The sequence below is a fragment of the Dipodomys merriami genome, unplaced genomic scaffold (genome assembly GCF_024711535.1).
Source record: "Dipodomys merriami isolate MVZ:Mamm:240054 unplaced genomic scaffold, mDipMer1.0.p SCAF_106, whole genome shotgun sequence".
Classification (NCBI taxonomy): domain Eukaryota; kingdom Metazoa; phylum Chordata; class Mammalia; order Rodentia; family Heteromyidae; genus Dipodomys; species Dipodomys merriami.
This window is the reverse complement of record NW_027202338.1, coordinates 2,497,211-2,605,096: the sequence shown is the minus strand read 5'-3', so window position 1 is coordinate 2,605,096 and position 107,886 is coordinate 2,497,211. Positions and strand designations below refer to the sequence as shown.

At 54.1% G+C, this 107,886-nt stretch overlaps 9 protein-coding genes across 16 annotated transcripts; 6 read left to right on the top strand and 3 right to left on the bottom strand.

Moving 5' to 3' along the window:
* Nucleotides 1–950: 950 nt before the first annotated feature.
* Nucleotides 951–4,259, bottom strand: LOC138813771 (interferon-inducible GTPase 5). 2 transcript variants are annotated; one of them, XM_070002194.1, is made up of 2 exons: nt 4,175–4,259; nt 951–2,466 (listed from the first exon to the last, which is right to left on the bottom strand). In XM_070002194.1, exon 2 carries the CDS (start codon nt 2,413–2,415, stop codon nt 1,018–1,020), a length of 1,398 nt encoding a protein of 465 aa, XP_069858295.1. In that variant the 5' UTR covers nt 2,416–2,466; nt 4,175–4,259; the 3' UTR covers nt 951–1,017. The 2 variants fall into 2 exon arrangements, with proteins under 2 accessions (XP_069858295.1, XP_069858287.1); XM_070002186.1 differs by having other exon boundaries at nt 4,004–4,220.
* Nucleotides 4,260–10,055: 5,796 nt separating this feature from the next.
* Nucleotides 10,056–24,511, top strand: LOC138813759 (urokinase plasminogen activator surface receptor-like). Of its 2 annotated transcripts, none has more exons than XM_070002176.1 (7): nt 10,056–10,343; nt 12,280–12,390; nt 13,871–14,008; nt 19,194–19,346; nt 19,821–19,955; nt 21,537–21,683; nt 23,509–24,511. In XM_070002176.1, the coding sequence occupies exons 1-7, from the start codon at nt 10,295–10,297 to the stop codon at nt 23,760–23,762; spliced, it is 987 nt and encodes a 328-aa protein (XP_069858277.1). In that variant the 5' UTR covers nt 10,056–10,294; the 3' UTR covers nt 23,763–24,511. The 2 variants fall into 2 exon arrangements, with proteins under 2 accessions (XP_069858277.1, XP_069858267.1); XM_070002166.1 differs by having other exon boundaries at nt 10,058–10,343; nt 19,191–19,346.
* A 4,983-nt stretch (nt 24,512–29,494) lies between these two features.
* LOC138813750 (cell adhesion molecule 4) lies at nt 29,495–42,258 on the top strand. 2 transcript variants are annotated; one of them, XM_070002145.1, is made up of 9 exons: nt 29,495–29,596; nt 38,160–38,306; nt 38,555–38,707; nt 39,353–39,487; nt 39,670–39,834; nt 39,953–40,043; nt 40,253–40,425; nt 40,745–40,873; nt 41,238–42,258. In XM_070002145.1, the coding sequence occupies exons 1-9, from the start codon at nt 29,533–29,535 to the stop codon at nt 41,345–41,347; spliced, it is 1,167 nt and encodes a 388-aa protein (XP_069858246.1). In that variant the 5' UTR covers nt 29,495–29,532; the 3' UTR covers nt 41,348–42,258. The 2 variants fall into 2 exon arrangements, with proteins under 2 accessions (XP_069858246.1, XP_069858254.1); XM_070002153.1 differs by lacking the exon at nt 29,495–29,596 and adding an exon at nt 32,502–32,548.
* Nucleotides 42,259–44,848: 2,590 nt separating this feature from the next.
* On the top strand, nt 44,849–55,124 carry LOC138813745 (zinc finger protein 428). The gene is made up of 3 exons (XM_070002131.1): nt 44,849–45,389; nt 48,471–48,663; nt 54,490–55,124. Exons 2-3 carry the CDS (start codon nt 48,588–48,590, stop codon nt 54,990–54,992), a joined length of 579 nt encoding a protein of 192 aa, XP_069858232.1. The 5' UTR covers nt 44,849–45,389; nt 48,471–48,587; the 3' UTR covers nt 54,993–55,124.
* A 2,376-nt stretch (nt 55,125–57,500) lies between these two features.
* LOC138813695 (zinc finger protein 576-like) lies at nt 57,501–61,957 on the bottom strand. 2 transcript variants are annotated; one of them, XM_070002082.1, is made up of 3 exons: nt 61,603–61,957; nt 61,134–61,231; nt 57,501–59,431 (listed from the first exon to the last, which is right to left on the bottom strand). In XM_070002082.1, the coding sequence occupies exons 1-3, from the start codon at nt 61,629–61,631 to the stop codon at nt 59,004–59,006; spliced, it is 555 nt and encodes a 184-aa protein (XP_069858183.1). In that variant the 5' UTR covers nt 61,632–61,957; the 3' UTR covers nt 57,501–59,003. The 2 variants fall into 2 exon arrangements, with proteins under 2 accessions (XP_069858183.1, XP_069858190.1); XM_070002089.1 differs by having other exon boundaries at nt 57,501–61,053; nt 61,738–61,957.
* Nucleotides 61,958–62,071: 114 nt separating this feature from the next.
* Nucleotides 62,072–66,860, top strand: LOC138813537 (immunity-related GTPase family Q protein-like). Of its 2 annotated transcripts, none has more exons than XM_070001968.1 (3): nt 62,072–62,203; nt 62,703–63,234; nt 65,544–66,860. In XM_070001968.1, exons 2-3 carry the CDS (start codon nt 62,705–62,707, stop codon nt 66,847–66,849), a joined length of 1,836 nt encoding a protein of 611 aa, XP_069858069.1. In that variant the 5' UTR covers nt 62,072–62,203; nt 62,703–62,704; the 3' UTR covers nt 66,850–66,860. The 2 variants fall into 2 exon arrangements, with proteins under 2 accessions (XP_069858069.1, XP_069858072.1); XM_070001971.1 differs by lacking the exon at nt 62,072–62,203 and adding an exon at nt 62,210–62,349.
* A 4,733-nt stretch (nt 66,861–71,593) lies between these two features.
* LOC138813677 (phospholipase A2 inhibitor and Ly6/PLAUR domain-containing protein-like) lies at nt 71,594–75,493 on the bottom strand. 2 transcript variants are annotated; one of them, XM_070002068.1, is made up of 6 exons: nt 75,394–75,493; nt 75,062–75,208; nt 74,042–74,158; nt 72,415–72,567; nt 71,966–72,109; nt 71,594–71,829 (listed from the first exon to the last, which is right to left on the bottom strand). In XM_070002068.1, the coding sequence occupies exons 2-6, from the start codon at nt 75,129–75,131 to the stop codon at nt 71,675–71,677; spliced, it is 639 nt and encodes a 212-aa protein (XP_069858169.1). In that variant the 5' UTR covers nt 75,132–75,208; nt 75,394–75,493; the 3' UTR covers nt 71,594–71,674. The 2 variants fall into 2 exon arrangements, with proteins under 2 accessions (XP_069858169.1, XP_069858175.1); XM_070002074.1 differs by lacking the exon at nt 75,394–75,493 and having other exon boundaries at nt 75,062–75,238.
* Nucleotides 75,494–76,370: 877 nt separating this feature from the next.
* LOC138813477 (DNA repair protein XRCC1-like) lies at nt 76,371–91,601 on the top strand. Of its 2 annotated transcripts, none has more exons than XM_070001921.1 (17): nt 76,371–76,547; nt 76,969–77,061; nt 82,483–82,593; nt 85,654–85,812; nt 86,171–86,245; nt 86,342–86,453; nt 86,567–86,688; nt 86,769–86,880; nt 87,014–87,272; nt 87,506–87,622; nt 89,069–89,162; nt 89,256–89,388; nt 89,815–89,866; nt 89,936–90,075; nt 90,775–90,865; nt 91,222–91,297; nt 91,418–91,601. In XM_070001921.1, exons 1-17 carry the CDS (start codon nt 76,497–76,499, stop codon nt 91,529–91,531), a joined length of 1,911 nt encoding a protein of 636 aa, XP_069858022.1. In that variant the 5' UTR covers nt 76,371–76,496; the 3' UTR covers nt 91,532–91,601. The 2 variants fall into 2 exon arrangements, with proteins under 2 accessions (XP_069858022.1, XP_069858031.1); XM_070001930.1 differs by lacking the exon at nt 76,371–76,547 and adding an exon at nt 76,722–76,759.
* An 8,964-nt stretch (nt 91,602–100,565) lies between these two features.
* On the top strand, nt 100,566–107,662 carry LOC138813644 (persulfide dioxygenase ETHE1, mitochondrial-like). Its single transcript, XM_070002046.1, has 7 exons — nt 100,566–100,673; nt 101,113–101,257; nt 101,829–101,977; nt 105,495–105,624; nt 106,280–106,369; nt 106,909–107,025; nt 107,464–107,662. The coding sequence occupies exons 1-7, from the start codon at nt 100,593–100,595 to the stop codon at nt 107,499–107,501; spliced, it is 750 nt and encodes a 249-aa protein (XP_069858147.1). The 5' UTR covers nt 100,566–100,592; the 3' UTR covers nt 107,502–107,662.
* Nucleotides 107,663–107,886: the final 224 nt, after the last annotated feature.

Here is a 107,886-nt window from a genome sequence, read left to right as displayed (position 1 = left end):
ATCATCAGGGGCTGCCACTGAAGTGTCCTGGACCCATTGCCATACCATGACCTTCCCACACACACACACAAAACACACCCCGCCCCCCCCCCGCCTCCCCCTCCTCCCCCCGGCTCAGTTCCTACCCCATTCAACCTGTGACCCTGCAGACATTGGTGCTTCATGCCTAATCCTACTCAGGAAACTGAGATCTAGGGATTGAGGTTCAAAGCCAGCCTGGACAGGAAAGGCTGTGAGACTCTTTTTTTTTTTTTTTTTTGTCGGTCGTGGGGCTTGAACTCTGGGCTTGGGCGCTGTCCCTCAGCTCTTCAGCTCAAGGCAAGCGCTCTACCACTTGAGCTACAGCGCCACTTCCGGTTTTCTGGTGGTTTATTGGAGATAGGAGTCTCACGGTCTCTCCTGCCCGGGCTGGCTTTGAACCGCGATCCTCAGATCTCAGCCTCCTGAGTAGCTAGGATTACAGGCGTGAGCCACCAGCGCCCGGCAAAACTAATTAATATTTTTGGGGGGGGGTGTCCGGTTGTGGGCCTGAACTCTGGGCCTGGGCACTGTCCCTCAGCTCTTCAGCTTAAGGCTAGCGCTCTACCACTTGAGCCACAGCACCACTTCTGGCTTTTTTCTTTTTGCTTATGTAGTGCTGAGGAATTGAACCCAGGGCCTCAGGCATGCAAGGCAAGCGCTCTACCACTGAGCCACCTTCCCAGCTGTGAGACTCTTATCTCCAATGAACCACCAGAAAACCCGAAGTGGAGCCATGGTTCAAGTGGTAGAGCACTCACCCTGAGCTGAAGAACTCGGGGACAGCGTCCAGGCCCAGAGTTCAAGCCCCATGACTGACCAAAATATATATATATATATATGTGACCCCCTTACCCAGCCAGATGATCTCCCCACATATCTCTTCCTGCCCCCACCACCAAAAAAAAAAAAAAAAAAAAAATCACATTAGCTCAGTTTGATTGCAGGTTGTTTTTAAGGCTTGGAGTGGGGCTGAGGGGTGGGGGTGGGGCTGCACTTTTATTTCTCTTCTGACAAGTCACGTCTCTTCCAACTTTCAAGCATGTACTTGAGAAGAAGGCCCAGCTTCCTGCGGGTGGAGAGCGGGGCGTCCTCACTACCCCCTTCCGCGGGTCCCCGCTTGTCCACACTACTGTCACCAGCTGCCTCCAAACTGACCTCTGCTGTCTGGGATTCGTCCTCTTCCAGGGCCTTGATGCGCACACGTTGTGCGTCCTCGGCCATCTCGTTGAGACAGCCCTGCAGCATGGTGTACACGGTGCCGAAGCTGATGCCCCCGGCCACCAGGGTCCCGAACACGGGGATGCCCCTCTCAAAGGCACGGGCCACCCGCATGGCGCCATCGGATGACTGGGAATAGAGTCTCAGGACGGTTTCTGGCGAGACCTCATTGGCCAGCGGGGAGCGGATGACGGAGCGGAGGTCGCCCGCCTGCTTGCCCACCTGCTCGGCCAGCTTGGCCAGCGAGTCGTCGTCCAGACCAAAGCTGCGGTGGTACCCACGCAGGGAGCGGATGAGGAGAGCATCATCGTAAGCAGCGGCCAGGCCGGGCACGGGCAGGGTCTGGATGACCCCGGACACCAAGGCCGTCTTCAGTACCTGTTCTTGCAGCATGTCTTTTTTCTTCTGCAGGGCCTCGAGCGAGATGTCGGGCAGAGACAGGAGGCCCGCATGGCGCCGATGGGCCGGGAGATCATGTTCCCAGGTGGCCACGAGCAATGGGAAGTCATAGCGGCCTGGGGAGAGGTTAGACACGAGGAAGATGCGGGGATCGGTCACACCCACTGCCCGCAGGCGATCAGAGCAGTGTTCCCGGATCTCTTGCAGCACGGCAGCCTCGCTGAAGCCCGAGGGCCTCTGAGTGCGCGTGGCAGCTAGGTCCTCGTCCACCTTGGTACGCACGAAATAAAACTTCTTGCCCTGGCGGAGGATCTCAGAGGCCAGGCGGGTCTCCACAGCCCCGCAACGCCGGGGGGACACCAGAAGGAAGAAATCATACCGCCCAAAGTCCACCTGCTTCAGGTATTTATCAGCTGGACAACCTGGACACCCGGCCCCTGGCAGGTCCCACAGGGTGACATCAGGAAACTGGGGGTGTGGGTAAGGTGAGGGCTGCATCGTGGTCTCCACCACCCCAGTGAGCGCCGCACCGGGGTCTTCAGCCCCCAGGCCACGCAAGGCATTGATGAGGGACGACTTGCCCGCTCCTGACTCGCCCGTGACGCCCACCTCCAGCCGGGTGCTCTCCGTGGACGCCAGCAGCTCCCGGAGGCGAGATGCGGCCTGCGGGATGTCGCCGGACTCGAAGGCTGTACGCAGGGCCTCCAGCTCTTCCTTGGTCATGAGAATGGTGGTGTCCTCATCGCCAGACACTGAGGGCAACTTGGACGTAGCCATGGTGACCAGTGGGGTCAGAGCACTGGGTGGACACCCAGGGAGAGTCTGCGTCTGGGGAAGAAAGGAGGGGTAGGGGAGAGGGCCTTAATGTGGGACAGGAAACTTGGGGGACACGTGGCCCAGGTGGTTAACTTGCTGTGTAACACAGGAAGCTCCTCCATGCCAGTGTGCTTTTTGTGTGTGTATGTGTGTGTGTTGGTTCTGGGCCTTGAACTCTGGGCCTGGGCACTGACCCTCAGCTCTTCAGCTCAAGGCTAGCACTCTACCACTTGAGCCACAGCACCACTTCCAGTTTTCTGGTGGTTTATTGGAGATTAAGAGTCTCATGGACTTTCCTGCCCAAACTGGCTTTGAACCACGATCCTCAGATCTCGGCCTCCTGAGTAGCTAGAATGACAAGCATGAGCCACCAGTGCCTGACTTCAGTAGGCCCCAATTATTGACTTAATAATACCCTGGCCAGGTGCCAGTGGCTCACGCCTGTCATCCTAGCTACGCAGGCTGAGATCTGAGGATCGTGGTTCAAAGCCAGCCCCGGCAGGAAAGTCAGTGAGATTCTAATCTCCTATGAACTACCAGAAACTGGAAGGGAGGCTGTGGCTTAAGAGATAGAGCAGTAGCCTTGAGCCAAAGAAGCTCAGAGACATTTACTAGGCCCTGAGTTCAAGCTGAAGGACAGCACACACAGAAAATTAAAATTAAAATTAAAATAAAGCTAGGAGCTGGTTGCTCATGCCAATAATCCTAGCTATTCAGGAGGCTGAGATCTGAGGATCTCAATTCAGAACTAGCTGGAGAAGGAAAGGCCGTGAGAATCTTATCTACAATTAACTAAAAAGAAAAAAAAAATTTAAAAGGGCGGGGGGGGGGGGTGGGAAAGTGGCTCAGTGCTTGCCTTGCATGCATGAAGCCCTGGGTTTGATTCCTCAGCACCACATAAGAAGAAAAAGCTGGAAGTGGAGCTGTGACTCAAGTGGTAGAGTGCTAGCCTTGAGCTGAAGAGCTGAGGGACAGTGCCCAGGCCCAGAGTTCAAGCCCCACAGTCGACAAAAAAACAAACAAAAAACCAGAAGTGGCACTGTGGCTCAAAGTGGTAGAGCGCTAGCCTTGAGCAAAAGAGTTTAGGGACAGTGCCAAGGCCCTGAGTTCAAGCCTCAGGACTGACCAAAAAATAAAGGAAAGAAAAAAAGAAACCAGAGGTGTAATTGTGTCTCAAAATGGGAGTGTGCTAGACCCTATCTGAAAAATAACTAAAACAAACATGAATACGTAAGTGGCGTACGTCTTAAGGGTGAAATCATGAGTTCAAATCCCAGTACCACCCAAAACAAGCAACAACAAAAACCACCAAAAAAAAACAAAACAAAACCCACACACATAAAAAAAAACAAAACCCAGTGCCTGGCACATAGTAGGTGCTCAGTTTTTAGCATCACCCCCCCCCATCAGTATTCTTTCATGGTCTGTGACTTTGTGGAAGCTTTTCCTGAGCCCCAGCCACCCTGGGTGGCCCTCCCCGCCACCAGGTTGGGGGACATTTCCCTCAGCCAGCTCTCTCCACCCCCTCCCACACCGCTCCCTAACCCACCTCAGTAGGCCTGGGAAAGTTCCTGGCAGCAAGGGGGCAGACAGTGGCAGTCAGTGGCCTTGGGGTTGGAATTAGAGCTGAGGGGTCAGGTTTGGGTCCTTCCCAAGCCCTCCGGGCTGTGCGCACCCACCAGCAGGGCGCAGGTGGCCAGCCCTGGCCGCGGGGACTCACCTGCCCTGCAGGCTCTCCCTCTGCCCTCACACTCGCCCCACAGGTGGGGTCTCCACCCCTGTGAGCCCCACGTCACACTCGGTTGCTAGGACCCATTGTATGATCCAGTGGCAGCTGATTGGTCAGCCAGGCTTTGGCTCATAATGCAACAGTGACGTCAGCGGGCGGGGCGAGCCGGGGGCGGGGCGGGGCTAGATGTGTCCTGGGGGCGGGGCCTTGGGAGCCAGGCCTGTTTTTTAGGGTCTTGTCTTTGTCAGTTGTGGGCCTGGGCACTGTCCCCAAGCTCTTCAGCACAAGGCGAGCGCTCTACCATTTCACTGGAGATAAGAGTTTGACAGACTTTTCTGCCTGGGCTGGCTTTGAACCGCGATCCTCAGATCTCAGCCTCCTGAGTAGCTAGGGTGACAGGCGTGAGCCACCAGCGCCCAGCTTCTTTGCTCTTTTCATCCAGCACTCACTTCCTGTCCCCTTTCCACCTCCTCCTGGTTCTCCTCTCTCCAAATTATAGTTCTTGCTGCTGGTGTTGATTTTTTTCTTTTGAGGCAGGATTGTACTTTGTAGCCCAGGCCAGCCTCCAACTCACAATCCTTCTACCTCAGTCTCCAAAGTGCTCAGACTAAAGCAGGCATTATCTCACTCAACTTTAGGGGTTTTGCCATGTCAAAAGATTTCCTGAGTTTGTAATTCTGAGAACACTTGAAATTGCCTTCCAGAGTGTTGTAACAATGTATACTTCCCCTAGACAAGGGTTTGTTTTGTCAGAATTTCAGCAACCCGATGGAGCCTCAAATCTTGCAGCATTTTTTTTTTAAATTTTGGTGCCAGGCTTAGCGCTTGAACTCAGGGCTTGAGAGCTGTCCCTGAGCTTTTGTGCTCAAGGTTGGCACTCTCTCCTTGAGCCATACCTCCACTTTTTGGTAGTCTCACAGACTTTCTTTTTTTTGGGGGGGGGGTCCAGTCGTGGGGCCTGAACTCTGGGCCTGGGCGCTGTCCCTCAGCTCTTCAGCTCAAGGCTAGTGCTCTACCACTTGAGCCACAGTGCCACTTCTGGCTTTTTTTCTTTTTGCTTATGTGGTGCTGAGGAATCGAACCCAGGGCCTCAGGCATGCAAGGCAAGCGCTCTACCACTGAGCCACCTTCCCAGCCCCTCACAGACTTTCTTGCTGGCTTTGAACTGCTATCCTCAGCTATCAGCCTCCTGAGGAGCTAGGATTACAGGTGTGAGCCACTGGTTCCCAGCTTCCTGCTTGATTTTTGCCCCAACCCTCCGAGAACTGTGGACAGGGTGGAGCTGGCCACCAGTGGTATTTCTAATGTGGCAGGGATTCTGAGCCAATATCTCAAGAAGTTCCACCAAGCTGCACCAGGACCCTTTCACCACTGGGAGAGTGAGCCCCAGGCCAGCGTCTGCAGATTAGGAAAACATGGCTTCCGTGGAGAAGCTGCCAATAGCCCTGCTATCTTTTGGGGGGTCAGTTGTGGGCTTGAACTCAGGGCCTGGGTGTGCCATCCCTGAGCCTCTTTGTGCTCAAGGCTAGTGCTCTACCACTTGAGCCACAGCGCTACTTCTGGTATTTGAGTGGTTAATTGAAGAGTCTCATGGGGACTTTTCTGCCCAAACTGGTTTCAAATCGCAGCCTCCTGAGTAGATAGGATGACAGGTGTGAGCCGCTGGCACCCAGCCGCCCCTACCATCTTGGCTGAGGGCCTAGACATGTGAGCAGAGCCACCTGCCTCTGTCAGTCTGGGCTGCTATGGCAGAGTTCTATAAACCAGGTGACATCTAAAGAATGTAGTCTAGTGTGGTGGGCCATGCCTATAATTCCAACATTTAGGAAGTTGAAAGAGGAGGATCTCGCCAGGGGCTGGAGGCTCACGCCTGTCATCCTAGCTACTCAAGAGGCTGAATCTGAGGATCACAGTTCAAAGCCAGCCCAGGCAAGGAAGTTTATGAGACTCTTAGCTCCAATTAACCACTGGGAAACCTGAAATGGTGCTGTGGCTCAAGTGGTAGAGCACTAGCCTTGAGCAAAAGAAGCTCAGGGACAGCGCCCAGGCCCTGAGATCCAGCCTCAGGACTGCCCCCTCCACACACACACAAAACCCTCACTATCCTCCTGTCTTCTGCCTCCCAGGTAGCTGGAATTACAGGCATGAGACACCAAGTTCAGCCCTCTCTGTTGTTGTATGTGTTGATCCTGGGTCTTGAACTCAGGGCCGGGGCACTGTCCCTGGGGTTCTTTGGTTCAAGGCTAGCATTCTACCACTTGAGCCACAGCACCACTTCTGGCTTTTTCTGTCTGTGTGTGTATGATACTGAGGAATCAAACCCAGGGCTTCATGCATGCTAGGCAAGCACTCTGCCACTGAGCCACATTCCCAGCTCACTTCTAGCTTTTATTATTTTTTTTTGAGAAGTTCATTGGAAATAAACAAATCCAATTCTCCAGCCCTCTTTCCTCCCCTGCCCCTGCACCCCCACTGCCTCTGACCCATATCTGTTCTATCCTCTTCCTTCTGGACCATTGTTGTTGGCTTCTTGTCTTTCCAGCTGGCATTCTGTCCTCCCCCCACACACACACCCCTCCTCTGTCTCTCCTGCTTCTGCACAAATCCTACCTCCCTCAAGCCCAAGAGGTCCCCTGAAACTCTTGGGCTTGATCACAGCACAGCCTGAGGCCAGGAGGTGGGTGAGGCCCAGGTGAGTCAAAGTAAAGCAGAAAGGAACATTCCTGTTGCTTCTCTGCCAGTGCCCCGGCCCTGACACCAACCCATCCCCGCCTTCCACATGTCACCAGGACTTACAGGTACGTGTCCCGAGAGGGAGAAGAAGCCTGCAAGGGTAGAGTCATGGGAGACAGAGGTGGGGTCAGAAACTGCCAGAGAGACTCAGAGACAGATAGAGACAGAGACAGAGAGACAGACATATAGGAGAGGCCAAAGCAGAAAATAAATGCAGGCCGCAAAAAGACTCAGCTGAGGGCTGGGACGGTGGCTCAGTGGTAGAGCGCTTGCCTTGCATGCCTGAGGCCCTGGGTTCGATTCCTCAGCACCACATAAGCAAAAAGAAAAAAGCCAGAAGTGGCGCTGTGGCTCAAGTGGTAGAGCGCTAGCCTTGAGCTGAAGAGCTGAGGGACAGCGCCCAGGCCCAGAGTTCAGGCCCCACGACTGACAAAAAAAAAAAAAAAAAAAAAAAAGACTTATCTCCAGTGAACCAGCTAAAGAAGTCAGATGGTGGAGCTGTGGCTCAAATGGTAGAGCACTAGCCTAAATGGAAAGAGCCAAGTAAGAGCAGGAAGCTGTGAGTTCAAGCCCCAGTGCTGGCCCATACATAAAAAGGAGGGAGGGAGGGGAAGGGAGAGAGAGAGAGAGAGAGAGAGAGAGAGAGAGAGAGAGAGAGAGAGAGAGTGGGAAACATGAGCCAAGGAGAAGAATGAAGAGGAGAGAAAGGGATGTGAGAAGCCAGAGACATCCGAGGCAGGATGAAACGATTCCAGGAAACATTCGTCATTCTTTAAATAAAAGAGGAAATTGTGCCAAAAAAGTCATGAGATCGCAACCGGAAGTGGGAACTGCGCTTGCGCAGAAACACACACTCACCCCCCCCCCAACCCAAGCCCCTGCACCACCAAATCCCAGTCCTCCTTCCTCCCACCCACCCCAGATCCATTTGACTGGTGGGAGAACCAGGGGAGCAGGAGCTGAGTCGGGGGGCTCCACACCTGCCTGCACCATCCACACCCCAACTCTCCTCCTCTCCCTGTCACATCACTGGCCTCTTCTTCCCTCTTCCTGCCCAGCACAGGAAGAGACTCACTTTTCCATAGAAACAGAGGCGGAAGGCAGAGGCTTCTCAGGACTGAGGTCCACCTTCGCTCATGGTGACTCAGCCCCAGTGGCCCACACCAGTATGACTTCAGACCCCATGACGTGTGTGCCGTTTCCCCGTCACTCCAGGAAGGGGAAACACAGGCTCAGAGTCCAGAGCTGGAGCCACACAACCACCCTGGTGGTTACCTTTTTACTGAGTCTGTACTACTATGCCCCATGCCTGTAGCAGGAATTGTAAGTATGATGCCAGGCGCCGGTGGCTCATGCCTGTCATCCTGGCTACTCAGGAGGCTGAGATGTGAGGATCACAGTTCAAAGCCAGCCAGGCAAGAAAGTCCATGAGATTCTTATCTCCAATAAAGCACTCAGAAAGCTGGAAGTGGCGCTGTGGCTCAAGTGGTAGAGCACTCGCCTTGAGCTGAAGAGCTCAGGGACAGCGCCCAGGCCCAGAGTTCAAGCCCTAGGACTGGCACAGGTGTACACACCCAGACACGCACACACACACACAATTATCAGCTTAAGGCTAATTATTCCTGTTTGAGTAGCTACTCATCAGCCATCCTGAGCCCAGATTTCATCACTTATATTCTACCTCAGGGCCTTTGCACTGGCTGCTCCTTTTTCCTGGAAAGGTTGTCCTTCAGGTCCACCAGACTTCTTCCTTCTCTGTTCAATGTCACCTGCTGGGCTGGGAATTTGGCTTAGTGGTAAAGTAAAGCTCTGGGTTCAATTCCTCAATACCACATACACGGAAAAAAAGCAGTAAGTGGGGCTATGGCTCAAGTGGTAGAGCGCTAGTCTTGAGCAAAAGAAGCTCAGGGACAGTGCCCAGGCCCTGAGTTCAAGCCCCAGGACTGGAAAAAAAAAAAGCCATATGCTTGGGGTTGGGGGAAATGGGGAGCCCTCTGTATTGCCTCACCTAAAACAGCTCCCCTTTTACCTCCTTATACCCCATTACCTCCTTTCAGCCTGCTTTGTTTCCCCAGCTTTGTTTGTCGCTGACAGGGAAAGATTAGATAACAAAATTCAACTTTCCACCCTCAGCTCCACTGGGGTGGTGGCTTTGCTGTTTCCTGTTGTGTCCCCAACCCTCAGCTGAGTGTCTAGCACAAAGTCGATCCTTGGTATAGGCTGCAAGAATGCGTTCCTATTTTGGTCAGCTATTATTCCAAGCATTTTCCAAGTGTGACACTGCTCTGATTGGCCGGATGTATCAAGAAACACAGAGTATTTTATCTTTGGCATTTTACTATTTTATTTTTTTCCTCCTCCTAGTTCTGACAGATTTTTTGGCTGATTCTGGGGCTTGAACTCTGAGCTCTTCAAGCCCAAAGTGAGCGCTCTACCACTTGAGCCACAGTGCCACTTCTGGTTTTTGAGTGGCTCATTGGAGATGAGAGTCTCACAGACTTTCCTGCCCAGGCTGGTTTTGAACTATGATCCTCAGATCTCAGCCTCCTGAGTAGCTAGGATGACAGGCGTGAGCCACTGGCGCCCGGCTTTCCTTCTTTCCTTCTTTTTCCTCTTCTGTTCCTCTTTCTCTCCCCCCCCCCCTCCCTTCTCATTCATTTGAGGACAGGGTCTCAGCCCAGCCAAGCATCCAGCTCCCTCCTTGCCTCAATCTTTCCAGTGCTGGGATCACAGGCAGGCGCCACCATGCTCGGCTTTGTTTGTTTTGCGTTTTTCTTCTTCTAAAGGATTTAAAAGTAGACACTAATATCATTCATGCCTAAATACTTCATGGAATGTCTTATTTCTTGAAGCCAAAACAATCTCCTTTACTAAACCACAATGCTTTCCCCACTATGTTAGGTGGTCTCTTCTCCAGGGACTGAATTGTTTCAAGGCAGTTGACAGCTATTTTGTCACGTCATCAAGTTTCAGATCCTATCTCTCGAAGTGATAATGACAGCTGGTTTTGTTTTTTTTTTTAACTCAACCTCAAGGCTATCTTCTCCTCTCACAGAATTAACACGAATCCTTATGTTATTGAGTAATCTTTCTCTAGACAAGGTTTGTCACACAGTTGAGGAGGAGAGAGGGTTTTGGAGGTGAACCTAGACAGTCTGATGACACAGAGCTGTGACCTCAATTCATGAGTCAGGACATAGCCATGCTGGATGGGGCTGGCCAGCTGTAAGTAACCCCAGGAAAGGGAAGTTTTGTGTGAGAGGAGTGAGGCCAGTGCTTCAAAGGCTGGGAGGAACCCTGGGGCCACAAAACTGTCTCTCTGAGCCCTACCAGATCAGAGCAGTACAGGAAAGGTACAGGAAAGCGGGAGCAGGGACCATGAACCGCCTGCTGCTACAGCTACTGTGGGTTTCCACCTGCATCCCAGGTAAGGGCCGGCCGCACTACCTGGGCTGAGGGTGTGGGGGGGAGCTAATGAGCTGGGGAGTAAGCATGTGGGTAGGAGTTCGGTTCTCAGCAACTCCCTCCCCTCCACACACTAAAAGATCCTGGCTCTGTGGCACATAGTAGGTCCTCTAAGCAAGCCAGCAGCAGAGCAGCTGCGGCCATCTAGGGAATGTGGGGTCTAGGGAGGACCATGGCCTGGTAGGCCTCCTTGGCGCTCTAAAAGCCTATTGCAATGTGACACTCCATGAACTCCTTAGGTAAGGAGAGGTTGAGGAAACCGATTCTGACCTCCCAGCTGGGGCCCGTGTTCGCTATTCTGCTGGACGCCCCCTCGCCACTTTTGAGAGTTAAGGGAGGGCAGAGTGTGTACAGCACCGGGGGACTGGGACCTTGGGATGAGGGGGGAGGGTTGGGGCTGGGATGCTGGGGGAGGGATCCCGGGTGGAGGGAGGGACTGGGATCCAGGGGAAGGCTGGGATGGGACGGGAGGGGCTGGGGGATCTGGGGATGGGATTCCCAGTGGGGATCTGAGGCTGGGATGGGGGGAGGGCTGGGGATCTGGGGATGGGATTCTCGGTGGAGGGAGGAGCTGGGACCCTGGGGGGGCTGGGGATGGGACCCCCCCGGTGGAGGGAGGAGCTGGGACCCTGGGGGGGCTGGGGATGGGACCCCCCCGGTGGAGGGAGGAGCTGGGACCCTGGGGGGGCTGGGGATGGGACCCCCCCGGTGGAGGGAGGAGCTGGGACCCTGGGGGGGCTGGGGATGGGACCCCCCCGGTGGAGGGAGGAGCTGGGACCCTGGGGGACTGGGGATGGGACCCCCCCGTGGAGGGAGGGGCTGGGACCCTGGGGGATCTGGGGATGGGACCCCCCCGTGGATGGAAGGGGCTGGGACCTTGGGGGGGCTGGGACATCCCCGTGGATGGAAGGGGCTGGGACCCTGGGGGGGGCTGGGGATGGGACCCCCCCCCACCGTGGATGGAAGGGGCTGGGACCTGGGGTGGGATCCGGGGGAGGCTGGGATGGGGAAGAGGGCTGGGGATCTGGGGCCTGCCCACCCTCATCCTCTTCCGCCGGCTCACCCGCATCCGCCGGGAAACATGGGAGCTCAGGTTAGAGGAACGAGAGGAAAGCGGGAAGGAACTGCGCGGGGTGCGGGCGGGCGGGCGGGCGGCAATGAATAAACCACTCCCCGGTGCCCAGGCCGCGGGAGGCCGAGGGTGAGTAATAACTCCTAATTCTTTTAGCGGAAAGGGACGTTGGGGAAGCCAGGGGGCCGGGAGCAGGGCCGGGAGCGGAGTGGACAGCGCAGGGCCTGGACGCCAGCGGGGCTGGGGCGGGGGGAGCCAGCTCCGGGCCCCGGGGCGGGGCCAAGAGGGAGGTGGGCGGAGCTAACGCGTGGGGGAGGAGCCAGGCCGAGAAATCACAACGGGGCGGGGCTAGTAGCCTGCACAGCGCAGGGGGGGGAGGGAGGAAGACCATTGGGTGGGGCTAAGCCCTGAGGCGCGATTAGAAGGCGGAGCTATGGCTTGGGGGCGGAGTTGGAGGCGGGGTTAGTGCCTAGGGGCGGGGAGAGAACCTTAAGGGAGATTTAATTGGCCGTGATTGGCTCTCTGCGGGAAGGTGGGCGGGACCAGGATTTCCGCGTGGCCTGTTGGGCGGGGAGCCGGAGTAGAACCACCTGGGGAGTGAGCGGATCCGGACTCGGAAGCGGCGGGGGGCGGGAGGGGCTTGAACTTCCTCTAGCCGAGTTTACGAGTTGGAACGGACGGAGGGGGAAGAATCGGGCCTGGGCAGGGCTTGGGCGGCCGGTAGATGGTGGGTCGGGCAGTTGAGGGGCGCTGCGGAGCTCCTGGGTGGCGGGGCCTCCGCGGGGGGCTCCGGCCGGGGTCGGTGACCACCTTACCCCCCCCCCAGCTTCCAGGGCCCTGCGCTGTGTGCGGTGTAACAGCACCGAGCGCTGCCGAGTGGAGGAGTGCGCCCCGGGCCTGGACCTCTGCAGAATCACCATCCTGCGAACCTGGGAAGGTGAGACTCCCCAGCCCCCCATGCGAGGACCCCGGGAAGTCTTTTCCCCGCCAAGGCCTGTAATCCCAGCATTGACCAGCTGAGACAGGAATGATGTCAAGGTCAAGGCCAGCCTGGGCGAAGGTGGAGACCCTACAGCGCAATGAATAATTAGGCCCGACGCTGGTGGCTCACACCTGTCATCCTAGCTGCTCTGGAGATCTGAGGATCACGGTGAACCTGCCAGCCCCAGGCAGACAAACCTGAGAGACTCATCTCCAGTTAACCAGCAGAAAGCCAGTGGGCCACCAATGGTAAAGTACCAGTCTGGAGTGAAAAAAAAAAAAAAAAAAAAAAAAAAAAAAGCTAAGCAAAGAGCACAAGGCCCTGAGTTCAAGCCCCAGCCAAAATAAAATTGTGAAATATTTCTATTTGTTAGGTGTGTGGTTGTGCACACTTACAATCCCAACACACATTAGGCAGAGTAGAAGGATCTCCAGTTTTAGGCAGGTCACGATTCCATGATGAAAACAAAAACAAAACAACAACAAAAACCCAGCCAGGCGTTGGTGGCTCACTCTTGTAATCCTACCTACTCTGGAGGCTGAGATCTGAGGATCATAGTTGGAAATAAGCTTAGACAGGAAAGCATATGAGACTCTTTATCTCCAATGGACTACTGGGGGGAAAAAAACATGTGGAGCTGTGGCTCAGGTGGTAGAATGCTAGCTTTGAGCAAAAACAAAACAAAAAAGCTCAGGGGCAGTGTCCAGGCCCTGAGTTTAAGCCCCAGGATTGGCATAAACACAAAAATAAAAGAAAAAGAAAAAACAGCTGGGCGCAGGTGGCTTATACCTGTAATCCTAGCTACTCAGGAGGCTGAGATCTGAGGATCACCGTTCAAAGCCAGCTTCGGCAGGAAAGTCCATGAGATTCCTATCTCCACTTAACCACCAGAAAACTGGAAGTGGTGTTATGGCTCAAGGGGGCGAATGCTTGCCTTGAGCAAAAGAGCTGAGGGACAGCGCCCAGGCCCCGAGTTCAAGCCCCACGACCAACAACAACAAAAATTCCTATAATTGGTATATTCATTCCTAATGAAATCGTTAAGTTGGAGCAGGAGAAGAAACTTCTAGAAAAGACAGGAGTTGGGGCTCAAACAAAACAAGAGACCTGGGGCTGGGAAGGTGGCTCAGTGGTAGAGCGCTTGCCTTGCATGCCTGAGACCCTGGGTTCGATTCCTCAGCACCCCATAAGCAAAAAGAAAAAAGCTGGAAGTGGCACTGTGGCTCAAGTGATAGAGCGCTAGCCTTGGGCTAAAGAGCTGAGGGACAGCGCCCAGGCACAGAGTTCAGGCCCCACAACTGGACCCCCCCAAAAAAAAAACAGGAGACCTGGCCAGGGTCAGTGCTGGAAGTGGGTGACCAAGGCTGAGTATCAGAGGTTGCCTTGGGCCCAGGGAGCATCCAGGGCACTCAAGACCCATTCATTTGCCCCACAGAGGACATGGAGGAGGTGGAGAGAGGCTGTGCCAATAGGAATAAGACCAACAGAACCATGAGCTACCGCGTGGGGGCGCAGATCTTCAGCCTCTGGGAGATGGTGTGCGGCTCGGACCTCTGCAATGCACCCAGGCCTGGTAAGGACATGCCACAGCCCGTTGGCTGCAGCCCTGAGCTAGCATTCCATCCCATCAGCCCATGCCACCCCAATAGCACCTCCAACGCCAACTCAGTTGTAACCCGTCTCACATTTGCACCATGTCCCTTCGCCTCGCTCATTATCTGCAGCCCACAGGCTTGTATGGCTGCTTGTTGCCTGAGAGACACCACACCCTCTTTTTTTTTTTTTTGTCAGTCCTGGGGCTTGAACTCTGGGCCTGGGCACTGTCCTTGTGCTCTTCAGCTCTAGGCGAGTGCTCTACTGCTTGAGCCACAGCACCACTTCCGGTTTTCTGGTGGTTTATTGGAGATAAGTCTCATGGACTTTCCTGCCCAGGCTGGCTTTGAACCTGGATCCTTAGATCTCAGCCTCCTGAGTAGCTAGGATTACAGGCGTGAGCCACTGGTGCCTGGCTAACACCCACTCTTTTAATTAATATTTTTATTTATTTTTGTGTCAGAAGTGGGGCTTGAACTCAGGGCCTTGCACTCTTGGCTGGCCTTTTTATTCCCCCTTAAGGTTGGTGCTCCACCACTTGAGCTACAGCTCCACTTTTGGTTTTTTGGTGATTTAAGTGGAGGCAAGAATCTCACAGCTACGTCTGCCAGGGCTGGCTTTGAACTGTGATCCTCAGATCTCAGCTGTCCTGAGTAGCTGGGATTACGGGCGTGTCACTGACACCCAGCGTGTCTTCATACTGTTTGTTTTTGTTTTTGTTTTGATGGGTTGTGGGGCCTGAACTCTGGGCATGGGCACTGTCCCTCAGCTCTTCAGCTCAAGGCTAGTGCTCTACCACTTGAGCCACAGCACCACTTCTGGCTTTTTTCTTTTTGCTTATATGGTGCTGAGGAATTGAACCCAGGGCCTCATGCATGCAAGGCAAGCATCCTACCACTGAGCCACCTTCCCAGCCCCATATCTTTATACTTTTAACAAAGTCCCAGCATGGAGGACATACTGGTGGGGGGAGCGGGGAAGCGTTTTTGGGGTGTGCCTGTGATCTACACCAGGCAGATGTGGGATCACACGAGGGCTGAGGCCAGCCCTGGGCAAAAGCGTGAGACTCTTATCTGGAAGAAAGGAGGAAAAAAGTAGAAAGGAGAAAAGTAAAAAGGAGAAAAGATTGCAGGTGTGACTTCGTGATAGAGTGTCTGCATAGCAAGGTCCAAGGCTGTGAGTTCAAACTTCAGTACCAATGGAGGAGGCGGAGGGGAGAGGGGGAAGAGAGGGAGAAAAAGAGAAGCCCTCGTGAAGGCTAGCATTGAAGAAAGTGGCCAGAGGAGATGACAGAAGCAGCAAAATGGAGGTGTCTAGTCACATAGACAGGCAGGCAGGCAGGCCTTCTTCCTGTTTGGTGAAATGTGGGGCAAAGACTTCCAGATCTCATCATATGCAGTGCCTTATGTGAAGCGGCTGTGCGGGCTACAGCCGTGGAAATCAGGGGAGCGCAGATGTGGGGGTTCCCCAACCAGCCTGGCTTGTTCCTCGACTTCGCTTTCCAATCTGTCTGCCCAGGCACGCTCGCTAGACGAGAGCCCCAGGTTGCAGTTGGAAGCAGGAAAACGCGAGGTACAGTCCTACCATCAGTGGGACCCCAGAAAGACAAGTCCCCAGATCTGTGAACGAGTTTCTCTCGAGGCATTGGCAGGCGGCGTGCACCTCGCCTAAGATGCCAAGGCATGCAGCAGAAAATAGTAGTGTAGCTAGAAATCTCAGAGACAAGCCTGGCCTCCAGTGGGCATGGGGTGCCAGAGAGACGTGCCAAGCTGGCTCCCGAGCCTTGCAGAGCCTCTCCAAGGAGGGCACCGGTGGCTCACGCCTGTAATCCCAGCTAATCAGGAGGCTGAGATCTGAGAATCGCGGTTCAAAGCCAGCCCAGGACCTGGGCACTGGTGGCTCACTCCTGTAATCCCAGCTACTCAGGAGGCTGAGATCTGAGGATCACACTTCGAAGCCAGCCTGGGTAGGAAAGTTCATGAGACACTTATCTCTGATAAACCACCAACAAGCTGGAAGTGGAGCAGTGGCTCAATTGGTAGAGCACCATCCTTGAGCAGAAAATCTCATGGACCCTGCGCCAGGCCCTAGTACCCACACTAAGCTCCACTTCTTTTTTTTTTTTTTTTTTTTTGGGTCCGGTTGTGGGGCCTGAACTCTGGGCCTGGGCACTGTCCCTCAGCTCTTCAGCTCAAGGCTAGCGCTCTACCACTTGAGCTACAGCGCCACTTCCGGCTTTTTTCTTTTTGCTTATGTGGTGCTGAGGAATCGAACTCAGGGCCTCATGCATGCAAGGCAAGCACTCTACCACTGAGTCATCTTCCCAGCCCCTAAGCTCCACTTCTTAAAGGTCCTACCAGCCTCTTCTCACCTCCACCTTGCTGAGGACGCAGCTGCCCTGCTGTGAGCCCTTGGATGACAAACCACAGCCTACCCCGGCAGGGCAGGCCACGAGCAGCTGTGTGTGCTACAGCCCAGAGGCAGCTGGCTGAACAGAGACAGGAGAGAGTTTGTGGGTGGATAGAAATGAAGCCACGTTGATGGATCACCCCCTGCCCGTGGGAGATCATCTTTAACATGAAAAGTGAAAGGCCCAGCATCTGCGTGCAGTGGTGCACACCTGTAATCCCTGCACTCGGGAAGCAGAGGCATGGGGATCGTAAATTTGGAGCCAGCTTGGGCTACACAATAAGACCAAGGAAGCAAGGGATGGAGAAAGGGAGGGAGAAGGGGGGAAGAAGGGAGGGAGGAAGGAGAGGAGGATGGAAGGGACAAAGGAAGGAAAGAAAGGACGAAGGAAGGAAGCAAGGAAGAAAGAAAGGCTGGGCACTGGTGGCTCACAGGCTTGTCATCCTAACTACTCAGGAGGCTGAGATAGGAGGATTGCAGTTCAAAGCCAGCCAGGGCAGGAAAGTCTGTGAGACTTTTTTTTTTTTTTTGCCAGTTCTGGGGCTTGAACTCAGGGCCTCAGCACTGCCCCTGAGCCTCTTTGTGCTCAAGACTACCACTTGAGCCACAGCGCCATTCCAGCCTTTTGCATTTATATGGTACTAAGGAATTGAACCCAGGGCTTCATGCATGCTAGGCAAGCACTCTACCACTGAGCCACCTTCCCAGCCCATCTGTGAGACTCCTTATCTCCAGTTAACCAGCAGAAAACCAGAAATGGAGCTGTGGCTCAATGTGGTAGAGGGCGAACCCCGAGCGAAAGGACCTCAGGGACAGTGCCAGGCCCTGAGTTCAAGCCCCATTACCAACCAGAGGGGGTGGGGGAGAGAGAAGGAAGGTTGGATGGGAGGAAAGGGGAGAGAAGAAGAAGAAATGAGAAGCATGGATGGTGCAGGGAAAGCCAGGGCCCTGGGAGGAGCAGCGGAGGTAGAAGGGTTCACAGAGGAGCCCAGCCGGGCACGGCCACGCAGATGCCCTGCCGTGGACCATCCATCTGTGTGGGGTTCGCTTGAGAAGACATGGTCATGGGCCTTTGGATATTCCTCTTTGATGGTGACGACTGGGCCTTGGCCGGGAGTGACTCACCTAATGACCGTAAGCCTGCCAGTGGAAAGCCTTGGCTCACGCTCGGTCTTCCTCCTAAATCTTGGCCCCGACGCAGCTTGGATGCCGTAGGCTGGGAAGGGAGGGCATGCTGGGCCGGGAGAGGTGTGCGCCAAGGCCCCGGCCCAGCGGTGACCCCGTGTTTCCAGGGAAAAGTAACTGGTCCAGTTGGCCAGTGCTTCCCCGGGTGCCCGTGGCTCACGCCTGTCATCCTAGCTACTCAGGAGGCTGAGATCTGACTATCAAGGTTCAAAGCCAGCTCAGGCAGGAACGTCTGTCAAACTCTTACCTCCAATGAACCACCAGAAAGTCAGAAGTGGTGCTGTAGCTCAAGTGGTAGAGCACTAGCCTTGAGCTGAAGAGCTGAGGGGCAGCGCCCAGACCCAGAGTTCAAGTCCCACGACTGACAAAAGTAAAAAGTAGAAAAAACACGGCTGGCCGGGCGCTGGTGGCTCACGCCTGTAATCCTAGCTACTCAGGAGGCTGAGATCTGAGGATCGCGGTTCAAAGCCAGCCCAGGCAGGAGAGACCGTGAGACTCCTATCTCCAATAAACCGCCAGAAAAACCGGAAGTGGCGCTGTAGCTCAAGTGGTAGAGCGCTTGCCTTGAGCTGAAGAGCTGAGGGACAGCGCCCAGGCCCAGAGTTCAAGCCCCATGACCGACCGAAAAAAAAAAAGAAAAAACACGGTTGAAACACTTTTAGTCATACATTCTTGGGGCTTCCAGTCTGACACTAGACCGTGATTAGAGTGGGCAGGGCTGAGATAGGGGAAATGGAGGGGCGGGGGCACTAACCTAGTCTGGTGCTGCAGGAAGGGTTTCCTGGAAAAGCTGACGTTGGAAATGATACTTGAAGATTGAATGGAACTGGGGAAAGTCAGAAGCCAGGGAAGACTGGTTAGGTTAAGGCAACTGCATATGCAAAGGCCCAGGGGCCAGTTAGCCCTAAGGGGCTGAGAGAAATCAGTGGAGTAGAGCCTGAGGGGCTAATGTAGGGAGATGTGGAAAGACAGGTATTTAAGTCATGGTCTTCCATGGGCCTTGAATGCTACACTAAAGATCTTGTATTCTGTTTATTTAGGATGTGTGTGTGTACATGTATGTACGCGTGTACACACGGGTGCCCCCTCCGGGTACTAGGACTTAAACTCAGAGCTAGAGCTTTTTCTAGAGCAGTGCTAGAGCTTTTTCTGCTCAAGGCTGCTGCTCTATCACTTGAGCCACACCTCTACTTCTGGCTGTTTGCGGGTTGATTGGAGATAAAAGAGTCTCACTGATTTTCCTGCCCAGGCTGGCTTCAAAACTGCAATCTTCAGATCTCAGCCTCCAACATAGCTAAGATTATAGACGTGAGCCGCTTGTGTCCTGCTTGGATTTTATTGTAAAAGCAAGAGGGATCTATGGAAGGATCTTCCCTCTGTAGGGATGGCTGGGTGTGGAGGAGGCTGGTGTTAGAGGAGCTTCTAGCTGGAGTGGGTCATGGGGCTGGAAACGAGGAGGTGGGCTCTGGAATGGCTTGGGGGTGTTTGGGGGAACCCAGGAGGAGGCTGGAGCTCCAGGACTATACCTCCAGCAGCACCTCTCCATCAGGCCCCTCTCCTCTCCCCAGCAGGCCGGACGCGCTCCTTTCCCGTGGGCCGTTACCTGGAGTGTATGTCCTGCAGCTCCTCAGACGAGAGTTGCGAGAGGGGCCGGGAACAAAGCCTGCAGTGCCGCCATCCCCGAGAGCAGTGCGTGGATGTAGTGACCTACCACGGTCCCGGAAGTGAGTCCCTACCCCCCTCCACACAACAGAAGAGATTGCATTCCCTCACACTGCACACAGAATGCAGCCACTGGAAGGCCAGCGTTAGGAAAGACAGTTCCTGAGTTGATCAGGAGCCCCCTTGTCCCCCACTAGATGTCACTGTATTCCTTACATACTGCCTCATGGCCCAAAATGGCTGCCAGAGCTCTCTGGACTTTGTGTCCCAACTTCCAGGAGAGAGCAAGAAGGAAAGAAAGGGTAAGGGCTCACCTTCCAAAGCCCTTTCATGTAGATCACATTGACTCCAACATCATCAACATGGACAGACCAGGAAATGTCCTTTCTCTAGTTACCCTAAATAAAATGAGGGTTCACTCCCCACGCCCCCCCCAAAAAAGAATGGGTACATACCTGCTACAGTGGGCAAGGCCAGTCTTAACCCCTCACTACTACCTGACCTCTGACCTCTCCTGAACGTCCCCGCCCCCACAGGGATCTGGGAGGATGAACAGCACATCAAAGGCTGTGGCCAACTTCCTGGCTGCCCAGGACCCACCGGTTTCCACAGCAACCACACCTTCCACTTCCTGCAGTGCTGCAACTCCACCAAGTGCAACCAGGGCCCGGGTAAGGGGCGGGGCCTGTCGAAGGGCGGTACCTGGCAGAAAGTCTAGTATCCCGCCCGATGTGGGGATGGATGTTCATCCATTCGCTCCAGCTCTCTGAGCCTCTGGATTTTCTCTGAAAAGTAGGCACAGCAAGGCTGTCTTCAACGAATTTAGCACGGCATGGCGTTGCCTGCCTACCTGTAATCCCAGATTGAGGGAGGAAGGAGAGTTCAAGGTCAGCCTAGTCTACATAGTGAGACCTTGTCTTTAAAAAAAAAACAAAAACAAAGGGGCTGGGAAGGTGGCTTCGTGGTAGAGTGCTTGCCTAGCATGCATGAAGCCCCAGGTTCGATTCCTCAGTGCCACATACAAAGAAAAAGCTAGAAGTGGAGCTGTGGCTCAAGTGGTAGGTGCTAGCCTTGAGCAAAAGAAGCTCAGGGACAGCGCCCAGGCCCTGAGTTCAAGCCCCAGGACTGGAAAAAAAAAAGTGGAAAGAAAGATTTTGTGGAGTTCAATGAGCCCATCAATCAACTTGCCAAGACCCAAGCTTTCTGCCTCCTATGTCTTTAATCTTTCCACTGCTGCTCACCTCCACTGTCACCTCTCCTTTTCCCTGGATTAACATTGCAGCAAGTAATGTGTCCTTCAGTCTTTCCTCAAGCACTTCCACGACTTAAATCAGAGCATCCAATCAGGAGGGCTTGCTCTAGCACCCACCTGCCTCATGATCTTCCTGTGGTTTGTGCCAAACTCCATCCTGCCTGAGGGCCTTTGCACATACCCTTCCTATAGCCAGGAACACAGCTCCTGCATCTCCCCACTCCCCCCCCCCCAAAAGCTCACCTGGCTGGCCAATGCTTATCGATTACATCTCATTCTTCACCTCCACAGGGTCAGAAATGAAAGCCAGGATTTTGCACATGGCAGGCAAAGGCTCTACCTCTGACATAACCCTCCCTGCCTTGGATTCTTTCTTTCTTTTTCTTTTTGGTCTGTCCAGTGGTTTTACGGGATATACTACACCTCTTCTCTGCCCCCCCCCCCCACAGTTTTAGGCAAGATCTTTTTCTCTAATTCAGGCTGAGAAGCCAATGCTGGCCTCAAATTCACGATCCTTCTGTTTGTTGCCCCAGGTGGTACATCTTGCCTTTGATGTGCTTTCCTCAGACTTCCAGCGGCCCCCTTCCCCAGGAAAAGCTCTGTTCCCACAGAACTTTCCATAGCGGGGGGGGGGGGGGGGGGGGGGGAGGAAACGCTCTGCCGATACCTCCCAGTGCAGAGCACCTGACATAGGAACTAGATGAGGCAGTGATTTCTAGTAACTCAGTGTAATCGAGGTAGGCAGTGGCCACCATGTCGGTCAATTCTGAGAATGAAGGGACTGTCTGATGTCACAGAGAGGCAAGGCGAGGTCTGGGGCCTGGCCAGACGTGGGGCTCATGGAGAGTGGAAAGGTGGGATTTCCTCAGGGACAAAGGGAAGTGTCGTTCTCATGCCTAACCAACGGGGCTGGGGGGGGGAGCGCCTAGTGCCCGGGCCCCAGGAGGGGACCACATGGGGGGAGGACCGCCACTAACCTCTGTCTGTGTCATCTCCCAAGCCATGCAGCTGCAGCAGCTGCCGCCCAATGCTGTGCAGTGCTACAGCTGTGAGGGGAACCGCACCCATGGGTGCTCGGAGGAGGAGGCCACCCTCATCCCCTGCCTGGGCCCCATGGACCGATGCCTGGAAGCCACTGGTACTAAAGGTGAAGTGCAAATTGGAAGCCGAGAATTAGGACTTGGGCAGAATTAGGAATTAGCCCGGTGGCCAGTGACTCATGGGTGTGATCCCAGACTTCTCAGGAGGCTGAAATCTCAGGATCGGGGCTCAAAGCCAGCCTGGGCAGGAAAGTCTGTGAGATTGTTTATCTCCAATAAACCACCAGAAAACCGGAAGTGGCGCTGTGGCTCGAGTGGTAGAGCCCTAGCCTTGAGCTCAGAGGCTCAAAGACAGCATCCAGGCCCTGAGTTCAAGCCCCACAGGTGACAAAGAATTAGGACTTGGGCTGGAGGTGGTAACTAGGGCTGGAGTGCCTATCTGGCAAGCGGAAAGCCCAGAGTGCCAACCCCAAAGTCCATTAAAGACTGTCCATTAGGAAATGAGTATTTCCACCATGGGTCCACACAGGGCAACTTCTGAGGGCGAAGGACTTCCTGTGGATGGGTGGGACTTCCTGTGACCTTCAGGCGCCTACTTCCCAAGGCAGCTGGAGTCCAGGGATTCTCCGGAGATTTTGGCTCCTTCACTCTCTCCACACCTGTGTGTGTGTTAGATCTACGGATATGTGGTGCCACAGAAATTAAAAATGAGGAGTCAGTTAGTGAGCCGGTGGCTCACACCTGTCATTCTAGACCACTCAGGAAGCTGAGATCTTGGTTTGAAGTCAGTCTGGGGTAGGGAAGTCCTCCATTAGACTTTTTATTTCCAATGAACCAGCAAGTGGGGCTGGGAATGTGGCTCAGTGGTAGAGTGCTTGTCTAACATACATGAAGCCCTGGGTTCAATTCCTCGATACCACATACACAGAAATAGCCGGAAGTGGTAGATTGCTAGCCTTGAGCTGAAGAGCTGAGGGACAGCGCTCAGGCCGAGTTCAGACCCATGACCAACAACAAAAAAGGCATCCAGGGATACTGACTAATAAGACAATAAAATCTTTTTCTTTTGTGTAAAAAAAAAAAGTCTCATAAACATGAACATCCATAGCATTTTTTGATGTAAAACAGCCATGTTTTAAGAAAAAAAACATGAAATGAGAAGACTAGCATCGTTTTCCTGTGCTGTAAATCTCTTTGATGTCTGGTTTTAATAGAAATCAGCTGGACTTTTGACTCATTGTTTGCATTTAAGCTGTAGCCACGTCACCTATTCCAGAGCTTCTGGAAAACTCCCTTGTATACTCTTGAGAGCAAAACCTAAATTATGGGGCTGGGAAGGTGGCTCAGTGGTAGAGCGCATGCCTTGCATGCATGACGCCCTGGGTTCGATTCCTCAGCACCACATAAGCAGAAAAAGCCGGAAGTAGCTCTGTGGCTCAAGTGGTAGAGTGCTAGCCTTGAGCTGAAGAGCTGAGGGACAGTGCCCAGGCCCAGAGTTCAGGCCCCATGACCAGCAAAACAGCAACAAGCAGCCACTAAATTATGTCTTAGATTACATTCAGAATAAATTTTATGTTGGCACTTAAAGGGTTTCTTAGGCAGGCACCCTACCATGTGAGCCACACTCCCAGCCCTTTTGGCTGTAGTTATTTTTTCAGATAGGTTCCCTCTCTTGTGCTCAGAGCCAGCCTTGGACCCTTGATCCTCCTATTATGCCTTCTGTGTAGCTGGGTGATATGCATGACTATTCCTTGCATAATGAGAATAATGTAGAATTCCCAGATTCCCATCCCAGGTGCCTGGGCCACACTGGCTGCTTTCTCCAGGTGACAGTGCAGGTGGCACCCACAGGCAAGGTGCCAGGCTGCTCACTGGAGAATCCCGGGTCTGAGAGAGAACCAGGAAATCTCACGCTGTCTCCTTTGTCCTCAGAGATGGAGAACACGAACTACACAGTGCGAGGCTGCGCAACGGCCTCATGGTGTGAAGGCTCCCACATGGCCGACACCTTCAGCCTGACTGGAGTCAGTGTGTCCTGCTGTACTGGCAGTGGCTGCAACCACCCCGCTGGAGATGCCCAGTACCGCAGGGGTGGGGGCCCCCAGCCCCGCCCCACCTACCTCAGCCTCACCATGACCCTTCTCACAACTGCCAGACTAGGAGGGGATCTTCTCCTCTGGACCTGAACTCTTAAAGCCTTTGCCCTGGCTGGATCCAGGGACCCCTGTGCCCTTTCCTCAGTTCCAGCTCTGCAGACTTGTATGCCAGTACATTGTCCTCTCTGTTTCCTCCACTGTCAGAAAAAAACCTCGTATCTGATCAGTTACTGTGGCCCGTGCCTGTCATCTTAGCTACTCAGGAGGCTGAGATCTGCACATCACAGTTGGAAGCCAGCTCCGGGGTAGTTTGGGAGAGTCTTATCTCCCAACTAACCACCAAAAAGCCAGAAGTGGAGGTGTGGCTCAAGTGGTGGAGGGAAAGCCTTGAGTGAAAAAAATTAAAGGACAGGGCTGGGAAGGTGGCTCAGTGGTAGAGTGCTTGCCTTGCATGCATGAGGCCCTGGGTTCGATTCCTCAGCACCATATAAACAGAAAAAGCAGGAAGTGACGCTGTGGCTCAAGCCCGTAGAGCGCTTGCCTTGAGCTGAAGAGCTGAGAGACGGCGCCTAGCCCCAGAGTTCAGGTCCACGACCGGCAAAAGAAAGAAAAAGTTAAAGGACAGTGTCCAGTCCCTGAGTTCAAGCCCCAGGACCAGAACAACAACAAAGAAACCCCAACATCCCACCACAACATTGTCTCACCGAGGTATCTGCAGAGGAGCTGGGGGCCATCAGCATGTTGTTTGGCTTTATTAATATTTTTTGCCAAAATTGTTACTGTTGTTAGCTAATATTCATATTATTTATTTATATTATCAATAAATTTTTTATATGAGTGAACAAGCTAAGTTTCCTGGTCTCTGTAGCATCCAGCTTTGGGAGTATGAACGTGGGGGTAAGGGGCATTGGCTCTTCAGGTTTCTGGAACTGTAGGTCAGACTAGGATGCAGGCATCTGAGGCCCCTGTCTTCGGTGTGGTCACTAAAGAGTTAAGTTAACCCTATCTTTTTTTTTTTTCATAGTCCTGGGCTTGAACACTGGGCCTGAGTTCTGTCCCTGTGCTCCTTTTGCTTGAGGCTAGTGCTCTACCACTTGAGTCCCAGCACCACTTCCGGTTTTCTGGTGGTTAACTAGAGATAAGAATCTCACAGACTTTCCTGCCTGGGCTGGCTTCACAGTCTTCTAAGTAGATAAGATGACAGGTGTGAGTCACCAGCACATGGCAACTCTATGCTTTTAAGCTTTCCCAACATTTACTTTTGTCCACCAGCAACAATTTGTGTGTGTGTCTGTGTGTCTGTGTGTGCGTGCATGCTGGGGCTTGCACTCAGAGCCTGGGCACTCTGCCTTAGCTTTTTTGTTCAAGGCTAGTGCTCTACCACTTGAACCACAGCTCTACTTCTGGTTTTGGCTTGTTAATCAGACTTTCCTGATCCCAAATGTGTGATCCTTCTACCTCTGCTTCCTGAGTGCTGGGATTATAGCTGTACACCACCACACTTGGCAATCAAATGCAGTCTTCTCATTCAGCCACACAAGCACTAACCTTCTAGTCATCTCTTCTTCCACATCCAAGGTCAAAACAACTTCATTGTTCTAAGGAGCCAGGTCTGCATTTCCCAGGGTGCTCTGGGGCAGGCCATGGCCAGAGAGAACTTATTAGTTCCAACTCTTTAGATGTACTCAGTGAGAAATCAGTACCAGGCTGCATTTCTCTGGGGGCTAAGGTTAGGGCAGAGAAGCTGGGTTCCATTTGCCAAGATGCCTTAGGACTGGTGGAGAAAAGCTGGACTACCATTTCTTTTATTCTGTCTCTCTTTAGGGTGAAGCTTAGAGTTAGGAAGTTAGAAGTTAAGATGGGATGTTGAGGTTTATCTTTGGGAGGGGTGGGGGAGGGTAAAACAGCGATTCCAATGGCACAATTATGACAGAAGTTGTTTTTCCCTGTGGCTCATTAAAGCAACCCATGCAGATAAATTATATTTCTAAATTTACTTCCCAGGAAGAAGAAGAAAAAAGATAGGATATCACCAGTGATGTCTAGGGACAGATGAAGGAAAAAGGTTTGGTTTTAGGACTTCCTCCAAACAAGTGTCCTGGTGGTAGTTTCAGGAAGAGAAATCTTGGCTGGGTGTGGTGGTACATGCCTGTAATCCTAGCACTTTGGAGGCCCATGTAGGAGGACAGAGAGTGGAGGCCAGCCTGGTCTACATAGTGAGACCCTTCAATTAAACAAATGGAATCATAACCTATAAATTCATAAAATAGAAAGCCTGTGGTTTTACACCACCATCCTAGGGTGCTTTTTTTTTTTTAATGCATTAGTAGTTAACTGAAGCATCTTAGATCTTTGTGTTTATTTTTGTCAAAATCATGCCATAATTGTCACGGTGGATGAAGCGTTTTATTTACTTGCTTGTTGCTGTGTTCTTAGTGTTTGGAATACACTGGAGCTTACAGAGGGAAGGAAGGAAGGAAGGAAAGAAGGAAGGAAGGAAGGAAGGGAGGGAGGGAGGGAGGGAGGGAGGGAGGGAAGAAAAGAAAGGGAAAGGTAATTTTTGATGCTGTCCTTCAAGTAAACCAGGCAGACTTGGATTTCCCATAATGCCCTGCTGCAGATCAAAGCTAAAATGACATTTTCTAAGCTGGTCCATGTTTTAAATTGAGGATAATTTCACCTTTTCCACGATGCCCTCCAGCAGATACTGAGGCTAGGGACAAGTTTCTCTTAATGTCATCGGCGATCATCTGTGATCAAGACCTTATCTTTAGTGGCTCCTGAATTTTTGTTCAAAGATCTTTGGTTCCAAGAAAGAAAAGCTGTTTGTGCTGACTTAAGCAAAAACACTGTTATTGGAAGTTTAGAATCCAAGCACAGCCCAGGGCTCTTGGACTCATCAGGGACAAGAGATTGAATTGAAAGACTATGTGGAGAAACTCGTATAGCACAGAGGTAGAACACTAGCCTAGCACACACAAGGCCCTGGGTGTGATCCCCAGGACTGTACAAGAAAAAAAAAATATAAAAAGAAAGGCTATGTAAAATCAAATGTCTCCCTCTTTCAAAGTCAGCCCCCCCCCCACACACACACGTCCTTCACAAATAGTGCTAATGTACCCACTGAGATGTCAAACACCAAGTACCACTTGAATCTTAGGTCTGGAATCTTATCTACAAGGCTGACTGGGTTCAGTCAGGGCCAAGGGCAAGACTCTGCTACAACTCCCTCTGCTAGGACCAGGGAAGTTCATCTCCAAGTCACCAACTGGAGTTGCTCAAACACAGCTTCTCTGTTTCCTGCTGCTTCTCAAGCAGAGTTGGACAAACAGACCCTGTACAAGCAATCACCAGCTTCTGGCTGATTTTGTTGGAAGATAGCCTCAAAGATGTACTTTTTCAGCCAGTTGCTGGTGACTCACATCTGTCAGCTCCTTAGGAGGCTGAGATCTGGGGGATTCCTAGTTCAAAGCCAGCCTAAGCAGGAAAGGAAAAGTCCATGAGACTCTTCCCTCCAATTTGCCACCCAAAAGCAGGAAGTAGCGCTCTCAATTGGTAGAGTTCTAGCCTTGAGTAAAAAAAGCTAAAAGGGAGCAAAAGACCTTGAGTGTAAACTCCCAAACTGGTACACACACACACACACACACACACACACACACACACACACACACACACACACGTGTTCCTCAGGGCTGAGGTAATAGATACTCATTAGCCCCTTGATCAGAAAGAACCTATTGTATCTTTAGGAAAAGTAACTACTGGTACTCTCTTGTAGTTTAAATATGTCCTAGGAAGGCTTTCTGTGTTGAAATATAATCTTCCCTATTAGGAGGAATTAAGAGGGTAGTAACTTAATCCATGTCATTGAGAGGTGGGGCCTGTGGTATGAGTAGGATTAGATAAATCATCGGGGTGGAGTGCCCATGATTAAATTCTGGCAGCTTTGTAAGCATGGGGGGGGGGAGAGACCAATACAGACACGTGTGCTCCCTGTGTCTTGCCATGTGATGCCCCATGCCACCTGGGGACTCTGCCAGCCAAGAAGGACGTCAGCAGCTGCGGCTCCTCATCCTTTGCCAAAATAAACCTTTTCTTTGCCACTCACCAAGTCTAAGGCATTGTTCCTGGGGATAGTAAGAGAAAGCAGGCTATAAAACCCACTCCACAATCCCCAGCCAGAGATCCGAATGCAAGTCAAACGCTTCTCTTTCCACTTAGGTCAGGCCACAGAACGTGAACCATGGGAAAAGGGAAATTAGCAGCCAGATAACAAATCTCAATGAAAGCTGTTGATCAATAAGAGGTTGTGAAGTGGCATGGGGAAAGAGAAAGCAATGGAGAATTATTCTGATTCAAATAGAATAGATGCAATGTCAGTTATCCCACGGTGAAACCCCTTGGTCCAGTTAATACACATTAAAAATAATGAATGACAGGAAAGTAAAACGGACTCTTGTTGGGGGTTGGGGAGAGAGTGGCAACAGCAGTCTGGAGGAGGGCTAAGGAAGAGAATGAATGAGGGTGAATGCGGGTCGAAGGAGTTGATTTGCATTAAGAGACCTGTTGACATTGTTTTCAGAAGGGAGAGTGTGGGTACATTGTGCGCATGTACAGCAATGTCACAGTGAAATTTCCCTTGTATAACGAATGTATGCTGATTCGTTAAAAAAAAAAAAAAAAAAAGAAGAAGAAGAAACAGGAATTATAGACCTGGCAGCCTTGTTTTCTCCAGTGTACAGGAGCTCACAAACAGCCATGTTCTTGGGGATACAGGAAATGGAGGACAGAAGAGGATGCTAGGAGCTATGGTACTGGGGTCCTGGGATTGATGGGACACACATCCATATGTGTGTGTGTGTGTGTTTTTAATTTTAGGTGTGATGGAGATAAAGAGAAAACAGTGGCAGAATGGACATAGCGGGGCCTCAGTTTACCTGGCTGTCAATGGGCGCAAGAGAGGTTGAAGTCTCCTATTTCCCGTGGCTTGCTCACTCTTCCTGCACCTTGCAGATGATAATTCTGCACCAGGTAGGTCTCCAGTTTCCTAGAAATGGGCTGTGGGGAGGGGGGGGTCCCCCAACTCCTAGGAGGAAGAAGGGACTGGGATCTCGAATGGGCCTCAGTGACCGGGAGAGGGCAGACTGCACAGGCAGGAGGGGACCAGGAGACGGCGCTGGGAGGTTAGGCCTGGCAGGTATCCATAGACGCCTCCCTCCTTCCCTCCCTCCCTCCTTCCCTCCCTCCCCTCTTCTCTCCCCCGGGGCTCAGGATCCAGGCTTGCTTCCAAGGAGTTGGCTTTCCAAGGAGAATGAGGCTGATGAAACACCAGGTTTCGCGTCAGGGAGGGAGGTGGCCCCCGGTGGGCCCTAGCCTGAGAGATGGGGGGAAAACCTGTCCAGCGGTGGGGGCTCTGCACCCTTACCTGTCCGTTCCCGCTCACCTTTCCCGGGTCACGCCTCCCTCGGGGCGCACCCCCACGCCCTCCACCCCTCCCTCACCCCATGCCCCCAGCCTGGGCGCGCGCTCCCGGCACGGGCGTCCCGCGCCTCTCCCCTTCCCACGCGCGGCCTCTCCGTGCGGCCGGCCCACGCTCGCCTGGGCGCCTTCGCCCGCAACAACATCCGTGGACCCGTCCCGGGGCCCGCGCCGCCCCTTCCACCTGCTCCCAGGACGCAGCCTCTCCCCGCCTCCCCTCCCGACTCCGCCCACCGCCGCAAACCACGCCCTCCGGAGAGAAAGCCACGCCTCCGGGCGGGCAGGGGGCGGGGCCTGGGCGCGGGGCGGGGCTGGCGGCGCGGGCGGTGCAGGTGCCGGGCCGGGAGCGAGCGGCGGCGGCGGCGGCGGCGGCGGCGGCACCATGGGCCGGGCCCGGCGCTTCCAGTGGCCGCTGCTGCTGCTGTGGGCGGCCGCGGCGGGGCCAGGTAGGGTCGGGGGCTGGGGGTCGGCCGGCTGGACTGGGTTGCGGGTGGTGGCGGCGGCGTTGCGGGGTGAAGGGGGGGGTCGCGCCGCGGTGACAGTCCCCCGCTGGTGCGGGGCCGTAGAGGCCGAACAATGCGCGCTCGGGGCCCCGGGCTCGGATCCCCTCCCCCGGACAAAGCGCAGCGCGCGGGCCGCGAGCCGGGGGGGAGGGGAGGGGGCGCGGGCCCGGCCTCCGTGCCGCAGCCCCCCCCCACACCCCGCACAGGCCCGGATCCCCGCGGGGACAAAGGGCCTGAGACCCCCACACACACCCCTCTCCCGTACCCACACATCCCAGCCCGCCTTCTCCCCTTCGGACCCCGCTGTCCTTCTGTCCCGGTCTCTGCATCCCTCTGTCTCCGGATCCCTCGCTCTCCTTGTCCCTCCACCTTGTCCTCTCGCAGTCTCCAAGCCCTTCTGTCTGTCCCCCGTTCTCCTTGCCTCTCTGTTCCCCATCACTCCATCCTGCCTTTGTCCCCCCCCTCCCTTTTCCCTGGGTCACTCTGTAGCCACCCCCCCACCCCCCCTAGTCAACATTCACCCTGCTCTGTCCCTCTGTATTTTCGGCTCTCTCACCATGCCCCCATTCTCCACCTCAGCCCCTGTGTCGCTCTCACCCCGCTTCTCTTCCCTTTCTCGCTGTGCCCCTCTAGTCTCTCTTCCTAACCTCTGTCATCTCTTTCCTTCTCTCGGTCCCAGTGTTTCTCTGTCCCCTGTCCATCTGCCTGCTCTCACAATGTCTACCTCGGGATCCCCCATCCTTCCAACATGCCTGCACCCCACTGTACCCCTGGAGAGAAATTCGAGTCCAGCCCAGCAGCTGATGGGAACCCCCCCCAAGGGGAGAACGGCCATGTGGATGTGTGTGGAAGTGGTACACACGTGGACGGGACATATGCTCCCCCCTCAGCCCTCCCCACCCAGCCACACATCCTGGCTCTGACTGACAGAGCAGCCCCCCTTGGGGCATCCAGGGAGCCATCTGCATACCCTTGTCACTCACTGTGGGAAGTTGGGGACACCCAAGACAGGGTGACCCTGAGGATGGAGACAAGGTCAGGAAATGTCACCCAAACACTCACATTGTGTGTGTGTCAGAGCTACCATGGGTCTCCCCTTCCCTGGTGGGTCAATCCCCTTTTGGAAGAGGCTGAGCTGAAGCAGGGTTTGGGGTGTATGCTACAGCGATTTGGGAAAGGAATTGTGACGAGGTGGCTCAGGACTGGGGGGGGAATGTGGGTTTAAAGCAGCTAGTGACAAAACACCCCCATCTTCCTTGGTTTCAGTTTTCCCCTTCTGTAAAGTGACTTACAAGAGAATGTCAGCCAAGCGTGGTGGCTCACGCCTGTCATCCTAGCTACTCAGGAGACTTGAGATCTAAGGCTCACGGTTCAAAGCTAGCCTCGGGCAGGAAAGTCTGAGAAACTATCTCCAGTTAGCCACCAGAAAGCCAGAAGTGGATCTGTGGTTCAAGTGGTAGGCACCAGCCTTGAGAGACAAAGCTAAGGGACAGCACTGAATCCCTGAGTTCAAGCTCCAGGCCCAGCACATATATACTCACATAAAGAATGTCAGCTCAGAGGGGAAAATGATTCCATTCATGGAGTCGGGTCATACCTACCCCACTCCAAGGTTTGAGGTAGACCCCCCCCCGCCTTGTCTCAGGAACCCAGATGCTCTCCCTTTTCTCCTGTAACCTTCTGTTCCATCCTTTCTTCACAACACATAATTCCGATCTCCCCAGTGGGAGATTTGTTACCTTAGCTACATTTCCACCCATTTTCTTTCCTTTTTCTTTTTTTTTTAGACTTTAAAGCCAGGTTCATAGCATGTTGGAGCCAATGAACCAAGTAAACAAAAGCTCTGAGGGGCTTTAGAACATTGCCATCTTTCAGATTCTAGAATCTGGAAGCCCTTAGAACCTTGACACCTTTGAAGTTCTAGAACCTCGATGAGGGTTTGTGTGCTGGCATCTTGACATCTTTAAAATTCTGCAATCTTGAGCAGTTGGAGTTCTTGGATCTTGGCCTTTCTGGCCTGTGGAAGCAATTCTGGTCAGTGAGTGGAGAATGGAAGGTCTGGCTTCTCAGGATGAGAATGTCTCTTAGCTGATCCACCAACTTGGCCCAGGATTCCTTCCTCCCGTGCCTTTTTTTTTTTTTTTTTTCTCAAGAACTTGCACCTAGCCTTTGCCCCTGGTTTGTTTGTAGCCACTCTTGCTTGGTAGCCAACTCTTCTCTTGTAAATGTCTTGCTCAATTACAGGCCTGGGCTTTATAGATGCAGAGCAAGCTTGGCGTTATGGAGATAATTCTGGGCTGGAAGCTAAGGACCTAGATCCCAGGTCACCTCCCCTCTGGTATTTTGTGTCGCCTTTCTCCTCTGAACCTTTGAGTTTCCCTCTTCTGCAGAGTCGGAATAGGAAGCGGTGACACTTGGCCTCTAAGTGTCCTGGCCTGCTTTCCTGGTCATTCATTGGCTATTTCAGAGTGGTCTTGGCCACCAGATTGTGGGTGGAGGGGAATGGATGAAGGATTCCCCCCTCTATCTCCCTCTTCTCCTCACGGGATCCAGCCAGCAGGAGTGGGCATGGAAGATGGAAGCAATTTTTGTGTCTTTTCAAAACCGTATTCTTCCCATCCTGGCCCACTCAGCCGCCGAGGCTCGCCGAAGGCATGATGGGATTGCTGTCAATCGGAAGAAGTGTTCAGGGTGGGCAAGTTGGAAGGTGTGAGAGAGGCGGGTGAGAGCTGAGGTGGGAACAGAGACCCTCAAACCCCAAAATAGGGTAAGAGGGGAAAACAGCCTAGAAAGCAGATATGCACATAGCGAGAAAGAAGAAAGAAGCTGTTCAGTTACTGGGGAGCCTGGCAGAGGGGGGAGCTTGTTGATTCCAAATAATGTTTTCCTCCCAGGGTGAGTCAACTTTTCCCCTTGCTACAATCCTGACCAGCCACTCTGAGAAGAGGGGGACCCTCCCCTCATTGTATGCTATCCAGAGGGGTAGATCTTTGGAGATTTCTATCATGACACCCCCCACCCCACCCACCCATGAACTGGACCCCTGAGTCCCCAGCACCCCCACCCCGGGGGTGGGAGTCAGGTTTCCATCATGGATTCCAAGGCCTGAACCCCAGCAGGGCTGGGGCCCAGGGGGGGTGGGTTAATGTCGTGCGAGCCTGGCCTGTCCCCGTCTCGGGGAACACAAAGACAGCTTTCTCTCTCCCCAAACACCCATGGTTTCTGCCTGGGCAGACCCAGTCCACAGAGCTCAGGCCCCCAGCTCTTCCGTGCAACACGCATTATGGTAGGGGGTGGGATACAGCTGGGGTGACACAGAGAAAGGGGGTGAATAAGGGGCACTGGGGGGTGACGGATCAGAGTGTGTGTGGGGTCTTGTAGGAGGTACTCTTCCCGGAACAGGAATTTATTCCATGAACCTGCACCCAGGGTGACCCTCCCAAGTCCTACTCCCTCCCAGCCTGGGCCTGGAATGCAGGGAGTCCCTAATATTCCAGGAACGTGGGGGCCACAGGGAGGACTTTGTGTGTGAGGCTGCTGACTCACCCGGACGCCCCCACCTGATGATGCCTGGGTCCCCAAAGAGACAATGGACAGAGAAAGGCAGGACTGGGGCTCTGGGGATTGAGGGCTGTAGACTTGGAGCCCAAAGTTTCTAAGATGGGATGGGTTGGGCCAGCATGCATGAGTTGAAGGAGGAGGACTGGGGCTTGGACTCTTGGATCTGAGGGAGAAGGACTGGGGTCCGGACCCCTGAATCTGAGGGCAGAGGTCTGAGGTCTTGACTCCTGGGTCTGAGGGAGGAGGCTGGGTCCTGGACTCTGGGTCTAAGGATGGAGGAGTCTGTAAGTCGCACTTGGAAGTTCTGTGGCTGGGGGGGGGAGGGGGATCATAGGACTGGGTCCTGAGAGAGGATGAAGCTGGGGTTTCCAGTGGGGGGGGGACTGGGACCCTGATGCCTAGGTCCTGCAAATACAGGCGCCTTCACAAGGCTGAGCTGGTGAAGAATTGATGCTTTGTGTGAGGATGTTCGGACTCCGCCATTGATGGGGGGTGTAGGGGGGGTTCCATCGGGATTCAGGGATGTACCACCTCCCTAGGAGAGGAAGGGGGAAGGAGGGCTGATGCCAGGAACCCCCTGGGGAGCGGATACAGATGGGGGGGTGGCTGTGACCTTCCTGAAATAGTGACCTTGAGACTCCCTTGGGCATTCGCTGACTCAGGACCCAGGAAGTGCTCCCCCCATCCTGTTTAGTCTCCGTGGAAACATCCGCCAGCTGTGTGCTCTGGACCCCTGTCTTCTGGGTCCTGAAGGAGGGCGGGGGTGGGGGTGGGGGTGGGGGGGGTGGGCTGGGCCCTGGACTTCTAGGTCTGAGGGGGGGCAGGAGGCTGGAGTCTCAGACTCCTGTCTTGAAGGAGGAAGGATGCAGAGAGCCTAGATCCCTGGATCTGAGGGAGGAGGGCTGAGCCCTGACGTCTTGGGTCTGAGGGAGGAGGTCTTAGGCTTGGATGCTTAGATCTGAGGGAGGAGGACTTGGAAAGAGAGCTGGGGCCTGGACTCCTTGATGGCTAAGGCCTTGACCCTTGAATCTGATGGGGGAGGCCTGGGACCTGGACCCCTAGGTCTGAGGGAAGAGGCCTGAGGCCTGGACCCCTGGGTCTGAGGGAAGAGGCTGAATTCCTGGCTCTCTGCATTATCACCTGCTCAGCTACACTTCTCCAAACCCTCCCCTGCCCCTTTATCCAGGCACCCCATCCCTATGACTACTAAAAATCTGTCAACACAGTTTAAAGGGCCAGCGCCCCAGTCCCAAAGGCTCAGCCCCTCTCCAACCACAAAGTCCCGCCCCCCCACCACCCCCGAACCCTGAAACAAAAGCTCTTAAAATATTAGTATTCCAGGCACAAGTCCTGTTGGTTACTGACTCCTCAGGAGGGGGAGGAAAGAAAACAAAAGCCCCCCCCTCACCCCATGTGCACCCTTAAGAGAACAGTGGGTAAATTGGGGTGGGGGGAGGCAGATCCTGAGGTCGAAATGGCTCCCACAGAGGGGTGTCTTTAGTCTACTGACTTGCCTTGGATGCCCCATCCCAAGCCTCATTCTCCACATCTGTAAAATGGGGGGCTTAGCTTACACTAGTGTCAGATCCAGGACCCTCAGCGAGGTGTTTTGCTTTTTTTTTTTTTTTTTTTAAAGGGCCAAGACACCCGAGTCCGTTTCCCCGGGCATGGGCTGTAAATAACCATGGCCTTCAGATGGGGTTCCCTGAACCGCAGGGTCCACGCTGGCTCCCATGAGGCTGGCACTGGCAGCATTCTGGTTTTCTGGTTTTCTGGGCAAGGTAAGCACACTTGCCCAAGGTCGCACTGGTGGCAGGTGGTACAGCTGCGACCCACCCGCGTTTCCCATGACAATAACGGTTCTTACTGGTGTTGCAGTGATGAAATCCTGCCAGGTGCCCCAGTTTGTTGGGCAGCTTCTCTTCCCCCCCACCCCCCCATTCCTCCGTGTTTATCAAATACCATACACACTTCCAGGCACCAGGGGGCAGCAGTTAGCCCAACCCACTTACCACTACCACTTAGACACACCTCCATGGCAAATAATAACAAAGACATCATCCCAAGCCCATGACACTCATATCCCACAATCCCTTGCCAATGCTGACCACGCCACCCTGAGAACTGAGAGTGGACGTAGGTCCTGGATAGGCAGTCTGAAAGATCCAGGTGCAGGTTGCTTGCTCTGCCAGTTGGTTCTGACATTGGGCAAGTCCAGCCATCCGCCTGGGTCAGTTTCCTTACTTGTAAAATGGGAACTGGGATGTCAGACCCTGAGTTCAATCCCCAGCACCAAGCAATCAATAAAGATTCAAGTGGTTCAAGTGGCAGAGATATGAGGAGGTCCTGAGTTCCCACCTCAGGACCATTGAGGAAGGGAGAGGGGGAGAAGAAGGGGAAGAGAAAGGAAGGAGGGAGAAAAAAAGGAGGGAAAGAGAAAGGAGGAAGGGAGGGAGAGAGACAGCAGAGGTTACCTCGAGCAGGTACTGCCAAGATTAAGTGCAAGATAAATCAGTAAGGCCCTCAGCACGGGGCTGAGCCTGGCAGCCACCTAATAAACCGTAGCTACTGTGGTGATTGCTATTTGGAGATGTTAGAGATGGTGGCAGAAAGGCTAGTGCTGATTAGTCTTGGCTTTCAGTTTTCTGTATACGGTAGCTTTTCTTCTTTCTCTTTTTCCATTTCTCCTTTTCTTTTTCCTCTGTTTTATTTATGGGGAGGGGAGGAGGGGTGCCAGGGATGAGTCCAGGGCCTCTAGCTAGCAAGTGTCCCAGCCAACCTTTTCTAGTCTTCCACTTGCTCCTCTGATGGATTTGTCAGGGTGAGTTAGCTGCTATAACAAACAGCCCTGAAATCATTTTTTTTTTTTTTTTGGCCAGTCCTGGGGCTTGAAATCAGGGCCTGGGTGCTGTCCCTGAGCCTCTTTGTGCTCAGAGCTGGCGCTCTACCACTTGAGCTGCAGTGCCACTTCTGGCTTTTGTTGTTGTTGTTGAGTAGTTTATTGGAGATAAGAGTCTTATGGGAACTTTTCTACCTGGGCTGGCTTGAACCACGATCCTCAGATCTCAGCCTCCTGAATAGCTAGGATTACAGTTGTGTGCCACCGGCACCCAGCTAGCCTTGAAATCTTTATGGCTTAACAAAAATGTGTGTTGCTTGCTCTCATCCAAATCCTAAATGGACGGACCAAGGAGAGTAGTCAGTTGTGGATCAGAGATCCTGCCAGCTTGTGTTCCTACACTTGTTGGGGCTCTCCTTGGAGTGCTCCATACCCACTCAGCCTGAAGGGTTGCAAGAGTTATGGGCTACTTCGAACGATGTATTTATCTTTCCTGTTTATACCCAGATGGTCAGAGATCAGTCGCATGGTCCTGCCCAGTTGCAAAGGATGCTGGGAAAGTAGCCTCATAGTGTGTGATGTATCCATTAACTTTACAATGGAACAAACCATTCAAAGTTAGTGGCTAGGGTTGGGCTTGGTAGTACATGCATATAATCTCAGCTATGTGGAAGGCAGAAGGATTAATAACAGGGTAAGCGGCTGGGAATATGGTTTGGTGGTAGAGTGCTTACCTAGCATGCACAAAGCCCTAGGTTTGATTCCTCTGTACCACATAAACAAGAAAGTTAATAATAAAATTATATTTAAAAGTAAAGGCCAGGGCAAAAGCTTAAGACCCTTTCAAAATCAAAAAGGGTTGGGATGGGGCTGGGAAGGTGGCTCAGCGGTAGAGCGCTTGCCTTGCATGCATGAGGCCCTGGGTTCAATTCCTCAGCACCACATATGCAGAAAAAAAAAGCCGGAAGTGGCGCTGTGGCTCAAGTGGTAGAGCGCTAGCCTTGAGCTGAAGAGCTGAGGGACAGCGCCCAGGCCCAGAGTTCAGGCCCCATGACCGGACCCAAAAAACCAAAACAAAACAAAAAAAAGGGTTGAGAACATGGCTCAAGTGGCTCTGACTACCAAGTACAAGCTCAGTTCAAAACACATTAGACAACTGGACACTGGTGGCTCACGTCTGTAATCCTAGCTACTCAGGAGGCTGAGATCTGAGGATCACAGTTCAGAGCTAACCCAGGCAGGAAAGACCGTGAGACTGTCATCTCCAATGAAAACCAGAAGTGGCATTGTGGCTCATGTGGTAGAGCACCAGCCTTGAGCACCCAGGCCCTGAGTAATGGTAAAAACAAGAAACCCAGTAGATTTAAAAAAACAAAAAAGCAAAACCTTTCTGACTTAAATACCATTCATTCTATTTGTTCTCAAAGCTGGGCTAGGTCAAGTGGGCAGTCTTCTTTTGGTCTTACCTGGAATTATTTCTGTGACCTCCATTTACCCTGTGATGCATTGGTGGCTGGTGGATCCACTCACATGGCAGACATTGGGGCTGGCCATTTCCTGGGCTTCTCTTTTCATAGGGCTTAGCACTAGTGGAACATGGCCACTAACCATCTGTGGGTGGCAGAAGGTTCCACGATTCCTATGTCACCTCTAGCGAATGCTACTGGTGGGTACCACAGAAAGGCCTGCCTTGCTTAGGGGAAGCAGAGCCCCTCCTTTCTGAGAGGAACAGTCAAGCTTGCTTGCTGAGGCCATGTCTGTGGCTTGGAGACAAGCCACAGGGAGTACCCAGGTACGGTAGGTGCTATTTGCTGAATACACCTCAGCCTCCTACACTGGGTGCACTCCAGCTCAGTGTCCCAATGGGACTTTCTTTTAGAGCCTTCTGTGACCTTGGTGTGTCCTTGGGCTGTCCCATGCAGCATAGGCCACAGGGGCTTGGTCTCAACTCCTCCAGAGCTGGAGATCTGGCTCCTAGCCTGTGGGAGATGTTGGATGTAATGTACTGGCTGAGAGGGCAGGAGACAGACTGGCGAGTTACTCGGATGGACAAGGAAATGAAACAGAAGGAAAAGACTGAGTCTCCTATCATCTTGACTGTTCTAGGGGCCGGACAAGAAGTACAGACAGAGAACGTGACAGTGGCTGAGGGTGGGGTGGCTGAGATCACCTGTCGTCTGCACCAATATGATGGATCTATAGTTGTTATCCAGAACCCGGCTCGGCAGACCCTCTTCTTCAATGGCACCCGAGGTGAGTGCTGGGGCTTGGATTAAGTGTCCCAGAAGAGGACATAACTGATTCTGGAGGGAGGAAGGGGCCTGGGGCTTTGTTTCTGGCTCCAGCAGGCAGAAGGACCTGAATCATGATGGGTCCCACGGGGAGGAAGCAGTTGGACAGCTCAGACTATTCATAGGTCCAGCCGGAGAAAAGCAGAGTGCTGGATGTGAGCTCCTGTGGTCAGCTTGTCCCATGTTCATGCCTCCCCCTTTCCTCTCTAGCCCTGAAGGATGAGCGTTTTCAGCTTGAAGAGTTCTCCCCACGTCGGGTGCGGATCCGGCTCTCAGATGCCCGCCTGGAGGATGAGGGTGGCTACTTCTGCCAGCTCTACACAGAAGACACGCACCACCAGATCGCCACACTCACTGTGCTAGGTACTGCCCCCCACCCTCCTCGACTGCACCTCTCTTCTGAGACCTTCTTGGCCTGGCTGTGGTTCAGTTCCTGGACATGTGGCCCCAGCAACCATGGCTGCCTTCCTGAACATCTTGATCTCTGTGACTGACCCCTGACACTCAGAACATCTTTGCTCCTGGTTGCTTTTTTTTCCCCCTTTCAATCGTGGGGCTTGAACTCTGGGCCTGGGTGCTGTCCCTCAGCTCTTCAGCTCAAGGCTAGCGCTCTACCACTTGAGCCACTGCGCCACTTCTGGTTTTCTGGTGGTTCATTGGAGATAAGAGTCTCACAGACTTACTGGTGTCTGGCCTGGTTGCTTTTTTTTGGGGGGGGTTAGGGGGGAGATACTCAGATTTGAGTTCAGAGTCCAGGAGCTGTCCCTTAGCTTTTTCATGCAAGGCTGGTGCTCTACCACTTGAGCCATAAGTCCACTGTTGGCCTTTTGGTGGTTACATGGAGGTAAGAGTCTCATGGACTTTTGGATGTAGCCGCCCTCGGATCTCAGTCTCCTGAGTCGTCAGACTGACAGGCGTGAGCCCCCAGTGCACGGCTTCGTCTGGTTGCTTTGAGCCCACCTCGAGGGTGCCTCCCTTCACACCCTGCGCCCCTTCTCGCCTTCGCAGTGGCCCCGGAGAATCCTGTGGTGGAGGTCCGAGAGCAGGCGGTGGAGGGCGGCGAGGTGGAGCTCAGCTGCCTGGTTCCTCGATCGCGTCCCGCCGCGGTCCTGCGCTGGTACCGCGACCGCAAGGAGCTGAAAGGTGCCCCGGGGCTGGAGGCAGGCGGGGGCGGGGCTCCGGAGGGGGCGGGGCTTGTGGTAGAACTTGGCTCCGGCGGGGGTGTGGTCTGCGGGCGAGGGCGGGGCTTGGCGAGCCGCCTGCGTTGCGATTGGTGGGGTGTTGGAGCCTCGGCCTGACGTTGTCGGGGGCGGGGCTGGGGGCAGGCGTGAGCAGCGGCCAGGAAAATGGCAAGGTGTGGAGCGTGGCGAGCACCGTGCGGTTCCGCGTGGACCGGAAGGACGATGGCGGCATCGTCATCTGCGAGGCGCAGAACCAGGCGCTGCCCTCGGGACACAGCAAGCAGACGCAGTACGTGCTGGACGTCCAGTGTAAGTGCTTGGAGGACAGGGTCCACCCCGGGGATCCCCACGCCAGCCGCCCGCGCCTGGGGGAGGAGGGCGGGCCTGGCCCCACCGCCATCCCCCCTCCCCTCCCCTCTGCCCACAGACTCCCCGACGGCCCGGATCCATGCCTCCCAAGCCGTGGTGAGGGAAGGGGACACGCTGGTGCTGACGTGCGCCGTCACGGGCAACCCCAGGTGGGCCCTGGTCCTGAGGTGGTCCTGGGGCAGCTCAGGACTCAGTGTGGGGGTTCTAGGAGTGGAAGGGCCTGGGAGGGCGAGGAAGCCTGAGATCCCCAGACAGGGGAGGCTGGACCCAGGCCTGATGGTCTTCTAGCAATGAAGGGCTAGGAAGGAGCATGAGTTCCTAACTCTCACTGTACTTTGTCGTCCCCCCGCCCCCCCAGGCCGAACCAGATCCGCTGGAACCGGGGGAATGAGTCTCTGCCTGAGAGGGCGGAGGCCGTGGGGGAGACACTCACGCTTCCAGGCCTGGTTTCTGCGGATAACGGCACCTACACCTGCGAGGCGTCCAACAAGCACGGCCACGCGAGGGCGCTCTACGTGCTGGTGGTCTACGGTGAGGGCAGCTGCGGCCCTGGGCTGGGCACAGTGCTGGAGTCACGGAGGGGATGGGTTGGGGGGAGGATGTCTGTCATGTTTCTATCCCAGCAGGAGGCAGGGCAGGTATTGGGAGAAAAACCAAGTATTTTTCCAGGAAATGGAGCATCTGGAAAGAGGAGCCCTAGAAGGGCCTGAGGGGGAGCAGTAAGTTTTGGAAGGGCGTCGCAGAGAAAGGGGCAAGGTTTCAGATGTAGTCTGCAGAAAGGTGTGGCCAGGACTGGGACCACATCCCTAAGGACGTGGTCTTTCTTGTGCCCTGTCTGTCCCTCTGGCAGACCCTGGTGCGGTGGTAGAAGCCCAGACGTCGGTTCCTTACGCCATTGTGGGCGGCATCCTGGCGCTACTGGTGTTTCTGATCATATGCGTGCTAGTGGGCATGGTGTGGTGCTCCGTGCGACAGAAGGGTGAGTGGGGGTGAGGGCAGGGCCCGAGGGCCAGCGATGGGTGTGGTGGGCTGTGGGGTTGGAAAGAGGCGGGGCCTAGAGCCAGAAGAAGGGAGTGGATTGGAAGATTGGGAATCCTGCGGGACCTCAGGCTGAGAGTCCCCGGAGAGCAGAGCACTTGGAATCCTAATTCTCGTTTTTTACCTCTTTCTCTGCCACTGTCCTGTCTTGTTCTGTTCTTCCCTGGACCTGACTCCCTCTTCCTGTGTTGCATTTCTCCCTCTGTCTGTCTGGCCTGGTCTGTCTTCCTCTCTCCATGTCTCTGCCCAACATGCCGGTCCACATGAACATCCCACTGCTTGGGGGGAAATCTACCATCCCTTAGGCTCCTATCTGACCCATGAGGCCAGTGGCTTGGATGAGCAGGGCGAAGCAAGAGAAGCCTTCCTCAATGGCAGCGATGGGCACAAAAGGAAAGAAGAGTTCTTCATCTGACCCCACCCCCACCCCAGGCCTGGGCCTGGGCCGGGTCCCCCCCCTACTGCCAGCTGCAAGGAACCAGCAAAGACATTACCAGAGTCTGGGATGGTGGGCTTCCCCCTCACCACTAACACCTCAGATGCTTGGGCAGGGATGGGGGATTGGATACCTGGATCTGTGCTAGGGCCAGAAGTGAGGGCCCCCCGAGGTCCGGGTCCGCCAGGGGGCAGGGCCCAAAGGTCCACCCCCAAGTCCAGGGAGGGCAGTAGGGATTGGGTTGTGGGAACATAACTGGGGGAAAGCCAGGGCCCCTAGGCTAGAGAACCAGGTCTTGTGGGGAGGGATCAGATTCTGGGAAGGGAGGGGTGGGCAGGGAAGGGGAATACAGATTTCTTTGGGGGTCCCAGACCCCATGCCAGCCATTGTAAGAGTTCCACAGAGCTCTGGGCACCTCTTTGCAAAGCCATGTTTGCACGGTGGGGGGACGGGTGGGGGGGGGGCGGGCCTGGAAACAGGATTCTGTGTCTTTGTGTCAAAACTTTGATGGGGGCAGTGAGGGAGGCAGCCCCAGCTCTATCCCCAACCCCCTTCCCTAGGCTCCTGGGCTCCCTGTCCCTCCACCTCCTCCTGATGTCTGTCCCACCCATATTTGTCCACCCACTCCTGGGGGGGCCTTCCCCATCTCTCCTCCAGGCCCCCCGGGGAGGAGAAAGGAGTTTGGGGGGAGGGTGCGTGGTCTCTATGGTTTTATATATAATATATTAAAAATTCAAAAATCTGTATGAAATATCAGATTGCACCCCCTACCCCCCTATTCCTGGCTTTTGCCCCCTTTTTCTTGTTTAAAAAAAACACACATTTTTGTACGGGGAGGGGAAAGGGAGGGGGTTTGGCAATCCCACTAACCACCATTAAACTGAGGAGAGAACAAGTGTGTGGGGTGGCTGTGTATCTGTCCCTAGGCCCAGGGCTGCATCACTGGGTGGGAGACTAAGGGTCGGGGAGGGAAGGGATGGAGAGCCCAAGTTGCTGGTGCCTAGACTGGAAAAGGCTCTTGACCACACCCTAGATAGTTCCACTCACCATCCAAATTTTCAGCGTAATAAAATAAGCCACTGAGTCTGCCTGGTAGCTACTAAGCCACCCAGTCCCATCCTCACAGCCTAGATGCGAAGCCTTTACCCTGACATTAATCTCCAGGGAAATGTTATTGCTTTTTTGTTGTTGTTATATATTTTTGAGACAGGGTCTTGCCACATAACTCAAGCTGGCCTTGAACCCTCTCCATCCTCCTGCCTCAACCATTAAGCGCTGAGATTGAGCCACAGGCCCACTACTTCCATTGTTTGCATCTTACTGTCCCTGCCCTGTTCAAAACCAGTCTCTACCTTCTTATGTTCTCTAGATAGATCAAGTCCCTTCAGCGTGGCATTGTTGTACGGTGAGAAAACGGAGAAGCCACATTTTGAGAGAGAGACTAGGGAGTCTACTAAAAGGCTGGCAACTGCTTGGTGGACGCCTGTCTCAAAGACCAGCAGCCAGCAAATACACTTAACAATTAGGAAAATGAGCTACAAAGTTCAGAGAGGAAAGAAAGAACAAAACCAACCCAACAAACCCATTCAGCTCCAGCTGGGATCTCCCTATTACAGCATGGCAGGTTCCTCACTCATTTACCTAGATCTCATGTGTATTGTTCTAACTTTAGGTTAGGAAAGAAACCTTTATGACCCAGGCTGCTGTGTGCATGTGGCTCTCCAAAGCTCTGTAAGGAGAACTGCTTAAACTGGAGTTTGGGCCAGCCAGGGTAACAGAAACACTGTCTTTTTTTTTTTTTTTTTCTTTTTGTGTCAGTTGTGGAGCTTGAACTCTGGGCCTGGGCACTGTCCTTCAGCTCTTCAGCTCAAGGCAAGTGCTCTACCACTTGAGCCACAGCATTGGAGATAAAGAGTCTCACAGACTTTCCTGCCCAGGCTGGCTTTTTACCTCGATCCTCAGATCTCAGTCTCCTGAATAGCTAGAATTATAGGCGTGAGCCACCAGCACCCAGCCCCATCATCTTTTTTTGTCTTTGTTTTGAGATGGTCTTGATATGTAGGGTAGGCTAGTCTGAAACCCTAGATTCTTCTGTCTCTACCTCCCAAATGCAGGCTTTGCACCAGGTTAGAGACGGTTAAAAATAAAATCCAGTCAAAGCAAAAAGGCAGGAGGAGCAAAAGTTCAAGGTCAGGCTGAGCTATAATAGCAAGACCCATGCTCAAAAACAAGTATAACAAAATCCTTACAGTGTGGCAGCTACTGCTTCGAGTTCTTGAAACGGCCAAGAAAAAAATGTCAGGTGATACAATTGAACACTAAGGTGAAATCAGATACTGTCTAGGTGGGGCACTTCCAGAGACCGTCAGGGAGACTCTGTGAGGAAACAGACTGGGGGGGGGGGGGGAGGGGGGGGCGGAGAGAAACAAAGAAACGATTTCAGATTGGATTGAGGACTATTAAAGTCAATAAAGGGAGGGGATTTGAGGGACTATTATGCTAAGTTTCAAGCATATCAGGGTAGCCAAAAGGGGCCTCTAAGTCCCTTGTTCCCGTCAGCCTGCTTTCAACCACCATCTATGGTGCTAGTCCTTCTCTTTTAAAGTAACCCCACTCAGATTGGAATCCTGGTTATTGCTTCTCGGATTGGCATAGTGCCAAAACAGGAATAGGGAGCCCAGAGCAGCTCTACAGAAATCAGAGTGAAAATATGCTCCGGTAGAGAACAGCAAGACCTAAGGCTCAAGAAGGTAAAGCTGTTAAGGGGTGTGTGAAGGGTGGATTCTATGAACGAAAGGTGGGTGAGGTCAGAAAGATAAAAGAGTTCATGGGAACCCATTGGAGAATTTTTTAATTGCCACAGGACAATCAGTTCTTCCGAAGCCTGACTGGTCTGAGGCTCTTCCCACTCCTGATTCAAAAAATCACCCAGAGGAGCCTTTCTTTCTTGGAGTGGGAGGCTGCTTTTCCTTTCCTCAATCAAACCACGCACTTCTTTGCTCCTGGGCGTTTGCCCTTGCCGGTCCCTCTGCCAGAATGATTTCCATTCTAGTTGGCTCCTGGTCATACTTGGCTTAAAAAAATAACTTCTTGGAAGCCTTTCTAGAACCCCAGGCTGGGGCAGACGCTCCTGTTATGCTCCCCCCTTAGTCTAAGTCTTAACACTTCTAGGTAACAATCTAATCCGTGTGGCTCTCCTTTTCCTTGGGGGGCGTTACTAGAATGGGGACCATTTGTTCACTGCAAAAATCTACCCGGCACAAGTTATCCTGGGTCAGAAGCTGTGAGTGTTGGTCGAGGTCTTGGCCCTTTGTGCTCGAAGGGTCCCTGAATACGACCAGGGTGTCCCGTCCTTCCCTCCCAACACCCCCCTCCGCGCCACACACACACACACACACTTCGCCCTAGTCTGCAGTTGTTCTGCGCAGGCGCTCTGCTCAGCGACCCTCCCCCACCGCTGGCCCATATGCAAATCACTGCGCTCCGGAGGACAGCCTCTCCCAGGAATATGCAAATCGCCCCGTGGCAGGAGGCCTTTCGGGGGCCCCCGCGCTAGGGTTATGCAAATGAGCAAGCCTCCGGTCTGAGACCCGGCCGAACAGTTCGACCTCCGCTCCCCAGCCTAGCCCATTTATTTATTTATTTGACGAGGCTCGTTCCCGCCTGGCACACGCACGCGCAATGCCCCTGAAGCGTCTCGGTCGTTCAGACCGCGGACCGTACCAAGTCCGAGCCGGGTACTGAGGGGCCAAAGCACCGCAATCGCTGCGTGGGTGGCGTCGACGACCCGACTCCCGAGAGCCCCCTCTTCCCACCGTGCCCCGGGAATGGTCCAACTGGCCGCGCAAGCGCCCTAGGCTCCTCACGCCCCTCGCTCTCCCCCTCCCACCCTGCTTTTTTTTCTTTTCTTTTTCTTTCTTCCTTTTCTTTTCTTTCTTTTCTTTCTTTCTTTTTTTTTCCCTCTCGCAACGCAGGCGCAGAGCCCGGGCGTGCAGCCGCCGAGCCCGAGCCGCCGACGCCGGTGAGTTGTCCCGGGGTCGGGGCGCGCGGGGCATGCCGGGAAGCGGGCGCTACGGCCCCGCGGCATGCTGGGAGCGGCGGCCGGCGTCACCCCGGAGCCCGCCGAGGCGTCTGGGCCGGCGAGCGGCCGGCGTGGCCGAGGACCGAGCCCGCTGGCCCGGATGGGCGACACCCGAGGCTCCCCCTCCTCCCACCCCGACCCCCGGGCGGCCTGGGGAGGGGGGAGCACATGGAGAGGAAGGGGCGCGCGGCGGGCGGCGGTGCGGGAGCCGTCCTGTCAGGCTCGGGGCGTTCCGGGAGGCACAGCTCCCCCTTCCCCCCCACGTCCCTTTTGTCACACGCCGCGTCCCTCCGCCGGCCGTCGTCGTGGCAACGCCGAGGGCTTTCAGCATGGCGTTGGGGGAGCGTGGTCGTTACGGGCGCCAGGCACCCTGGGAACTTGCCGCGGGGCATTGTGGGGCCGGGTCCTTATTGTTCTGTGGAAGCCTGTGGCCTGTCAGCCCTTCCTTAGGGCCATCTTGGAGCTGGATTAGTGTTGGCTCTGGGGGTCTATGTCACCGTTACTTGTAGTAGTTGAATGACCCTTTATGATTGTGGGAGCCAGCCTGGTCGCCCCAGAGAAGCCTCCACCTGATTACTGGAATACTCTGGTATTGGGTGTGTTGGCAAAGGGAAGGGTAAGCTAGACTGGTGGAAACCTCAGATGTCCTGATTGTCCCCCTAGCCAGACTACGCGCGCTAGAATAGCAAATACCTGAAGTGGGTGTGGTGTCTTGGCCAGCCTCTGTAATCCCAGATCCCTCCCTGGGATGTAGAGGCCAAAGGATCTACTGTGAAGCCAGCCGAGGCAAACTCTGTCCAAAAACAAGATATAGCCAGGCGCTGATGGCTCACACACCTGTAATCCTAGCTACACAAGGGACTGAGATCTAAAGGTGGAAATTCTGATCCAGCCCGGGCAGAAAAGTCCACAAGACTCCCATCTCCAAATAATCAGCAAAGGGGCTGGGAAGGTAGCTCAGCGGTAGAGTGCATGCCTTGCAAGCATGAGGCCCTGGGTTCGATTCCTCAGCACCACATAAATAGACAAAGCCAGCAAATAATCAGCAAAAACTGCCAAAGGGAGATGTGGCCTAAATGGTAGAGCAAGAAAGCTGAATGTGAGTGGGTTGCCTTGAGTTCAGGAACCTGTATGTTCATATGTGTATATACATTACATATACACACATATATAAAAAACAAAGGTGAGGCCCCATACTGGTGGCTCACGCCTGTAATCCTAGTTACTCAAGAGGCTGAGATCTGAGGATTATAGTTCCAAGGCCAGCCCAGGCAGGAAAGTCCATCCAAAAAGCCAGAAGTGGAGCTGTGTCTGGAATGGTAGAGCACAAGACTTGAGTGAAAAAATGCAGGGACAGTGCCTTGGCCCTGAGTTCAAGCCCCTGGACAGTCACACAAAAAAAATGCTAGAGGGCATGGCTTATATGTAGAACACTTCCCTAATATTGCTAGCCCTGGATTCTATCCCCAGCATAAAAATGGGTACATGTGGGCTGGGAAGGTGGCTCAATGGTAGAGCGCTTGCCTTGCATGCATGAGGCCCTGGGTTCCATTCCTCAGCACCACATAAGCAAAAAGAAAAAAGCTGGAAGTGGCGCTGTGGCTCAAGTGGTAGAGTGCTAGCCTTGAGCTGAAGAGCTGAGGGACAGTGCCCAGGCCCAGAGTTCAGGCCCCATGACTGGACCCCCCCCCAAAAAAATGGGTACATGTGTATGCATGTATGTATGTGTACATACACACAGTTAACACATATAGTTAATTTTGCATTTCAGGTAATCCTTTAGAAAAATACAACTCAAATAGTGCAAGAAATACATATATTAATCATTTACATAAAATTAAGTCTTAACTCTCCCGGTTTTTGTTATTATTTTTTGTTGTTGTTGTAGGGATGGAATTCAAAGCCAGGGTGTTATCTCTGAGCTCTTTTGCTCAAAGCTAGGATTCTATTGCTTTGTGCCACAATGCCACTTCCAGTTTTCTGGTGGTTGGTTGGAGTATAAGAGCCTCACCACCTTTCCTGTCTAGGCTGGCTTTGAACTGCTATCCTCAGATCTCAGCCCCCTGAGTAGCTAGGATTACAAGCATGAGCCACCAGCGCCTGGCTAATCCTTCTGTTTTTATTGGCTAAACTTGCTGGGCTTTGAATGGTGAGTTCTCTAGGCTGACTGGGGAGAAAGAGAACATTCCAGATAGCAAGATTAGGGTTAAGAAGACTGGTGGTAGAGTTCTTGCTGCACCAGCAAGTTATGCCAATAAACATAGTTTGTCTTGACAACACCTTGAAGCATGACTGTAAACCCTAGTACAGCCACGTAGAAGACAGTGAGACTGTAAACCCTACTACAGCCACGTAGAAGACAGTGAGATGGGTGACTGTGTCTGTCCCTTCTGTGGCTCAGCTTCCTCATCTGCTTTCCTGAGATCTTGTCTCCACTTGGATATGAGGAGTGCATGCCATTCTTACAGAAGGGGACAGACCGGAGGAGCGAAGTCCTTTGTTGAAAGCTACACAGCTGTAGAGTGACAGTTGTGGCATTCAAACACAGGCACTTGTCAGTAGATGCAGAAGAAAGTCAACATTCACTTACCTAGTGCAGCCCCTTGGATTGTTTAAATGCTGACATGCTTCTAGATTTGCTGGGCATATCACTGCTGTACCAAGTACCATGGTACCATGGTACCACACACTGGATCCTCTCCCAGCCTGCCTCCCCCCTCCCCCACCCAATGCAGCATCCAGAGGTAATGTCTGCCCTGGGCCCCACTCCACTTTTAGTTCTCATAGGAGCCCATGCCAGGGATACCCCACGTATAACCATAAAAGTCTAGGTTAGATGAGGAAAATGAGAGGCCACGGGGGCAATATGGGTGCTCAAAGCTGGGTGGACAGTCTGACAGCTGGCGCCATTAGTGCCCCACCCTTGCCTACTAGGAAACGCACAGCTAGGCTTGCAGTAGGGGATAAGTGCTATGTAAAAATTTATTGAGTTACCACAGGCCTTTCTTTCCTCATGTCCAGCATCCCTCTCTACCTGCCAACATCCTGTGTTAGAAGAACTTGTGACTGGAGAGCTGGCCGGGGAGGGACGCTGCCCAGCTGCTGCTCTGCTCCTGTCTCCTGTCTGCTCCCTTGGCCATGACTGAGACCCGGGAGCCAGCCGAGACTGGAGGCTATGCCAGCTTGGAAGAAGATAATGAAGACCTTTCCCCAGGTAAGATGGTCTTAAAGGCGGTGGTGTTGGCTTGATTTTCATCCTGGCTTTGGGCTTGGGATTCACTGAGGAGATTGGGTGGGGAGGGGCTCCGTGTCTTGCTCTGGTCTGTGTTCTGACTTGGACTGTCCGTCTTAGATGGAGAGCTCTTAGGGATGTTGCTAAAGCCTCCACTTTCAGTTTGGCGGTGATCTGTTTCTTTGTCAAAGATTACATGTTGGCTGGATTCAACCTCTTCGCTGGGGAGTCTAGACTGGCTATCAGTTCTCTTCTTGCTAGAGGTTGAGGATTGGCTGCGGTCTCTGTCTGTGTTAGACATTCTGGGTCTGCTGCGACCTTTCTCCTTGCTGGGGGTTATAGAGTGACTGGGATCTGTGTCTTTGCTGGATGTTCTGGATTGGTTGTGCTGTTTTGTTTTGGGGGGTCTAGATCGGCTGTAGGCTCTCTTCTTACTAGAGGCTCTCGATCGGCTGCGTTTTCTCTCTTGGTTGAACATTCTAGGTAGGCTGTGACCTTTTTCCTTGCTGGAGATACTGGAATGACTGCGATCTGTCTCTCTGTTGGGTGCTCTGGATTGTCTCCATTCTCTCATTTGGGAGGATTTAGACTGATTGAAGGCTCTCTTCTTACTAGAGGTCTTCGATCGGCTGTGGTCTTTCTTAGTGTTAGATGGTCTAGGTCTAGGTCGCCTGCAGCCTTTCTCCTTGCCGGTGATACCAGCTTGACTGTGACTTGTCTCCTTGCTGGACGATCTGGACTGGCTGTGGCCCCTGTCCGTGCTGGGCGTTGTGGAGTGGCTGTGGTCTCTCTTTGTGCTGGTCACCCTAGCCTGGCTGTGGTCTCTTTCCTTGCTGGAGCCTTGTGACTGGCTGTATCCTTGGTCCTTGCTGGATAATCTATACTGGATGCTCACTCTCTCCTTGCTGGCACTGCTTTCCCTTTTGGGGGTCTTAGATTGGTTTTGGGGTTTCACCTTTCGAGGAGGTCTGGACTGGCTTTGTCTTGTCACCCGGGAGGGAGTTGCCTTCCGGGTACGACTTCGTGCTCGACTACTATTTCTCTTCCAACTGTAACTTCTCACCCCGTCGTGGGTCCTCTTCCGACTGTAACTCCTCGACTTGTGAGAGGTTCTGGACCTGCTGGAACTGTGGCTCCTGCCATGAGCCATCTTCCGACTGTGGCTTCTTGATTTTCTAGGGGTTCTAGACCTGCTGTAGCTGTAGCTCCTATAGGGACTCAACTTCCGACTGTGACTTCTTGATTTTCTCACGGCACCTGGTATGCTGGGACTGCGGGTCCGACTGGGGACTCGAGCATGGTTGCAAGCCTTGACCCTGCCGGACGGGTCATTGGGGCTGTAACTCCGCGCCCTTCTGAGGGGCATCATCTGGCTGAAGCTTTTCACCCTCCTCAGTGACAGTATGGTCTGTTTGTAACCCATGTGCTCGAAGCCGGTTCTAGTTGGGCTGAAGCTCTTGGCCCTGCTCAGGAGGGCGGCCAGCGTGAAGCAGCCTCTCTTAGACACTCCTGGTGGGCTGTAACTCTTTTCCCTGTTCATCTTTCGGGGTTGGCCGTCGGTCCTTTCCTGGGCACTGGTTCTGGGTCGGGCATAACCCTTGCCCCGACTCTGTTTTCTCTGGGAAGTAGGAGTTCTCGCCTTCTTGGCTCCGCCTGGTCTGGTACCTTGACATCTCATCTTGCTGGTGGTGCTGGCCCGGCTCGGTGACCTCTTGGATGCATGGCTTCCCTTTCTGCCTGGAGTTCGACCCCGGCTGTGTGCCCTCCTCCGTGGGTGGTGTCCCGTGCCGCTGGCCTTGCTGGCCTTGCTGGCCTTGCTGGCCTTCGTGTCGGTGCTCGCCCGGCTGGGTGCCCTCCCCTTGCTGCGGACTTGGGATCTGCTGCTGCGCTGGTTCGTACTTGAGGCTTTAGCGGACTTGGAGCTGCCTGGGTTCATAACCGCGGTGAGGGTTGTTGCTGGCTTTGGGGGCAGTGAGGAGCTGTTGGGTGTTGCTGATTTGGTCTTTCCGGGGGCAGATTTGGAGGCTGTGGTGGGCATGGGAGGCCCAGTAGAGGGAGCCGGGGCCATGCTGGACTTTGAAGATCTCTTCTGTGGAGAAGACATGGTGGGCACAGAAGGGCTTGGGGTCCATATTAGGTCCTGGTGGACAGGCAAGACCTGCTGTTGCCATGGACAGCAGCCTGATGGCCTGTCACAGGCCCGCTGCGTGAAGTCATAGTGGGCGTCATAGTGGGCACTCAGTCCCTGCAGGCGAGGGGAGAGGACGGTGGGGGCACTCCCTCTATGCCACAGCCATTCAGACAATGTATCCTGCCCCTGACCCATGCTCAGCACAGCTAGGGACATGAGATGGGACCTGTCCTCAGGTCTCCAGACCTAAGCAGTCATGGCCCAGCGTGATCAGGGTATGATGGGGTACAGGAGTGGGAGGAGCCTTGAGCAGGGCCTGCTGACCACCTGGTGGGCCACAAGGTGATGTGGAGGGAGCAAGCCCTGCTGGCAGAGGAGGGAGGTCAGGCCGGGGCCCATATATCACACCTGTCCTGGGGGGAGCTTCAATGCTGATGGAGACATATGGGTCCTGAAGGCCACAGCTGGTTGGACAGTGTTGGGGGATGCTGGAGTGGGAGAGTAGGGCAGAGAAATGGGGGAGAGACCCTGGGGTCTGGGGCATAAGGGTAGTGGTCTCATAGGAGACAACTGTGCTGGGTCCCAAAGGGTAAATAGGAGGCAGCCAGAGTGGGGGACTGTGTTCCAGACAGAGGGGTCAATACTTTTGGAAGGCCCCAGGAAAAGGATGAGGATGTGTCCTAGTAGTAGAGCGCTTGCCTCGCATGAACCAGGCCCTGAGCTCCATCCTCACCACCTCCCCCAAAACACTGAAACTCAGAAAATGTTTGTTGAGGGCTGGGAAGGTGGCCTAGTGGTAGAGTGCTTGTCCTAGCATGCATGGAGCCCTGCGTTCAATTCCTCAGCACCACATAAACAGAAAAAGCCAGAAGTGGTGCTATGGCTCAAGTGGTGGAGTGCTAGTCTTGAGCAAAAGAAGTTCAGGGATAGTATCCAGGCCCTGAGTTCAGGCTCCAGGACTGATAAAAAGAAAAAGAGAGAGAGGGTGGGGGGAAGAAAGAAGAAAGAAGGAAGGAAAGAAAGAAAGAAAGAAAGAAAGAAAGAAAGAAAGAAAGAAAGAAAGAAAGAAAGAAAGAAAAGAAAGAAAAAAAGAAAGAAAGAAAAGAAAGTTGGTTGAATGGCTGGGAGATAGCAGGATAGGGCAGGAATAGGAGAAAACAAGAGCCAAGGGAAGCCCTTCAGCAGACTTTTTTTTTTTTTTTTTTTTTTTTTTGTCGGTCATGGGGCTTGAACTCTGGGCCTGGGCGCTGTCCCTCAGCTCTTCGGCTCAAGGCGAGCGCTCTACCACTTGAGCTACAGCGCCACTTCCGGTTTTCTGGTGGTTTTATTGGAGATAGGAGTCTCACGGTCTCTCCTGCCCGGGCTGGCTTTGAACCGCGATCCTCAGATCTCAGCCTCCTGAGTAGCTAGGATTACAGGCGTGAGCCACCAGCGCCCGGCTCTTTTTTTTTATTTTAATTAAAAAAATTGTTTATCTTTATTAGTCATGGGCTTGATCTCAGGGCCTGGGCACTGTCCCTGAACTTTTTGTTCAAAGCTAGCACTCTACCACTTTGAGCCATACTGCCACTTCCTGTTATTTGGTGGTCAGCTGCAGATAAGAATCTCACAGACTTTCCTGCCTGACTTCCCTGCCCAGGCTGGCTTCAAGCAGTGAGGATCTCAGTCCCTTGAGTAGCTAGAATGACTAGCTACTGGGCGCCTGGCTCAGCAGACATTTAGAACCTGCTAGGCTGGGGAAGCTCAACCCCGTGGTGCCACAGCAGACCTGTCCCTTTTACCTGGTCCGAGGGGAGGGTGGGTACCTGACGCACACACCATAGCTCAAGGACAATGGAGCTGGGTCGGCAGACCAGTCATGGCAGAATGCACAAGAGCTGGGACCCCAGGATGGGCAAGTCCAGCCCTCAGGTGTTCACTACATGAATAGGCAGGCAAGCATGAAGAGCACTGTAGATGTTGGGGGCCACCACAGTGAGCCAAGGCCCTGCTGGGACAGGAGAGAGCACACCACCAGAAATGTGAATGGAGGAAAGCAAGCAGAGAAAGCATGGGAGGGGGGTGCCAGGGAGCACAATGTCCCTGATAAGGTGACACTTGAGTCACAGCTGTGGGGGAGGGGAGGGAATGAGCTCGATCTGTCTATGGACAGAGAGGTGCAAAGGCCCTGAGGTTAAACAAGAAGGAAAAAGCAAATATATGTTCCCTTTGGCCCAGTTCCTCCATATAGGACTTGTGTCACATGTGTGAAATCATACACAAGAATAGACATAACAACATTGCTTTTAAAAGCAAAAGGAAAGAAAAAAAAAAACAGAAGGAAGAAGGAAATAGCTTTCGGATGCATATAGATAACCATTTTAAGGGGCAGGGTGTGCTATTCCAGGGGGGTAGGTTATAGCAAGTTTCTATTTGTGTAATGCCCACATATAAACACACATTTACATGATGATGTTTACATCTGTCTTATCACACTGAATGACTATGTCGTTGAGGCTAATGGTCCAGGAAAGCAAGGTTGCTGAGAATTAATGGATATCCATGTAGATTTTGCACCTTTGGGATAGGACTTTGCCGGGCACTGGTGACTCATGCCTGTAATCCTAGCTACTAGACTGAGGAAGGGAGGATCTTGGTTCACAAGCTCCCTTTGCAACCCATAGGTGGGTTGACAGGTGCATGTCTCTAATCCCTACCTGCCTGGGAGTCTGAGATGGGGAGGATTGGGGTGCCAGGCTAGCCCAGGCAGAAGTCCTTGAGACGGTGTCTGTGTGGAAGGAAAGGACGTAGTCACGTGCACCTGGGGTTCCCAGTGAAGTGAAGATGGAAGCCTAAAAGGAGACATCACAGCTCAGGCACGCGCTTGGGCGGAAGCCAGATCCCATCCTAAAAATAACCAGGCTGCCTCAGCGGAATCCTTCCAGGCTGGCAAGTGTGAGGCCCTCAGCACCACCCAACACTCAGTATCACCCAGTACCACCAGGGCCTCATACACAAGATCTAATTTAGTTTTTAGTTTTTAGTTTGTGTGTGTGTGTGTGTGTGTGTGTGTGTGTGTGTGTGTGTGTGTGTGGTACTGGGGCTTGAGGGTTTGTTGTTTTTTTTTTTTGGTCTGTCGTGGGGCCTGAACTCGGTCTGGGTGCTGTCCCTCAGCTCTTCAGCTGAAGGCTAGCACTCTATCACTTGAGCCACAGCGCCACTTCTGGCTTTTTCTGCTTATGTGGTGCTGAGAAATCAAACACAAGGCTTCATGCATGCAAGGCAAGCGCTCTACCATGGAGCCACCTTCCCAACCCCAATTAAAGCAACTTTTAATATAACAATAGATGGTTGGGTGAGGTGGTACACATCTGTAATCCCAGCACTTGAGAGGCCCAGGCAGAAAGGAGCCTATGTTCTGGGTCAACCTAGGGAAAGCAGCAAGATCTTGAGTCAAGTAAGAGAGGAAGAAGGAGGGAGGGAGGGTGGGAGGGAATGAATGTAGTGGACAGAGCTACAGTAATAGGTGCAGTCCTTGCAAGCTATCACATGCTGCTGCACAGATACAGGGTGTATGCCCAGGGCCAGGCCTGCCCTCCACCCTGGCTAGCCTGAGTAGGGCTCTGGGAGGGCCAGCTGGCAGGGCCGTCTATCCTTCTGTCCTCTGAGACCCCTGTCTGTCCTATGTGTCCCCACAGGCCCTGAGCACTCCTCCGACTCTGAATACACCCTCTCAGAGCCAGACTCTGAAGAGGAGGAAGATGAGGAGGAGGAGGAAGAGGAGACCACTGATGACCCTGAATATGACCCTGGATACAAGGTGAAGCAGCGCCTTGGAGGGGGCAGGGGAGGCCCATCCCGCCGGGCCCCTCGGGCAGCCCAGCCCTCGGGCCCCCCAGCCCAGCCCTGCCAGCTGTGTGGCCGCTCACCACTTGGGGAGGTCCCTCCAGGCACCCCACCTTGCCGGCTCTGCTGCCCGGCCACAGCACCCCAGGAAGCTCCAGCTCCTGAAGGCCAGGCCCTGGGAGAGGAAGAGGAGGAGCTGTCTCGGGCAGGGGAGGGCCGAGCCACGGGGCGGGGGGAGGAGGACGAGGACGAGGAGGAGGGGGGGACCTACCACTGCACCGAGTGTGAGGATTCCTTCGACAACCTGGGGGAGCTGCACGGCCACTTCATGCTGCATGCGCGCGGGGAGGTGTAGGCCGAGCTCTGCCAAGGGGCGGGTGGGAGGAGGGGCGGAGGAGATCCCAGGTCGCTGGGCTGGGCTCCCCATCTGTATTGTCTTAGCAGTAGATCCATGAAGGTTGGAATAAAAACCATTTCTGTGTTAGGAGTCCAGTGTGTGGTGTGGAGGTAGGTGCAGGGCACTCCTGCTGGTCACTGTCCTGGGTCCTCCTGCAGGCATTCACAGAGAACCTGGAAAGAGGCACCCACCAAGCCCCAGGAAGCAGAAAATGGTTTGTGGGACATTGGCACTGGGACTCCTGTTACAGGGTTTTAGTGTCTTTCAAAAGCCGTATTTCCCAACCAGGTGTGGCAGTACACACTTGTAATCCCAGCACTTAAAGGCTATGAGCTATATAGCCAGATGCTGTGCACCCTCAACTCCCTCACATCTCTCCCCATAGAACCTGATCCTCTTTGAAATGGGGTCTCCATAACCCATACTCCTGAGCACCAGAGCCTCAGAACTGTCAAAGACTCCCATTGTTCTGGACTATGGTGAGGCAGAAGATGGCAGAAGGGTGTGGTGGAGAGCGGAGCTGCCTGCCCTGAGGCAGCCAGGAAGCAGAGGCTGTGCTGATGGGCAGGGTGTGCTTTACCAGTCTAGATGCCTACAGTTCCTGCAAGCTGACAAGATTAACATCATACTGCCCAAAGGCCCTGTTTTGTACCACCGTGTTGAGCACGGGTGGTCTGTGAGCAGCAAGCAGGGCATTCTGGAGAGGAAGGTGAGAGTCAGAGGTGCCAGAGAGCCCTAAACCCCAACTTGAAGAAGTGAGGCTACTCAGGGATCAGCGTGTGAGATGCCCTCTTTCCAACACTGTCAGGTACAGAAAGAGAAGTGAAAATGCCGGGTGGTTGGAACTTGGGAGAATAAATCACAGGGGACTGATGCAGGGATCGACACATGGTGCTGCATGGCTGGGGTTAAATATCTAGGGGACCCAGCTGGAGCCCCAAGAACTGCTGGAGAGGTGAGGTACTCCAGCCTCCATAACCACTGTAATCACCATTTCCTCAGCCCTGCCTCCCCTCTACCCCAAGTGGGCAAGTCCCTTGCCTGACTTCTCTCCATTCTGTCCACATTCTTCAGGTATGGAACTTTAGGGCATCAGCTCAAGGGAGTCTGGGAAATGTTTACAGAAAACCCCAGCATGACAGCCATGTGGCAGGCTGCAGCTGAGACACTAGGTGAACAGGCATCGTGGCTGTCTGTGTACCCTTACCCCAGACCCTGCACGCACACACACACCCTCTGCTGGAGGTGATATTCCCCAGGTTGGGAATCCTTGCTTCTAGGTATGGTGGGTTCTGTGGACCCTTACCCCAGATCCTGCGCACGTGCATGCACGCACACACACACACACACACACACACACACACACACACACACACACACACACACACACACACACCCTCTGCTGAAGGTCTGTGTACACTTACCCCAGATCCTGCATGCGCACACGCACACACACACACACCCTCTGCTGAAGGTCTGTGTACACTTACCCCAGATCCTGCACTCACACACACCCGGGTCTGTGTACCCTTACCCCAGATCCTGCACGCGCGTGCACACACACACACCCCTCTGCTGAAGGTCTGTGTACCCTTACCCCAGATCCTGCACACACACGTACCCCCTGCTGAAGGTCTGTGTACACTTACCCCAGATCCTGCACTCACACACACACACACCCTCTGCTGAAGGTCTGTGTACCCTTACCCCAGATCCTGCACACGTGCACACATACACACCCGGGTCTGTGTACCCTTACCCCAGATCCTGCACACACACACACGCTCTGCTGAAGGTCTGAGTACCCTTACCCCAGATCCTGCACACACACACACACACACACACACACACACACACATCCGGGTCTGTGTACCCTTACCCCAGATCCTGCACGCGCGCGCGCACACACACACACACACACACACACACACACCCTCTGCTGAAGGTCTGTGTACCCTTACCCCAGATCCTGCACACACATACACACACACACATATGCTCTGCTGGTCTGAGTACCCTTACCCCAGATCCTGCACACACACACACACACACCCTCTGCTGAAGGTCTGTGTACCTTTACCCCGGATCCTGCACACACACACACACACACACACACCCTATGTATCCTTACCCCAGATCCTGCACACATACACACACACACACACACACACACACTATGTACCCTTACCCCAGATCCTGCACACACACACACACACACACACCCTATGTACCCTTACCCCAGATCCTGCACACACACACATACACACACACACACACTCACACACCCTCTGCTGAAGGTGATATTCCGCAGGTTGGGAATCCTTGCTTCTAGACTCATCTGGGGGCAGTGAGGCCAGCAATTGCCCTAGTTTATGAGGGGTCAACAAACTTTGATTGTAAAGAGCTACTGTAGGCCACAGGGGTCTCGGACACAACTACATCGACAATAAAATAATGAGTCTTAAGTGTGTTCCAATAAAAGTTTATTTGCAAAACTAAGCAGCCGGCTGGATTGGCTGTAGTACTGACCCCTGCCTTAAGCTACAAGTTCTGCTGCACATCACATAGACCTAAAATAATGGTGGCTTGAGATAAGAGTTTTCTCTCTCATATAGTAGCTTCCAAGTACTCTGTGAAGCAGGCCAGAGACCCAGGCTCCCACTACCTTTTTGCTCTGCCATCCCTCAGGTTGCTTTTGTGGTTCAAGATGAGTGGGTACCATGTTCACATTCCAATTAGGAAGGATGAGGAAAAAGCCTGTCCCTTTCCCAGGATACTTGAGCATTCTACCCAGGAATTTTTCATCATGTGACTATACCTAGCTGCAAGGGAATCTGGGATATGTAGTCTCCATAACTAAAATTTCAGAGACAGCTATCAGTCTCTACCACACACCTCACTTTCAGTCTAATCCCTCAATCCGGAGTCCTTGAAGACTGTATGTGGGGCTCCAGTCATAGTCTCCAAGGACAGAATAGGTAATATCAGAAAACAAAATGGGCCTGGGTGAGATTCATCTCGTCTGAAGGCAGCTGCTACTGCTCAACTCCAGCTTGTAGCTGCTGCCCTGCTCCTGCTGACCATGTAAAGCCCTCACATTGGGCCACTCAAGAAAACTTAAAATAGGGCTCAATGGGAATTCTCCCAGAGCTGGCCAAGTAAATCACGAAACAGAAGGTATTTCTGTTTGATTCCAAACTAGTTTTCCTAAAGGACTAGGCCAGTGTGGCCTGAGCGCGTCCCCCCTCCCCTCCATCCTTATGTGCTCTAGCAATTCCCACTCAAAAGCTAGAGCTCCCAATTTAGACACTTTAATAGAGATGCTTTGTTTTTAGCTACTGTTAGCTTATTCATGCCACCTCTTCTCTGCATATAAGACGTATTCTAGTACAACTAGAATGCTACACAGAATTGCTTAAATAGAAAATAAATTATCTGGGGGACTAGTGCTATCCAGTGGCATTGGTCCCTCTTTTGGAGGGGGGGGAATGCTAGCAGGAATAGGGGAGAGATGAACCTAAACCCCTTCCTGACTCTGGGTCCAGCTCAGGTCCCTGATGCTCCATCCCCGACAACTTGGAGTTGCTCCAGGTCTAAGATGGAGCTTGGCACTACAGAGCAACAGGGCCTCAGCTCCCTGCCTCCACTTCTCCTACCCACGCAGGCACAGATCCAGGGCAATTTGCTCCTACAGTCAATGGCATCCATCTGGGAAAAATTAAAGGTGATTATATAATCTGCAGCTAGTTATTTAGCTGGAAATGAGGGAGAAAGAAGTCATTTTTCCTTCTCATTTTCTTCAAAAGATCTGATTTCTCTGCTTCCCTAATGGCCCTGTATCCACCAAAGAACAAAGCGCTGGATGAGAACCTTGTCAAGAGACATTGCCAACCTGGGGATGGAAAGAATCCCTCCCCAGACCCCCAGAAAGTCTGTGTGTGTGTGTGTAGAGAGGGCTTGGGGGTGCACTCAGAGCTCCCCCCGAGCATGCTGGATGTAATGTTCATGCAGCCCAGCTTCCTGGGCAAAGTCTTGACCACACTCAGTGCAGGCAAAGGGACCAGGAGGGGTGTGGGCCTCATGTACCTGGCGGTGTTGCCTCAGGGAAGCAGCCTGCCCAAAGACCTTGCCACAGTCAGGACAGGGGAAGGTGGGCTGGGCAGCAGTGGGCACACCGGGCAGGCAGGGCCTGGTAGCTGGAGCATGGCTACGCTGGTGGGCGATCAAGGACTTGGAGGAGGGGAAGGAGCGGGCGCAGATGAAGCAGATGAAGAGGGCCCCCTGCAGCTTCTTGGCCACGAAGTCCGCCGGGTGCTCCCGCTTCATGTGACGCTCCTGGAACTTGGAATCGGCGAAGGTGATGAGGCAGTGGGTGCACTGTGGGGCCCCTAGGCGGCCTGAGGGATGGGGAGAGGTCGGGGGAGGCCAGCAGGAGCCTCCAGGGCCTCTCCTGAGCCCCAGAATCACACCAAAAGTTACCATTGATGTTCTCTGGGCCCGGCTCTAGGCTAATGCTGGACAGTGGTACAGGATATCTGCTTGTGGACCCACTTTATGGATGAGCAGACTGAGTCAGGAGAGTCAGAAATGAAAAGGCAGAGCCGGGGTTAGAACCCAGAGTCTCTGCCCACCAAAAAATGCAGTGATTATAGCATTCCCTAGCTCCACTTTCCTAGGTAAAGACAACAATTTCTTCATCTGGAAAATGGGATAATCATAGTAACTACAGGGTGTTAAAGGAGTATAAAATTTATATCAGTGCTCAAAACAATGCTATTCAATCTTTGCAATTAATGCTACTGAGACAGGAAAAAATATCTCAAAATGTCCAGTAGCTGAACTGCTACTCACAGCTAGGCCTTGGTGTTTCAATGTATGCAAACAATTTCACAGAACACATCCAAGGCAGACAAAGCCATTGAGTGAATCAAGATGAATTGCTGGGCCAGGGGCTCACGCCTGTCATCCTAGCTACTCAGGAGGCTGAGATCTGAGGATCGCAGTTCAAAGCCAGCCAGGGAAGGAAACTCCTCGAGACTTATCTTCAATAAATCACTCAGAAAACTGGAAGTGGTGCAGTGGCTCAAGTGGTAGAGCACTAGCCTTGAGCTGAAGAACTGAGGGACAGCACCCAAGCCCAGAGTTCAAGCCCCATGACTGACCAAAAAAAAAAAAAAAAGATGAATGAGTCGTTGATGAGTCAAGACCAGATCACACCACAATCAGGTCAGAACAAAAACCAAGGACATGTCTAAGATAAGTGACAGGCTGCTTTGTACCAATTACAGGCTTGAACCATGCCAGTTTCTTCCCTCCTTTGAGATAAGACTAAGCCAGTCCTGGATACTGCTAGGCAGGGGAGGTATCCTGAGCAAAAGGGTTTTTAAAGACTTCCTAAAAATCACACACAAACCCCAATCCTATCAACCCATTCTAACCTCCTCTCAGACACTCGCCTATCCCCTGTGCTAAGTGTTGCAATGCACAATAACTTGTTCAAGGTAAGTGCATTTCTGGTACCCTTTGGTCTTTGGTACAGTTCCAATGACATAGAGTCCATTATTAGAACTGGAGTGCTAAACTCACTAATATGAGAATGAACACATCTAGCACACAACCCTTTGTTGAAGGGGCTGCTACCATATAAACTAGCTACCTTCGTTAATATCAAGTTCCACCGGCCTTTGTGTGTGTTGGGGGTAATACTGGAATTTGAACTTGGGGCTTCATGATTAATAGGAAGGTGCTCTACCAGTTGAACCATGCTTTCCCCCCATCCCCAGCCCTTTTGCTTTAGGCTTTCTTCTACTGGTACTCTTGTGACAGCCCTGCCAGGCAAGCAGTGACCACTTTCTTGACAGATAGGGAAACTGAGGCGCGATTCAGCTGCAAGTCATTTGGGAGTCATTTTCGGTGGGTGTGGCCTGAGCAGGCCAAGCATATCTGAGTACAAGGGTGAAGAGAAGGTAGTTCCTGGCAGGTAGCTGGACCATCTCAGCCCCTCCCAACAAGGGAAGTCCTGTAGCCGGGACACGGAGAAGAGAGATCCCTTTTAAACTCTGCTTCTGCACCCACCCTCCTCTAGATGGCAGTACTCACAGAGGTTGCTTCCAGGGCTGCAGGGACTCTTCTTGGACGCATCCTGCGGCCCCGTGGTGTCTTCGGGATGTTGGTCCTCCGTGGCTACTGGGACCCCTCTGATTAAGAAAAGGAGCATGTATAGCTGATCATCTGTCACCAGCCATACACGGTCCACTTACAGCCTCACGACACACCATCCCATATATACCCTAATGACGTTCTAACTAAAAAGAATCTCATCCCTCTCCAATTAGGTTGTCCGGCCTATGTCCTCCTTCACCAAACTAGTTGAGAGTAGGTCCCCTTTGGGGGGGGGGGGTGGAGGAGGTGGAGCTGCTACAGGGAATCGAACCTAGGGTCTCGAACGTGCCAGACCAGAGCTTTACACCGCCTGAGCCACGCCCCTCCCCTAGCCTTGACCCTGGATCTTTGGCACCAGCCTCATCCGTCCAGCCTCTCAAGAGACCGGAAGTGTAGGGGTACCCACCCTTTAGCCCATCTCTTCCCGGGTGACATCCTGTGACCCTTGCTGTGACACCCAGAGCCCACGCCCACTGCCAGCCCGCGGGGGTCCTGCGGCTCCCGGACACCGTCTCGGGCTCGCGATTCCAAGGCCGGTCACCGGGAATATCTCCGTGCAGCCGAGGACGGCCTTTCGCCGCGCCCGTCGGAGGCGTTCGAGGAGGTGAAGGTAGGGGTGGGGGTGGGGGTGTCCCATCACATGGTCCGGAGGCCCCAAAAGGTGTCGTCAGCCTTTCCTCCTAAAAAGTCTGTCCGAAACCCAAGTCACAGACGGTCGCCGTCCGGCCATGGCGGGGTCGCGCCAGCCACGGAGGTGCGTGGGAAACCTTCTCAGCGCCGGGGCGCGCGATGATGACGTCAGGCCGCGCGTGCTGCGACAACCCGCGCTTACTGCGCAGGCGCCTTGGCTCCCTTTATTGTCCCCGGCGGGCGCCGCGGACGCTGCGGGGAGCCGGGGGACGTCTCGGGCCTTTCTTGGGGGAAGTGGGGGGCGCTGTCGCCATCGCTGAACCTTCTTGGTCACGCTCCCGGACACACCCCCTGGTGGAGGGAGGGAGTGACGTCAGGTTAGAGCCGCCAGAAGGCGTCCCCCTAACCTCTCTCTGGGCTCTGTTCTCCGGGTGCCCGGGGCGGGCGCGCGGGGGGCTCCTCTGCGGCTGACCGGTTTGCCTCTGACTGCGCTTCGCTTCCTGGGGTGTCTGGTCTTTAATCGGTCGGTGATTTGGAACGGGGGGAGGGGGAGGGCGCCCCCGGGTATGGCGTGGAGGTGTGGGGGGGTGGAGATAAGAGATTTGACTTGCCGGATTTCTAACTATTGGAAGCAGAATGGGAAATGTTTGCGTCCTTAGGGGGAGATTAAAAAAAAAAGGGGGGGTTGACAGGTGCTTGGGTGTCTAGGGAATACAGCCCTGGGCGTTAGATTTCCAGGTCCCAAAGGGTGACACCCGAGAGTCGGGGACTGAAGTGTGGGGTTCAGAGTGGTGCGGCTCGGGAGGGAGGTGGGGAGAAATCATTTTAAAAAGGTTCGCCTTGATCGGTGTCTTTCCCCCACCCTTTGCTTTCCAGCAATGCCTCCTCCGCAGGGCGACGTGACTGCTTTATTCCTGGGGCCTCCAGGCTCGGGAAAGTCTGCACTGATCTCCGCGTTGTGCGGCAAGAACGTGGAGACTGTAGAGATCCCCGAAGCACGGCCGGAATCTGGGGTCCCCAACCTGAGAACTGCGGGCCCCGGCCTCTTCCTAGGCGAGCTGAGCTGCCCACCCGCGGCGCCAGGGCCCTGGGCTGCCGAGGCCAACGTGTTGGTATTGGTACTACCCGGACCTGAAGGGAACGGGGAGCCCTTAGCCCCAGCTCTGGGAGAGGCAGCGCGGGCTGCCCTGGCTCGAGGGACCCCGTTATTGGCTGTGCGGAGTCTGCGTCCTAGCGAGTCACAGAATGAGGTCCAGGCCCGGGATCAGACAGAGGCCTTGCTGGACAGCGCCGGGTTAGGAGCGGCTTCCCTTTTCGTGTTGCCGGTGGACTACGGCAGCGGCGACCACTGCGAGGAGCTAGAACGCCTGCGGGCGGCGCTGCGGAGCCAGGCCGAGGCGCTGCAGAGGTGAGAGGCGGGATCAGGTTTGGGTGGGAGAGACAGGCCTGTTCCCTTAAGTCTAGACCCCACCCGAGTAGAGTGAGTTTGGAGCTAGGCTTTGGTACCTGCAGAGGTTCTCCTACTTCATCCAGACCCCGCCCAGCTCTGCAGATTTTGAGATCCGAGAGGCTCCACCCTAAGTCAGCGGTGTCTGTTTGACCCTTTGTTGTCATTTAGGCCCCTCCCCAGCCACAGATCAATTGGAGATCTGGAATGTCTGGGTTCTTGCCAGCCTTCTGAGGTGAAAACAACCCCTAATCTCCACCCCCACCCCTGACAAGAATTGTAGAAGCCTGGACTTACCACTAAAATACAGCCTGCAGGCAAAATGTTGAAGAATTCCATATTTTACCTCTCCACAGAAGTTAGGATCCCACAAAGATTTTCCCAGATGATCTCCCCACCAACATCCTGGTTCTCCAGCCATCCTCATTTCCTAAAACCAAAACCTTGATGAGCATTAATATTTCATTGCCCATTTGCTGGCTACCTCTTAAATTGTCCCCTATCCCCACCCCAATTGTCAGCTGTGTGTGTGTGAGTGACAGTACTGGGGCTTGAATTCAGGGTGTTGGCACTATCCCTTAGCTTTTTCTGCTCAAGTCTGGGACCCAACCCACTTAAATCACATCTCCCCTTCTTTTATTTTCTTTCTTTCTTTCTTTCTTTCTTTCTTTCTTTCTTTCTTTCTTTCTTTCTTTCTTTCTTTCTTTCTTTCTTTCTTTCTTTTTTTGTCAGTTGTGGGGCTTGAACTCAGGGCCTGGGCGCTGTTCTTGAGTCCCTCTGTGCTCAAGGCTAGTATTCTAACAATTAAGCCACAGCACCACTTCCAGTTTGTTTGTTTGCTTTTTTGTGGTCGTGGGGCTTGAATTCTGGGCCTGGATGGTGTCCCTCAGCTCTTCAGCTCAAGGCTAGCACTCTACCATTTGAGCCACAGCACCATTTCCTCACTTCCCATTTTTAAGTGGTTAATTGGAGATAAGAGTCTCACAGAAAGTTGCTGTTAAGGCTGTCTTTGAACTGAGATCCTCAGATCTCAGTCTTCTGAGTAGCTAGGATTACAGGCAGGAGCCACTGGTATCTGGCTCCATTTTTTTCCCCCTGACAGTCCAGAGTCTTGAACTCAGGGCCTAGGCACTGTCCCTGAACTGCTTTTGTTCAAGGCTGTCACTCTACCACATTAGCCATAGTGCTACTTCCAGCTTTTTCTGTTTATGTGGTACTGAGGAATCAAACCCAGGGGCTTCATGCATGCTAGGCAAACACTCTACCACAAAGCCACATTCCCAGCACCCCCCCCCCTTATTTTTGTCAGTCATGGGGCTTGAACTTTGGGCCTGAACACTATTCCTCAGCTCTTCAGCTCAAGGCTAGCACTCTACCACTTGAGCCACTGGGCTACTTCCAGTTTTCTGAGTGATTTATTGAAGATAAGAGACTCACAGACTTTTCTGCCTGGGCTGGCTTTGAATTGGGATCCTCAGATCTCAGCCTCCTGAGTAGCTAGGATTTTTTTGGTCTGGATGTGGGGCCTCAACTCTGGACCTGGGCGCTGTCCCTCAGCTCTTCAGCTCAAGGCTAGCACTCTACCACTTGAGCCACACCGCCACTTCTGGCTTTTTTCTTTTTGCTTATGTGGTACTGGGGAATTGAACCCAGGGCCTCAGGCATGCAAGGCAAGCGCTCTACCACTGAGCCCCCTTCCCAGCCCCTAAAGTAGCTAGGATTACAGGCGGAAGCCACTGCCACCTTGCTGACTGTTCCATTTTGTAGGCCTCCAAATGAGGCTCAAAGAGAGAGAGTTACAGGTCTAATGTTCTGTTTTTCCTGTTCTCTTTAGCCACACGTCTTTGGTAAAAGCAGACTTCTGCCGACAGAGGGCTTCTAACGCCCTGGGAAAGATTGCCTCTGGGGACCTCAACAAGGTTCTTGTCAAATAGTGCTTGGCATTCATTTAGACTGCAGTGTGGTCCACCCCTCCTCCGTCTATCCTGCCTAGCAGACTCGTGGAACAACCCTGCTCCCCAAGGACTGCAACTCAGAGCAGTCTCACCAGGCTTCCCATCTTTGGCTCTGTTGGATATCTGAACTTCAGCCCACCCCTCCTGGGCATCCTGGCTCCTTCTTTCCCTTAAGCTCCTCCCATAGCCTGGCCCCTGCCTTTCCTGCTCCTCCCTCGAGATTCCTTAGCTTCTATCCATCTACTACAGCCTTGATCCTCTCCCACACTTGGCGCCTTTCTGTCATTGACCCCCATTCCTTGCCACCCTCCGCAGGTTCCTGCCACCGGCCCAGGATGGTTTCGAGGTGCTGGGCGCTGCAGAGCTGGAGGCGGTGCGTGAGGCCTTTGAGACCGGTGGCCTGGAGGCGGCATTGTCATGGGTGCGAGCCGGCTTGGAGCGCCTGGGCAGCGCCCGGCTGGACCTGGCAGTGGCCGGCACCTCCAACGTAGGCCTTGTGCTGAACGAACTACTCGGGTTGGATCCTGGGGACCCAGGAGCTGTGCCTGCTACAATGCCCACGGTGCCCACCGCCTTCCCGGCCCCGGAGCGCCCCAATGTGGTGCTGTGGGCCTTCCCTCTGGACCCCATGGGGGCGACCCCCGTCCCCACCTCTCACCCGAGCCACTACGACGCCCTCATCCTCGTCACCCCGGGGGTCCCCACGGACAACGACTGGGCCCAGGCCCGTGGATTGGTGTCGCCCGATGCGCCGCTGGTGTGTGTGCGAACCGATGGCCAGGGCGGGGATCCCCCCGAGGCACGGGGGGACGAGGACATGTGGGAGAAGCGCAGTAGCGGGGACGGCGGCGGGCACCTGAGCAGCCCGGGCGAGAAGGTGGGGGAGAAGCCTGGCCCGGGATCGCCAGGTTTGGAGGCGGGTGGCGGCGATCGCGCGCGGGCCACGGATGCCCGGACCTCGGGCAGCGCCGAGTCCGATCGCAGGGGGCCCTGCAGCCCCGAGGACGAGATGTGGGAGGTGCTGGAGGCCGCGCCGCCGCCCGTCTTCCCGCTGCGGCCCGGGCTCCCGGCTCTGGGCGCCTGGCTGCGGCGCGCGCTGCCCGCGGCGCAGGCCGGGGCGCTGCTGCTGGCGCTGCCCCCGGCGTCTCCGGGCGCGGCGCGGAGCAAGGCGGCGGCGCTGCGGGCCGGGGCCTGGAGACCCGCACTACTGGCCAGCCTGGCGGCCGCGGCGGCCCCAGTGCCGGGGCTGGGCTGGGCGTGCGACGTGGCGCTGCTGCGGGGTCAGCTGGCGGAGTGGCGGCGGGCGCTGGGGCTGGAACCCGCGGCGCTGGCACGGCGCGAGCGGGCGCTGGGCCTGGCCCCCGGGGCGCTGGCGGCGCGCGCGCGCTTCCCGGGCCCGGTGACGCGCGCCGAGGTGGAGGCCCGGCTGGGCGCCTGGGCCGGGGAGGGCACGGCCGGGGGCGCGGCGCTCGGCGCCCTCTCCTTCCTGTGGCCCGCGGGGGGCGCCGCCGCCACCGGGGGCCTCGGCTACCGCGCGGCGCACGGGGTCCTGCTGCAGGCCCTGGAGGAGATGCGGGCGGACGCCGAGGCCGTGCTGGCGCCTCCCGAGCCCACCCCGTGAGGGATCCGGATTCTCCCTTAGAATTGTGTGTGGGGGGGGGGTGGGCTTGGAAATCGGGGTCTCTGAGGTGGGAGGGATGGGGTCTCGGGGAGCGGGGTGCCGGCGCCGACCTGTAGTGTGTGATTTCTGGCTGCCTAGCTTCTGGGGTCTGGGGAGACAGCGTGCAGGTCAGGACTCCCCGTTTCCAGGGAGTGCGGCCTCCAGGCTGAAGGCTTTAGGGGTTCCCCACATCCGACTTCTAAAAAGGGTTACGTCTTGGTTTCCAGGTGGAACTTCTGGCCTTCCAGGGGAGGCAGACGATTCCTGATTAGGGTGAGCCACGACTGGACCCCCCCCCCTCCACTCCGTTGTTGGAGCGAGGGGTTCCGGTATTGGATTGGATTGCTGAGCCTCAAGGACAAACAATCTCAGTAGGTTTTCTGGGGGGAGCAGACCTGCACAGAGGACCCCAAGAGGCAGTGAACCTTAACTGGGGAGGCCCCTGGGCTCTCAGACTCCTGTGTCCCAGAGGGGCTGTGAACTTCGGTTGCTGTTTCGTGCATGGTAGAAGAGAGCTGCAGCCTTGTCCATCTGGGGAGACTCCAGGGCCTGATGTAGGGAGAATGCTCCCACAAAACAAGCAGGGAGGGGGCAGATCTGGGCATGGTGAGGGTGGCCAGAGGCCAGGAAGTCCTGGGTTTTGGGGGGGGGGACAGGAGCCCACACTAAAGTCCCATGGGTTCCTGGTGGACTTGGATCCCAGCAGCTGCCTTCTCTGACAGGTGTGTGACTGACTACATCCATTTTACAGGTGCTAGGTGATCTGGGTGTCTTGGAGGTGTGTGCTCCTGACTTTCCTATCTAAAGGTCTTTTTTTGTGGTTGTCATTTTTGTAACTGTAGCCCTTTCTGGCCAGGTGTTTTCTGCACCTGCCTTTTCAAAGAAGTGAGTAAACCGTTGCACTACTTCAGGTGCGTGTATATGGGTGCACATGCATGCTGAGAATGTAACCCAAGGCCTTGTGCACTCTGGGCAAATTGGCTCCGGCTGAGTCACACCCGCAGGCCCCAGTTCAGACATCTGGGACATGGCCGGCTTCCTCAGGTGCCCCAAGAGGCCTCTGCTTGCCTGTGCACACAAGGTGCTGTGTGAGCACCAGTGTCCCCCACAGGCCGAGAGTGTGGCGAGGGGCCAGGAGCAAGGCACAGGCAGAGGCCACTGTGCCAGCAATGAGCTGGGCGGTCAGCTATGTGCAAGGAAGTCACGTGTTACCAGATTCTTCATCACCCACGGAAAAGAAGGCCATGGTAGATGGGGAGCAGGGGGGAGACGGCAGGCTGAAGGCTCAACAGCGTGCTGCCAGACTGTGCGGTCCGCTGCCCTGGCCCCTCCCCAGGGAGCTGCAGATCTCAGGACTCTGGCACTTGCTGTTCTGTCCCAGAATGCTCTGCTTCCACCTCTCCATACCACTGGCTTCTTGTCCATCAAGAATTCACATTATTGCCCCTTCTGGGAGGCCCCTCCCTGACCACCCCCAGGGGGACCACACACCCATGTTGGCCAAGCTGGTCTTCCCCGTAGCAAAAATAACCTTCTTGATTTACTTGTTTTGTTGCCTGTTTATGGCCTTTGACCCCTTGCCTGTCTTATCCTCCAGTGTTCCCCAGCACCTTGGATATTGCCGGGTACATATGGGTGCTGATTCATTGACTAGTGGCAGGATGAGGACTGCCTTTTTTTTAATAGGTTTGTTGTTTTTTTTTTCCCCCCCTCAAGGCTAGACTTCTACCACTTTGAGCCACAGCTCCACTTCCAGTTTTCTAGTGGTTCATTGGAGATAACAGTCTCACGGACTTAACTGCCCAGGCTGGCTTTGAACCATCAGCCTCAGATCTCAGCCTCCTGAGCAGTAAGGATGACAAGTGTGAGGGCCGGCGCCTAGTGAGAACCACCATTTTTGCCTCTTGCCACAGGGCAGCCTGGGGGCCAGGTTAATGGATGAGCACACCCTGTGCCAAGTCAGGGGAGTGGGAAGCCACAGCGCAGGCTGGCCCCTGGCCCTGTCCCCCGAGCCAGCCCTCACCTTCCCATCTGAGAAATGGAAGAGCTGGGCCAGAACCATAAGATGGCATGATGAAGGCCAGTGATTGAGGCTCAGGTAGGAAGGAGGTGGCACCCCAGCCACAGCACACTCATCCCCACCACTGTGCACCTAGGGGCCATGACAGGGAGAGCATGGGGGGCAAAGCCACTCAAGCCTTAGCCAGGAGAGATTCGCGTGTCTGTGTGACATTCTGGCACGCCACTGTCCTCCATCTCAACTGGTTTGAGAGCCCTCAAACCAGCACGATGGCTGGGAGCACAGTGGCACATGACTGTAATCCCAGCTACGGGGAAGGTGTCGGGAGGATTTTGGTCAGAGGTGAGGCCCAGGCAAAAACACAAAAGCTTATTGGAAAAATAACTAGCAAACAAAGCGGGGGGGGGGGGGGAGGGCGGGAGGTGGGTGGCTCAAGTGGTAGAAGGCTTGCCTAGCAGGTGCAAAGCCCTGAGTTCTAAACCCCAGGACCAGGGGAAAAGGAAAGGAGTGAAACTTAGTATGTTTTGTTTAATGCCACATCCCCCCAAAATATTTCAGTATGCTGTATTTTTCCTTACGTAGCCTAGACCAACCTGGAGCTCACTGTTTTCCTGCCTTAGCCTCCCAAATGCTGGGATTACAAACATGCATCACTATGCCCAGCTCATAATCAGTGGTCACTGGGTGTCTTCCTGTTTTCCTGCCATTTATACTGCCTTTGTTTTTGAGACAGGGACTCTGTTGCCCAGGCTGGCCTGGAACTCATGATCCTGCCTTCTTTCACCTCCTGAGCCATTGCGATTATAGGAATGCAGTGCTGCATCTGATTCTGACGCTGGGTTTGCATCTGTCTGACACTGCTGCCCTGTTCTTCCCTGCCCCGGTGACAGCAGGAGTCATGTCTATAGGGAAGGCAGGGCAGCTGCACATGCAGTGTCTGACACCATGGGGTTCATGATGTTTGGGGGGGAGGGTAGGTGGTGTTTGGGGGGGCAGGTAGTTGCCTTTTTTTCTCTTTTAAAATGGAGTCTTGCTATGTTGCCTACGTTGGTCTGAATTCAAGTGATCCTCCTACCTCTGCCTCCCAAATGCTGGGATTACAGGCAGGCACTACCCCACTGGGCTTCCTTTGACTAGGCGAATTTTAGGCTATGAGTGAGGCTTCTGTCTCTGGGAGCAACCAAGAAGAAAAGAATAAATTCCAAGATAGGTTGCTGGCTGTCATCGGTGTGTCTGTGACATCTCAGGCCACTTGGCAAGCACACGTTTTAGGAAATGTACCAATAATCTTGGTACAGCCATTGCCAGCACTTCACGATCCCCAAGCGCATAGGGTTGTGGATCAGAGGTCCTCATTCCTTCCCACAGTGGGATTCCACACCATGTCCCTTGCAGTGGGGAACTTTGGAGGACAAAATGTGGGTACGGTCTGCCTATGGTGTGTTTTGGAGGAATAAATAAAAAGTGAGCAAAATCTTACTGTGATGTTTGGGTCTTGAAAGGGGGATTCCATGCAGGGGATCTGTGTGTGTGCCAGTCCCGGGGCTTGAACTCAGGTGCTGGGTGTGTTCCAGAGCTTTTGTGCTCAAGACTTAGGTTCTACCACTTAATCCATAGCTCTCCTTCCGGCTTTTTGCTGGTTCATTGGTGGTAAGAGTCTCAGCAGTGAGCCAGGAAAAAAAATCAGAAGTGGAGCTGTGGCTCAAGTGACAGAATGCCTGACTAGCAAGCTTAAGGCCTGAGTCCAGTCCCCAGTACTTCCAGGAAATAGCTGGGAGCAATGGTGAGACTTAAATGCACTGAATTTTTGTGATCCTGTGATCAGACATGAGAGTCTCTAACAAGAATCCCTGATCCAGAACATTATAGAAGTTCACAGAACAGACACTTCGTGCCCCTGAACTAAATCCAAACCAGTCAACCTGCAACTAGAAAGAACAGACACTTCGTGCCCCTGCCCCTGAACTAAATCCAAACCAGTCAACCTGCAACTAGAAGTAGAGCCACCTAGGCCAACCCACAAACCCCTAGAAACAAGAATATCTGGGCCGGAAATCGTTGTTACACAGCATTATTGTGGCATTAGCTGACTCACACAGCTTCATTGTTTTCAGCAACTGAGATTAGGGGCTTGTTATTGGAGCGTGATCTGGACTCTCCCAGTTGGTGCCAGGGTTTGGCATCTGCCAACTAATGGCCACTGGTAAGTGGCAGCTGTCAGGGTGATTACTGTTTACGCAAATGGTCTGCAGGATCATCACTCATAAAGGCTTTAAAATGCCCTCAGTGGAAACTGAGGCAAAAAATGAGAGGTGAGCCAGGACTCTGAAGCATAACAGTCTTGGAATCAAATGAAGTTCTGACCCTTCCTAGCACAAGCTGAGTATGGCAGTGCATGCCTGTAATTCCAGCCCCTGGGAGGCAGAAGCCAGAGTATTGCAAGTTTAAGGCTAGTTTAAGATCCATGGTGAGACCCTATCTGAACCACCCCCCCAAAAAAAAGTTCAGAATTGTGATGGTAAACTGAGGCAGAATATGGGAACTAGCCCAGGGGCATGGCAAAACCGTACCCCTTAAATAAAAGGCAGGGTCTCCCCTTATCTGAAGAGGGGATTGATTAGAGAGGGGGGTGGAGACCCACACTCTCTCCCACCCACCTCTTAGAGATGCATTACAGATGAGGACTTGTTCTGTGGTTCTGTTTTAATTTATAGGCATGGGGGGGGGGCGGGTACTGGGGACACATGAGGACCTAAGGCCACACTCTCACTTGGCCCTGCCGGGAGGATGGGAGGCTGGCAGGCAGTCCGCCCGGCGGAGGAAGTAGAGGTAGGAAGGAGAGGGCACTTCCGCCCCCACCTTGGTGTGGCAGGCGCTCTGTGTGGCACAGCCTCGGGTGGCAAATTTGGCATTGATGATGCCTGGGGAGGGGAAGGGAGCACTGTGGTGAGTACCTTCCCTAATGATCCAGGAGTCCCCCACCCCCACCCCAGCCTGCTGCCCCCTTCACTGGACCAAATAAGTTCCATCCTCCAGATCTCTTAACCACGTCCTCACCAGCCTGGACGCTGCCCGCAAAGTAGATGCAGTGGGTTTCCTTGCCAACACAGCTGGCGACCTCGGTTTTCGGGCACGTCTCCTGGAAGGGCACGATGCAGGAGGGGCACGTCAGGCCGTTCTTCGTCCGGTTGTTCTGTGGAGCTTCAGATGAGAGAAGTGTAAGGTACCTGGGGGCTTTTGACACCTCTTACCCTCACCTTCCCCCAATCCCGAGGAACTCTGGGGTTGCTAATGGATACAGACTTTACTTGCTTTCCCTTGGCCTCCACTAGTGAGTCTCCTGCCTTAAGCCTCCCACCACGTACTGGGATGACAGGTATGTGCTACCATGCTTGGCTTGGCCACTGAATCCTACAGGTGAGGAAATGGGGGCTGAGAAACCAGCAAGGTGCTTGCAAGATGTCATCTGTCCTGTGGGGGAGGGGGGATGTCACACTGGCACTCACGGACTACCGATCCACGGTTGCAGCCGTCGCTCTGGCAGCAGTGCGCGTTGGACACCATGTAGTCATCAGGACCCATGGTGGTGGACACGAAGCCTGAGTAGCAGTCGCTGAACTTCATGCAAGCCTTTAAGGTGTTTACCGACTTATGGCCCTCTGCAGGGTGGCGACAGGAACAGAGGGGTGGGTGGGTAGGTGGCATAAGCCAAGCCCTGCTTCCCATAGCCATAGCCCTTAATCTGCCTGGTTGCCTGCCTGGGGTGCTTCAGTTCAGTAGCTAGTAGACCAGATGCCTCCATGACACAGTCGCTTCCACCCAGTCTATCCCACCCCTCCAGCCTTCTCCCAGTCCAGCCTGCCTGGAATTCTTTCCCAAGTTGCTATGGCCACCCCCATGCTTGTGTACAGTGGTCTCATCCAGCCCTCAGCACTTTGCTCCCTCCACCTCCAAAAGTCTCTGCCAGCAAACCCCAGGAGGCTATTTGTTTCCCAACCCCAACATTCTTAGATGCATCTATGCTCACCCTTGTGCTGTCCCTCTATGCTGTCACTAGATTTTGTGTGAGCGATTTCCTGATCCCAAAGGTGACTTTCCAGGCCTGTCATCCTAGCTACTCAGGAGGCTGAGATCTGAGGATTGTGGTTCAAAGTCAGCCTGGGCAGAAAAATCTGTGAGACTCTTCTCTCCAATTAACCACTAGAAAGCCAGAAGTGGAGCTGTGTCTCAAAATAGTTGAGTGCTAGCCTTGAGCAAAATAGAGCTCAGGGACAGTGCCCAGGCCCCAAGTTCAAGCCCCACGAGACACACACACACAGACACACACACACACACACAATGATCCCACACCAGGCTGGGTGGTATCTTTCAGGATCACATTCCCTGATCTATCCAGACTCTTGTTTTGGGGGGAGTTCCAGCCCTGGGGCTTGAACTTAGTGTCTGGGAACTATTCCTAAGCTTTTTTGCTCAAGGCTGGCACTTGACCACTTGAACCACAGCTCTCCTTCTGGCTTTTTGGTGGTTCCTTAGAAATGAGGGTCTCAAGGACTTTGCTACCCAGGATGGCTTTGATCAGTAAACCTCAGATTTCAGCCTCCTGAGTAACTAGGATGACAGGCGTGAGCCACCAGAGCCTGGCATTTTTGTTGTTCGTTTTGTTTTGTTTTGGGGGCTTGAACTCAAGGCCTGGGCACTGTCTCTTGAGCCACAGTGCCACTTCAGGCTTTTTTCTATTTATGTGATATTAGGGACTAGAACCTGGGGCTTCATGCATGTTAGGCAAGCATTCTACCACTGAGCCACCTTCCCAGCCTTTTGTTATTGTTGTTTTTCCATGTCTGCATCCCCTTCTCCCCTTCTTCCTCTTTTGGAGGGTCTCATTCTCCATATTCCTGAAGATGAACGATTTTTATCACCTTCACTCAATCTCTTTCCTCCATCTCCCAATAGTCATTTCTCCCTTGAACCTAAATCTTTCTTCCCAGGCTTCAACCATCCAGAGAACAGTGATGATGCTTGTTAATACCCCAGACAGGTGGTATCACCCTGGATCATCCAATCCCCTCCCAAGGCAGAAGCCATGCCCACCAGCCCAAGCCACACCCATCAGTAGAAGCCACGCCCTCCTACTTGTGCTGGACTCCCCCACAAGAATCATGCATGCGTCCTTGCCGGCCTCGCACGTCTTCATTTTCCCGCTGCATGTGTGTCCCGCACTCTTGCACACCTCGCAGCTTAGAGGGCTTCCTGCAGTGTAGAGGACTGTGGTCACGAGTGGTGTGGTCTTAGGTGATTAAGATTCTGAACTTCCAATGAGGGAGTGGAGATGATGATTTGGGGGTGCAGAAATGAAGGGGCCCTGAGCCTCTGGCTGCTTTGTCTTGGGTAGGGTCACTGACTTCTATGCGAGGGAACCATCCAGAGTCTGACAAGGAAGTGGGGCTAATGCCAGAAAGCGGCTTCTAGAGGGGCGGGAAGCGACTCCCCTGGAGTCTGCTTACTTAATTACAAGGCTGGGGCCTGGGGACGCCAGGGTCCTCTGAGCAAGCTCGGGGGCAGGGAGGGGTCCTGGCAAAGGTTTCCTTGGGCTTTTGTGAAACTTCAGGTCCAGCTGGTTCTTGGGTGTGGAACTCTCCTCCTCATATACAAAGGTTTTGTACACAGTAGGGGTTCAGGCAGGGGTATGTGAGGCTGGGGTCTAGAGAGGAAGGGGGAACTTGGGGCATGAACTCCTTGGTCCCGAGAGAGAAAATAAGGGTCCTAAACACCGGTCCTGAGGAACCTATGGGCTGGCCTGGACCCCTGTGTCTAGGTAGAAGATGAAGTTATAGGTCTGAACTCCAAATCTATACAGATAAAAAAAAAAATCTCCCTTCCCTTCTTTTAAAATCAAGTGTTAAAAATTTCCCTTTCTAGTCATTTCTTAGAATCCAGATGTCTTATTTTGAGACCCTGCTTCAAAGGCAGAGGATTCAAGAGCCCATTAAACCCTCTTGGGACTTAGGCTTTCTTTCCTTACCCTTGGCCAGACTCCTTCATTAATCGAAATTCTGGGGAGACCTCCTCTCCCCACCCCCACCCCACCCTCTCTTGGTCAGTCAATCCTCTTTCTGCTGTCCCAGGAAGGAGCCCAGGTCCTTTGTCACTTACCAAGGCCCAAGAAGGTGCAGAGCAGTGTGAAGGCCAGCAGGAAGGTCCTCTGTCTCATGGATGGTCTCATGGTGTGTGTGTCTGCAGTCCTGGGTCCTCTGCCCTTATAGGAAGCTGAGGAGGGGCGGGTCTGGACCCACCTTCACCCTGGGGTGAGAAATGGCTGAGGTCAGAACCCAGGGCAGTCCTTCACAGCCTACAGGTTGGGGAGGCGAAACCATCATCCAAAAGGAACCTGAACATCTCAGAGCCAGCCCCTTTCTCCATGGAGTCTCGAGTGCCAACTCCAGCCCCTCCCTCTCCCACCAGGCCCCAGAAGGTCTTTTTCTCACCTTTCCACCACTCATTTTTTTTTTCTCTAAGTCCAAGGTCGGAGGTAGGTCACTTGATTCCCTGTGGGTGTAGAGTGCCTGCGAAGGACTGGGATCCCCTTTCCGCTGTCTTCCCAAGGAGGCACCCAACGTGGGTGGAGTCGTACCTGGGAACACCCAGCCTGTCCAGGCTCGTCCTGCGGGGGCCGATCGCCTTTGTCTCCCTTTCCTTCTTCCTGTTGCCCGGCTTATACTTGCTCTTCTGTGTTTGGGCTGCCTCCAGCTCCGACCTCGCCTAGGTCTGGCACCCTTGGTTCTCTGAACAGAGGGGTGCTTGTCAGCGGCCAGAGGCGGGCGAGGGAGGAGATAAATGCCCGCAGGTCACATATTGGGAAACCGAGGCATTTGTGGAAGCATTCTAAACTGCTCTGTGTGTGTGAGTGAGTGAGTGTGCGGTTTGGGAACATGTTCTGCGTTTAATTTAGGACCTCCCTTCCTCCCCTTACTCTCTCTTGGCCTCAGGCAGAAAGCTAAAAGAGATCTGAGTGTGTGTGTGCGTGTGTGTGCGTGTGTGTGCGTGTGTGTGTGTGTGTGTGTGTGTGTGTCGACACGAACAGGTGCAGGAGATCCGGTTGCAAATCAGTCTGGGCTCACCGCGAAGACGTCTCGGACGCCCGCAGCGTTCGCAGACTTCCGTTTGATTGGTGGCGATATCATCCAATGAGAACAGGGGATTTCTTCCAGGCACCAATCCCCGTGGACACTCCTGTTGCTACGCGCCCAGCAATCATGGCCTTGACGTCATCAGAAAACTCGTATAGAGACTGGTGGGATTCGGAGGAAGGCGGGGCCAAGGGAGAAGGTTGTTGCTAGGGAACGCAACGCGTCTGAGCGGAGAGACGTGACTGGGCATGCGCCGTGGTGACGTAAGCGCCGGCGCGCCGCTGTTTGAAAGGCCCATAGCCTCGCGCGCTTGCGCACTGAAGCCCGCGCGAGAGGCAACATTTCCCCCCCCATTCCCCGCCTTCTCTGCTTCCCCCCTCCCCCCAAAAAAAGGAAAAACAGAGCAAAAAAAACAACGCCGACCCTTCTTCTGCCAGTCCCGGAGAATCCACGGTTTTGACATGCCGGAGATCCGTCTCCGCCACGTCGTGTCCTGCAGCAGCCAGGACTCGGTGAGGGACTGGCATGGTGGTGGCGGGCGTGGAGGGGTGCGGGGGGGGGGGGGTGTTAGAAGATGGGAGGGAACTCACGAAAGGGGTTTTGTGAGAGCTTCTGAGGTGTAAAAGGGGAACTTGGTAAAGTCGAAGGGAGGGTGATGGGTGAGGAACTTTCAGAGGCCCTAAGTGAATTCTGGGAGCAACGTGGAGTTTGGGAACTTTGCGGGGTGGGGCGTCTGGAACTTTCAGAGAAAAAAAGGAGCAATAGGAGAACCAGGGAAAGGAACTTCAGGGGAAACCCGAGGCAGAATGTTTGTTGGGGGTGTGGGGAGGGAGATCGCCGAGGCTGTGGTAGACTCAAAGGAATACTCTTGAGAATTTGGAGCCTAGGGGTCTCGTCTGTGCCCTAATTCTCGTTTCTTACTCCTGTCTACAGACCCACTGTGCAGAAAACCTGCTAAAAGCAGACACTTACCGGAAATGGCGGGCTGCCAAGGCAGGCGAAAAGACTATCTCCGTGGTCCTGCAGGTGATCCAGTCCTCCCACCTTCTTCCTCCCATATCCCCCTTCCTTCTGCTTCCTCTGCCTCCTCCCCCACCCCCACGCCTTCCTCCTCCTTCCATGCATAGGGCTTGAACATTCACAGGGGTAAGATTCCGCTCAGCCAACTGGCTTCAGGTCCAATCGCTTTTTTTTCTTCTGGGCCTCAGCTTCTTTCTCAAGAAAACGAGTGTGTATGCCTCAGGAAGGAGAAAAGAGACTCATGGATCAGGCCCAAGATGACCCTAGAAATCATCAGCCATGGGTGGGGTGCTTCTTCCTTCTGGACCTCAGTTTCCTCATCTGAAACAGAATGAGTCATGACCATGTACCTTCTAAAGTCAATAGGAGCCAGGCTGAAAGGTGTCCAGGAAGATCATTAAGCAAATTGAGTTATGTTCACAACACTGGCGATTGAACTCAGGGCCTAACTTGGGACTTACTACTGGAGCCACACTCCATGTCCTTTAGTTTGTTTCTTTTTCATATAGGTCTTCCAAATAAGGTAACTGGGACTACAGTTGTGTACCACCTGGCCTACACATCAGCTGCATCTTCGTCTTCTTCCTTCTTTCTTCTTTGTTTTGGCCAGTTCTGGGGACCTTGCACTCTTATTCAGCTTGCTTGCTTTGCTGGTGCTCTACCACTTGAGTCATACCTCCTTTTTTGTCAGTTGTGGGCTTTGAACTCAGGGCCTAGGTATTGTCCCTGAGTCTCTTTGTGCTCAAGGCTAGCTATCACTTGGGCCACAGTACCACTTCCAGTTTTTGAGTAGTTCATTGGAAATAAGTCTCATGGGGACTTTTTTCTCAGGCTAGCTTCAAACCATGATCCTGAGATCTCAGCCTCCTAAGTAACTAGGATTACATTTGTGAACCACTGGTGCCTGACTCATGCCTCCTTTTTACTGGTTAAAAATTCTGTTTCTGCCCAGGCTAGCTTCAAAACCTTGATTCTTAGATCTGATTAGATCTGAGCCTCCTAAGTAGGTAGGACTACGGGCATGAGCCACCAGCACCTGGCTTCACCTTTATTTATTTTTTTGTCAGTCATGGTCCTTGAACTCAGGGCCTGGGCACTGTCCCTGAGCTCTGTCACTCAAAGGTAGTGCTCTACCACTTTGAGCCACTTCTAGTTTTTGGGTGGTCAGTTGGAGGTAAGAGTCTGGAGGACTTTTCCTGCCCTGGCTGGCTTTGAACTGAGAGCCTCAGATCTGAGTCTCCTGAGTAGGTAGGATGACAGGCATGAGCCACCAGTGCCCGGCTTCCAGCTTTATTTTAAAATGGGGAAACAAGTCTAGGGAGGGGAAATGAGTGGCCAGTTCAAGCCATCATCTCTAGAATACTAGCTGGGTTCTGAGTGCTTTCTGCACACATTCTTCACTGAATCCACACCTCAGCCCTGTGGATTGGGGTGGGGGAGGCAAAGAAGAAAAGATGATTTGCCTTGAGATGGCTCTACACTTCCAAAGAGGCTTTGCTGACAGGTCCAAGGAGCTGATAGGAGAAAGAGGGCTGAATGCCTTTTAAGTATCTATTTGTGGCCTGTGTGTTTTACCTGTATGTGACCATTAACAGACTACAGTGCTTCAGCTTGAGTTCATTGGTACTTTAAACTACATTTTTTTTTTCATCATTCTTCTTTGACTTTACATACTGGCTTGAGCCAGCCACCAAGCCACACACCCAGCCCACAGGCCATCCATCCTTCTCTCTGTCAGCTACATTCCTTAGTCTTGAATGGAGGAGTGTTGGTGTGGGGGGAAGGTGTACATGATTGTGTCTGATCCTGAATGTGTTCTTGTTGATAGAGGTGAGGCTCAGGTGGTAGTATACCAGCCTTGAGTGAAAAAGGCAACAGAGGGTTAGAGGCCCTGGGTTCTAGCAGGAAAAGAAAAAATAACAACAGCTGGCAGTCTTCATACCTCTTATGATTCGATTCATTGAATCCTCATAAAACCCTGTGACCCAGGCTCTGTTATTATCTGAATTTTACAGATGAGGAAACTGAGGCTCAGGCGAGTTATGCAACCTGCCTGAGAGCCAGTCTTTTAAGTGTAAACAGATCCGAGTTGCCGATAATTTCATTTTGGGACCTGGATTCAAAATCCACATCTCCCATCTTCCTCCCTCTGTGGCCTCAGGCGTTTTCTCTCTCTCTCTCTCTCTCTCTCTCTCTCTCTCTCTCTCTCTCTCTCTCTCTCTCTCTCTCTCTCTCTCTCTCTCTCTCTCTCTCTCTCTCTCTCTCTCTCTCTCTCTCTCTGCCTGTTCATTGAGAGTAATGACATCCAAGCCCAGAGCTGTTGTGGGATCTGCCTGTTCATTGAGAGTAATGACATCCAAGCCCAGAGCTGTTGTGGGAATTTGGTGACATGATGTCTGAAGAAGGGATCTGTCAGCACGTGGGTGTTTATACAAAGGGAGGGACTTATGATTTTACTGTGGGGCTGTCAGTGTCAGGCTCTCTGATGATGGTGGTGATCCCAGGAGATACCATGTGATTCTGTTAACTCAGCCACAATGGGAGCAGAGAAGATGGGGGAAGAAGAGACAGGACATGGGGTGGGGGCTGCGGTAGGGAGGGGATGGGGGAAGAGAGGCAAAGCATCGCATTTTCGGGCCTGGGAGAAAGTGGGGGTATTGTAGCCATCACCAAAGTGAGAAACCCAGAACGAAAACAACTTGAAAAAGGGCTGCACTCTGGGATGTCCAGTTTTGGTTGTTCAGTTTTTGTTGGTCCATCATGAGGCTTGAACACAGGGCATGGGTGCTGTGCCTGAGCTCTTCTGCTCAAGGCTAGTGCTCTACTACTTTGAGCCACAGCTCAACCTCCAGTCTTCTGGTGGTTTATTGGAGATAAGAGTCTCATGGACTTTCCTGCCCAGGCTGGCTTTGAACTGCAATCCTCAGATCTCAGCCTCCTGAGTAGCCAGAATGACAGGTGTGAGCCACTGGCGCCTGGCTTAGGTTGTCCAGCTTTGATGGGCCTCTAGGACTTTGAAGAAGTGACATCCAGGAGGCCGAGGTGGAAGTTTGCATCAGGGAAGCTGATAGACATCCAGGAGTGGACGGGTTCATTTGTTCATTCAGCCTCTCATTCATTCCATGAGTGTTTATGAATGCTTTGTGTAGACCAGGCTGTCTGCCTTAGCTTCCAGGCTGAAGAAGTGGGCGCCATGAAGCAAATGTATTCAGCCCTATGGACCTTTCTGTCAGTGGGGAAAGACCACAAACAACTCGGCACATGGACTGTCAAATTGGAAGTGAAGGTGTGGCTCAAGTGGTAGAGTGCCACCCTTAAGCGAAGAAGCCAAGTAAGCATGAGGCCCTGAATTAGAACCTTAGTATTGATGTAGGTGTGCAAACACACACACACACACACACACACACACACACACACATACAAATAGAAGTTTATCAGATCATAGTCACTGAGAGGGACTTCAACAATTAAGGGGATTGGAGGTCTCTGGCTGGGGAGGACAGGAACCAGGGCTTATTTTGTTTTTTGTTCCGTTTTTATGGGGAAGGCTCAGAGGGTTTCCCTGAGCAGAAATGCTTAAAGAAAGCAAGCTGTCCTTCTATGCTGACAGGAGACAGAGATGGCAGAGCAGGCGGTGCCCTGCACTTTGGAGCCCCAGCAGGGAGTAGGGATAGGGGCTGAGCTAATGGGGTGCAGGCGGAAGCTGTCCAAGATACTCGAGGACTGAAAAACCTTGTCAGGACTCGTCCTTCTCCTCCACTCGATACGGGCACCGGAGGCTGAGCAGAGAGAGACAGTCTGATTTGATGGTTATAGGAGCCTGCGGGGTCTGAGTTGGGAATAAAATTCAGGGTGGGGTGCAATAGCAGAAGGCAGCCCCCCCTTCCCACCCACACACATAGGAGACATTTGGAAAATGCCAGGAGTCCCCTAGGCCAGGGGGCTTGGAACTCTGAGGAGCTAAGTTGTGTTCTTTACAAGCTATGCGAGGGGAGAGATCTGGGCCACCTGCTGGCCAGTTGGCTTCTCTGGGCTTCCCTGCTGCGCGTGCATTCTCCAATCTGTTCGTGTTACACAACCACCTAGGCCTCGCCCCTGGGGTGCGGCCCTCTGCCCTGCTCGTGATGGCCCCACACAACATTTATTTTGTTTGCTGTGGCCACAGGAGGCCTTGTGATAAACCCGTCACCTGCTCCCAGACAGGGCGTTCAGCCTGGGTGCCAGCCATGCCTGGCCTGGAAGGGATGGCCGGGTGGGTCCCCTGGGAGCCCTGCCACGCGTGTCACCATGGCAGCCATCTTGAGCCAGGTCCAGCAGCTCCATGGCACATGACTTGCTTTCGGGGACCTGCTGGCTTTGCGATCACTCCATTTGCCACAGTGAAGTTGGTGACACGCATGTTGCTAAGCACGCATGTGAGGGTTGGACCCCAGACTGGAGCCAGGCACCGCCACAGCCAGATCCGTTAGCAGACCTGCTAGGCCTGGCTCCCTTACACGCCTGCTGTCACTGACCCTGCCCTGCTTCTTGTCAGCACACATTTCCTTTGGTCTCATTTGAATTTTCTGCCAGTAGAGTCACAGTATTTCCTGTTTCATATCTGCTTTTGTTTTGTTTCATTTTTGTGCTGGTTCTGGGGCTTGAACTCAGGGCCTGGGCACTGTCCCTGAGCTTTCTTTGCTCAAGGCTAGCATTCTACCACTTGAACCACAGTGCCACTTCCGGCTTTTTTGGTGTTTAGTTACAGATAAGGGTCTCACAAACTTTCCTGCCTGGGCTGGCTCTGAACCTCGAGCCTCCAATCTCAACCTCCTGAGTAGCTAGGAATGGCAGGCGTGAACCACTGGCCACCAGCTTCATGTCTATTTTTGGGTTTCACCGTGTATTGTACTCTGTGGCGTGGCAATTTCCTCTGTAGTCTTTACTGTTCAAAAAAGAAAACCTGGAAGCTGGGTATGATACAGCATGCCTGGGATCCCTATACGAAGGAGGCTGAGGCAGGAGGATCCAGAGTTCGAGGCCAGCCTGGGCTACATAGAGAGGTTTGTCTCCATTTAAAAAAAAAAAAAATGAAGTCTCTCTACCTCCATCTCTGCGTGCTCCTTCTCCTCAGCCCTGCTACTCTGTTCCTTGTTCCTGAGGTGTTCCTTCTTATGGAAGAGAGGTGAGGCTTCGAGGGCCGGCAAGGCCTGCAACTAGAGGTCTCTGCCCTAGGAATCAGTGAACACAACCAGGCGCACCCTGCCCCGCTGTCCATCCCGTGTACCTGCCCCTCCATCAGGGAGCTTCCAGGGGGAGAGTGACACCACCCAGCCATGGTCCCCAGTGACCCTGGGGTGACACTGCACAGACCTGGTGGGCCGGGAGGGGGTCCTCCTTTGAGCCGGCACACAGCGGGCTCTCACCATGGCTCTTCTCCACCCGCAGTTGGAGAAGGAGGAGCAGATCCACAGCCTGGACATTGGCAATGACGGCTCGGCCTTCGTGGAGGTGCTGGTGGGCAGCTCAGCAGCCGGGACCAGCGAGCAAGACTATGAGGTGAGCAGGTGTCCTGGCTGGCCTCAAACTGTGAACATCCTGTCTTTGCCTCCCAAGGGCCAGGATTATAGGTGTGCATCACCACACCCAGTTGGATTCTTCATTGTTTGGGATGCCTCTGTTAGCCGTTTTATTTGTGACAAATATTTACAAGAAGGAATGTCTGCTACCTGTTACTTTGTTGTGAATATTTTAAAAAGTAGCTCAGTAGCCAGGTGCAAGTGGCTCATGCCTGTCATCCTAGCTACTCAGGTGGCTGAGATCTGAGGATCGAGGTTCAAAACCAGCCGGGGCAGGAAAGTCCATGAGACTCTTACCTCCAATGAACCACCAGAAAACCAGAAGTGGCTCTGTGGCTCAAGTGGTAGAGTGCTCGCCTTGAGCTGAAGAGCTTAGGGACAGCGCCCAGACCCAGAGTTCAAGCCCCATGTCCAACCAAAAAAAAAAAAGGCATAATGTGGTTGTTGGGAGGAGGGTACTGGGTTTAAACTATGGTGCTAGGCAGGTCCTCTTACCATTGAATCTTGTCTGCAGCCCAGCACAGTCCTTCTTTAACTTCTTTTTCCTTTTTCTTTTCCTTTGTGCCAGAACTGGGGCTTGAACTCAGGGCCAGGGTGCTGTCCGTTTGCTTTTTTCCACTTAAGACTGGCACTCTGCCACTTGAGCCATAGCTCTACTTCCAGAGTTTTTGGAGATAGTTCTTGTGGATTTTCCTGCTCAGGCTTACTTCAAACTACAATCCTCAGGTCTCAACCTCCTGAGTAGCTAGGATTACAAGCACGAGTCACTGTCGCCTGGCTCTTTAACTTTTTTTTTTTTTTTGTCGGTTGTGGGGCTTGAACTCTGGGCCGGGGCGCTGACCCTCAGCTCTTTAGCTCAAGGCTAGCGCTCTACCTCTTGAGCGACCGTACCACTTCTGGTTTTCTGGAGATAAGAGTCTCACGGTCTTTCCTGCCTGGGCTGGCTTTGAACCGGGATCCTCAGATCTCAGCCTCCTGAGTAGCTTGGATTACAAACATGAGCCACCAGTACCTGGCTCCTCCTTTTCCTCTTCTTCCTCCTCTTCCTTCTCCTCCACCACTACCACCATCATCATCACCACCTCTTCTTCTCTTTCTCCTTCTCCTTCATCTCTGATTTTCTGGCTGGCTCATTAACAAAATGTTGGCTGGATAAAAATAAAACTACTGTGACAAAGAGTTTAGGAGTCAAAGTGAACAAACCTGTTTCCTGCCAGATGTGTTTTCTTCTTGCAGTAGTTTTTAATTGAAGTGTATTTTGGATTGTGTACATGCACAGTCAATGCCTGTAAAATCAAGTTCTGTACCATGGATCAGACAGGACAGGCTCACCCTGCACCAGCCCCCAGGGAGACAGACCACAGCTAGTTCTTTTAACAGAGAGAATTTAACACAGGGATTTAGAAATTAGGTGCTGTTGCATGGCTAAGGTCTGGTGAAGGGACAATATGGGAGCTCCCACCCCTGGGTAGAGGACCAAAGAGAGGCAGGACTGATTGAAACAGAGGACCAAGTGTGGGGGTCTGGTCACCAGAAGCCAGGATTCAGACTTTGAGGCGTTGCTTCCCCAGATGTTGCTGTACCCAAAAGAGAGTCTTGGCTCTGAAGGTGTGCTAAGCTGTAAACTGGGTTCACTCAGGGCCGTGGGAAGGGGCTGCCCCAGGGGGAAGCCCACCTGGGGTTTAGCTGGGAGTCATCTAGCCTGCTAGCCACCCCCACAAAGCCGGCCTCCTCTCACCAGCCCCCCTTACTGGCAGGACCTGGCAAGCCCGCCTCTCGCCAGCTCCGCCTACTGGCAGTGCTTGCAGTGCACAGCTGGCCTGCAGCAATGTGAGTTTTCTTTTTTTTCCCCAGGCAAAGCTCACATCCCAGAGCCAATTGGGTCTGAACAGAGAAACACTCCCCTAATAGTTGACACTGCTCCCCTGCCTCTCCTGCCTCTTTGGAGGATGCATCCTCATTTCTGTCTGCCTATGCTCCTCCTGGCCTTCCTGCCAGCTCCGTGTTCCACTTCCAAAAGATGCTTAAATACTGTACCAGTCTCTGACCATTCTCCACAGGAGAGTTCCCTGGCCCATGAGGCCCTCACGTCACCTGATCTTGAAGACTCCCTGGAAGAGTATAGAGAAGGGCCATTCAGATCTGTGGGTTAGGACCACCCACCTAGACTGCAGGATGACCCAGAAATCCCACCCCTGGTGGGTGAGATCAGGGCAGGAAGGAAGTCAGTATGCCACAGAGATGGCCGCACCCCTGTGTCTATTACAGTAACAAAAGCTACAGAAACAACGGAGGGTCCACCGGCAGAGGGTGGAATCTGGAATGGAGAGGAACAGCTAGTGGGGGTGTCACGAGGGGGAAAGTACTGTCTAGTGTCCCTGAATGCAGGAGGGCAACAGGCCAGCAGCCATTCATTGTAAATCTCAACATAGCTGGTAGAAGGCTGGGATGTGGTCCACGGGGCAGAGTTCTTGGCTCTGAGTTCAAACCTCAGAACTGTCAGAAAAAAAGAAATAATCAAAGCTAGTGCTGGTGGCTCATGCCTGTCATCCTAGCTACTCAGGAGGTTAAGATCTGAGAATTGCATTCAAAGCCAGCCCAGGTAGGAAAGTCCGTGAGACTCTTATCTCCAATAAACCACTAGAAAACTGGAAGTGGTGCTGTGGCTCAAGTGGTAGAGCGCTCTCCTTGAGCTGAAGAGCTGAGGGACAGCACCCAGGCCCAGAGTTCAAGCCCCATGACTGACCAAAAAAATAAAATAAAAAAATCAAGTAGCTAACAGAGGCTTTGATATTCCCAGTAAAGGAACAGTGACACCTGAGTGGAGTATTGAAATGTCACACAACACCCTGTTAAGATGTCTGCGTATATTTAAAGTCCCTTGGAGGCTGACCCATTGGAGGTCCAGAAATGTGGGCACTGAAGCTGGTGACCTCCCTCTCCTCTGCCCGGGCTGCCTCGGCCTGCACCCCCTCGCCCAGTCCCTGGGTGGTATCATTGGAACCATCCTGATTCTCATCCCACGTGTCCTTCCACCCAGGTTCTCCTGGTCACCTCGTCCTTCATGTCCCCTTCCGAGAGTCGCAGTGGCTCCAACCTCAACCGCGTCCGCATATTTGGGTCTGACAAGTTGGTCCGGGCCGCTGCAGAGAAGCGCTGGGACCGTGTGAAGATTGTGTGCAGCCAGCCTTACAGCAAGGTGCCCAGGGAGCGGCCGGGGCCTAGGGCCTGGGGCGGGAGGAGCCAGGGCCGAGGCTGAGTTCCCCAGGGCTGGGTGCAGTGAGCTGCTAGGGCCCTTTGGGAACATCCTAGGCTCCCCGCAACATCTGCCCCTGCCTCCAGCGGCAGAGGGACACGCCCGTGGAGGTTTGTGTTCTGGAAGTGGCCCAGGCCAGAAAGTGGATTGGGTGGGCCAGCCAGCCAAGTTCAGTGTATCATCCTCATCATCAGCCTCATTGTCAGCCTCGTCAGGCCTCCTGTCTGCTCCAAGTGAAGGGGTCTTGGGGGCCCGGCCCTGTCCAGGCCTGACACCCCGGCTCCCACCCCTGCTTCCCCAGGACTCCCCCTACGGCCTTAGTTTTATACGGCTTCACAGCCCCCCAGACAAAGAGGAGACCGAGGCCCCTGCCCAGGTAAGCTTCCCCCCTCTCCCCCCAGAGCCGCTCTCCCTAGCTCCCCACGCCACCTGCCTGCAGCCTTCCCACCCCACTGACCTTGCGGGAACTTAGAAGGGGACCGTGACCAAGCTTGGCCAGTTCAGAGTGAAGGAGGAGGACGAGAGCGCCAGCTCCCTGCGGCCCGGCTCCCTCTTCTTTAGCCGCATCAGCAAGGCGTCCCCAGGTGCGTGTGAAAACCACAGCGCCAGACCCCCGGTCGCTGCCCGGTGCTGTGGGGGCGATGCCAGGTCCCCAGGCCGCGGGTCTTTCATCCTGGGTCCATTTCTCCCTCTGTAGCCACCTCCAGCGAGCCTGCCGGGCCCAGCTACGCTGCAGCCACACTGCAGGCCTCGAGCTCCGCCGCCGCCACCGCCGCCTCCGCTTCTCCCACGTCCAAGGCTGCAGGCAGCGCCTCCAAGGTGAGATCAGGAGCCGAGGGGGGAGTCGGGGAGGAGAGACACCGGAGTCCTCAGCCTGTCCCCCACCCCGCCGCCCTCAGCCTCAGGAGCCCCCCAAAGGGAAGAGGAAGTTGGATTTGAACATAGAAGAAAGGAAGGCCCCTAGCAAGCCATCAGCCCAGCTTTTGTCACCCACCCTCAAGAAGCCCAAATGTGAGCACCTTGTTTGCCTCGGGGCTGGGCTCCGGGGTCCTACTGGGTCTGAGGGAGGAGGCTGGGGCCTGGACCGCTGGGTCTGAGGGAGGTCTGCTAACAAACTAACTGAATCTCCCCTTTGGCTCTGCAGTGCAAGCTCCCACCCGGGCCCCAACTGCAGGCCCCGTGTCCACCCCAGTGCCGGCCTCTGTACCAGAGAAGCCTCGGGGAGAAGGCTCTAAGCCCAAGGTCGCCCGGGCCGGCACGCAGGAGCTGGGGAAGGTGCTTCAGGGCGTGGTAGTGGTGCTGAGCGGCTTCCAGAACCCCTTCCGCTCCGAGCTGCGGGACAAGGCCCTGGAGCTGGGGGCCAAGTACCGGCCAGACTGGACCCCGGACAGCACCCACCTCATGTAGGCCTGTGCCCTCCCTGGAGCCTGTGTCCCCCTCCATCTCACCCTCCCCTCCCTGCCTCCCCCTTTACTTCTGTTCCTCTGTCCCTTGCAGTCCCTCTGCAGCCTCTGCCTGCTTTTTTCTCTGGTCTTGTTTGTTTTCTCTTATTCTCTCTTCCTCCCTCACCCTTCCCTCTTCCCCTGCGCCCCTCAGATCACAGCTAACTGACGTCCCCTCTTCTGTCCCCCACCAGCTGTGCCTTTGCCAACACCCCCAAGTACAGCCAGGTCCTGGGCCTGGGAGGCCGCATTGTGCGCAAAGAATGGGTGCTGGACTGTCACCGCATGCGCCGGAGGCTCCCCTCCCGAAGGTGAGCCCCGCCCTCCCTCACCCCTCATCCCAGGACTGCCCCCTCCCACTAGTCCTGAGCTCAGGGGGCCCAGAGTCTGCAGCTTCTATGACAGGGCAGGGCCTGGGACCTGGATGGGTCACAGGACATGGTGACCCGTCCTTGACACAGAAGGAAAAGGAGCTGCCGTGGGGACAGCCATGCAGGGGGTGAGGGGGCACAGACAGCTGTGCGGGGGGGGGGGGGGGGGGGAGGGGAGAGGCAGGCACGGGACAGTTCATTCAGTCCCAGGGCTCTGCATGGCGTCCTCCTGGAAGCTTCTGGCTTGGATGGGGAGCTGGGTATGGTGTAACGTGGGAGAGAGGGCTGGCGTGCGGAGGGGACATCCTGACCCCACCCTGGGGGCAGAGGGGCCACAGAAGACTTCTGAGTTGGGAGAGGCGGTGGGGTCTACCTGGCCTGTTAGTTGCTGCCCAGGGGTGGCTCACACCCGTCATCCCAGCTACTCAGGAGGCTGAGATCTGAAGGCTGAGCTTCAAAACCAGCCTGGGCAGAAAACTCCATGAAATTCTTTTTTTTTTTTTTGGGTCCGGTCATGGGGATTGAACTCTGGGCCTGGGCGCTGTCTTTCAGCTCAAGGCTAGCACTCTACCACTTGAGCCACAGCGCCACTTCCGGCTTTTTTCTTTTTGCTTATGTGGTGCTGAGGAATCGAACCCAGGGCCTCAGGCATGCAAGGCAAGCACTCTACCACTGAGCCACCTTCCCAGCCCTCCATGAAATTCTGATCTCCAGTAAACCAGAAAAAAAAAGCTGGAAGTAGCGCTATGGTTCAAGTGACCGAGCACCAGCCTTGAGTGAAAAAGCCAAGCAAGAGCACGAGGCCTTGAGTTCAAGCCCTGGTTCCAGCCTGCATACAGGTTCTGTTCTGCATCACCCTAAATGACCAGCCACTGCACCGACCTGCATTCAGATGCCATGTTTTTCACCCAGATACCTATAATTTACTTATTTTTTGGTCATGAGACTTGAACTCAGGGCCTGGGCACTGTCCCTGAGCTCCTTTGCTCAAGGCTAGTGCTCTACTACTTTGAGCCCCAGCTCTACATCTGCCTTTTTGATGGTTTATTGAAGATAAGAGTCTCACAGTCTTTCCTGCCCAAGCTGGCTTTGAACCGTGATCCTCAGATCTCAGCCTCCTGAATAGCTGGGATGACAGGCATGAATCACCAGCTAGCTCTCCTGATGTGTAGCTGACTTTGATTTTTCTTCCCTCTGAACTGGGATACTTCTTTCACAAAAGGAGGGGAGGAGAGAAGGTGCTCAGAGTTTGTGGGGTCCTTGGGGCAGGCAGGAGGGACACAGGAGTGCAGTTAAGTATTGTGGCTGCTGCTGCCCAGTGCCCTCTCACCTCTCCCTTGTGACCCGCTGATCTGCCTGTCTGACCCCCCCCCCATTCCTCCCTAGGTACCTCATGGCGGGGCCTGGCTCCAGCAGTGAGGACGAGGGGGGCTCCGACAGCGGCAGCAGTGGGGACGAAGCCCCCAAGCGTCCCCGAAAGGTCTGGAGCCTTGGCAGGAGGAAAGGGGGTGGGAGGGAGCACCAGGGAGGCTGTGGGCAGCCATCCCCATCCTTACCCCATCCCCCTTCTCAGCGTCCACAGACCAAAGCTAAGCCCCCCCAGGCGCCAGAACCCAGCTCACCCCCCAAGCCCCCAACCCCTGAAATGACCAAAGCAGCCTCTCCAGGACCCCAGGAAGATACAGATAGTGAGGAGCAGCCGGCAGGTGAGAGGCTAAGGGAGGGGCGGATCCCTGGCTCTGAGGGAGGGAGCTGGGGGTCTGAGGGAGGGGGCTGGGGTCTGAGGGAGGGGGCTGGGGTCTGAGGGAGGAGGGCTAGGATCTGAGGGAGGAGGGCTGGGGTCTGAGGAGGAGGGCTAGGGTCTGAGGGAGGAGGGCTGGGGTCTGAGGGAGGAGGGCTGGGGTCTGAGGGAGGAGGGCTAAGGCCTGGACTCCTGGGTCTGGGGGAGGAGGCTGGGTCTGAGGGACGAGTGGAGGGTCTGTAAGGTAAAGGTGGAAGGAGAGGGTCACTGGGTGGGGATCACTGGCCCTGGGGTTGGGGTGCTGGGTTGGTTGCCTCGTGCCGCTGCAGGAGTTAGGGGCGGCCAGTTTCCCAGAAGCGCAGGCTGTGTCTGACTGAGCTGCTCCTGGCAGGACAGGACACCGGGGCGGACGAGTCCGGGGACACGGAGGATGAGCTGCGGAGGTGAGCTCAGCTGGCTCGGGCGCGGGGCAAGGGGAGCGCGCGCCCCTCTGAAACCCTCCGCTCCCCCAGGGTGGCAGAGCAGAGGGAGCAGCGGCAGCCCCCAGCGTCCGGGGAGAACGGCGAGGACCCGTACGCGGGCTCCACGGACGAGAACACGGACCGTGAAGACGACAGGGAGTCCCCGGACCTGCCGGTTCCCGAGCTCCCAGGTGGGGCGGCCCTGCGGCCCTCACGCAGCATCGCAGCGGTGCCGTGCCCCCCGCAGCCTGGCATGGTGCCGCGCTGCCCGCTGCCTGCCGGCCGTGCCCACCCTCTCCTGGGCTGGCCCTCCCCTTCAGCTTCCTCTGGGGTGCGATCCCACGTGGGTCCCCCTGGGCCCCCAGTGCCAGCGGCTCTGCCCTCTTGGCCCCACCCTCCCCGGGCCTGTGCCAAGGGCACTGCAGTTCCTTGGGACCTTAGCGGTGGCGCCGCGTGCTTCCATTGTCTTCATCACCAGGCACACACGCGTGCTAGGAGGTGGGGGGCGGGGCCTGCAGAGCCTCTTGGGGTGATGATGGAGGGAAGAGGAGGGAGTCAGGGCCCCGCTGGAGGTGAGATTTGGGCTGCTGGAATAGCTGCCGGCCACACTGCTCACAGGGCAGCACACAGCCTGCAGCACCCCACAGTGGCAGCTGCAAGTGGCTGAGCCCAGGGGACGCGGGGACGAAGCCACCCCGAGGAAGGGCCCGGCCCACATGGGGCTCTGGGGCTGCCAGCCTGCACCGCGCCACCAAAACCAACCTGACACGGTGACCTAGCGTTGCAGCAGGCACAGACACAGAAAGGCCTTCTGGAAGGTTCTGAGGGGCCATCGCATGCCATGAGTGCCCACTCCACGTGACTCAGTCCTCCTCCTCCTCCCTCGACAGACTTCTTCCAGGGCAAGCACTTCTTCCTGTACGGCGAGTTCCCCGGGGATGAGCGCCGGAGGCTCGTCCGCTACGTCACGGCCTTCAACGGGTCAGTCCCGGGGACATGAGGGAGCATCGGGGTTGTGGGGAGGATGGAGAAAGGGCCAGCCAGACTGGGGCCGGAGCGGGGGACAGCCACGCTCACCATGCAGGGCAGCCCTACATGCCCCGCTCCCCCTCAGGCTGCCCCCCTTCCAAGTGGTCCCCTCCACCCGTCTCTAGAATGTGGCACAACATTGGGCCGCTACCACTGAGGCAGGGCAAGGCCAGCACATAGGAGACGGAGGCCCACAGGCAGCTCCAAGGGGACAGAGCCTGGGCCTGGGGGAGGCTGGAGTCTTTGAGAATGACGTGGAGTATGATGTCCCTCATGTGCCCTCTGCCCCTTTTCTCCTTTCCCACCAGGGAGCTCGAGGACTATATGAGCGACCGAGTCCAGTTTGTGATCACAGCCCAGGACTGGCATCCCAGCTTCGAGGAGGTGAGCCTCCAAAGGGCAGAGACAAAGGAACCCCTCGCCCAAACTCGCCCTGCCATCCCCTGCAACCCCTTAGTTACACATTCCTCTGTGTACGCTCCTCCCCCCCCCCCCCCCCCCCAGGCCCTGATGGAAAACCCTTCCTTGGCGTTCGTCCGTCCCCGATGGATCTACTCCTGCAATGAGAAGCAGAGGTTACTTCCTCACCAGCTGTACGGGGTGGTGCCCCAGGCCTGAGGTGCCCTGCCTGCATGTGTTACATACATGTGCGTGTGTGCACACAGGTGCTTAATAAAGAAGACTTGGTTGGGAGAAGCTGCCCCATCTCAATATCACCCCGGGCTCCAAGGGACTTCCACCCCTCCACCAGCCAAGAGGCAGTGGCAGGTCCTCGTGTGGGGCTGCCCCCAGGGCTGTGAACTCCAGACCTAGGAGTTTGGACTCCATAGTGGGAGTGGGGGAGCAGCAGGGGGTTCAGGCATGGACGGCATCAGAGTCTGAGATCCACTGGGCAACACTACAGCCTTGAGATTCTTGCATCTGAGGACCGGCGCCAGCCAGTCCAGCTCCTGAACTTGCCGTCAAAGGACTTGGCTTCCCTGCCCCCCCATACACACTCCGAGGTCCTGGGTTTTGAACTCGGGGCCTGGGCACTGCCCCTGAGCTCTTTCGCTCAAGGCTGGCACTCTACCACTTTGAGCCACAGCATCATTTCCAGTTTTCTGGGGGTTCCTTGGAGATAAGAGTCACAGGGACTTTTCAGCCTGGGCTGGCTTTGAACCATGATCCTCAGATCTCAGCCTCCTGAGTAGCTAGGATTACAGGCGTGAGCCACTTGTAAGGGACATGGCTTGTGACTTGATTTTGGCCACCACCTGCTTGTGCCCACTGTCCTACCTGGACCACGTCTATCTGCACCACTGTGTCCCATGCAGCCATCCTCTGCCAGCTCATCCCCACTAGAGAGTGGGGGAAGGAAGGTGCCAGCCCCTCCCTATACTCCTCTACCACACCCCGGCTCACAGATGGGCTGTGTGTGCAGAGGAGCGCCAAGGCCACCCCAAGACCCCCAAACTGCGGAGCAGGTCTGGGTCTGGGTTTTTAGATGGACTCTGTGTCCGCCCTTCCCCGCCCCCCCAGTGGGGGTCAGGACTCTCCACGTCACTGTAGCACTGGCTGTGTTCCGGCTAGGTACCCCTGTTGATGGGCACAGGACTCCTGACAGTTCTTGGCCACACCATCCACCAGACAGTGAGCAACCTCACCAGCATGCGCTTATAGAAAGAAGCCAGTGCGTGTGCTTTAAATGTCTCAACTCCAGTCACAGGGAACCAAGATGGAGATGCCAAGTTAAATGTATGCCCACCTTCCTCACCAGCCCTGAATACTGCCAGCCCTTCCACCTTGGCCAGGTAAAGCGGTGAGGAGAAGCAGAGCTCAGGACCATGTGGCCACAGTTCCTGGGCTGTTGGTTTACCCAGCATTAACTCTGCCCCTCGGGATGAGCACAGTTCTTCAGCCTTGAGGCCAGCCCTGTATGAAAGCCAGTGTCTGCCCTGCAGAGAGAGGCCAATGCCCACAGGCAGGTTTAGAAAGCCCACTGCTTTATTGATGGGAGCTGGCAGGGTGTGTGCCTCCCTGGTGCTCACTCCCTGTACCCCGGTGAACTCACGGGAGACGTCTCTGGCCACAGGTTTGTGCTGGCCACTGTCCTAGCTGCCTGGCGGGGTGGAAGGGTCATGGAACAGGCAGTGGGCAGCCAGCTTGACGGGTAGGAGAAGGCCTCACAGGGCAACAGTGTGAGCCCTGGAGCAGGGGGAACCAGCAAGTCCTGGGGGGCATCCCCCTTAAACAAGGGGGACCCGGGAGCTGGCGCTGCAGCCAATGACGGGCTGGGCTTCTCTACCAGGGCCTGCTGGGGACCTGGGGGGGACAGGAAGAAGCGGCCAGCCATCTTGGTCTAGTCCTCCTCCTGCTAACTCAATGTTGGAGGCGCTCCTCAAAAGTATGCTAGCACATGAAGTATTTAACTATGGACAGTAAATCTAAGTAATGCCATCTTGGCGTCTTAATAGAAGATGGGGACTCTCAGAACTAGAGGTGATAGGACATTCTGTGGATTGCAGATGTGTCCTGAGTTGTTGAGCTCCAGGAAAGTCTTGCTTCCCCTAGATAATCAGGGTCCTGATGGCCCTGGATTGTTCCCCTGGGTAGTTTGCTTTGCCTATGTGTAACACTTTTGTTAGGTTTAATTTCTCACACTGGTTATATGGTCTTTGCCTTTAAAAGTTTTGTGCAAGACTGCTGGTGGGAATGTAAACTAATACAACCACTCTGGAAAAGTCTGGAGGTACCTCAGAAAGCTAAATATAGACCTCCCCTATGACCCAGCTATACCACTCCTAGGCATCTACCCTGAGCAACAGGAACCAGGATACAAGGACACATGCACCTCTTGTTCATTGCTGCACTGTTCACAATAGCCAAGATAGGGAAACAACCCAGATGCCCCACCACAGATGAATGGGTCCAAAATTGTATCTATATACAATGGAATATTATGCAGCCAATAGAAAGAACAAAATAATGGCATTCTCAGGGAAATGGATGGAACTAGAACAAGCCATGTTGAGCAAATTAAGCCAAGATCAGAGACACAAATGGCATATGATTTCCCTGATATGTGGATGTTAAATTCAAAACATAATGAGATATGACAAAGTAAACAGGACTCAAGAAACAAAGGACCTCTTCTTAATTTGTCATATGGTTTTTAGATGACTCCATGTTCTTGACCCCACATATGGTAGATATATGTGCACATCTGAGGGAAGGTAGGAGGAGGGCACAGAATCAGGAAACTGATGAAGAAACACAGCAGAGGGGCCATCAACTGTACTCCTAACTGAGTTCCTGTACAGCAGTTATCCCCAGTCCCCCAAAGCGTCCTCTCTGCTTCCCCCTCACCCTGTATGGAATGTCTTGAGGAGTTCCAAATGGGGTTCCTTCCTGGGTCCCCAAAGCTGTCAAAGGTTCCCCCCCCTCCCTTCCACACATTGTACCAAGGTGTCCATTTCTAGCATCCGTGATCATCCCGAAATCCTCCCAGAAAGAGGCATCAACTTTCACCACCTCCTGCCTCCCCCCCCCCAGTGTGATTCCGGGCAGCACTTGAGCCCGGGCTCATGGGGTGAGGCTGGGGGAGTCTAGGCTCAGGGATCAGGACGTTTAGGAGCAGGGCCCATCCACGTGGAGGCGGGGCCACGTTCGGTGGGCGTGGTTATGCAAATTGGAGAAGGCGGTCTTGGCTACACCCAGGGCCTGAATTCCAGGCGGGGTGGGCGGGGCCTCTCTTACGGAGGAGGTCGACAACTCGGAAACCGGGATAAACGGAGCTGAACCAAACAGACCAAAGTTCTAATGCTTTGCCTGGAAGGTCCAGGGGAGAGCCTTAAAAATCATGGTGGGCGGACCTTCGGGCGAGGTAGGTGGGCCTCCGAGGGGAGTGGGCGGGTCTTCAGGCGGGGTGGGCGGGTCTTAGGGTGTGGTGGGCGGGTCCTTTGCATCTGGGTCCAGGGGGCGTGGTCTATGCACTAGGTGGGCGGGCCTCACTGGAGCGGCGGCTTAACGGAGCTTATGGGCTGAGCTTCCTCCACCCATGGACGCCTCCCCAATTGCGCCCTTCTTGCCCCAAAATTTCATCCCTGGGATGGCGCTGAGGCCGAGGGGGAGAGACAGGACACTTAGAGAAAGACGCAAAAGGAACATGGCGTGCGTAGTAATCCAGAGCCCCTCCCCTTTCTCTAATAGACTTAGTTTTCCCTGGTGGGAACCAGGCGTCTGCGACTTTAATGCCCCCATCCGAATAGAGGCATTCGGGCCCCAATGCATCCCGCGCCCCCCCGAATCGGAGCACTCCCCAGACCCAAATCCATTTCCCGTAGACCGAAACGTTGGCTCCGGGACCCGCCACGCGCTCCGCACCTGCGGCTCGGCCCCTCCTTGGGGGCGGGGCCCTCCTGCCCCGGGCCACGCAGGCGCTGCTGCCCAACGGCCGCACCCAGCTCTGCGCCTCCGGGGGACCGGGGACTCGGGCGGGGGTAGCGGTAGCTCGGCCTGCAGCGGGTCGCCCGGCCTTACTCCCATGCCCTCCTCCCACTCCGGGCTGAGGGGGCGTTGGCACGCATGCGCAGGGGCGTCCAGCGTGGAAGGTGGGGTGGAGGCACCTGGGTGTGGAGTGCGCGAGCCTGGGCTGAGCTACCAGCCCGAGGACCGCAGGAGAGTGCACGGCCGGGGTGGGGGTGTCTACGGAAGCTGACTGGAGTCCCGGGACCCACGGTGCTTCGAGAGCTCCTGATCTCTCTTTTGCACTTCTCTCTCTTTTTGGAATTCCAAGGGGAGCCTGAGTTTCTTATCTGGGGATGGAGTCGGGGTGTGGAATTAAAAGAAAAAAAAATCTCACAGCCAGGCGCAGGTGAGAAGGCTAGCTTCCTGCCTGGGGATGAAAGTCCATGAGACTCTTATCTCCAGTTAAACCAGCAAACGATCAGAAGTGGAGCCGTGGCTCAAGTGGTAGAGTGTGGAACTTGAGGACAAAAGCTCACGGACAGCGCCCAGGCCCTGACTTCAAGCCCCATGACCGACAAAAAAAAAAAAAGAACGCAGACAGACACAGACAGACAGACACACCCCCTCACAGAGGCATTTGCTGCCAATGCTTAGTCCTCAAGCAATTCATTTGCAGCTAGTCTGACCATTTCCTCGCGCGAGGGTGGGGATGGGACTCTGGTGTGGGCTGGCAGCCAATGACAGGCACGGTATTTGCATAGCACCCTGGCGCGCTTCACCATTGGATGTCTCAGCATTCTCAGGCCCCGCCCCTCCCCTTTGCGGGCCTCCTCCTGGGCCTGGCCTGGCTGGCCCCAGGTGCCTATGTACATTCTCTGGTGCCAGGCCTCCAGTGGCAAGCCGCCCTGCATTGTGCCCAACCAGCGACGGTGCAAGGCCCTGCCCTAGGCCAGAATGACCATTCTGCATGGGTGGAGCTCCAGAGTTCCAGCCTGATGACCTGGGAGTCACAAGTTATTTGGTGGGGTTATTTGGGTTCTAGAACTAAATGTCCTACACATAGCTGCTTTGGACTTTTGCTTCTGACACTGTTGTTTTACGTTTTTCCTGTTTGTTTTTTGTTTGGTTGGGGTTGTGTGTGTGTGTGTGTGTGTGTGTTGTCAGTCATGGGGCTTGAACTCTGGGCCTGGGCACTGTCCCTGAGCTCTTCAGCTCAAGGCTAGCTCTCTACACTTTCAGCCACAGCACCACTTCCAGTTTTCTTTTTCGGTTGGTTCATTGGAGATAAGAGTGTCACCGACTTTTCCTGCCTGGGCTGGCTTCAAACTGAGATCCTCAGATGGCAGCCTCCTGAATAGCTCAGATGACAGGCATTAGCCATCAATATCCAGCTCTGCCACTGTCTTAACTGGCTCAATAAATTATGTGAATATTCTGTGTGTGTGTGTGTGTGTGTGTGAGTCCTGGACTTGAACTCAGGTCCTGGGTGCCACCCTTTAGCTTTTTTTTCTTTTTCTTTTTTTTTGTTGCTCATGGGGCTTGAACTCTGGGCTTGGGCACTGTCCCCGCTCTACCCCTTGAGCCACAGCGCCACTTCTGGTTTTCTAGTGGCTTACTGGAGATAAGAGTGTTACAGAGTTTTCTGCCCCAGCTGGCTTTGAACTGTGATCCTCAGATCTCAGCCTCTTGAGTAGCTAGGATTACAGGCATGAGCCACGCCAGGCTTTGTCCTTTAGCTTTTTTGCTCAAGGCTAGTGCTCTGCCACTTGAACCACAGCTCCACTCCTGACTTTTTGCTGGCTAATTGGAGATAAGAATCTCATAGATTTTCTTTTCTTTTTTTTTTTTTTTTTTTTTTTTGGTCGGCCGTGGGGCTTGAACTCTGGGCCTGGGCGCTGTCCCTCAGCTCTTCAGCTCAAGGCTAGTGCTCTACCACTTGAGCCACAGCACCACTTCCGGTTTTTTGGTGGTTTATTGGAGATAGGAGTCTCATGGTCTCTCCTGGCCCGGCTGGCTTTGAACCGCGATCCTCAGATCTCAGCCTCCTGAGCAGCTAGGATTACAGGCGTGAGCCACCAGTGCCCGGCTCATAGATTTTCTTGCCCAGGCTGGCTTTGACCCAGAATCCTCAGATTTTAGCCTCCTGAGTATTTAAGATTACAGATGCAGCAGGGCACCAATGGTTCACGCCTGTCATCTTAGCTACTCAGGTGGCTGAGATCTGAGTATCATGGTTCAAAGCCAACCACAGGGCACTGGGAATGTGGCTAGGTGGTACAGTGCTTGCCTAGCATGCATGAAGCCCTGGGTTCGATTCCTCAGTACTACATACACAGAAAAAGTTGGAAGTGGCGCTGTGGTAGAGTGCTAGCCTTGAGCAAAAGAAGCTCAGGGACAGGGGCTGGGAAGATGGTTCAGTGGTAGAGCGCTTGCCTTGCATGCCTAAGGCCCTGGGTTTGATTCCTCGGCACCATATAAGCAAAAAGAAAAAAGCCGGAACTGGCACTGTGGCTCAAGTAGTAGAGCACTAGCTTTGAGCTGAATTGCTGAGAGACAGCGCCCAGGCCCAGAGTTCAGGCCCCACGACAGGACCCCCCCCCCCAAAAGAAAAAAGAAGCTCAGGGACAGCAACCAGGCCCCGAGTGTAAACCCCAGGACTAGCAAAAAAGTAAAAAAATAAAATAAAAAGCCAACCAGAGACAGAAAAGTCTGTGGGACTCTTATTTCTAATAAACTACTCAGAAAAAATCAGAAGTGGTGCTGTAGCTCAAGTGGTAGAGCACTAGCCTTGAGCACAAAGGGGCTCAGGGACAGCGCCCAGGCCTTGAATTCAAGCTCTATGATGAGAAAAAAAAAAAAAAAGATTACAGATACCAGCCACTGGTGCCAAGATATCATATTATTTTTGGTAAAGGGAGGTGAAGTAGACCTCAGGGTCAACTGAACAGGTCTCAGGATGGGAAGGACCATGCTGTGTTTAAGAAACCTTTCCCACCATGCCCTAGCAGACTCAGGTCCTTTGGTCTTCCAGTTCATGGAAGTTTCAGTGCTCTAGCATGCCTCAGGGCCTTTGCACTGGCTATTCCCTTTCTCCCGGAAGCCCCTCCTCCATTTCTTTGCTTATGGGACTCTCCCTTCAGAGCTCAAACAAAGGCTTCCCCAGGCCATCCTTCCCTCCATTCCTCGGTGGTGGATACATTCCAGCCAGTTTAGCTATCTTATTTTTCTTTCTGTCCTCACAATCCAGGTTTATCCTGGCAGGGCTTATCAAATAATAGATATTTAGTAACTTTGTGCTGAATGAGCACTTTCAAGAATCAACTGCAAGAAAGACAGAGCCTTATAGGGAGTAGAATCTGAGGTCTGAAGTGGAGTGAAAAAACCACAGGAGGGTTTTAAACATAAGAAGTGGGTCTGGGGCCATTTCTCATTGGTAGACAGGATGTCCTGGGTTCCATCCCCAGCAACACACACACACACACACACACATATTCACACACACACACACACACACACACACACACACACACACACACACAGAGGAAGAGGGCATTGGCTAAGGTCAACAATGGTCTATAGTTCCATCCACTCCTCCCAAATGAGCCTACAGCTCAGTGCCAGGTACTATCTTCCACCAATATCTTTTTATTGCCTTCGGTTTGTTTGAATTGTGATTAAACACAGTTTACACATTGCCCTAGTGGTAAGACTTTTTAAACTTCCTGTCTTTCTCTCTGTGTCTCTCTGAACTGGGATTGAACCCAGTGCTGATCACTGACATTTTTTTTTTTTTTTTTTTTGCCAGTCCTAGGGCTTGAACTCAGGGCTTGGGCATTGTTCCTAAGCTTCTTTTATTCAAGGCTAGCACACTACCACTTGAACCACAGCACCACTTCTGTCTTTTTCTGTTTATGTGGTACTGAGGAATCAAACCCTAGGGCTTCATGCATGCTAGGCAAGCACTCTACCACTGAGCCACCTTCCCAGCCCCCTCACTGACATTTTAAAAGGCCCATTCCAAGCTGGGCTCTGACAGCTCCTGCTTACAATCCTAGGCTGAGATCTGCTGATTAAGGTTTGAAGCCAGCCTGAGCAGGAAAGTCCTTGAGACTCTATTTTTTTTTTGGGGGGGGGGTCCGGTCATGGGGCCTGAACTCTGGGCCTGCGTGCTGTCCCTCAGCTGTTCAGCTCAAGGCTAGTGCTCTACCACTTGAGCCACAGCGCCACTTCCAGCTTTTTTCTTTTTGCTTATGTGGTGCTGAGGAATCGAACCCAGGGCCTCGGGCATGCAAGGCAAGTGCTCTACCACTGAGCCACCTTCCCAGAACCGTCCATGAGACTCTTATCTTCAGTTAACCACCAAAAACCTGAAAGTTGTGGTTCAAATGGTAGAGCATCACCTTGAGTGAAAAAGCCAAGCAAAAGCCCCCAGGCCCTGAGTTTTAGCCCCAGTACTAGTACAAACAAAAATTAAAAAAAAAATCAGAATCTTGGGGTTGGAAGTGTGACTCAGTGGGTAGAACACCCAGCGAAAGAACAAAAGCATCAAGTAGCAAGTTCTGGTCCCAATCTTGGACAAACAGAAAAAGAGAAAAAAGGGGTTGGAAACCTGCCTCAGGTTATAGAGTGCCTGCCAATGAAAGCAACCTCAGATACTACATTCCAGTCCTGGCCTCAGACCAAAAAAAAAAAAAGGAAAAAAAGAAAAAAGAGGAATCTTTGGATGGAATAAGTTGTTCTGTAACCAGACATCCACCACAGTCCCACTGAAGACTAGTGACCTTGAACGAAGTGGTAACTACTCAGGAGGCTGAAATCTGAGCACCTCGCTCAAAGTGGTAGAGTGCTAGTCTTGAGCAAAAAGAGCTCTGGGGACAGCATCCAGGCCCTGAGTTCAAGCCCCAAAACTGACAAAACAAATTCTCTCTCTCTGGCCAGGGTTTCTTTCTGTCTGTCTTTCTACACCATCGGCTCCTTATGTGTCTGTCTAGTCTGTCTGTCTGTCCAGGTTGCCCAGGACCCTTTCTTCACTGGCCATGTTTCCTGATTTGTGACAGCACCGCCTTAGCAAGACCCCCCCACCCCCCTCTCTGCTGACTGGGACCGCGCGGCCCCTTTAAGGCCGGCCCCGCCCCTCCCGGCTGGCCCCGCCCCGCCCCGCGCCGGCCCCGCCCCTGAGTCCGGCGGCGCGCGTCCGGCTCAGCCCGGGCGCAGTCGGGTCGTGGGCGCGATGGCGGGCGCGGCCCTCAGGGCCGCCCGGAGGCAGCTGAGCCAGGGCTGCGGGGCCGGAGCCCCGCTCCTCCTGCGGCAGGTACGGGGGACCGGCGGGTGCCTGGCCGGGAGGCGGGGCGGTGGGCCCCGGCGGCGGGAAGGGCGGAGCGCCCGAGTCCTTGAGGAGAGGACGCTCCCGAGGGGTCCAACGCCTCAACGTTCCGGGTGGGGAGTGGGGTTCGGGGCTGGGGCTCTGGGTCCTTCAAAGGGGAGACGATCTGGGGGACCCCGGGGCTTTGCGGGGTGGAGACCGAGCTTCTGGCTCCGTTACGAGACCGAGGTGCGGGACGCTGCCGTGTGGGCTAGGAAGGCGGAATTCCCGAGCTCGGGGAGGAGGATGGGGGACCCCGCGCTGCCGAGGGCGGGCGGGGCGCTGCTTCTGGGTGTCCGGGTGTACCCCGGGCCCCGGGGGCGGGAGTCAGGCCCTGCGCTCTCACCGTGTTCCTCTCCTCCCCCCCCCCCCCGCCATCCCCTCCCAGATGTTTGAGCCCAAGAGCTGCACCTACACCTACCTGCTGGGCGACCGCGAGGCGCGCGAGGCCGTGCTCATCGACCCGGTGCTGGACACCGCCGGCCGCGATGCCCAGCTGGTGAAGGAACTGGGGCTGCGGCTGCTGTATGCGGGTTCGTGGGGGGGGCCCGCCTGGGTGTGTGGGGGCGGGTGGGAGCCGCGTGGCCTGGACCCTGGGACTGAGGGAGGGGGGCTGGACCCCTGGATCTGAGGGAGGGGGGCTGGACCCCTGGGCCTAAGGGAGGGGGGCTGGACCCCTGGATCTGAGGGAGGGGGGCTGGACCCCTGGGTCTGAGGGAGGGGGGCTGGACCCCTGGGCCTAAGGGAGGGTGCTGGACCCCTGGCTCTGAGGGAGGGAGGCTGGGCCCCTGGATCTGGGAGGGGGGCTGGACCCCTGGATCTGAGGGAGGGAGGCTGGACCCCTGGGTCTGAGGGAGGGGGGCTGGACCCCTGGATCTGAGGGAGGGGGGACCCCTGGCTCTGAGGGAGGGAGGCTGGGCCCCTGGATCTGGGAGGGGGGCTGGACCCCTGGATCTGGGAGGGGGCTGGACCTCTGGATCTGAGGGAAGGGGGCTGGACCCCTGGATCTGAGTGAGGCTGGGGTCTGGACCCCTGGGTCTGAGGGAGGAGGGCTGGGCATGCCCCACCCTCCATGCCCGCTGAGCCTGCCCGCCCGTCTTGCAGTGAACACCCATTGCCACGCTGACCACATCACAGGCTCCGGGGCTCTCAGGTCGCTGCTCCCCGGCTGCCAGTCGGTCATCTCCCGCCTCAGCGGAGCCAAGGCTGATTTGCACATCGACGATGGCGACTCCATCTGCTTTGGACGCTTCGTGAGTGGAGGGTGGGGTATTCTAGGAGAGGGTGGGTGGTGGGTGGACTGGACTCTTTCAACTTACAGGCAATGGGTACTGGGGCCTGGGCAGCGAAGTCCCCTGGGTTGGGGTGTGACCCCTGACCTCATCTCTGGGAGAAGGGCAGCATGAACCGAGGTGGGGCACTGGAACAAGAGGCTCCAGGCAGGCGTGGCTCTGGCCTAACCCCTAAGTCAACACCTCCTGAGTTCCCTATGGCATTGGGGGCAATCTCTTCAGCCTGGCATCTCCATAAAAGTGAATTGTGCACTCCCACGCCAGGGATAAGGGAGAGACCCAGCCCTGCCTTAGCTGAAGGAAGCACAGTCCCCTGACCTGGACCTGGGTGAGTCCTCGAAAGACTTTTAAGGCGGCACCTATTCACAGTGTGGTAGATATACAGGGTCAGCACTCAAAAGCCCGTGCTTCCTTAAATGTTGCAGGCCTGAGCCTCACCCCAGCCTCAGCCCCATGGCCTCTTAGAGGAAAGGTCTGTCTTCTCTTCTCTGCTGTCTTAACCAGCAGGTTTCCGGCTAGAATTTGTAACTGGGTGCAATATGGAGGGGGTTGGGATGTGTGTGCTGAGAGCAAGGGAACCAGTTGATCAGAATTGCCCAAGAAAGGACTGGGCACTGCTGGAGAGGCCCAGCCACCTGCCTTAGCAAGAGCCCTGGCAAGGTCCTGAATTCAAATCCCAACAGTGCACCAAGCAAGAATTGCCAAAGATGGACAGTGTGGCTCAGGCAGGGAATGGCATGTCATGTGACAGGGCGAGCGCTTGGCCTCTCGGTTGAGGGTTTTGCTAAATGAGGACAGTTTACATAGACCAAAGCACTTCTGGGAAATAAAGGCTGTGTGGGGTTGAGGGTTTACCCACAATATCAAAAGCCTTTGTTTAGAAGAAGGTAAAAATAGTGCGTTGTACATTGATGTATGAGGCACATGTAGATGCTAGTAAACATTTTCTGAATTGAGAAAACCCTGAACAAGATTAGAAATAAACTCAGGATGTAGCTGGGTGCTAGGGGCTGGCTCACGCCTGTCATCCTAGCTACTCAGGGGGCTGAGGTCTGAGGATCACAGTTCAAAGCCAGCTCAGGCAGGAAAGTCCGTGAGACTCTTATTTCCAATAAACCACTAGAAAACCGGAAGTGGTGCTGTGGCTTAAGTGGTAGAGCACTCACCTTGAGCCTAAGAGCTGAGGGACAGCGCCCAGGCCCAGAGTTCAAGCCCCACACAGAAGAAAGAGAGGGTGGGGAGGTGAGGCAAGGATGGGAAGGGATGGGAAGGGGAAACAAAGGAGGAGGCTACAATGCTTGATAAGAAATGTACTCATGGGGCTGGGAAGGTGGCTCAGTGGTAGAGCGCTTGCCTTGCATGCTCGAGGCCCTGGGTTTGATTCCTCAGCACCACATAAGCAAAAAGAAAAAAGCCAGAAGTGGCGCTGTGGCTCAAGTGGTAGAGCGCTAGCCTTGAGCTGAAGAGCTGAGGGACAGCGCCCAGGCCCTGAGTTCAGTTCCCATGACCGGACCAAAAAAAAAAAAAAAAAAAGAAAGAAATATACTCATTATCTTGCCCATATAATTGTAACCCCTCTGTACAGTATTTTCACAATAAAAAATAAATAAAAAGAAAGAGGGGGGGAGGGAAGAAGGGAGAAAAGAAAGCCCACATTCCTTAACTATCACCCCCCCCCCCCCCCGCCTCATCTTTTCCCCTCTCAGCCTTAGGCAACTTTTATTTATTTATTTGAGACAGGACTTTTTATCACCTTCCTTCCTCAGGCTTCTGAGTGCTGGAATTACAGGTATGCGCCACCATGCCTGGTCTTTCTTTTGGCAACTTTTAATCTACTTTTAGTCTCTGGAATTTCCACAGGAATGGAAAAATACAAGTGTTCTTTTGTGGCTGACTTTTTCTGAGTAGTGTTTTCAATGTTCTTTTTTCTGTTGTGTGCTGATCTTGGGGCTTGAAACTTGGGGCCTGAGCTTTTGTGCTCAAGGCTGGCACTCTGCCATTTGAGCCACAGCTCCCCTTCTGTATTTTTTGGTAGTTAAGTGGAGATAAGAGTCTCATGGACTTGTCTGAATGGACTGGCTTGGCATTGCCTTGCTCAGTTCTCAGATCTCAGCCTCCGGAGTAGCTAGGATTACAGATGGGAGCCTTTGGTGCCAGCCCCAAAGTACTTGTGAATCATGAAGCAAGAGGAAACACTGCCACGAAACCGAATTGCCTGCCATGAGCTTTATGACCACCAGGTGGCAGTGCAGGCCGTGGGAACTGTCAGGCCTGGCAGGAGGTTTGTGCTGACTGATCCCAGATCCCTTTTTGTTTGTTGAGCAGACTGGCTGTAGTTTCAGTTGCTCAGGAAGCAGCAGGGTAAAGAAAAGGACAGCTGTGGCATGTAGCATGTCATTGAAGTGTTGTCATGGAAAGAAAGAGATGGTTGGAGAATGCAGAGAGAGGGAGGAGGGGCAGAGCCCAAATGGGATTTTCTGCAGCCCTGGCCATCCATCAGTCAACAGTTTCAGGAACCATGGAGGCTGTGGGTTAAGGATGTCGGGTGACCCCCCCCTCCTCTCTGCCTCCTCCCATCCCAAGCCCTCCTCTTCCCCTTCCCCACAATGTCTTGTTTGGAATATTTCCAAATCGAGAGTCAACTGAAATAATGCTAGAATATTATCACCTTCAAATCATTTCCTGGAGTTCACTAGCTACTGACATTTTAACGTAGCTAATGTTTCTTCTTCTTCTTCTTCTTCTTCTTCTTCTTCTTCTTCTTCTTCTTCTTCTTCTTCTTCTTCTTCTTCTTCTTCTTCTTCTTCTTTTCTCCCTCCTTCCTTCTTCCTTTCTTTCTTTCTTTCTCTTTCTTTCTCTTTCTTTCTTTCTTTCTTTCTTTTTCTGTATAAGTCCTGGGCTTGAACTCAGAACCTGTCCACTGGTCTCTTTGTTTTTGGCTCAAGGGCTGGGAATGTGGCTTAGTGGTAGAGTGCTTGCCTAGAATACATGAAGCCCTGGGTTCAATTCCTCAGTACCACATAAACAGAATAGGCCAGAAGTGGTGCTGTGGCTTAAGTGGTAGAGCACTAACCTTGAGGAAAAGAAGCCTAGGGACAGTGTTCAGGCCCTGAGGTCTGACAAAAAAAAAAAAAAAAAAAAGGTTTTGACTCAAAGCTGGCACTCTATCATTTGAGCCACAGCTCTACTCCTGGCTTTTTGCTAGTTAATTGGAGATAAGAGTCTCATAGATTTTTCTGCCCAGGCTGGCTTTGAACTGTGATTCTCAGATCTCAGCCTCCTGAGTAGCTAGGATTACAGGTGTGAACCACAGGTACCCAGCTTTGATTAGTGGTAGTTCCAATAGTCCAGATTCACAGATGTTAAGCCCAAGTATTGCTCTCTTGCTTTGTCTAGCTGTGTATCTGGGGTAAATGGACTTCTGGGTTGTCACCTGCAGCTGGTCAGTGACTGTCTCTTTGTGTTCCATTCCTGTCAGGCCTTGGAGGCCCGAGCCAGCCCTGGCCACACTGCAGGCTGTGTCACCTTTGTCCTGAATGACCACAGTATGGCCTTCACTGGAGATGCCCTGCTGATTCGAGGGTGTGGGCGGACAGACTTCCAGCAAGGTGACTGGCTTCTTTGCCCAGCCTGAGCTCTCTCAGTATGGCCATGGGTGTCTGGGGTTTCAGTATAGGCTACGAGAATGAATACGTAGATTTTAGATTCAAGTTGAGCTGTTGGAGTTTGGAGACAAGTACATCCAGGGGTTTGGCTGCTGGCAGGTGTTTTAAATACAAATACCCCTCCCCCAACAAAAAAACTCTTACCACTTAATGAGGAACTTAGGACCACAAATAATTACTATCTCACATAGCTTTCTTGTTTGATGTTGGTTGGTTGGCCTTTTTTTTTTGAGGCAGGATATTGGTACGAAGGCTGGGCTGGCCTTGAATTCCTGATCTTCCTGCCTCTAGACTCCTGAGTGTTGGAATTACAGACATGCACCCAAGGGTGACAGACCAAAAACCATCAGACCCTAGAGAAGGGTCTCATTCTAACCTTGCTTAAATCCTGAATTAGATTGATGAATACCTCACTGTTCCTCAGTTCTTTGCATGTGCTATTCCACCCCCTAGAATGCCCTTCCCTCTCCATCTCTACCCAGACAAACAAGCATTATTGGCAGAAGAGAGAGGTAGAGAGCTTAGCTGTAGTGACTCTGTCCTGCTATCCTTTTCCCAAGGGAACAAGGCCACTGACCACAGAACTTTCCTTCCCCAGGCTGTGCTAAGACATTGTACCACTCAGTCCATGAAAAGATCTTCACACTTCCAGGGAACTGTCTCATCTACCCCGCTCACGATTACCGTGGTAAGGGCTTGCTTGCTGGAGGAGGTGTGTAGAGGAAGAGCTTAAGTGACCTCCTGTAATTCTCACAGGGCACAAAGACTACAAATCCCAGAATTCATTGGGCCCAAAAGATTCAGGGTTTGAGAGGGGCTTGTGTGGAGGTAGGAACTCTACAATTGACATTCTGCAGGACATGGAGACTACAAGTCCCAGAATTCCATGGGCCAAAAAGATCCAGGGTTTGAATGGGCTGTGTGTGGAACTCCACAACTAGCATTCTGCAAGGCATGGGTTTTCCCAGGACTTCCTTATCTAGAAAGTTCAAAGAACTAAATAAACGAACAAAAAAAGATTAAAAAAAAAAAAAAGAAAGTTCAAAGGACTGTGGGAAACTGCATTTCCCATAGTGCATAACCCAAGGGAAAGTGTCATGGCTAGAAAGGCCTCCCATAGTCTCCTGGGAAATGTAGTTCTGAGACACTAGTTATTAGGCAGTTCTAGACAATGTAGTTCTAAGGCATTGGAGCCAGCCACTTTCCTTTCCCTTCCTTCACCACTAGGGCTCACAGTTTCCACTGTGGAGGAAGAACGGACTCTGAATCCTCGGCTCACTCTCAGCTGTGAGGAGTTTGTCAAGGTCATGAACAACCTGAACTTGCCTAAGCCTAAGCAGATAGGTAAGCCACTTGGGAGCCAGGACCTCGGGTCTGAGGGCAGAGGCTGGGGCCTAGACCTCTGGATCTGACAGGGGAGGCCAACATCTGAAGGATCTGAGGGAGGAAGGGCTGAGGCCTAGATTCCTGATCTGAGAGAGAAGGGCTGGAGTCTGAACCCCTGATCTGAGAGAGGAGGGCTTGGGTCTGGACCCCTGGGTCTGAGAGAGGAGGCTGAAGTCTGGATCCCTGGGTCTGAGGGAAGAGGCTGGAGTCTGGATCTCTGGTTCTGAGGGAGGAGGTGGCTGGGGTCTGGATCCCTGGGTCTGAGGGAGGAGGTGGCTGGGGTCTGGACTACTCCTTCTGAATGACAGAACTGTAATTCCCCAGTCTTCCTGGGTTCTCTGTGGAGTGCAGGGTTGGTCAGGTCCTTTAGGGTTCTTCGTGGTTTCTTCCTTCCAGATGTTGCTGTCCCAGCAAACCTGCGCTGCGGGGTCTAGACCCCACTTTCCTGACTTGTCTGTCAGGTGCTGGCACTGTGGTTAAAGATGCACTTGGTGAGACGAAGGGAGGGGCTGTTACTGAGCCTCCTCTTTTCTCCCACCCCTATCCCTCCAGCCCCTCAAACTTCATAAATAAAAACTGATTATTTTACCACGAATGTGACTTCTACCTGTTTCCTGGGGACACAAGTTGGGTTGGGGGGGGTGGCTGAAAGCTTGAGGTGGGTTTGGTCCTTTGGATAGGCCTTGGGTGCCAGGAGGAGGAGGAGGAGGAGATCCTAACTCACAAGGTCAGGTGCAGACTTGAATATGGGCCTTGCATTTGAGCCACTCCCTTCTCTTAGAACTCCAGGTTAGGTATTTCCCTTGAGTCCTCAGTTTC

Excerpts from the sequence above, each read along its gene's own strand:
- LOC138813759 (XM_070002166.1), top strand. The coding sequence starts at position 10,295 with ATGAACCGCCTGCTGCTACAGCTACTGTGGGTTTCCACCTGCATCCCA. Across the intron at positions 14,009-19,190 it reads CTGCAATGCACCCAGGCCTG|CAGGCCGGACGCGCTCCTTT; the intron begins GTAAGGACATGC and ends TCCTCTCCCCAG. Across the intron at positions 19,347-19,820 it reads GACCTACCACGGTCCCGGAA|GGATCTGGGAGGATGAACAG; the intron begins GTGAGTCCCTAC and ends CCGCCCCCACAG.
- LOC138813537 (XM_070001968.1), top strand. The coding sequence starts at position 62,705 with ATGCCTCCTCCGCAGGGCGACGTGACTGCTTTATTCCTGGGGCCTCCA. Across the intron at positions 63,235-65,543 it reads CAGGCCGAGGCGCTGCAGAG|GTTCCTGCCACCGGCCCAGG; the intron begins GTGAGAGGCGGG and ends CACCCTCCGCAG.
- LOC138813771 (XM_070002194.1), bottom strand. The coding sequence starts at position 2,415 with ATGGCTACGTCCAAGTTGCCCTCAGTGTCTGGCGATGAGGACACCACC.
- LOC138813745 (XM_070002131.1), top strand. The coding sequence starts at position 48,588 with ATGACTGAGACCCGGGAGCCAGCCGAGACTGGAGGCTATGCCAGCTTG. Across the intron at positions 48,664-54,489 it reads TAATGAAGACCTTTCCCCAG|GCCCTGAGCACTCCTCCGAC; the intron begins GTAAGATGGTCT and ends GTGTCCCCACAG.
- LOC138813750 (XM_070002145.1), top strand. The coding sequence starts at position 29,533 with ATGGGCCGGGCCCGGCGCTTCCAGTGGCCGCTGCTGCTGCTGTGGGCG. Across the intron at positions 29,597-38,159 it reads GGCGGCCGCGGCGGGGCCAG|GGGCCGGACAAGAAGTACAG; the intron begins GTAGGGTCGGGG and ends TGACTGTTCTAG. Across the intron at positions 40,044-40,252 it reads GCCGTCACGGGCAACCCCAG|GCCGAACCAGATCCGCTGGA; the intron begins GTGGGCCCTGGT and ends CCGCCCCCCCAG.
- LOC138813677 (XM_070002068.1), bottom strand. The coding sequence starts at position 75,131 with ATGAGACCATCCATGAGACAGAGGACCTTCCTGCTGGCCTTCACACTG. Across the intron at positions 74,159-75,061 it reads CTGCACCTTCTTGGGCCTTG|GAAGCCCTCTAAGCTGCGAG; the intron begins GTAAGTGACAAA and ends TCTACACTGCAG. Across the intron at positions 72,110-72,414 it reads CAACCGTGGATCGGTAGTCC|CTCCACAGAACAACCGGACG; the intron begins GTGAGTGCCAGT and ends TCTCATCTGAAG.
- LOC138813477 (XM_070001921.1), top strand. The coding sequence starts at position 76,497 with ATGCCGGAGATCCGTCTCCGCCACGTCGTGTCCTGCAGCAGCCAGGAC. Across the intron at positions 86,689-86,768 it reads CTGCAGGCAGCGCCTCCAAG|CCTCAGGAGCCCCCCAAAGG; the intron begins GTGAGATCAGGA and ends CGCCGCCCTCAG. Across the intron at positions 90,866-91,221 it reads TACGTCACGGCCTTCAACGG|GGAGCTCGAGGACTATATGA; the intron begins GTCAGTCCCGGG and ends CTTTCCCACCAG.
- LOC138813695 (XM_070002082.1), bottom strand. The coding sequence starts at position 61,631 with ATGTCACCCGGGAAGAGATGGGCTAAAGG. Across the intron at positions 61,232-61,602 it reads GGGAAGAGATGGGCTAAAGG|AGGGGTCCCAGTAGCCACGG; the intron begins GTGGGTACCCCT and ends TTTCTTAATCAG. Across the intron at positions 59,432-61,133 it reads CAGCCCTGGAAGCAACCTCT|GCCGCCTAGGGGCCCCACAG; the intron begins GTGAGTACTGCC and ends CCCATCCCTCAG.
- LOC138813644 (XM_070002046.1), top strand. The coding sequence starts at position 100,593 with ATGGCGGGCGCGGCCCTCAGGGCCGCCCGGAGGCAGCTGAGCCAGGGC. Across the intron at positions 101,258-101,828 it reads GCTGCGGCTGCTGTATGCGG|TGAACACCCATTGCCACGCT; the intron begins GTTCGTGGGGGG and ends CCCGTCTTGCAG. Across the intron at positions 105,625-106,279 it reads GCGGACAGACTTCCAGCAAG|GCTGTGCTAAGACATTGTAC; the intron begins GTGACTGGCTTC and ends TTCCTTCCCCAG.